The sequence below is a fragment of the Condylostylus longicornis genome, unplaced genomic scaffold, assembly GCF_029603195.1.
Source record: "Condylostylus longicornis isolate FDR11 unplaced genomic scaffold, ASM2960319v2 ptg000075l, whole genome shotgun sequence".
Taxonomy (NCBI): domain Eukaryota; kingdom Metazoa; phylum Arthropoda; class Insecta; order Diptera; family Dolichopodidae; genus Condylostylus; species Condylostylus longicornis.
In genome coordinates this window covers 2,339,747-2,481,860 of record NW_026578043.1, presented here as the reverse complement: position 1 = coordinate 2,481,860, position 142,114 = coordinate 2,339,747, and the positions used below count along the sequence as shown (strand labels likewise).

At 26.0% G+C, this 142,114-nt stretch overlaps 4 protein-coding genes across 5 annotated transcripts; all 4 read right to left on the bottom strand.

Moving 5' to 3' along the window:
* Positions 1 to 44,148: 44,148 nt before the first annotated feature.
* Positions 44,149 to 55,273, bottom strand: LOC129612569 (probable cytochrome P450 313b1). The gene is made up of 16 exons (XM_055526238.1): positions 55,197 to 55,273; positions 54,747 to 54,862; positions 52,332 to 52,529; positions 52,080 to 52,265; positions 51,939 to 52,008; positions 51,435 to 51,561; positions 51,175 to 51,360; positions 50,692 to 51,109; positions 50,447 to 50,601; positions 50,316 to 50,326; positions 46,803 to 46,981; positions 45,622 to 45,691; positions 45,365 to 45,491; positions 45,093 to 45,296; positions 44,610 to 45,027; positions 44,149 to 44,353 (listed from the first exon to the last, which is right to left on the bottom strand). The coding sequence occupies exons 1-16, from the start codon at positions 55,271 to 55,273 to the stop codon at positions 44,190 to 44,192; spliced, it is 2,706 nt and encodes a 901-aa protein (XP_055382213.1). The 3' UTR covers positions 44,149 to 44,189.
* Positions 45,394 to 47,598, bottom strand: LOC129612553 (probable cytochrome P450 313b1). The gene is made up of 5 exons (XM_055526215.1): positions 47,397 to 47,598; positions 46,803 to 47,000; positions 46,558 to 46,743; positions 45,622 to 45,691; positions 45,394 to 45,514 (listed from the first exon to the last, which is right to left on the bottom strand). Exons 1-5 carry the CDS (start codon positions 47,542 to 47,544, stop codon positions 45,487 to 45,489), a joined length of 630 nt encoding a protein of 209 aa, XP_055382190.1. The 5' UTR covers positions 47,545 to 47,598; the 3' UTR covers positions 45,394 to 45,486.
* LOC129612593 (probable cytochrome P450 313b1) lies at positions 55,120 to 60,722 on the bottom strand. 2 transcript variants are annotated; one of them, XR_008697261.1, is made up of 9 exons: positions 60,502 to 60,722; positions 57,912 to 58,109; positions 57,637 to 57,822; positions 57,104 to 57,173; positions 56,828 to 56,954; positions 56,556 to 56,759; positions 56,075 to 56,492; positions 55,588 to 55,817; positions 55,120 to 55,411 (listed from the first exon to the last, which is right to left on the bottom strand). XR_008697261.1 is itself a non-coding variant. In XM_055526281.1 (8 exons), the coding sequence occupies exons 1-8, from the start codon at positions 60,647 to 60,649 to the stop codon at positions 55,654 to 55,656; spliced, it is 1,515 nt and encodes a 504-aa protein (XP_055382256.1). In that variant the 5' UTR covers positions 60,650 to 60,722; the 3' UTR covers positions 55,120 to 55,653. The 2 variants fall into 2 exon arrangements, 1 of the variants encoding a protein (XP_055382256.1); XM_055526281.1 differs by having other exon boundaries at positions 55,120 to 55,817.
* A 9,170-nt stretch (positions 60,723 to 69,892) lies between these two features.
* On the bottom strand, positions 69,893 to 87,949 carry LOC129612568 (uncharacterized). The gene is made up of 17 exons (XM_055526237.1): positions 87,736 to 87,949; positions 85,768 to 85,965; positions 85,472 to 85,657; positions 85,325 to 85,397; positions 84,619 to 84,745; positions 84,336 to 84,524; positions 83,700 to 84,123; positions 83,463 to 83,615; positions 74,636 to 74,727; positions 74,289 to 74,493; positions 71,907 to 72,104; positions 71,664 to 71,849; positions 71,193 to 71,265; positions 71,000 to 71,126; positions 70,750 to 70,935; positions 70,228 to 70,654; positions 69,893 to 70,159 (listed from the first exon to the last, which is right to left on the bottom strand). The coding sequence occupies exons 1-17, from the start codon at positions 87,881 to 87,883 to the stop codon at positions 69,999 to 70,001; spliced, it is 3,153 nt and encodes a 1,050-aa protein (XP_055382212.1). The 5' UTR covers positions 87,884 to 87,949; the 3' UTR covers positions 69,893 to 69,998.
* Between the last annotated feature and the right edge of the window lie 54,165 nt (positions 87,950 to 142,114).

Sequence of the window (142,114 nt, the reverse complement as noted above, 5' to 3'; positions counted from 1 at the left end):
TCCCCAAAAGAGGGAAAGGTCGGAAAGCAACACCCCTGATGCAGGGCCCTCAAAGAAGAGGTCGATGAAGGGCAATGTTGAGGAAAAGGTCCCTGGGAACATTCCTCAACAAAACCCGAAAATGACTTCTTATCGGGATGCAGTAGCACAGGTCAAGGTGGCCATCACTCATAGACTGCATCCAGAGGAAAGGCTATCCGAAGTCCAGATGGGGAAAATCAAAGTAGCCATCATGGATGAAATGGATAGGGTTGTGGACTCTCATCCACAATTCACTGCAGCGTTGCAAAGGGACGGATGGATATCCGTAACATGCAACAATCAAGACACCAGGGAGTGGATAACCAGTGTCTGCAGGAAGATAAAGCCTTGGGACGGTTGCGATGTCGTGGTACTGGATGGCGACAGCATGCCCAAACAGCATGTCTGCGTCACCTACGTACCAAAGGACGAGACAACCGTCAGTCTCTCCAGGGACAAATTTCTAAGTAGGATAGGGAAGCAAAATCCCAGCCTCAAGATAAGTTCCTGGAGGGTGCTGAGGATGGATAAGGAAAAGGACGGGGGCTGCTCCATCACCTTTTCCGTGGATGATTCCGGATTGGAAGATCTACGGAAAGCGGAGTTCCGACTTTTCCTGAATTTCTTCCGTGTTACCGTTCGGGTTAAAGGAAGAAAATCCTCTCAAGGTGCTGGCGGCAGGGCAGGACAAAATAAAAAACCAGTGCCCACCGCGACAACGACAACGACGAGCACTTCAGGCCAACCAAAAGAGCCAAAACTCATTGGAAAGTCTGAAGTCGCTCCGAAAATGGCGGCAAGGGAAACGGAAGGACCATCGACCAGCACGCCTAATACAAGCGTCCCGGGGGAACCAAAAGGGCTCAAGCCCATTGGGAAGCCCGGAAATGCTTCGGTATTTGCTGTTGGAGGGGCTAGCGTGGCACCTGGGGCGGCAAAAGAGGCTGTGGCAGGGCAGGCGCCCACCAAGATGTGTAAAAAGGCGAAAATGGGAGGTAAGGCTCATGTAAAGCCTTTGTCTAAAGGGCCAAAGCCCATAGACAAGAGCCGGAGGAAATAATATGGCTGTGAGGTGCATCCAAATAAATCTACAGCATGCTAGGGCATCTACTGATGTTCTGGCTCATAGATTTATGAAGGATCACCTCGATATCGCCCTTATCCAAGAGCCTTACATAGTGAAGGATCAGGTTAAGGGCCTAACAGGTGAGCTGTTGTATGATAATACAACTGGGGGCAGGCCTAGGGCTTGCATCTTGTTTAGTAAAAAGCTAACGTATTTTCCCATTCCAGATTACTGTTCTAAGGATCAGGTAGCTGCGTTGGTGAAGGTGAAGTCCTGCGGGGGCTGGACAGAGTTCATTGTGTGCTCATCCTACCTCCCGGGGGACTGTGCCCACCCGGACGAGCAACTGAAGGATCTAGTGGACTTTTGTGGAAGGAGGAACTTCCAACTTATAATAGGAAGTGATGCCAATGCCCACCACACCGTCTGGGGAAGCAGCAATATAAACAAAAGAGGTGAGTGCCTACTTGAATTTATATATAGCAATAAATTAATGATTATGAATGAAGGCAATAGGCCGACATTCATAAATGCAATTAGGGAAGAGGTCCTTGACATCACTCTTTGCACTGAATTTATCGGCAGTAGGGTTGGTGGATGGCATGTCTCAAATGAGACATCCATGTCCGATCATAGGCAGATTAGGTTTGATATCATGGTCTCCGGGGGCCTGGCAGAAGAAATATATCGGGTGCCCCAATCCACAGATTGGAGTCAATTCGAAACGCTCCTCATGGATGGGATTAGATCCGTTCCTGCTTCTGTCAGAACGGTGATGGATATCGAACTGGCCAGCGAGGCCCTGACGGCGGCTATTACTAATGCCTATCACGGGAGCTGCCGTGCTAAGCCGAGGCGGAGCAATAGGAAGTGCCCGTGGTGGAATGAGGAGCTTTCAAGGCTTAGACTAAAGACCAGGAAGCTATTCAATAGGGCCAAAGCGTCAGGTTCGTGGGAAGAGTATAAGGACTTACTCACAAAATACAATAAAGAAATTAGGAAAGCGAAGAGAATCTCGTGGAGGGCGTTCTGCAAGGGCATTGATGAACTCCCCAGCAGTGCGCGTCTTCACAGGGTGCTTTCCAAAAAGTATGCTAGTAGGTTGGGCCTAATGGAACGTCCTGATGGCTCCATGACTGAGAACGGAAGGCAGACGTTGGAGCTTATGGCGTCAACGCACTTTCCTGACTCGGAGATTCTTCGGAATCACTCAAATGCAGTCATCGAACCGGGGGCACCCTGGCCCAGGAGGGATGACTGGCAACGATCCCGTCTAGTCTTCACGATGGGCAGGATTAGATGGGCTGTTTTCTCTTTCAGGCCCTTCAAATCTCCAGGTGATGACGGGATATATCCTGCATTTTTGCAGAGGGGTTTCCAACATATCGCTAGAGCACTGTTGGGAATTTTTCGTGCCAGCTATGCGTGGGGTTACATCCCTCAGGCATGGAGGGTGGCTAAAGTGACGTATATTCCGAAGGTGGGTAAGCGACCAAGCAACCACCCAAGGTCTTTCCGTCCAATCAGCCTTACTTCTTTTCTATTGAAAGCAATGGAAAAAGTGATTGATAGATTTATACGGGACGGTGCACTGGGAAGCAATCCCTTGCATGAATCTCAATACGCCTATCAGTCGGGAAGGTCTACTGTACTCGCTCTGCAGAGTCTGGTGGGGGTCCTTGAAAACTCACTGGAAGTGCGGGAGGTAGCAGTTGGCTGCTTCCTTGATATAGAGGGAGCTTTTGACAACACCCCATATCATGTCATCTGTGAGTCGTTGCACAAACGAGGGATTGATGCGACGACTAGCAGATGGGTCAATCGGATGCTACAGGATAGGATTATTAAGTCCACCATAGCTGACGATATACTCTTCATCTCCGCTGCAAAAGGATGTCCGCAGGGCGGGGTTCTTTCGCCCCTCCTGTGGTCCATTGTAGTGGATGATCTAATAGCTGCTCTCAGGGGCTCCGGGGCGCGTGTCTGGGGATACGCTGACGATGTGGCCTTCGTCGTGCGGGGAAAATTTGAGAGCACTATTTCAGATCTTCTACAGCAAAATTTACGTGTTGTGGAAAGGTGGTGCAGAGGCGTTGAGTTAAATATAAATCCAAGCAAGAGCACTTTGGTCGCCTTCACCAGACGCAGAAGCAGGGACAGATTAACGAGCCCAATTCTGTTTGGTGAACGTATTAGTTACTCGAGGGAGGTGAAGTATCTGGGGGTAACCCTGGATGATCGTCTCTCTTGGAATACCCATATCGACAGAGTTATCGGGAGAGCTACGGCGGCCTTGTGGACGTGTAGGAGCTTCATCGGGGGGACCTGGGGAATTAGTCCCAGAATAGCACTGTGGCTATATACGGCCCTTGCTAGGCCCATCGTCACCTATGCGTCGATTGTATGGTGCCGTAAAGCTCAGCAGGCGGGTGTGCGGGCCAAGCTGGAAAAGCTACAGAGGCTGGCCTGCCTGGGAGTGACCGGGGCGATGCGGACGGCTCCCACCGCTGCATTGGAGGTGATGATCGGATTGCCGCCACTGCACCTCCATATATTGAAGGAAGCTCGGCTGGTGACTTACCGACTTCTCTCTGGCGAGGGCGAGCCAGGGCTAAAGTTGGCCCACAGAACTCACAGAGACTTCATTGAGGGCGATCCGATTCTAAGGATAACCATGTCAGATACCTGTCTGCCGCGGTACAACTTCGACCACAAGTACAGGGTTCTGTTTCCTGATCGATGGACGTGGGATCGGGGTGGTCCGGTACTTAGGTCGGGTTCGAGCGTGTGGTATGCGGACGGATCCAAAACGGAGTCGGGTGTGGGCTCGGGCGTATACGGTGTCCGCCCGGACACGCGTGTATATGCAACCCTTGACCCGTATTGCACAGTGTTCCAGGCCGAAATACATGCAATAGAGATCTGTCTGAGAATCAATTTGGAAAGGGGGTATAGAAACCGCACCATCTATGTGTTCTCAGACAGCAGGGCTGCACTGCTGGCGCTCCGTTCAGCTCAGGTTACATCCAAGCTGGTCTGGAGCTGCCTTGCTGCACTTATGGAATTGGCATCGGAAAACAGAGTGATGCTCATTTGGGTGCCGGGCCATAGTGGCCATGCGGGCAACGAAGTTGCCGATGAGTTGGCGCGGAGGGGATCTGGGGCTGCCTTTGTGCAGCCGCTGCCTTTCTGTGGTCTGCCTTCTTCCGCCGTGGGGGCCAGGCTTGCCTGCCTACTCGCGGCGGAATGCAGTCGTCACTGGCGGGACACGAAAGGGTGCCGTCATGCGAAGGTGTTTGTTCCGGCGTGCTCCGGCGGATTCGCTGCGGAGTTGCTGGGGATGAGCAGGAGCCGGGTTCGCACTATTGCGAATTTCTTCACGGGGCACTGCCCGGTGAAATACCACCTGCACAGGCTGGGGAAGTCGGGCTCCCCCCTGTGCAGATTTTGTGGGGGTGGCGATGAGACCGCCGTGCACATTCTCTGCGACTGTCCGGCACTGGCTGTTCGGCGCCGCAATTGTCTTGGACATGGGTCCCTAAGTGTTCGGGAACTATTGTCCAACTCCCTTAGGGATATCTCCGGCTTTGTGATTGGGACGGGGATATTATAGACGGGGGAGTGGGGTGGCTACAATAAGTCAAAAATGGCTGCGGTGGCTTGGGGGGATGCTCCTGTCCCCACTCAGTTCCCTTAGAATCTACAATCTACAAGGTAACAAAGGAAGAAATGAACTAAAATGTTTTGTTATTGAAAATGAAATTGTATATACATATACTTACAGGGTATATCGTATTATAATTAAGGTGAACGCATATACTTTTATATAAAGTGATATTTGGATTCATTAAGATTTTAAGGGTGCATAAAACTCCAACATAAAAAATACCATTACTTGAAAGATACACATTTTGGCAATCGAAGTGTCATTACTTAAATATGTGTTCAATTTGATGGCGACATAAAGGAACTCAAAAATTAAGAAGTTTGTCTTTTCAAAAGTGTGAAATGACATAATAAAAAAACTCGCATGAAAGCAAAACTTGTAGGTGAATAAGCTATTCATTTTGTTAAAGTTTTTATTTGCACAAAGGACCTGATATCTCTTCGATTGGAAAATATCGGCATGGTTATGGGAATTCAGAGAGACATTGTCTGATTCAAGAACAATTTTGGAATCTCTGTAGAGATTGCTCTGATGAGGAGTAAGAGAAAACGTTGAGCTACTACTAAGCTCATGCTCAGCGGTGGCGAATTCAAGGTAGAGACTTCTTAAGTCTTAACTCTTTTAGTATCTTATTTCTGCAGACTTTTTTTTTTTTCCTTTTCTACTCCCTTTGGGAGCATAGGGCATCTACAAAGCTTCGCCAACTGACTCTGTTCTACGACATTTCTTTTATTTCGGACCATATTTTACGGGCGCCCCTCAGCTATTTTTCAAAATTGATCTGCGCCATGTTTCTTTGGGTCTGTCTACTCTCCTTTTACCCTGCGGATTCCATTCAAGGGCTCTTCGTGGAATGCTGCTTACTGGCCTCCAAAGTGTGTGGCCTGTCCAGCTCCACTTTCTTCTTCTGATCTGGGCGTATACTGGTTCCTGCCCCGTTAGTTCCCAGAGATCCTTATTGCTTATAGTTCTCGGCCAGAATATTACGCATATTATTCGTAGGCATCTATTTATGAAGGTCTACATTTTATCTATATAGTTCTTCTTCAATAACCATGTTTCGCTGCCATACAGGAGCACCGATTTAACGGGATTTCTGCAGACTTAGCGAATGCAAATGATAAGAACCTTAGCTAATTTCTGAAAAATTTTAACTGGTTCTAATGAAAATGGAAAGGAAGAGATCTATTTATATCACAAGGGTGTATCCCTTGGTATCACAGTAACATTAAATATTGTAAATTATTGCTGTGCCGTAAGCATCTTGCACTATATTTAATAGTAAAACAAAGTTTATGGTAAAACAAAGACGCATGCATATTGCAAAATTGAATAAGTGAATTTTTTTTTTTTATTTTTTAAAATTTTCATGGTATAGTTTGCATTTAATATTTGTAATGCAAAATTACAATTTATAATCAACAGTATTGGTTATTGAACATGCTGATATATCAGAAGGAAAAACTGAAATATCAAAATATAAGTAAATAATATTGATGCATTTTTAAAATAAAGTAAAAATACTATAATTACACTTTAAGCTATTTTTATAATTTAAGTCAATTACAATTGCCCTCGGGGTAAATTTCAATCAAAAAAATAACAGTGTACTCTACAAGTATAAGGAATACAACTTTTATATTTTTTATTTTCTCATTTGATTGTCACTTTTAAATGTATATATTGAGTGTGTCTATCTCAGATATCTAAAAACAAAAACGTATAAAACTAAAATGCATATTAAGTTATTTTCCAACGAGTTTAGGTAATTTTACTAGTTTTACATTGATCTAATTTGAATTTACTTCTGTCAAAATATATGTAACTATGTTTATATTGATTTTTAATATGCCATACAATTTTTATAATGGTAATCATAGAAAATTAAGTGACAAATAATGTCATTTCATGGCTTTTCTCCTTCAATCTGTTTCATATAGTCTGCGAATATTTTATTTATGCATAATGTGGGAAAAATTTAATTACAAATGACCGTCTATATACAAAAACTGAATTATTACGTGTGTATATAGCTTTTAAAATTTTTCTTGGAACGAAGATTCAAAATGAATATTAATTTTTATCTTATTTTGGTGCAACGGCAGCAGATAATTGTGTTAATGATACCAAAATGTAAATTAAAAAGAAAGAAAAAACAGTAGATATGTGTAAGAATTATAAGGGAAAGTTTTGAATTTACTAGAGTCAATTATCCTATATTTACGGAAATTAATATTTATAGATTTCACGTATTTAATGAAATACAGTTTCAATAGTTTTACTTGGACGCTTTCTGTGATTTGTGGACAATATTCCACATAAAATTTTTTCTATTAGTCATTTGTGTCGATTGTTGTGTAAATTTATGCATGATTTCACTTTCAAAAACAGTAGTAAATCTAAAATAGAACTAAAAAAATTGCATTTGTTATCAACTGTGGCATGTTATTAAGTAGCATCAAGAAAGCTATTACATAATTATGAAACTTATAATCGAATTGTAATAATTTTAAGTGAGATCAAATAATAAATTTTATATGCAACAATACTGAAAATTCAATTGAAAACTAATATAGAACAAGCAAATGAATTTTTGGAGGATTATTAAGCATGATATTGTACGGGAAAAATTTTTAAAGAAGAAATGTTTACAACGTAAATTTTATATCGTACTTCTGATTGTTTTAATAATTGGTAAGAAGGGTAACATTTCATTAATTTGACACTCTTTTTATGTTATAACTGCTGAAAAGTGCTTTTATTTTTTTGGGGAAAGTTATTGAAAGCATCAGTAAACCGAGTGAATGTGCTTTAAATTAATGACTGTTTTTAAAGTTTTGCTTAAAATCGTTGATTAAATAGGGGGACGCTATTCATAAATTAATGACGTGGAGTGTAATGACTTATAAATTGCAATAGTACACGTTTAACAAATATTTTTTTATAAATTTATTGGTAAAAGTATATAACGATGAAAGATAACATTTTTTTTTTTCTTTTTAATCAATAGGTAGATAGTATAGGTACTATTTTCACCAATAAAATATTTTTTAATATTTTTGAAAATTTTTAATCTACAAAATGCTATTATAACTCATATGCATGGGCAATAAATTATTTTTGTAAAATGTATTGCTAGATATTGCTTTAATGCGCTATTCAATATTATACAGGTTATGCCATATAGTGGTACATTGGCATATGCATGTAGGTCTTCGTTTGCAAGTAAAAAATTGTTTCGCATTGAGATTCTATCAGTTTAGGAGGGTTTAGGTGCTCTTAAAGGTTAAATTTTTTCGGAATAAATATGTAGCAGAAATTAAAACTGTTACCAGAAAATTTGCTCTTATATATATAGTATGACTTCTTTATTCTGATATCTTTCAAGTCATGGCTCCTAAACGTGGTCCGCAATTCTGTATTAAAAATTAAAAGACCATACTGCGCTTCACTTCAAGTTTACCCTTCCATGTCTGGCAAATCCAAATTTACCCTTTTTAAATCATACCATTCCGATTATAACTGGACCTTATTTGTATTCGTTATTAATTAATATGATTGAGCACATTTCCTTAATCGACCTTAGAAGTTTGTTTGATCGTAATTAAATTATTACGAACAAATTTATTAAACGAAATTATTACGAACAATATTTATTAAAAAGGCATGTGTCTGTGATTATAAAACGATAAAAAGGAAAAGATTTTTTTTTTTATCTGATCAATTATAGATTTTGTGTGCTTGATCTGTTTTGGAATTAAATTTGATCTAATTTCAATAATATTTTAAATTATCGGCCGATAATTAACAATTAATCTTAAATAATGGTAATAATTTCTTACCCAAATAGGAAATATTTGAAAATTAGAAAAAAATTTATGTTGTGCAATATAATTTTTTATTAGGAAATTAAAATTTATTTTTACAAAACATATTTTAAACATATTTATAGTTTAATATATAGTTTAAAATTAAATGCCATCATTTTTTTTTATTTGTTAAATTTATATTAAATAACTTTACATTATTATTATGGCCATTATTTGTAAATAAATGAAATTATGGGCCGAAGTTTATGAAAATATTTTTAAGGCAATAAATTTTAATATAAAAAAAAATTTTTTTTTTAATAATTATATGTAGAGATCTTCATAAGTTATATATATTATGTATATAATAACACAATGATTGTAGGTGGTTGGCAGAGGGCCGAACATTATTTCTACATGATATTAAAAAAGGCCATTAAAATTCTGATTGATTTACAAATGGAAAAATTTGTTCATACTCTTAAAGTGATTTTTCAATATAAAGAAAAAAAATTTAAGATTTTTCTTTTATATTTATTATATTTTTTTATTCTATTTACAACAATGTAGAGGAAAGTTGCACATTTAAACATACATGTATATTATTTTTATATTCTGTATACAGATTACAGATTTGTTAATATAGAAAATTTAAAGTAAAACAATAAAAAATTTTTTTTATTACAAAAATATATTTAGGTCATTTTTTATTGTTGATTCAAAAAAAAAAAAAGAACAACAAAAAGAAGAAAATGCATCCATTGTAGGTTTAAAATCAGAATGCAAATATTTTTTTTCTATCTATAAGTATGCGGCGTATATTCTTTGAATAATATTACTTATGGTTTAAACATAAGTACACTCTACACATTATATATAATAGGTATATGTGAATAAATGTATATATTACATACATATATATTTTATCAATTTAAACATTTTCTTTTTAAGAGGACCAAAGCCCACATTCTCTTTACTTAGAATTTTTATGTAGGACTATACATAAAAGTGAGATTATTTTATTTGATATTAAAGTATAAGTATATGCAATGGTAAATATGAATATATCCGTAACTTGTATATATCCGTAAGCCCGTAAGAAACGTACATATTACTTATACGTGTGTAAATTTTGGTGAGGCGGAAGTTTTTATTCATTATGTTATTTCAAAAAAAAAAATAATGTTAATTTATGCAGTGAGTTTTTAATGGTAATTCATGTTAAGAAAAAAAAAAATAAATTTTTCCAAATTTTAAAACATAAAAAATCATTAAGTATTCAGTTTTAATCAATTACTTGTGTATGTACATATGTACATATATGATTTCAAAACGAATCGATTTATAATGTATAGGGGAAAAACAATTAAGAAAAAATTAAATCAGTAAATGCCAAAATTTTTAAATCGTCAAAAACTGTTTTAGTGATTTCGTATTCAAAATTTCATGTAATATTTTTTATATTTAATATGAAATGCACCTTAAAGTATGCAATATTTATATTTTAAAAGATTTGCATTTATGATCAACATTTTATTTAATTGAAATAATTATTTTAAGAAGTAAAGTTATTTTGGTTATACCACCAGCGATAAACAGCCCTATCACAGCCATGACACAGTGGTTATACCGCCAGCTCTTTAATTCTATATAAAGTCTTCGATTCAAACCTTGGCTAGGTCACTATAAAAATCATATTTATTATTATAAAGCTGCAACAGCCCGATTTTCTACTTAAGGTTAAGAAAGTATTAAAAAATAGAAGTTAATTATTAAAAAGAAAATTCTCTTCTTGCATATTGTCATAGCGAAATTCTCCGGAAACAGTATGAAATTTTTAATATTTCATATGAAAAGTACCTTGAAATATGCAATATTTGTATGAGTTAGGTAGTATACCGGTAATTCAAAAATAACTTTTAAATGGATTTTTATTATGCTATATTTTTCATAAAATATTGAAATCTAAATTTTTTTTAAAAATACATAAAATTTTCGTTTTTAGTGTAAAATTCTGATTTAATTGCTTTCCCGATTGATTTGAAAGTGAGCTTTTAAACTAGCAATTTCTATTCAAGTTGCAATATATAAATAGTTTAATTTTAAAATTATTCTCAGTCTTCAACATAAACGACAATCTATGTATATATATATATATATATTCAAGTATTATGTATATAGCTTCTTTATAGGAATGAAACATTTATGATGGGTTGAAGCTTGAAATTTTTTTTTAATACATATTTCAAGTATCAACACATTATATCAATATAAAAAGATATATATATATATATATACACATATATTTTATATTGAGGTACTCTTGGTCTGTATACGTATAATGGTTACCTATTACAGAGAATTCGATGTAGTACTCGTATAAGTCTATGAATAACAAATATAACTAATACATATAAATACTCGTATAATAGGTATATAAAAATTCATAATAGAATTACACTAGAAAAATATAATTTTTTGTGGAAGTTCACGTATATTTAATAAAAACCAAAAAAAACAAAAAAACAAAAGGAAAATCAAATAAGAAATGATGAAAAAAGTAAATAAATATCATCAGGAATAATGAATGCCATATTTATGTATATATATATATACGTTTATATATAAAAGAATATTTGAAAAGGATAACGGCAATAAGATTGTCTGCACTAGTGAATTTCAAAAGGATCTTTGATGCTGAAAAAATGAAATTATTTGCATTTTTTTATTTATAGTTTTCTCTCGTTTTTTCTTTCTTTTTCAATTTTGGTTTTTCTTTTCACGTCTGTGGGAAAGACTGAGTTATTTTTTTTTTTTTTTTTGTGAATTAAAAAAATGAAAAATTTTCTTTTTTATGTTGCAAATATACAAAAAGAAAGCAAGAAAAAAAGGAAAATGGAATATAAATGAAAAAAGTTTTTAATTTATTGCTATAGGAAAGTAAGGCCTTTATTTTATGCAATCTCGACTATGTTTTAGAGAAGAAAGGAGGCATAACGATCGTGTAATGAAAATTCAATGTCAAATTTAAAATAATTTTAGGGGTCTATTAAAATTATTATTTTGAGTAAAAATTTTATGAAATTGAATATAAATGTGTGGGTACAAGCAAAACGTGAATAAGTTAGTTAAATCGAATTCGAAATACTTTTGTTAAAAATCTAAGTTCTTCATAACTTAATCTATATTTTGAGAAATTTTTATGTACAACTTTCGCAAAATGTAAGCTAAAATATAAAAATTTTACAATATTTCTAAACATTTAATTTAAATATTCAGATTAATTTATTTGGAACACTTTTTTTTTGGACATAGTTTCTCCTTGTTTCATTCTAAATATTCAGTCGCATTTATATAAATGGCAATTTTATATTGTGCACGATCATGTTTCGGAATATTTTTGATTTTTTACGGCAATATTTGAGAACTGAAAATTATACAATTTTATAAAATTTTTACAACAATTCCAGATATTTTGCAAAAAAAAAAAAATGTTCTCAGTGTTTATTAGAATTGTACAACCTTTCAGGAAAGTTACATAATGTCTGTATTTTTACTTTTTAGCTCCATTATCTGAAAAGTTACGATAAAAAAAAATATTTATATTGATGTTATACGTATATTACTTTTATAAGAAATTTTGTGAAAATCTTTGATTGTTATATAGGAAAAACAAATAGAAAATCAAGAAAATTTTTTTTTTTATTTTAATGTAAATAAGAAAATTGTGTCTGATTTTATCGATTATTAAATAATACGTGTAAGACGTAAGTATTAAGATCAATATGGGAAGTTTTTTTTATACATACGTGATATAAGTTCTTTATGAAGAAATGCTTTAATCACCTTTACAGTTGATTTTCAAAAATTTCTGAAATTTAAAAGAATCGTAGAAGTCATTTAATTTTGAAAGAAATTTAATGCCGAATATATTCTATTTATGTATATGTATACATGTATTATGAAGGCTAAATGTACTTGATATTAAATAAATTATTAATAATTTAGAAGCCTCAAGAAAATGTTTAGCAATATGAAAAATTTAATTGATTTCTTCCGATGAAATTTCTAAATTTTTATATTTTAATAAAATTTTATTTTCGTTAACTAATTACTTAATATTTTCACGACTGACTACAGTCCTTTAATTTTTACGCTTATTTTCAACTTAATTTCTTACTTTTGAAATCGATGAAATCATTTAGGGTGAAATAATACTCTACATTTTACGTCACTGTTTCAATAGAAGCGTGAATATTAATAATTAGTATAATCTATAAGCTCCTTTTAAAAGGTTATTAATAATCCCTTTGGTGCAAAAAAAAAAATTTTTTTTTTAAACAAGTGTTTTGGGACGGAAAATTTAAAATTAATATTGTCAATTTGTCAGTGGATTAATGTGAACTGTTGAATAAATTGATAAAAGGCTACACACCTATTAAATTTTATTAATAAAATTATATAATAAAATACTTTTGTTGTTAAAATGTCGCATTCAGCTTTTTACTGCGTAATTTGAAAAGTATTTTTTTAAATAATAAATAATTATAGAAAATATAACCTGTGTTAATAAAGTTATAATAGTGTTAATTGTCAAATAAATATTGCAAGGAAGCAGGGGTAAATTGCATTTATTCGATTGATTAGAACGGTTTATTGTAGTAATATAGGTCAGAATGTCCTTGTAAATTTTACTTAAAGTATATACACTTATATCAGAACTACTTTCAAGTTAATATTTGATATTTGCAATTCACCCATTAAATGATGCGTATTTTCTTTATCTTTGAAACACAAGTTCAATTTCTCTCGTAATTGAACTTGTGTTTCCAATATTGAACTGCAGTTACTGTAATTTCAAGTAAGTTCACAAATTATTTTTATTTATGCCATTAGATACTAGTGAATGTTGTGAATGCGGGTCGAATTTAAACTTCATGTATTATAAGTTTATTATTAAAAATTTTGACCCGAATATAAGGCGAAATCCAAAAATTTATTAGCATTCTTCAAAGAACATTAAAAAAAAAAATAACTATGTTCATTAATTTACAAAAACATTTAATGAATTTGTAGATCAAAAATATATTGGTATATGTAATAGCAAGTTGAATACTAAATAAAAAAATTCAAAAATTTAAAATCACATTCAATTCACATTAAATTTACATTTTATATGCATTAGATATAAAAAAAAAACATAATCGTGACCAAAAATAAAATTTTCTTATTCAATGAATCGCTTAATTTAATCGATAATCAGATAAAATTTACAATTATTATGTTCCAAAATATTAAACCTGCACAACAATAATAATAAAACTTTGATATAATGGAATTTTTTCACTTGAGAATCAATCTGAATTATTTTATAAATTGCAATGATTTTCATTTTGGGTATACTATTGAATATATTATAATTGTAATTTTTTATAACGAATTTAAAATCATGGTATGAGTGAATTATTCTTAAAATTTATTCATTTATGTTTTCATATTTTAATTGTTCTAATAAAATAAAATGAGAATTCATTTTTTAACTATTGAATTCATTTAGATTCAATTCAATAGAATCTAATTATATCGAAGATATTGATTGCAATTTATTTATTGTAGTGTATTTGTTCATACAAAGTGATTGATTCTCAACAAGTGATTTAAAAGCATTTAAAAATTTATGCAAGTACATGAGAGTCTTTGCGGAATGTATAGATTTTCTTTGCGAATTCTTTAAATAATAAGTTATTCAAAAAAATTTTAATTTTGTCAAAACAATAATTTTCAATTATTATTGAAATAGTTACGTGCTAAAAATCGAAATGTTTTCAAACCCATTTTTGTCATATTTGGAAAAATGACAAGACACCAATTTTCGAGGAAAAAGAATAAGACGCTTTATTGATTATTGATTTTGAGTGAAAGTTTATTTTTTTTTTTTCGACCAAACTCAATATTTCTTGTGATAACCACCAAGTTCAATAATTTTGAAGGATTAAGGATTTTCGTTAAAAGGGAAATTTTGTTCCAATACTCGTCTAGTAAATAACTCTAATAATATCTAGTAAATGGGAAATTTTAAACTCTCAAAGAGAAATTTTATTGCGATTAATATTATCGAAAATTATTTTACAACTAATTTCTCCTGGTATCTCAAATTCTTATATTATACATTAATCAAAATATTAAAGGGAATTATTTTATAGATAAGCGAATTATTTTGCTTTAAAAAAAAAAGTTTTAATAAGACTTTAAAACTTTTGTCATGTCTTTTTGAAGAAATTCAGGAAATGCTTTTAAAAAAAATTTTTTCTTTTTGTGTGTATGTAATCGTGAACGACGTTTATTTTGTTTTTATCAATTTTAAGGAGTCATTTTCAAAATACATTTTTTTTTTGTATTCAGAAAAATTGGGTGGTAAAAGTACAAAAAATACGATTTTATTAATACCGTTTTTACATTAACCCTCAGTGGATTTTTGGCAATTTGATCCTATTTGTATTCTCAAATGTTCTCAGTTTTTCTCTGTCTTTCTCATTTTTTAAAGTAAATTTATCTGGGCCCAGAGAATGTCTCGACTTATTTTGAATAAACAAGAGAAAACATTTCAACTTAATATTTTTCAAAAAAAAGTATTCCGAAACAACTATAATGTCTTCAATGCATTTTGTCAAAATTTGGATACTTCAGAGGCATATTGAAATGAAAATGCTTCTTTATACTCACAAAAGTACAAATCAGAAAAGAAAAAGCAAAACAAAATTCTCTATTCCTTAAGTAGAAAATTTTCATTTTTACTCCATAAAAGGAAAACAATTCGCCATATATAATCAATATAAGAAAATAGAATAAACGAAAAAAAAAAGAAATGAAGAAGAAATTTTATTTTTAAGTTTTTTTTTTTCATTGTCGAATCAATTTTTGTTCTCAATATTGTTATACTTATTCGGGTTTTGTATTGTGATTCAGTAACATTCACTGTTTCTATAAATTTTTTTCTTTTTCAACGTTAATGTTTTTTTTTTTTGTTCTGATATAACAATGTATCCGCCGCTATCCGTAAACAAAATTTCGTATTTTATAAGAATACAAACAAATTTTTAAAATTTTTCTTTACGTAATATACGAATAAACAGTGACAGAAAGAATTAATATAGATTTTACAGAGTCCAGCGGACAGTCAATGAAGTAACAAATAATAAACAATTCTCGTTGACAAGAAAAATTATGAATCTCTGAAATTAAAATAAACAAAAAATTATTTTAAAAAAATTTTAAAAAAAATTTTATGCTAGCTCATAAGAAGCTTTTGATTCTTACTAAATTTTTTTAATTGTATTGGAAAAGTCGGAACAAAAATTTTATCTACGAGTATATTCCAAAATTTGGAACTATTTTTAATTCGTCTTCTTTCCTGATTTAGCGAAATCTCTTACTGAATCCTTTTTTTAATTTTTTTATCAAATTTCAGGAAAGTTTGTTATTTTTGTTCGAAATTTTGCATTAGTCAATTTGTCCCAAAAAAAATTCCAGAAGTAATTCTTTTGTTTTTTTTTTTGAAAAATTTTAAGAAAAATTTAAATCGAATTGTTAATTATGTCAAAAGAACCTCTTATTCAAAACATAACTTATTGTCGTAACTATAACACCTTAACAAAAAAATTTTTGTAGATTAACAGGTAGTGGTATTGTTTTCTTTCTCTCTACTGCTCAGGGTTGCATGTTTTTCTCTCTATTGCTGAGTGAGTGCAAAAGTTTCTTTGCGTTTATGGTTAAGCTTTTAATATAATATGGTTTCTTATTTTACCAGCTTCTCCTAAAACTTAAAATATATTAAAAAATCTTAAAACTTGTCGTTGAAATTTTACGATCTAATAACACTTAATCGTAAATTTTCAAACCATGTTGTGTGAACATTTCTGCTATAGAGTGCATCATTGAAAAAGAGTCCGAAACAAGATTAGTCCTTAACGATTTGTTATTGTATATTAACATTATTGTTTTTTCTTTATATTGGTATCAGTATACTCTCAATAGTAAGTCGTAGGCAATTTTTTTTAGTTATAAGAAACTTTATAAAGTTGTAATTCGATAATACGAGTACTTTCATTTTTTTCTTCCATTGCCTACTGTATATACGTATACCCAAATACAAAATATCCTACGATTATTATGCGAATAAATATATTAATATTATTGTTTGAACATTACAAATAAACAATTTTATACATAAATATTCTGCTACATATTATGTACATGTTGGTATGTATATTGATATTAAATTTTTTGTATATTGTACTTTTGAATTTAAAAGATAACGTAGGAATATACATAAATTACATCAAACTGTAAAAATAATAATAACAAAAAAAAAATTTATAAAAATAAGAAAATAAGTATAAAAAGCATGTGTAAAACTCCGCCATGGTCGGTGTCAACGTTCTCCTTATGTATACATTATATATTATTTTCGTATTTTGCCAGTTTTTCTTTTTATTTTATTCGTGGAGGGAATTCTTTTTTCTGTTCCCTTGACATCTAATTTCAAGTCACACGTCACACACTAAAAAGGAAATAAAAGGACAAGTTAAGAAAGCTGAGATATATGTGAATCCGAAATGAAAATAAAATATATAAATTAACAAACTTACATACCTATGTTCGTACAAACATACATATATAAATATAGTTAAGCAGAGTTTCAAGTAAGGTCTTTAATCATAAACATAAGCATTTTAAGTATGGCATAAGAGAAAACTTTAAAACACAATAATTTAAATAAAAAAAAGGTATAGTGAGGGTATATACTTATAATTTTAAAAATGATAAGAAAATGAATTTAATTTTAGAAATGAATATTACAAATAAGGTAATTTCATTTCGTTTCTGAGCCCTTTCTTTATTTTTCATTTCTTTCACAAATTAATTTATTCTCAATTGTATAAAAGTATAACAATAAAAAATATAAAGATTTATTTCGTCTTTAAAATTTTCATTTTCTAGATATACAATTTCTTTTGTGACTCCTTTTAATACAATAGCAGTAGTAAATCTACTACGAAATTAAATTCATACCCAACTATATATGACTATTTATACATGTGTACTATTTATAAATGTGTGTATGTTATATTCACTGTACTTTTGAATAATTGTAAAGAGAATTTTCAAGATTTAAGATAATTTTGAAGGAGGCAAATTTATTTTGTTTTGCAAAAATTGTCCTAATTAAAAGTAACAAATAATCGGTGGTGTCAGAATTATTGTCTTGATTCTTATTTTTTGTTTTTTAATTGAAAGTGAACATTAAAAAACTTGCACCGTGCTACGAGTATAATTTATCATATAAAAATAAAAATGGATAGGTACGAGTATATAACTAGTGGTTTAAATTTCAAATACAATTTAATGGGTGCAGTAAATAAAAAGACGTAATGTTATTTAAGTATATAATTGCAATTGCATAAGTCTTAAAAGAATTCTATACAGAATTATAAAAATGGGTTAAAATAAATTTTAATATTGTCAAAATTTTACAAGAAAGGCGAGTTCATTTCTATGAACAATTAAACTGTTATATAATCTATATTTTTTTGCTGTTTTTTTATAGAAATGTTTGTAAGTATAAAAAATGTTTCTATATAATAAGTAACCAAAATTTTTTCGTAATATTCTTTAAATATCTACAATGAATATTTTTGATATAAATTAAGCAAAATAATCAAAACCCCTAAAAACGGAGTGGACATTCGAATTTTTCCGAATAAATTAATTTTTTATCGAATGACCGAGGGAAAGTTATGTTTTTAGTTCAGTTTCCACTCTGGCCACTTCTAAATAGTTATATTGAGTTAACATCGAATTTTCCCGAATAACTCAAGTTTTTCGAATTGAATGATCCAAAGTCATGTTTTTGATACAGTTTCCACTTTTATGATTTTGCTCTGGGCATCAAATCTAGCGATCAAAAAAAATAATCATATAGTATTCGAATATTCCTTTCTTCATATCTGATGGTTTATATTTTAAGAAAGAAATATTCAACAGTTTCAGACGCTAGTGCCGCTCTGGACTAACAAAATCATAAGATGAAAATATGGGTATAAAAGTGATTTTCTTTATTTTTAAAATTTTGAAAAATTTATAAAAATTTTTTCCAAAAAACGAATTGGGTTATTGGTTTCCAATTGAAGCGAAACATTTACTACTTACTTAATATATTGACTAGTTACATTAGTTCCTAAAATTATTGATACAGTCTTAATTCGTATTACATTCATTAAACTTTAAATGTAATTAACACATTGCTTTATGTATAAGCTTAGCATAATAATTTACAGTGTACTGTTAAGGTGTTTGAAGGATACAAATTTATGACACTTAATTGCATATACTTATTTAATTGTAATCTATTTCGAATTTATATGAACAGGTTAATGTTTATAACATTCACAATATTCAATTGCACTACCTATACCCATAATATCATGTAATTCAAATATCAATTAACTATAAATTAACTTTCTGAATTTAATAATAATTTATTAATTTTCACATAAAAATTAAATGTTTTTTAAATGTGTAATTCAAATTACGAAAATTTCAGTTTTTAAAAAGAGAAAATTACATGTTACAAAATAATTAATGTTAAATTTATTATTGCTATAGGTGGATAATTTTTCAGTGTACCGGACGATATCAGATTTGAACGTGGACAATGATGTCTTTTTGATACATTTTTTTTTCTCAAGATTTAAATATTTTCCTCTTATTTTCCTTTCTTTTTATTTTTGGTTTTTTCGTTTTTTTAATTGATCAATGAAAGTTTTATTTAAAGAAATTATTTCATTCAGAGGTAACAAGTTTTCATTGACAATAATTTTTCATTTTTTCTCTTTATTATTTTTATCATGAATAATTGTAACTGCAGTCTACCATATGTTTTAGATTGCAATAAATATTAAATTGTCATAGGAGTAATACAAATGTGGTGATTAGACACTCTTGGTTATACTAGACATTGAATTGGGAAGTCTGGAAATACTTGAATGCAAACTTTAAGTGTTAAATTACATATTATTGAAAAAATACTTTTACGTGTAAATTTTAACACTATATATTATATACATATGTATTTGAAATCGAAAGTAAAACTATTATTAAAAAAATATTAAGTAATTTATCAAAATATCTATTTAAGTCACATATTTACTCGCTATATACGAATAGGTTATATCGAGATGGTAATATCGAATCAACATATTCGATTTATTTCGAAAATAATAACAAAAAACTAGTTAGTTTTTATGACGAAACCACAATTAATAATATTTGAATAACCAATATTTTACAAATGTTTTATACCTAAAAATTTTTTGTACACTTTGTTTATCAAGTTGCTTTTGAAAAATTCAATGTTAACTCTAGAACATAAACCCTTAGTAAAAGAAATGTTTTAATTAATAATATACCAGTTATTTAACGATTAATCCTTGAATACAAATCACTCGTAAATTTTTAGATAAAATTAATTTATCTTGATAAAATCTTTAAAATAAAATTGTAATAAATTAACAATATTTTGTAAATAGAGTTGTTAATATGCACTTAGGCCAATTGGGCCCGTTGTGATACCGCTGGATCTTTTGTATCTCAACCCTCAAGTTAGACAGCTCTTTATAAACCAGTTTCCGTCCTTGGAATTTACATTCGCCAAATCCGTAATTCGTAAAAAGAAATGCGGCTCAAAAAACACCCGTCTTGCCATGCAAAAGCCGGACCATAAGCACAGAAAATAAACCACTTTCTCATTTATAATTTAGCGTAGTTTGTAAATAAAAACATTTAGTTCAAGCCGCACGGAAACATATGCAGATTTTTTTTGATAAAAAATAATTTTTTGTCAAAATTGTTTTTTCGTTATTGCATATATTAAGGGGAAATCTTATTTTTTTAAATATTATGTACAATACATGAACAAAATACAAATTTTTTGAATTCCCGCATGCTTTAGAAGCAAAACATAAAACAAGAAGATTATCGATATTGTGACAAAATTAGCAAGTTAAAATAGAATTAGGTTAGACATACAATTGATTAACAATATTCGGATTACGGTGTTTTTTTTTTGTTAAGAAATGCACAAAATGCATTTATATCAAGTAAGGACGATAACAAAACGACAGGTGACAGGTAAACTGTGATTCAAACTGTTTTTCCTTTAAAGAATTTTATTCAAGAAAAAAATTTTTAATACGAGGTCAGGATTTGTTTTAGTATGAAGTCTAACCATAAAGGTTCGAAAAATTAAAATCATTTCTTGTTTCTATTAGTATTTCTTAGAAATTCAGTAAAATCATATTTGCCCTTAAATTGGACCTAAATAAGTTTGCATGGAAGTGTAACAGAAGAACTTCATACATACATACATTTGTATATATAAGTTTTTTATTGTATGTATACATATATTTTATATGACTATATGCAAGTATTAGAGGTACTCAAAATTTTATTATTTCTTTGCGGAAACTAAGCAACTATATTTGTATATATTTCGAACAGTTACATATTTCAGTACATATAAATATACATATGTACCATATTAGCAATATAATAATTTTGTAATTTGAATTATAATATCTTAATAAATATTTTATGTCTTCTTGAATTTTTACAGTAACATGAAGAAATAAATTAATAATAATTTTTTGTATAAATCGTCGGTTAAAAAGCAGAAAGCACTAAGTGCATTTTTTGAGAATTCGAATTTCATAGGTGAATTAAATCTGAATAATATAATCTTTGTTGTTGTTAAAAAATCATGCAAATCCAGAATGTAGTTTATAAATCCAGAAATTAAAGAGACCAATTTCAATGCACTAATTGATTAGTTTTACAATTTTACGATTTTTTCAAATTGACTTTACTCAAAACACAGTTTGCTGACTTAATGCTTTCTGCTTTTCGAAAACCGACGAAATTCGATTTTTTCAGTTTTCTCTTTGATTACTCATGACTCATGATATTAAAGAAAAATTAACAAGACTAAGTACTAAAATGATACTTCATTTTCATTTGCATATTTCTTAGTATACACATATAAATTTACATATAATATACATATACATATATATGTATATTTTGTAGCCAATTTTTAGTCGGAACAAGTAAATATTTAAATGATTTCAATAATATTAATAATAGCAACAAAAATAAAAAAATTAAGAAAAAAAATAATAATAACGAAAATATAAAATAATTGTGGCGCCTGATTTCGCTGACATTAACAGATACTTTATAAGTATGTAAGTAAATACAACTATGGATGCTTAAAAATCTTAGGTCATTGGCTGGTGTAGTTGTAGTCGGAGTACTCGCTTATTACATTACTAAAATTTTATAACTAAAAAAAATAATATTATATTTGTAAAAATAATAATAAAAAAAAAATACTTAAATAAAAATTTTTACAAAGTGGAGACTTAAAAAACATAAGAACAACAAAAAATTTTTTTTGTAATAAAACTACTTTCCATTCGATTTGTACGTTATAGAAGATATTTAGTTTATGACCATATGTATAGCAAGCAAACATTTCATGAAGATGAAGAAGTGAATTGATTTGGTAAATAAAAGAGAAGAAAAAAAAATATGATAAATAAAAAAATAATTTTTTGCTGTTTTTTATACCGTTTATATGATAACAGTGGTTTGGTTTTGTCCATTTAAATTTTATTTACACACAAAACTATTGAGTTAGGTCAAGTAAGAACAAAAAAGATATCAATATGGTTAGCTACTAAAGTCTTACATAGAATTAACTTTGAATGAATGAATTAACTTTGAATTGTTGTAGTAAAATTTCATTTTTCAGATTTTACTCTCGATCACAAAAGAATGCAACTCTTATACTCTCTTTGTACAGTTTTGGCTCTACAATAAGTTTGACACCATGACTTACTTGTGTCTGCACTTGGATAGATTTTGAGACTTTTTTTATTTTGAATTGAAAATAAATGAAATTCGACTATTTTATTCTCTACAAAAACCAAATAATTTTCCAACTCTACAAAACACAAATAACTCTACAAAAAAAAATTATTGTACAATAATTTATCAAAGAAATACTTATTCAACTTAAAACAGTGTTTGGAGACTTAATCAAGTATTTAATTAGTAATGAATCACGGTAGACTTTTTAATTATTCTCAATACCCACCGCATAGATATAAAGTTCGACGGCAAGTCTTTTAGAATATAATGTTGCTTTTAAAATTTGTGTGAGAAATTTAAATATTTTGTGTTAACTTGGTAGTTCTTTATTGTTCAAATCCTTATTTATACGTTGGTTTCGGGTTTCTCAGTAGGATAAGTTTAAAAACAAATTTTGTTTTGCACTCTTTGCAACTCTCTTACAATTAATAAATTTTAATTAATCTATTTTTAATTAATTTGTGTGCAAAATCAATCGACAATTTGACAATATGACTTAAATAGCACAATTATTAATTTTGAAAAGCATTTACTTAAAATAACCAATTTTAAGTAATGAAACTCTTTATTTAATCTTTTTGTTTTTTTAATTTTGCGCTAACAGCTTGTATAACTCTTAATTTTTTGGATTTTTTTTTTCAAATATTTCGTGGTAACGCCAACGCTTTATGCTTCAAAAATTGTATAAGAGTTTGAAAGAAAAAAAAAACTTGATTCATAACAAAATACTTGATGTGATACTAAAACGCTGCTGTTAGTTACAACTTTTCGAAAAATAAAATTAAAGAAGAAGGTTTTCATATAATATTTAACTTGAATAAAGTGGATATGCATGTACTTTGGGTTGCACTCATAGATTTTGGTTTTTTCTCCTTTTATAACTACACTGCTTATTTATTATTCAATAGTTACATTGCGCAATATGCAAGCGGTTAATTTTACTTTTAATATTTGTTTTTATTTTTTGTTTTCGTTATTTTTATTTTTTTACTTTTAATCTTTTCAACTTTTATAGAAATGAATTTTAATTTAATGGCTTACATGGAGATCATCCTTAAATGTTTAATTCTAGAAAAGCGCAAAAGAGGAATACAGAAAAAGAGAGAGAGAGAAGAAGAGATAGAAAAAAATCTATTTTTAATGAAATGCAATTAAACATTTTGAAATAAAATTTATTTCGGTCTTAATGATCGCGAATAAGGGTATTAATACGAGTATGCTGTGCTGACACCTACGATTCATTATTAGAATTAAAAAATTAAAAATTCATTTAATTTCAATGGTTTGTTTTTTTCATTTTAGTTTAATAATTTATTACTAATATTTATATATATTGCGTGCAATGGGGCTTGCTAATGTTCAGTATAGTAATCGTGTATAATGTTGAATATTATTATTACCAGCTACATTACATTCAATAAGGAGTTTATTTTTCCCGTACGAAAATGTGCATGTTGAATTCTCAACAGAAGTGTTTGGAAAATTTCAAAAGTAGAAATCTACGTTGGAATAATTCAACTATTTAACAAGATACCAGCTATTCGCCGCGAATACATAAATCCAAAATGCACAAATTAATGTGATAACTTGATTATTTGACCGTCAATTATGTATAGCTCAAGCTTTCGGGCCTGTTTGTTGCCAACAATCACACCTTGGTTTCAGTTATAGATCATATATTTTAACATTATCAATACCAAATTAAATTTTTGAAAATTCAGCACAAAACGGGAGAAAAACCTAAATTATTGAAAATTTTAGCAAGTTTATGATTGGCTTGAAGAATAATGTTTTTGATTTTGTGCTTTAAGTGTTAATAGTTATTCGGTTTAAAATTTTTAAACATTTGTTCTTTAACTTATATTTAATTTAGCACTTAGTGAATTAATATTACAAACATCTACCAACAGTTGTGACCAATATAACTTCAAATTCCTTTAAAAATTAAAATAGCAATACTCATAGAAAATTTTGTATGAGAAATAAAAATTTTTTTTTCTTTAATTCTATAATCCTATGATAAATGATCATTTAAATATATAGGGAATAGCGTGTGGGTGCTAAAAGTTAATAGCTTCATAATAGAGAAAGCTAAAGAAAAAAAAGAAACAAATGTAAATGGAAATATAAATGAAAAATGCAAATAAATGCAAAACCATTTGGACTTTATTCCTCCTATGTGATCATTTCGGATTTCTTATTTTTTGTGTGATGATTTCGTGATCAATAGAAGCAAATCTCATAAACTTGGGCTATTCTGTTCAGAAAGCAAAAGCGAAAAATAAAAACGAAAACAGACAAAACGCATCATTTTAAAAGTGGCGTCAAATGTGAATTTTCTTCTTGTCTTAAAGAAAGATTAATTTTTTTTTTTTTTTTTAAATTAATTTATGAATGCGATAAAATTAATTAAAAGGCAATTTTTTGTTTATTTCACTTTAAAACGTGATGAAAATTTTAAAATTAAAATAAATTTTCGAATCCGCCTACAAAATATTATTTAAGATTTAAGTACAATAAAGCTGTGAACAAATAAATTTGGTTTGAAAATCAACAATTAACTTTATGATGACTTTGTTTAATTGTATAATCTGAAGATTTAAAGTGAGTGAACAGTGCATATACGAGCAGTAGTTATCCTGATTCTAAACCAACTCCATAAATTTTGCAATAGAGCCGATAATATAAAAAAGTTGTTCCATTGATCGATTAACCCTTTCATTTTTATATATACTTTGTGTACACATGTATATATTTTTGTTAGAATTTAAGAACATAAACTATAAAGGAAAGGAACATTAGTAGTGCACTAAATTATGAAAGGTTCAAAGTGTATATATACTTTTAATTATCAATTCAAATATTTATTCCTCCAGCTATTAAAAGTTTTTCTTCTATATTTTTATCTGATGTCAGAATTATTCAAAGAACTCTAAACATATTCATTAATCCTGGTGCTTTACTTGATTTACATATTTTAATATTTTAGTGTTTTTAATGTTGCAAGCAATTTTAAATTCTCTCGAAATTTATTTCAATAAAACTCGAAAGGGCGATTACATTATGTATAAATTTCTGTGCACATTGAATGTTTATATACTTAATACATTTTTGTTGAGACACGGTTAGGTTTTATGTTCCTTTTGCTATGCTTTATATATGCATATTCCTATTGTGAGCTATATATTTCAGGATCTGAGGCCAGCACAGGTTCAATTTTCAAAATAATTTTTGAAAAGTTTTGGAGGTCAAAAAATAAAATAAAATTCTAGTTCTGCCGTAGTGTTATCCTGTATATGAAATATACTTATATGCACACACAATTTAAAGTACACCGATGGCAAAAGAATATTTTAGTGTTACCCATTCTAAGCTATATACGATTAAAATTTAATATTAATTGTATTTTAACTGGAAATTCAGAAACGAATTTTAATTCCGTATATTATAAAAATTAAATAATTTTGAGTTGATACAATCTTGACGCAGTCGATCTTTGAATTGAATCAAATCAGTTGAATGTAACCTATATATAAGAATATATATAAAAGAAAATTCACGTGAACAAAACATTTAAAAAAAATTCTATAAATTGTATAAGATGTAAAGATGAACCTTTCAATAAAAATTTCTGATGCATGATATGAGAGTTATTCTTTCTATATATATATATATATATATATATACATACATACAAAATTATGTGTGTATCTTATATAGAAATGTCTGTATATGTATAACAGAGTTAAATGTTAAATAAAAGATTTGTTCGTGAACATTTTGCATAATATATTTGAATGTTTATAAATTAAAGAGCAGAGAAATGACAAGATAAGATCTTTAAAATATTCTTTTTTTCTGGTATACAATTGAAAACTTGAATATACTCGTATTTTATACACATACACATAATATGTATACATATTGTTTGGTTTACAATCTAAAAAAAAAAATGTATTTATATCTATACAGGTGACTTTAATTGATGTTCAGATATGCAATATCTGTTCAAAAAAAAAAAATTAAACTGATGACCTAGTTTCGTATCTTAAATAATATACATTGTAAATTTTGATTTGAAAAAGAACAAAAAGAAGCCAACAACCCATGTTTTTATTTTTTTTTGTTTTTGTTTTAAATGATATAGCAGGGAGATTCTATGAAAATCTTGGAAAATTGTGTACAATAATTGATGATGAAAATTTTGTTGATTCAACTTTATAGAATTTTTTGTTGTTATCATAAAATTGTTAACATAGGTGTCTTCATATTATAATTGTGCTATTTTGTACATCAGTTTCTTTTAAGTGACTGCTTGTTCTTGCTGAAGAAACCCGATTTGGATGGTAAAAAATTTGAAAAGTTATTCATGCTGTTGGGCATGAGAATATATCAATTATTTGTATTTCACAACTCTATGATGTACAATGTGTAATATTGATGTTATAATTTGAAAATATTTGACAATTATACCTGTAAGTGTATCGATTTGGAGGTTCTTGCGTATGCTTCACATTAAAATTTTGAATTTTTCATATGCAAAAATAAAATTCTATTGCAACTTTCCAGAACAATTTTTAAAAATAATTTCAATATTTTTGAACAACCAAATCCAATCGATTTAAATTTTCAATTTCTATAAAAAAAAAAAACAATTTATATTGTATATAGTCTTGTTTAATTGGACAATTTGACAGTTTATTTTTTAATTTTAAATGAAATTAAAATATAATTTGTTTTAAAATTTACAGATAGAAATTGAAGATAAGCAATGCCCACTGGTGTTGTATAAGCAAATTAAACATTTTATAAAATTTAAAATTTTATATTTAAACATTTATTTATTATTATATACATATAACATAAACTTGTCACAAGTACTTGATATTCAAATAATTAAAATTTTAGATGCGCTTACTGTTTATTTACAGTTGTTATGTAGAATAGTTAGAACTACTAACTACATTAGACCTTACACGAAATTTATAGAGTTTTATTTTGTTATAATTACTGTTCTTAATGACTCAACTTTCCTGTTTATGACAAATTTAATTTAGTTCAGGACAAATGAAGCTTTTTTAAGTGTATAATATGGTAAACGAAATTTTTTAATTGACAAAACTTGAATGAGGCTGCCTCTCCTGAATACTTTTATAGTAAAGAAGAAGTTATGAATGAAAAACAATCCATCCACAGCAAATAATACCATTACATAGCTATATGTGTCATAATTGCATTCTTGACAGTTCCTGTCAAACATTCTTTTCAATTTTCACATTTTTGCCATCTCATATATAAGATAGCACATTTGATACCCTGGTCTGCTACATTTATAGACATTCAATTCACTGAAACAAAAGCTTATCACATATATTCTGAAAAGAAATTTCAATTTACCATTGAATGGTGAAAAAGTTTACACAAGTCTACAAACTATACTGATATTTTTGCTTTTTGAACAAATAATAACTGAGTATCTAATGTTCATTGAACTTTTATTTTTTAACTTTCATACAATAATATGCTAGATGTATTTGCACAGCTATTCATGTAGATACATACAAACACATACAGTTCAATGCGTTTTCAAAATAAAGAGCAATACTATAACCTACAACTTCATTTCAATATTATTTTGTACAGGAACAATTAAATCGTTTCTAAACTTTAGAAATTTCACTAAAACATCATTTCTATAATAATGAATTTTTTTTCTTTTTGAATAGTAGAAAAACTCGTTTGTATCTTTTTTTCTTTTTTTTTGTTCTTGTCTTTTCGAAATAATACTAACAAAAGATTGAAAAGGTATGAGCTTGTATAAGAATAAATATTTATACTTATAGAAATTGAAAAGCGATTCAAATTAAAGATTTGTAAATCGGTGCCATCACTAATTAAATAAAAAGAAGAGAAAAACAAAAATCCAAACAATTTTCAATTTTTCACTTTATTAAAGATAAAAGATAAGATTTTTTAAGCCTACCTAAACGAGAATCATTAAACGAAATTTTAAAGAAAAGGTATGATGAACTCATTATTTCGATTATAATACTGAGAAAGGAAGTTGTATGATACAGTCATGCAAGCTTTAAATTTGCATATTCAAATAAATTGTGATTTTTATTGAATTTGGAATGAAGAACGAATTACATGCTGTTAATCGGGGTTTGTTTGTTCTCGGATTTTATTTAATTCGATTAAAATTTGGTGATCTTATAAAATATTATCCAACTCTCGTCAAACAAAATGTTTGATTCACATTTATTAAGCCCAATTTATTCTTTTCCTCGTCATACAAACTGACCAAATTTTCAATTTCTTTCCCTATAAATATTTTAAATTTAGTAAATAATTTTCGAAACTTTTCATTATTACATTACAAATTACAAATATCTTTTTTCAATTATATAGAACAAGTTCCAGTTATTTAATTGTGATTATAAATTAAACGGTGTGCTTAACCTCCCCGTAAAGTATACTTGATCAACTATATTGAATATATTTTGTAATTTACGAGTGTTTTCCTAACAATTTAATTGCATACTGTTAATATACTCGTGCATACACCATGTGTCATAATATTTATCTGATGTATTTCAATTATATACATATACATATATATATATGTCAATTTTTATATGTGAGAATTTTACTGTTAATTTAAGTATTCTGAATCGTGGTTATAAATAATTTGCTACCGCGTGTAATATTAAATGAATGAATGTTGTTAATAACAATAATTCTAGAGTTTGAATAATTGCTATTTTGAATAATTGGTTTTTTATGGACTTGGCGATAATAATAAATTGTAAGTTTTTTATATTGTTTGTTTTAATTTTTAAATTTTTTTTTAATTCAATTTTATTTTAGTTTAATAAGAAAAAATTAGTATTATTGTTTGCGTTTAAATGCTTTTATTGCAATTAAAATAAAAATATTGTAAGGTTGACAGTAATTTTGTGGGAAGGAAACGGTGTGGCTTTTAATGCAAGTTGAAAAGAAAAAAAAAAATTTTAAGAGATGATTATCAAAACAATAAGACAAATGTATATTAAAAATTTTTGATCTTAAATTCCGTTCAATTTGTAACACACTTTGTGATCAGAATAAGAAAAATCGTATAAAAATTAAGTTAAAAAACTTTTTTATTGAACAATTTTTCTCCGAAAACTTTGAAATATAATGTTGAATACCGAAAATTTCAAATGATTTTCTTTCCAAAACTCACATAAATAGCCTGGTACTTCAACAATATTCCTTTAATGAGTACCATATAAATGTTCCGGTAAGGGAATCCATCAATAATATTATGTTGACTATATTTTATTAAAAGAAGAGTTTTCAATTTTTTCAATATAAAGAACTCGTTTGGAAATTACATTAATTTCGGCACTAGAATGTTTACTAAAGTAAATTTAAATCAAGTGTTATTAGACGAACATACGTATGAATATTTTTCAGATTAAAATTTAGAATTGTGTAACAAAATTCTTTTAAATTATCGAAAATACAAATATATACAGGGTGGTTCTAATGGTATATAACAACATATTCAGTTGGTTAGCATTAGAGGATCGAAAATGAGTAAAACATTTGTTCCGCACTGGGTGCAAAATCTCAAGGGTTTCCGAGTTATAGGGATTTTAAAGAATTTTCACGAAATTTTTACTTTTAATCCAAGTTTTTTTTTTGATTTTAACTGCCGTCCCGAAAAAGATAATAGCTTTAAAGAAACAGTTTCTGAAAGCCCTAGTAAAGTGCTTAAAATGAACATGCTGTTTGGTTTTGTATTTTATATACCTTCGGAATACCAAGCATTAGGAAAAATCAAATTTTTCACTTGTTTTATTTATCTAACCAGATAATAGAATTTAGCTCAGCTCCTTAAGCTTTAATTTAAGTGCTCAAACATTTGAAATATATTAATGGTACAGAAGATACGTATAACACAAAAACCATTTCTATGCCAAAATTTTAAAGGCCCTATTTTTTATCATTTTTGATCTTTTTTTTGATTTTAATCGTTGTTACTCTTAACTATTACTAATTTTTGATGACAAGAGCCACTCGAAGAAACAGTTGACATTTTTATGAGCCGTTATTTTGATAAAAAATCTGAATTTTAATGTTTTTATTTAAATGCAACAAATAATAACAAAATTGAGACGAAATTTTATACCAATTTTTAATTTAAAAAACAAAAATTGATTTAAAAAAATTTGAAATTTTTGAAAAGAAAAACTAGAATTTTGTATTAGAAAAAACAAAAAAAAAATCTAGTAATCAAAAATTTTTTTTCGAAACTTTTCTTGGTAAAGAAAATTGATAGGTTTTTTATTTTTGCCAATTTTTATAAGAAATGGTACCTATATGGTTTGAAATTTTTAAATGCATTTTTCTCAGATTGGGTGCAATTTAAAAATTTGAAAAAATAATTTTCGAAATCTAGGCACCATTTGGCATCTGAATTTATTAAAATTATCCAGCTGGAGCGAATTTTTAAAGACATGTCATACAAATTTTGACATTTATTTTAATAGAAAATTTTTTTTTTTCAATAGGAAAATTTAATTTTTTGAACAAAATGGAGTTTGTGGTATTCACATTATGAAGCTAATAAATAATTAATAAATGATTTAAGGGAATTAATAAACTTTAAACATATTTCTATAAAAGCTAAAATTGGCACACGGTTGATGCAACTAAAGAGGGAAGAAGATTCCAGTAAAACAATTAATATGAAATATGGGAATGAATAGAAATAGATTTGAAAGAAATAAATTTGACATAAATTTTTGTCGATTTTCCTAGGAGAATTTGGTGTTTGTTTTGAGAAATTTGTAAAACTTTTTGATAAAGGAATAATAAATTGAATTTAATTTTAGTTTTACCAATATCTGGTTTGATTTTAATTCAATTTTTGGTTCACAATATTTCTGGTTTTTGTGCTCTATCTTCTGTACCATAAAAAATTTTTAAATGCTTGACGACTTAAATTAAAGCTTCATTTTAAGATTTGTAACAAATTTAATGAACATATTTTTTCTTCTACAAAAAAAAATTTTAAAATTCAAAACGCAATTCAAAGTCTTCGTTTACCATACCAGCGTTATCGGATGGCTAAAATTTTTAACTTTTCATGTAGATTTCTTTTCAACTATTTTTTGTTTTTTTTTTTTTTTTGCCTTTCTAAATAAAACATGATATTCTTTTAAGTGCCCAGTCAAAATTATGATAATTTTCTTCTATTTTTTTTTCTACAAACGCTTGAAAACTCCTAGACCAGAAACATGAAAAAAGAGAAAAAAAAATCAGAAAATTTTTAAACTTTTTTTTTTTCTCTATATAGTTTGCACGAATTTTTTGTCAATGAAAGAATTGAAAGGTGAAAAAAAAAGAAAACAAGTATTTTGTAATTTTATAGTATTTACCTGTATATACCTGTGTATAGCTAAAAAATAATACAATAAAAATTGTAAAATGAAATCAAACACACACACACACATATAAAAAATCTTTAAAAAATAAAAAGTTTTCATAATTTTTTTCTCATATTTAAAAAAAAAAAATAAGTATTGTGCACAGCTTTTTGAACAATAATAATAATAAATAATAACTTGGGGCTAAAAATAACACATGTTTTTATATATATCTATATATATATATATATATCTACATTATAAATGAGCATAATATTTATATATTCGTATAGGTATATGGTAACATTTATTATTTTACACTCAATAACATTTTGCACCGTTAATATTGCCATTTAATGCAACTATAAATGCAATTTTTAAGTTCAATTTACAATTTGAAGTTTTTATGTTTGTATATATTATTGCATTACTGTTATTTTATAACTTTTTTATGCATATTATTATTATATATACGGTATAGATGATTGTTAAAGAGTTAAAGATAGCATTTTATGGTTCTGAAGATTAAATAGTTGAAAAAAGTAAAATAATCATAAATATAGAAAAAAAAAAAAAAAAGAGTTTAAAAATGCCTTTAAGGTACGTCTAGTTTGTACATACTATATGTGTAAGTAAGTAATATGAAACTTGTTTCAAAAAGAGAAATATATAATCGAAAAGACGCAAAAAAAAATTTGGATTATAATAGACAAAAACTTTATACTAGTATACACACACACGAACACACATGTTATACAGTGTTGAAAAATGAATTTATATAAAGAATATCCTAACAAGCTTGTAAATGTTTTAAAATAATGTTATGATTTTAAATGTAAATAATGGTGCCTAAATGTAGAAATGAATATTAGCTATTATTTAAAATTGTGTATACTCATAATCTTACACATAATCTTGTACAGAATATATGGTGGATTAATGTTACGATTGTAATGATAGATATTTTGTCTATGAATTATTGTAAATTTTAATTCAAAATATATTTAAATCTGTTGGTAATTAATAATTTTAGCACCAACATTGTATATATTTAGATTAAATATTATTTATAGCATTTATTTTTAATTGTGAATTTGATTTTTTAGGCTCAATTCCATGCTTCTTACATATAAAACACAAATATCATGAAGAGACTTTATATACTCGTACATTGATTGTAATGTAATATTGAAGGGTGTATAAGACTGTATATGAATTCTTAATTAAATAATTACTCTACTATTGTGACCGATTATTTAATTAACTTTAATATTTTATGCAGATTTTTTAGCATATTTCTTTAAATTATTAATTTTTTATTAAAAATTTTATTCGAATTTAGTATGTGTCCGAATAGGATCTATATATACATATGCATTTTTTGTTAACACATAATAAATATTAACGTATATATAGTATAAAATATTTCTCCCATTAATTTATTATTAATTATTAACGAATTCAATTAATATTAAAAAATTTTAAAGAATTGCTGAATAAATTATTATATTAGATATTATAGTAAATATATATTATGTTATTTATATACCTAAGGATAAAATTATATCATTATTTAATTATAATTTTCTATATTATATAATAATTTTGATCGACATAATCTGGTAATATACTACTGGACATAAACTGGAACATAAGCTATTTCTATTAGTAAATGTTATTATGCTCACAAAAATTAATTAATATAAGTATAACAGAATAATTGTATAACTATATTTAAGTGCAGAAATAATTGCACATTAAATATTATATGATTTAAGTTCCAAATGAACTTATTTAGTTTAGCTTAATTGAAATATATCACAAATATAATTTATATCATAAAACTATACTCGTGTTTGCAACTAAATTTATAATAAAAAACATTTCAAGGATAAAGAGCACGACTATATGTTCCCATACGTATTTAAATATGGACAATATTTTACGTACGAGTACAAAGTTTATAATAAATTTATAAGTCTAGTACGTAATGTATCGAAGGCATTGTAAATAGAACTGAATATTATGTATATGGTTTGCATCAGAAAATTTTATAAATAAATAAAATGCCAATATTTTTATTGCAAAAATTTTTAGGACGATCTTTTTATATCCTTTTTCTTTCATGATTTTTGTAAATTCTTTCATATTATTTGCAATTTTTTTTATGATATTATTTACATTTTCTATATAAAACTAGGTTAGTTTAATATTACATAATATTATTTTATGTTTATGGACTTATATATGTGAATGTATATGTGTGTTGATAAATATGTAACAATTCGAATGTCCTTAAATAAACATATATATACAAGTACATATTCATGGAAATGCGTATATATACAAACACAATGCTGCGTTCACAAATAAAATTTTTATGGATTTTCTTAAATATTAAATATAAAAATGGAAACTATATTTTGTAAGAAAAATAAAATTATGTGAGTTTTATTAATTTTATTTTTATTTGGATAAGGTCAATAAAATCCTTTAACTTATGTGTAACAAATTTATAATACTATAAACATACTTCATACTTAAATATGGTGTAACATAACATTTGAATAAATTGGAATATTATGATGAGATCTAAAAATCACTAAATTAGAACTGAAGAGATAATATTGTTTTTGCCATGTATTATGGTGTTAATACTACTACTTACTATATGAAGAATCCATTTAAAATTCTGATGACAGTGTAAGATCAAATTTTAAGATCACATTAATTCTCGCAGTTTAACCTTGTTAAAACAGTTAATGTAACTCATACTATGAATTGGGATGTGTGCTAAATTTGAATATTTTAGAAAAATTTCATAACAAAAATTTTGTAAAGATTTCTAAATTATCTTGAATTGTCAAGATGTCTTGCATAATTTTATATTAACTAAATATGTACGTATATTTGGATTACAGAAATTATACTTGAAATATTTGATTTTTAAAATTTGGGCGCACATTTTTCTGAAAACCCGAATAATCGATATTAATTTCCAACCCAGTTCAAAGAAATTTTTCTTTTGTTTCGATATCGTAATTTTCTCTTGACTTGATATTGAAGTTTCTTATTGACTCTTGCAACAAATTTTAAAGACTGTTTTGTAGTCATTTAAATGCTTTTGTGCTATTGCGATTCTATTTTAGTTTCGTACAAAATAAAAGTTAATGTGTTGTTCAACCTTAAAAAATATATAAGAATCTTTAATTTTTATGCTATTAAATTGAAAAATATTTGAAATTATTATTTGAAAAAATTAAAGCAGAAAAATGAACAGTTCTGTCAAAATATTGTAAATGAAATAAATTTCTGATTGAACACATTGACCTCAACTGACAAATAATAAGTTAAATGGAAAAAGGAAAATATTTTTATTTAAATTGGTTTATTTTATACATTTTAGCAATTAATTTTGCTCATTCAGTAATAAATTCAAATATCAAACTAATTATCATATGAAATAAATGATAAATTTTCAGGAAATTGATTGATGATTTTTATTAATAGTAATTGTATACAAATACATACATATACATACATGTATAATAATTAAGTATGTACAAAAAAGTAAGAGAATTTCTAAAAAAAAAAATTGGAATAAAATCCATAAATTAAAAAATAATTTATTCAAAACCACTAAGTTAAAATTGTTGAATTGAAATTCTAAATGGTTTCCTTTTGTTTAATAAAATTGAAATTTTTAAAATTCGAGAATGAGAACTCTTCTGCATGCATAAAACCATTTAAGTGTGTTCGATAAATTAAAATTATTTTTATGAATATTAAATAAAATGGCGATCATTTACATTAAATTATGAGGAATTTTAATATTATTGAAAATGTTAATAAATTATTTTAATTTAATATTGAATCATATAGTCTAAAATTTTTAGTATAGCATGGTTGATGCTTAAGTAGATAAACCACTGCTCTTAATTGAATAAGTTTAAAAAGGTCTGTACCGATTCTCCTAAGAAAATTTTTGTATAAACTTCTTTAAAAATGTACGTGGCTTGGTTTAAAAAAGTTTAGACGGAAAATTTCTCACGAAATCCAATAATTTCTTCTACTTTCAACATTTTTAAGGAATAAGATTTTCATTCATATTTTGTTACTCATATTATTTGAGGTGATGAGATATTATTGAAAAGATTTTTTTTTTTTCCATATAGAATTTCAAATTTTTGAATTGATTTTATTCAGAAAATTACAAAATTTTTAAAAACGACCCATATTACGTCAAGTGATTGCGACTAATAGAATATGAGTGTTAAATTTTAATTTGTCTGATAATATTTTTGAAATTATTTGCGGAAAATTAAATTTGTAAAGCGATTCGCCATTATAGTTTTAAATAATTTTTGAATTTAAAGACTAAATTCTATTGCCATATATTAATTTTTTTTATAGAATTTGATAGATTTAAAATTTAATTAATTTTATATAAGTGTTTTATTCATTATATTCGAATTATAGAACTCTGTATGTAATATTATTAATATACATTTCACTAATATGTGTAGCTAAATTCGGTATAAGAGCTCCATATTTATTAAAAAAAGAACCTCTCAAGTGATCTTTTTTATAAATTATGAATGTTTAATTAATTTTTTTAAATAAAATCCTTAGTAAGGAAATTTTACAAGTCATCTTTGTATTGTTTTCATTTTTCGTCTTTTATTCTTATTTACTATCGCTGCACATACAAAGTAAATAATTAACATTCGATATCAATTTTATTGAACTTCCAATACTTAATTGTAAATTTTAATTATTATAAAAATATTGTAAAAATTTTCTCTTATATTTATACGAATTGCATGGAATAAAAGTGCTTTTTATACCCTGCACTTCGTGAAGGGTATATTAACTTTTGTATGGAGTTTGTAACTACTTGAAGGAGTCATCTGCGGTATGGGCATATATATACATATTCTTGCTCAGCGTAAAATTCTGCATCTAAACCCTATTGTTATTATTTTACAGGAAGGACGAACTCTATTGTTATTGGAATAATTCGGACAACGGGTTCGGGTAGCTGCCATAGAACTCCAAAAGCAAATTTTTTATATTCGACAAAATAATAAAGTCAGATTCATAAAACTTGGCAGTCATGTGTCCAATTATAGGGCAGATATATTTCTGAAGTTTCTATAAAATGGTTTCACAGGTTTGAGTAATTGCTATACAACAACGAAAGGTGCAGGGTATAATTCAATCGTTTTTACTTGTTATAATGTCTCTTTGAATTTTAAAAATAATGATCAAAAATTAATTATAAATTACTTTTGTTAACAATATGTAATAATGAAATTTGATTGATTCGACATTCAATGACGTTTTGTGCCATCATATATGCATTCATATATAGTATGCATGTATAAGGTACTTTTCAAACTTTCTGAAATAATATTGATATTATAAATTAAAACAAAAATAAATAACCGTGAGTATTTATTAACTAAGGTAATTAATGTCATTTTTCAGATACAAGTAAATGTTACATGTTATATGTTATCATATATAGTGAAGAGTGTAAAATGACTTTCAATATTTGAGTACTTATCTTTACAATAATATGACATGTATTATGTCAATTGTAGTCGAAATTATTCGAAATACAAAAATTTCTAATTGAAATCAATAATATGATTGAAGATTGATTTGACAATATTCTACAATTTTTTGACTAACTGAATGGACATTAATAACATTGGAAAAAAAACAAGAAATAGAAATTTTAATTTTATTATAGGTTTACAACATGCAAGGCAATGTAAAATTTTCTGTCTTTTTTGTTTAATTAAGTTTGACATATTTGAAGATTTTTGAAGTTTTGAAAAAAAAAAATCCAAACTTTTCATATATTGATGAAAAATTCATGAGTTTCATCAGCAATGATATTTTCAGTTGCTTGGAAAATTTTATTGTTGTTAAGAAACACTTAAAATTCAAAATTTGTACTTTTAAAAATACATAATTACATATTTATGTTAGCTAGACTATAGATAGCTATTTAATTAATTTGTAAATTGTATTTTACTTACATACAAAAACATACATAATATTTTTCTTAGCTTTTACCCAATATTAAGGTATGCAATTTAAAAATTCAAGTTTAATATAATTTTAAAAATTTCAAATTTGCATACTTTTAGGAAAACACTTTACAGTATAGCTAAAATTTTGGTAGAAATTTTGTTGACAATGCAATAATATACACAGTTGTATTGCCATTAAAAAAAAACCATATTATCTAGGTTTATGTACATGATTTTTGTTATTAATTTAATATATGTATTATTAAAAATTAATAAAAATTTATTTTTCTGAGGAAATTACAATAATTTAATGATGTACTAAAATATTTTAATTTTATTAAACTGAACATTAATTGTTAGACGCATAAATGAGTCAATTAAAAAATTTAATTTTTTAAATTAATGGTATTTTCTTATGATCCGAAATTGTAGTATGAATAAAACTTTTATATAGAATTCCAATAATTCTGCTCCTATGCCTCTAAATGGCCTGATTTAAGTTTCTTAATAATATACAACTAATTCGAAATTTCTGATTATTTTTATCTACACTCTGCCAAACTTTGAATTTCAATCAAAATTTTAATTTAGTTTTTAATTAAATTGGAAAAAATAAATAAAAAAAATAATTGGTAAATGGAAACCTTTGATATTTTTCAATATTTTTGAATTTTTTTTTTAAATTAAATCCAAATTTCGTAGTGACAAATGTAGTCAAAGCATGATTTTGCCATATACAGTCGAATACGCTTCGTATCAACCGTGTTTAATATCACAACTCGGCTAAATTCACAAATGTTCGACTGTAGTTCCCATATTATTTAAGTGTTATTTTTATAAATAAACATAATATTACGAAAACTTATATAAAATCATAAAAAATTAATGATTTATAAACGACATTCGACGCGGTCTTCTATAACAAATGAAATAATTTGCATGGTCCATTAAACTTTAGCAAATTCAAGTTTATTTTTATAATTTATTTGTATACTAAATGTTTTTATGACGAAAATAATAATTTCCCATAGTATAATAATATTTCATAAAAATATAATTAAAAATAATTAGAACATAGTTTAGATAATATTATGTAGAAATTACTAAGATGATAACTTACTTAGAAATTACTCTTATACCATATGTATTATATATTTATATTATTACAATAATTATAGAAATACTTAAATTAAATCTTCAAATATTTAATATGTATACATGATAATAATAAAATGTTCTACCATACATAAAAACATATACACCTTATATAATAACTATTAAATTTTTGTAGTAAGAATTTTTTTATGCTCCTACAATACTCGCTTATTAAAAGCTCTTCTTTTCTTAATGCGTTAAATGCAATGTTATCATAACACATTTATTTTTATTTAAATATTCTCTATTTATTCAATAACGTAATATTATTACAATTGATATACATTTATATATACATATATACAAACATATTATATAGGGTTCGATTATTTTAACAGGCAATCGTGAAAAATGCTTTCTTGGAAAATGATTCTAATAAACATATTATTCCAGAAATGCTATTATATAACTTAATAGTGTACATATTATATGTGTATAAATGTATAAAATTTTATGCATCATTTAATTCAAATAACGTGTGAAATTTTTCACTCTTCAATAAAATTTGAATTGTTTTTTTTGGAAATTCAACTTTTTTTTGGAAAAAATATCTTATATATCTACCTTAGAGAATGCGTCTAAAGTATAATGAACTTATGACTATTCAAGCAAATCATCTTTTTAAAAGCCATATAAGATTCATTTTGAATATTAAATTACATAACATAAAATAATTCGTTTGGTTTTTTAAGTTAAGAATAAACGAATTACCCTTTTAGTTTTCCGCCATATTATATCTATATATATATGTCTATATAATATAACATTTGAATCTAAAATATTAAAATTGTTTTCTTTTAATATTAATTTAATAAAATTTTATCGAAATTCACTTATTTCAAGCTTAAATATTTTTATTATATTAAATAATATTCAATATTTTTAAAGGACAAGGAATTGGAAAATTATATGTAAAATTGTGTACCTATATATAGCGTAGAATTTAGTAAAGGAAAATGGGATATATCGTATATATAACCAAGTATTTATATAATCTATGAAATTGTATTTCCATGTATAACTCAATAAATTAATTCAATTTTTTAATTCATTCTCATCAATAGCATAATTCTCTTTAGTCGATTTATTGTTTCAAATAGATATATGTATATATAGTCTAAAAAAGCAAAGGTAAATCATAATACAAGGTTTGTTGAAAATGTTCAACATTATTTTTTAAAATTATTTTTCATATAGCGCCACATAGAACCCTCTAGTCTATAGAGTATCAACACACCATTGAAATTCACGTCTCATATAGAAAAAAAATATCGTAATCGAACGTTCTCATTCGAATATATTATGTTGTATAAAATTAATTTCAGAATTTTAAATTTAATTTCAACATTATACTAAAATCACCCTTTTCACTATATAAAATCAAAAAATTTGAAATTTTTTTGTAATACGATCACATTTGACGACTCAGTTTAAAATGTTGTCAAACCACTAATATAAATAACTTATGATATTTTGGAAAAAAATTTTCAATTATCTACTGTAAAGATACAGAAGTAAATAATATCCGTATAAATTATATTTCTGTTTCTTAATCCAAATTCTTATTAAATAAAGAAAGTAAGGGCTGTTATTCAGAAGTAATATTACATTTGCCGAGACGCTATAATTCAAAAATTACAAGACAAGTTAAATTGCAGCAACATTTTTATTTTGTATGTTAATGCTACAACTATAGACAACTCGTAATTATTAGTTTAGATATGTTGACTTCTAAATATACAAAATTTAGCAATAACAAATAATTTATCATGAAGATTATTATTTTTAAGCTTTGATATTGGTCGCAGATGAAAGAGCATTCGATTTTATGACGCTTAGGTTAATTATCTAAAAATATAAAATTTTCGAGTTATCTAGCTGTCGGATTAACCTCATGATTATATTATTGTGCACTCTACTTTCACAACACATAACGTACAATGGTTGATTAAAATTTTATTACATTGATTCTATTTGAATATTGAATACATATCTTAAACTAATAGTTCAGTAGTTCTAATTTTAAGCCTCATTTAATTTTTCAAAAAAATTATCTTAAACAATATTTAATAACTATAATATTAGCCTTGAGTTCTATAAAATAGAAAATGTTATATAGACAGTTTTAAATACAATTTATAGTATAGAATATTATAGAATTCGGGAATTTCATATTTCAGTTTAATTGAATTTATAAACTGTACTACTACATTATTGAATTCAATTAAATTTTTTTCTCGAAAGTCATTCACTTTTCAGCAACTTTTCTCATCATTACAAAAATCGAATACGAAAAATTCATTGTCTGCAAAAGAAAATTAAATTGAATATTAGAATTAAAAGAAACATTAGAATTATAACACTGACTTCAAAACTGCATTATTATGGTATTTAATTGAATTATAAAGCAATACAAGATATCTGCAATTTTGAAGTCAAAATAAAATCTATGCATTTCATTAATAATTTTTCTTACCTGTTGAAATGTTTTCAAATTAATTGGTGCCAATCCGGCTATTATTTCACATTCATTTTGTGTTAGTGTCATAAATAAAAGTATCGTTTTTTTATATATTCGATTTTGATATATCCAATCAGTTGAATACAATATTTCAGTTATAGTATTACTTTCTGTTTTCAATTTTTCAGCAAAAAAACAAACTAAAAATATTTTATTAATTAATGCTAGAGCAAATAAAGATAAATATATTCCATTTATAATATTTTTTTCAGCATAAATCGTATAAATTTCAACACCAGTTAATGCAAAACCACTTATTATAAATTGAATGATCATTTGCCTTGAGACTACTTCCTTTAAAACATTGAATGCTCTATACATAAACAAAATAAAGAAAAATTCAAAATAATAATTTTCACAATTTGAAATAGTTTAATAATAGTTCGGAATTATTTAATTATATATTTTTAAAATGAATTTGCTGATTGCTGAACTTGGACAAATAAAGTGGTAAGTGATATTTTTAGAATTTTCTGAAAAATAAGATTTAATATTTTTTTAAATAAAATTCTCAATTTATATAACATTTTTTTTGTTACTGAAAAGAGATATGGGCAAAAGAACTTCCTCCCTGCGACCACCGCATCCAACTATGGCTTATTGCGACCCTCTCATATCGCACTTATACTACGCTGGCCCTAAGCAAATACCCGGAGATATTCCTCAGGGATAATGTATACAACATAATTTAACTTCTTCGAATATGTATAAAAATTCATATTTACAAAAATATCACTTATCACCATTCTCATCGAAACTTTTCAGTTAATATATACGAGCTGTAAGATTTTACTCATATACACATACTCACTTTAACCATTCCTGATGACATTTTATGCATTCAATTAAATTTTTTAAATTATCCATTTCATTTTTTTGTAAATTTTTTCCAACTCTTTCGATTCTCATTAAAATAACATGTAAATGTCCAGTTATTAAAAATAAATATAATGCAGAAAATGAATCATTTGCAACATTTGTAATCATTTGAAATAATAATGAAATTGTTTGGTATGCATGTGTTATATAAAATAATTTTGGAGATGATTTCCAATTATATGGAAACCATCCATTTAACATTTGTTTTTCACAAATATTATGATTAAAAAAAAATATCGTTTCTAAGAGAAACCATACGAAAAATGGTAATGATAAAAATATTTTAAAATATTTATGACATTTTCCAATTATATCATTTATATAATATTTTTCATAATTATTTTGAATTTTCATATCTAAATTTTTTAAAACATTTTCAAATATAATCAATTCATTTTGTAATGTTACAATATTAAGAACTTTTATTGATGTTACAATACAATTTGCACATATCGGTAAAAAACCAAAAATATCTTTTAAACTATCAGCACCAAATAATCCAATTAATAATGATGTATTAAAAAATATTGTTGTAAATAAATTAATTATTATTGCAAATGTATAATAAAGTAATTTTGATTTACTTAATAATGAATAGTTCCCGGTATATTTATAGATTTTCCAAATATCACTAACAGCTTCAATTGAATTAATTGATGACATGATTTCAAAAATATTTTTTACCACTTACTAAATATCTTTGGCAGGAGTCGCAAACTTTTATACTAAATTTCTTATATACATAAACATTATAAAATTTTAATTTTTAAATATGATGCATAAAAGTTGATGATGATTGACAAATTAAACATTATGTTGATATTAGGTCCAACTGTTACAAAAAATAAATATTACGCCGTCTAATTCGAAATAGCAATTATTGTCGTATAGACATTTCGTGGGAATTATTTCATCTGGCACGAGTTTTTAGTTTAAAATATAAATACATAATAGTTTCAAAGTAGGAAAAAGTTACATTTGCAAAATTATTATCAAAAACCTTATAATTACAATCGGTGATAAATTTTAATTTGATTGACAAATTGAAATAGTTTGAATGCTATTTCAAATAATCAACACTTTTATGTATATAGAGATTTTATTAATTACATACTCTTGGGAGTTAATAACAATAATACTTCAGTATATTTAAAATTTTTCAATGCATTGTCATCTAGTAAATTTTGTACAAAAAAAAAAAAAATTTATGATTTTTGAAAAATTCCATCTATAAGCAATTTAATTTGATATTACAATATCTCGGCGATATCAGCACAGAAATCTACCAAAATCTACCTTAATTTATCAATAGTTTAATAGCTTAACTTATCGCAAATTGCGATTTCTTATAGCAAGATGAAATATACTTAACCTTTTACCCAGTTTAAAAATTTAAATTTAAAATTTGTTGCTTTTAACAAATTAATTTTAATTGAAATTAAATGAAAATTTACAAATTTTAATAATATATAAAAATTATCCCTTATATTAAACATTTATTTGAAACAATATTTAAAATTTTAATTTAATATTCTATAATTAACGTATCCTACTAAAAGAACCTACTTATTCTGTTACATATTCCAAAATACAATTACTTATATTATATAAGAAGAAACTTATTTGTCACGCAATTCAATTTTGAATTTTATATCTTTTTGGAATTTCATTGAAATATTGTGTATAAATATTAAATCTTCAAATTTTATATCAGCAGTTATTTTATAATTTCTAAATAATTTTGATAAAAATGTTTTCATCACCATGTTTGCATATTTGAAACCTGAAATAAATTGAAAAAATATAAAAATTATTCATTGAGTGTAGTAATATGCGTATGCTATCAGTTAACAAAATCTTAATATATTTAATATGCCATTATACCGTTATTGCAATTGCATAACTTTTAAATTTTCACTCCAGTACCCAATAAATTTAAAAAATATTTCTACTACTTTTTCAATGTCAACAAAATTCAATACGAATATTTTTTAACATATCATCCCAAATATATGCAAATTTTACTTGTATCTACTTACCTATACATTTTCTTTGTCCTTTAGTAAAAGGTACATATGAATATGGATGACGTTTATTCCCTGGAAGAAAATTATCAGGATCAAATGATTTTGCTTTTGGTCCCCAATATTTAGTATTTCTTTGCATACTAAATATATCTAAAATAACATCAGTTCCTTTAGGTATAATAATACCATTTTTCAATTTAATATCTGTTTTTAAATGACGTCCAACAAGGGGAGTCGGTGGTATTATTCTCAATGCTTCATCAATGCACATTTGTAAATAAACTAATTCTTTAAGATTATTTTGATCTAATTTAACATTTTTATTTGGTAAAATTTCTAACAATTCTTCGTATAATTTGTCTTGAATCTCAAGATGTGTTGCTAAGCACATCAATACTACATATATTCCAACAGTAGTTGTTTCATAGCTCTAAAGTTATAATTTTCTATAAATTTTACAATTCATATTTTGATAAATAAAAAAAACATTTATACCGCTATAAGTACAACCACTGCCTCCTCTAGAACATCTGTTCGTGTCATGTTATTACTATCACCGTATGTTAACAAATGTTCAAAAAATGAGCTTGGTGTTTGTAATGTTAAAGTTTCGTCATCTTCAAGATCACCATAATAAGCTAAGTTTTTGTTAAAGTCACCATCTTTTTTACGCAATTCTTCTTGTTTCATATCCAATTTCTAAAATTTTTTCAAAAATTGCGATTTAGCTCATGATTTTGACATTTTAACTAAAAATTTGATTTTACCTTGTTAAAAAACTTGAACATTGACTCCACTTTTTTTACTGTTGTTTTATAAATTCCAGTTTTCTCATACAGAAAATCCATGTACAACCAAGGACTATAAGTTCGATGTATCATGGCATGCATTACACTATTATAATTAATTGTTTCATGCTAAATTATCAAATTATTTACGAATTGTTTTAATTTATTATCAAATTTATATAATTTTACATTTATCTATATAAAATTATAAGAGATAAAACAAAACCATATACTACCTTTCTACTGATAAAAGAATTTCATCGGTTTCATCAATTTTATTTTTACTATAATCGCCTACGAGAGTTTCTGCAAAAGGAAGTAGCATTTCGAATTAATAGAAAATTAATTGAAATTAAAAAAAAATTCATGTATTTACATAAAATGGAGAATGTATAATAGAAAAGAGCAGTTACGAACTCTGATATCCAATTCAAATTTCTAAAAATGTCGATTCCACTATGTGTGCAAATATGCACTTGAACCGAATGCCCGAAAATTAGAGCGCTGTTTAAAAGTTGTACATATTCATAACTAAAAAAATTTTTTTAAAGTATAATGTATTTTTTTTTTCTTACAAGTCCAAACTTTTAAACTTCAACAATAAATAAAGATTTAAACTTCAAGAAGGTATGAAATTAAATAACTTCTACACATTAGTTGAAAATTACTAAAGGCACTCCGTTTTTGCGTTTTTATTTCAATTTTCTTGTGTAATAATAATTGTTTCATAGTATGTAGTAGCTCCTCTAATAGTACTAACACATATAAGTTAAAATTTTCTGTACAATTTAATTGATAATATTTTGCATATTACAGGGTGTTCTGAATATTTGCATATTTTATTCTGCACGTATATCATCCTGTTATCCTTAATATACATAGTCGAATGTATATGCAATAAATTTTTTCTAAGGGTTTAACTAATTCGTCTGTTTCCAATGATAATATTATTAATACTTCACATTATAATATAAATTACTGAAAAAGAATATTGGTTGGAATAAAAATTTGTAATAATATGTGTTTCACTTTACGAAATATAAAGATGTAAAGTGTTTTATTAAAATTTGACCGAAAAAAGAAATAGATCATTTTCTTCCCGCAATTAAAATTTTAAAGGCGAATAAGTGAATTGTTAATATTATAATAATTATATTTATTTGTATACTTACGCAGTGTTATGTTTAAGGTTACATTTTTAAGAATGTTAAAAATTGAAAAATTTTTATTTTCCATGTTTTCGCTAAAAATTTGCAAAAAATAATCTCCTTGTTTGTTGAATTCCGGATAATAACTTTCTAAAACTTTATTTTTAAAGACTGGCTTTATAAATTTTACGCGGTTATTCCATTTTGGAGCTACAAAATATTTATACTATTAATATTGCGTTATAATGAAAGAATTTTTATATACTTACGACTCGAGGTAAATAAGCCATCACCAATATATTTACTCAAAAATTTATAGAAAAAAGTTTTTGTGGTACAATTTTCAGATGTTAGAATTGTTTGCATTGCATCAGGATCACTTATTACTACAAAGCAAATTGAACCAAGCCAACAACAATATGGAGATCCATGTTTACTTTCAAATTCGCTAAAATTTTTCAAAAATGCTATAAAAGAGAAAAGAGCAATATATACGAGTAGATAACCTATTACGTAAATTTATTGTTCATTTTAATTTTGTGAAAATGTCTTATAAATATTAAATGTTTGTAAATTAAATAATAATTGTACACTTTCTGTTTAAATTTTATTACTTTACTGAAATTTACTTTAGAATTTTTATTTATTTGCTATCTAACTGTTATAGCCACAGTTTTCTGATTAATTTTGTATTCAGATATAATTTTTTTGTATTTTACCCCTAAATTATTTTTTGTTTTCGTAATTTACATTCAAATTAATAATTTTAATTTATTATTATATTTCATAATCATTTTATTTAATTTTATTGGCACTAAGCAAAAAAAACTAAATTCGACTAAATTTCTAACATTTAAACTCACATTCAACTTGCATAAATTTTAAAACATTTCCAAGAAATGGTAATCCAAATGGTCCTCCAAGTTTCCAATATAATTTATATTTATTAATATTAGACCACAAATATATTGTAAGTAAACTGATAAAGATTAGTAATAATCTTACTAACATTTTTTATTTAAAATAAATATTTTAAGTCGTAAGCGATATTTATTTTTATATTATTTAAAATTATAATATTCTTAGGCCGGCTTATGTTAAACTGATGTTAAAAATTATCAGCATATTTAATTTATATTGGTAAATTTTTTTTTGAAAAAGCTTTATTTTTTAGACGTGGTAGTAGAATGAAAAATTATTTTGTGAAAATGCATTTTTAATCCTTATTTGTAGTGCTTAGTAAACAGGTTCTTCTAAAAGTTCATTTTTGTGAAAAGTTCATAAGTGCTTTTATTCAAAAAAGCTTGTTGATTAAAATTTCCTATTGCTATTCAGAAAATACACATTGCGGTCAGATATCTTTTAATTTAATTATTTTATTTTTTTTTTAAATGTTCTACTATAAACAATAACAATTAATGAAGGTGAACCAGACTCAAGTTTTCATAATATTGTTTTTGTGTTTCAATATTCTTTTCATTCTTATTTAGTACATGTGTACGAAAAGTATAAAAACCAAAGCAGCAAAAATTTATTTTTTATTATTTTATAAGATTATTGCTTTTCAACTAGTAATAAAGTGGAATACGCGAATTACGCATGATGACCTTAACCAAAATAAATATTTTTTTCTCCGCTAATTATTTCATAACTGGAATATTGCAAAAAACAAATAAACTTAATGTTTAGTTCAATCACCTACTATAATAACAAATGAGCGTCAATAATAAAGTTTTAAATAAATGGTTTCAAAAGTAGCACTTTTCCTTTGAACGAGTTGTATTAATATATCAAAATATATCGAACGATTGCATGCATTTAGGATGACCAGAAGGAGGAGAAAAAAAATAGAAGGAAAAAAAATAGAAGGAGACGTAAACATAATGATTGAATTTGACAGCTATCTATGTGAGCTAAGATAAATATATAATTATATTTTTGATGTCCTGCAGTTTTCCGTTAGCTCTTATAAAAAGAGCTCTTATAAAAATTTGGTGAAACGTGAATTATTGTCGAAAATATAAAGTGCCGAAAATTCAAATTTTTCTAATTTCAGGACTATTGTGATAAGTTGCAAACAAAAACGATATGAAAAATTTTAAGAAAAAAAACAGATAGATAACAGTTAATTTCATAATTTAATAACAACCATTTTATCATTGTAGTGTTTGAGTATAGTGTTTCACTAATGCCATATATGTATCTAGGCCACCAAGCTCAGAGAGCAAATCAAAAATATTTGTGTGAAGGAAATTGATCAATATTTTTAGCTCTACTGATTCTACATATTTTTTTATTTTTTGGCACATACAACCTTTCTTGCCTTCCAAATAGAAGCGTACTGAATTACAGAGTAAAATTAATTCCATATATATATCTATCAAGCCTCCAAAGCTGATACTCAAAAATTTCACAAAAAAAAAAAATATTTCAATCGCCATACTTCGAAAAGAAAAATATTAAGAATTTCAGCTTGGAGGCCTGACAGATATATATGACATTAGTTTTACCATAGGTGCAAATTTTTATTATTAAATTTCATGTTTCTATTTTTCTTATACAATATTTCTAACAATTAGCAATCATTTTAATTTTATGTCCATTTGATTCTAATATATAATTTATATAAATTTAAATTTATTTGTAGACTAATTGTATTTCCAGCATCAAATGTTAATTATATACTTATATGCATTTAATTGTATATATACAATACTAATTATATACAACATATATAATAAGCAATAGTTTATTTTAAAACGTAACGTTATAAATTGCTCTCGAACATAATGATTAGAAAAGTTTCATAAAATTCGGAGTTATTAATTAAAATAACTTTGAATTGCGGAAATATTTTATTTTAATATGTGATTCAAAGATACTAAACTCTTTGAATGTATGTACTTTGTTGTGTAATTGCATATTGTAAAAATTTATTTGTATTGTAATATTTACTGGCAACTTTTTAAATTGAAATTTGCATTTCCTCATCTGTTTCATCCTTTCTCATTTTATTAAGTAATTCTTAATATTACAAAAATCAATTTACCCATTTTCAATGAAATAAAACCTAATTATGCCATATGGAAAATGTATTGGAGAAAATCAGAAAAATTAAATTATTAACTTTTATGTACAGAAAATGTGCCTGTATATTAAATTGAAATTTTAAGATTTTCAAGTAATATAGAATTTTTAATTGTAAGAAATTGTTTTGGAATGGTTGTGAGTTCAAATAACTCATATAATGCATCTACAACTTTCTATTTATTTAAATTTTGGAGTAAGAATTTGATATAGTATCTATAAATTATATAATATATTAGCAAACTTAGACAAACTAATTAAGAATAGCTGTAAATAATAAAGGAAACCAATGGGAGTAAATATTGTACAAAGCGCACCATGTTTCTAATTTTGTTAGATTTGATGTTAAGCTGTTAATAACTTATATTACAATTTTAGAAATTGAATTTGGCTTAAATGGTCCCTAATTTTATTTCTTTATAATAATTTACTGAATACAATAATTTTCGTATAGAGTCCTCAAAATAAATTGTTTTTGCTTAAAATCATATTATACGGTTACACAAGAAATTATTTTAAAACAATTAGCAGAAATAGTTTAGAAAATATTTTCCAATTACTTTTCTGGCAGTAATTTGACGACAATACCTTTAACATATTATTAATTTTATGTATAAGCTAAAAACTAGCTTAGCGTATAGCTTAAGTGTAATATTTTACATTATATAAAGAAGTCCATATTTTGAGTATTATACAACTGTAAGAACTGAAACAGATTTAAAGAAAAAAGCAAATAAAACATATTTAATTATAAAAGTCTTACAACTTTACACTGAAACTTGTATTTGAATAATTTTTGAATTGAAAAAAAAAAAAATCACTCCACTCTTAATTCAATTTTAAATTTCGGATGATTTTTAATTTTTGTTGAAATATCATGAAGAAATATTAATTCATCAAATTTTTTGTCAGCTGTTATTTTATAATTTCTAAATAGTTTGGCTAAAAATGTTTTCACTAACATATTCCCGTATCTAAAACCTAAAATAAAATAAGAAAAAAAAAAATCCATTAATGTTGTTAAATTATTCTCAGCTTCTCCTAATTGTATGCAATTTTAATTTAACCTACCTAAACACATTCTCTGACCTTTAGTAAATGGTATATATGAATATGGATGATATTTATTTCCAATTAAAAAATTATCTGGATTAAATAATTTTGCATTAGGTCCCCAATGTTTTGTACTTCTTTGCATATTAAATATATCTAGAACGACATCAGTCCCTTTCGGTATAATAACACCATTTTTTAATTCAATATCATCTGTAATATGACGTCCAACTAATGGAACTGGTGATAATATTCTTAATGTTTCATCTATACACATTTGTAAATAAACCAAATCTTTAAGATAAGTTTGATCTAATTCAATATTTTTATCAGGCAAATGTATTAATAATTCTTCATATAATTTATCTTGAATATCAGGATGTGTAGCTAAACAAACTATTGCTAAATATGTTGAAACTGCTGTTGTTTCATAACTCTAAATATATTAAATAATTAATTATGCATATATTGGATTTACATAATATATAAATTATTTCTTACAGCAGATAGAACGACAGTAGCTTCTTCTCGAATATCAGAATATGTTAAATTATAATCATCCATATATGCTAATAAATATTCAAAAAAGGAACTAGTTCTTAATAATGGTGCTTCATTATCATCTCCCAAAGTTTTTCTGAAATCCTTATTTTCTAATTGCATTTCATTCATTTTAAGTTCCATTTTCTAAATTAAGCAGAAAGAAATGTTAATATTCAATTTAATAATTTATTAAGTGTTATGGTTTTCTTCAATTTCACCTTATCAAAAATTTCAAAGAGTCTTATCGTATCCTTTTTAAGTTTTTTGTATAATTTTGTCTTTTTGTATACAAAATCCGTATATAACCATGGTTTATAAGTTCTGTGTATTACTGAAGTCATTAAACTGTTAAAAAAAATTTAAAATTATTTTATTTTTTTTATATTATATTTCAAAAGATTTTTTTAGAATTAGTTAAGTGCACTATTTCCTTTAACAATTAAAAAAAAGGAGTTGGAAAGAAAACTTATTGTTCCAGCAGACCTCTAATCTTTTGGGAGGATATCGCTTTAATTGATTGAAGGATCTCTCGGGGCACCCGTTGGTGGTCTGCTGAACTTTGAAAAGGGACTAGAATGGATTTCGCGGACTGTCTTTGAAGGGATTCCGACTTGCACTCGTTAGGCCTAGAGCTGGGTTGCAGCATTAAGGATGCCACCTCCTCTCTCTAAACTATTGTCATCATTCAATTTTAAATATATTTATTTTGTATAATAATTTACCCTTCAATCATAGGAAGAATTTCATCAACTTCATCCAGTTTTGTTTTACTATAATCTCCAATTACAGTTTCTTTAAAATACCAAAAATATTTAAGTAAAAAATAAAACGAATCGGTTATATTTGAAAATTCATATACTTACTTAATGTTGTATTGAAGGTCATAAATTTAAGTGTTTCGAAAATTGAAAATTTATCATTTTTCATATTATCGTCGAAAATTTTCAAAAGATAATCTCCTTGATTATTAAACTCTGAAAAAAAACTTTCCAAAATTTTAAGTTTAAATGACGGTTTCATAAATTTTACACGTGAGTTCCACTTCGGGGCTAAAAAAATATTTTAGAACGCAATATATTGCAAAATATACAAAAATGTTTTGAGTTTTTACTTACGAGCCGAGGTAAATAAACCATCACCAGAGAACTCCCTTAAGAATTTATAAAAAAATGTCTTCTCTATGCAATTCGGAGAAGTAAGAATTGTTTCCAGTGAATCAGGATCATTTACTATTACAAAAGCAATTGGACCTAACCAACATAAATATGGTGACTCATATTTCGTTTCAAATTCACTTAAAGTCTTTAATATATCTTAAAAAATTTAAAAAAAAAAAGGAAACTTTTGTTAGAAATTTTGAATCAAAATTTTTTAATGAATTAATTATGCTCGTACACTTGAAAAATATTGTGTTTTCAAGGGTTAATTTAAATTTTATTTTCTGAAGACAATTATAAGCGAATTCTAGTATATATATGAATTAATCTAGTGACTATTAACTCTTAAAAAGTACTACGAATGTGGTATGACTTTTTGTAAATATTTTTTAACAGAGACAACTTTACAATTTTTAATCTAAATCAAAACAAATTTAATAAAAGGTAAACTTTAAACACTTAGTTAGTTCTCGCAGAATAACGATATTTGAGAAACGCTGCTACAATTTCAGAACCATGAAACGGAGTTTAAATAATGTTATATTTTACATTTTATAGCCAATTGAATTTTTAGACGGTGAATTTTTATAATATTTTCGTTATGGCAATAAAATCAGTTTCCTCTAGAAAACTTCTTCTTTTGTTTTTAAATTATATTATTTGATAAGAACCAAAATAATTCTAATAGCACGCGTTAGATTCTAATTTTATTGTTTATATTTTCATACTTATTTTTTTATTTTTTTACGCAATATTGTATAGACATGATTAAATTCAGAATGTAAACAATTGTTGAATCATTGAAATCACTAATTCTTTTTAATTAAATTAAATTTTTCTTGCTCCTCAGAGTTATCAGTTAATAACCCTTTGCTTATTTGTAAATTTTTATTAGGCACGGGAAGCTTAATAATCTCTTTAATTTACTAGTAATTATTAATTTTTATCGACCGCATTGCACAAAATAATGAAAGTTACATGATGGTACCAAATTTTGAATACTCAGGTTTGGGTGGAGACGCACTTCTCCATAGTAGGCAAGTGTAAATAAACTATTTATAGAGATGTGCCGGCCTGTCAGTGCACGCGAGTATCTCAAGTTCGGATGAACCGATTATAATAACATTTTGTATATGAGTATATTTTGTCATGGATTAAGATATATCAGGCCTCAGAAACTGTACCTTTTTGGTAAACTGAGGGCCGAGTTTACATTTTTTACTATAACTTTGGAATTACTTGACGGAATTTGCTGAATTTAAATATTTCAAAAAATTCCTTCTATCGAAATTAATTAACTAACATTTCAGGAAATTCGGTTGCCACAAGGCAAAGCTCTATTAAGAGCCAAATTAACATTTTTCGAGCAATATTAACTAAAAGCTTACTAATTAGATATTTAAATTAGACAATACACATTGTGGTCGGTCATGCGCTGGCCACATCAGATTTTTTTTCTTGTACATAAAACTACATAAAAATTTAAATAGAAACATTTTTGAAACGTTTAAACTTTTTAACACGATTATTACAGATAAGATTTTAAAATATAAAAAAACAAACCATAACAACATTTTAATTTTTTAATTTGCTGATAATGTGAAAATACTTAGAGAATTTTAATCATAGCGCACCTAAATTTGTATAAAAAGCAATTGTTTTCAAATTATAAAACGTGATATTGCATACTTCTAATATGGCCGGATTTTTAATTGTACCTGGTGAAAATTATTATACCTAGGGAATCACAACCTTATTATAAAGCTATTCAATTTTTCAATTTCAATTTTTCTGATGTTGGAATAATTAATAAGATACGTTCGTTTCTAAAGCAAAAGTTTTCTCAAAAGTGTTCAATTCTTAAATTATAATGTTAATAAATTTAATTTTAAAATAAATTATAAATTTTTTAATCTTATTACACAGTTTGTAATTATACAAAAGCTTAATAAAATCTCTATCAGTATCAGTCTAAATCAGCTAACTGAACTAAATTAAAATTTTTAATTAAATAATAAAAAATAAATAAAAAAATTGTATTTTTTAACTTGTTTTCCGAAAATAAATCGGCAATGTTTAGGTTCTGAAATTTTTTCTTAAAGAAGACCTTTGATAAGAGTTTTCTTTACTGGTTTATTGATTTTAATTTAATTTATAAAATTATATTACAAAATATTATTATATATTAAAAAATCTAATTAAATGCTAATTTGATATTTTAAATATTCAAATTTATTTAAAAAATATTCATATTTTGAAGCTAGCAATTTTGAAGCTAACAATATACGCAATAGCATATATTGATCGCTCTAAAGACACTATTAATTTAAATTTAAATAATAAATTGTTAAAATTCATAAAATTTATATTTACTTTCAACACGCCTAACTTTTAAAATATTTCCAATAAATGGTAATCCAAGTGGTCCGCCAATTTTCCAATGTAACTTGTATTTATTAATATTTGAAGAGAAGTATAAAGTTACAAGGCTAATTAAAATCAATAATATTCCAATAAACATTTTAAATAATAATAATTTTTATTTTAAATTTTAAATGAATCTTTCGAAATCGTTCGCCCACTTTTAATAAACTGAAGATTTAAATTCTTTGACTGTTATTTATATAAACTGTTAAAACGAAGAAGTTTTTGTTTACAATTTTAATCATGTTTTTTATTACAAAACAAAAAATTTGGTTATTTTAATGTGTATATGCGGGATAAGGGAGTAAGAGAACAATATTAGGCAATATAATCAGCTTTGAACTTTAGAATCCCTTTAATAGTGTGTGTGAGTAGAAAATATATTCAGTTTTTCTATACAGATCAGTAATAATTTCAAATTTCATTATATATATTTTAATATGAGGTTGTATTAATTCAAGATCTGAGCTCCTCATATTTTACCTAATTTAATATCGATTTTAGTTTCCGCACATAATATTTATCTTGATTTTAATAAAGAATTTTTTTAGTGTTGATCACGAAAACATTTTACATTTTTTCTCTTATGTTAATTCTGCAAAATTGGCCGTATTCTGTAAAGTATAAAATTGACCGTATATCAATGTAAGATCATATGGGAAAGGTATATTTAAAATATTAAAAATATATTTAATGTTAAAAAACATCTTTGTAATAAATTTATTTCTCACTCTTGTTTTTTTTTAATTTATTTCAAAAACTATTTAACATTTTAATTAACATATCCTACCTAAAGTACCTACTTATTCTGTTACATATTCCAAAATACAATTACTTATATTATATAAAAAGAAACTTATTTGTCACGCAATTCAATTTTGAATTTTATATCTTTTTGGAATTTCATTGAAATATTGTGTATAAATATTAAATCTTCAAATTTTATGTCAGCAGTTATTTTATAATTTCTAAATAATTTTGCTAAAAATGTTTTCATCACCATGTTTGCATATTTGAAACCTGAAATAAATTTAAAAAAATATAAAAATTATTCATTGAGTGTAGTAATATGCGTATGCTATCAGTTAACAAAATCTTAATATATTTAATATGCCATTATACCGTTATTGCAATTGCATAACTTTTAAATTTTCACTCCAGTACCCAATAAATTTAAAAAATATTTCTACTACTTTTTCAATGTCAACAAAATTCAATACGAATATTTTTTAACATATCATCCCAAATATATGCAAATTTTACTTGTATCTACTTACCTATACATTTTCTTTGTCCTTTAGTAAAAGGTACATATGAATATGGATGACGTTTATTCCCTGGTAGAAAATTATCAGGATCAAATGATTTTGCTTTTGGTCCCCAATATTTAGTATTTCTTTGCATACTAAATATATCTAAAATAACATCAGTTCCTTTAGGTATAATAATACCATTTTTCAATTTAATATCTGTTGTTAAATGACGTCCAACAAGTGGAACTGGTGGTATTACTCTTAGTGCTTCATCAATGCACATTTGTAAATAAACTAATTCTTTAAGATTATTTTGATCTAATTTAACATTTTTATTTGGTAAAATTTCTAACAATTCTTCGTATAATTTGTCTTGAATCTCAAGATGTGTTGCTAAGCACATCAATACTACATATGTTCCAACAGCAGTTGTTTCATAGCTCTAAAGTTATAATTTTCTATTAGTTTTGTAATTCATATTTTCTATATAAGAAAAAAATTATACCGCTGCAAGAACAACCACTGCCTCCTCTAGAACATCTGTTCGTGTCATGTTATTACTATCACCGTATGTTAACAAATGTTCAAAAAATGAGCTTGGTGTTTGTAATGCTAAAGTTTCATCATCTTCAAGATCATCATCATAAGCTAATTTTTTCTTAAAGTCACCATCTTTTTTGTGCAATTCTTCTTGTTTCATATCCAATTTCTAAAATATTTTAAAAGATTTCAATTTAGCTCATAGTTTTGACATTTTAACTAAAAATTTGATTTTACCTTGTTGAAAAACTTAAATATTGACTCCACTTTATTTGCTGTTGTTTTATAAATTCCAGTTTTCTCATAAAGAAAATCCATGTACAGCCAAGGACTATAAGTTCGATGTATCATGGCATGCATTACACTATTATAATTAATTGTTTAATTGTTTATTTTATTATATGTTCCCCGATTGTTTTTGTAAAAGCATTTTATTATATTTACATATATATTTACATAAAATTACAATTATCAACATAATATTCAAAAAAATGAAATAAGAACATATACTACCTTTCCACAGATGAGAGAATTTCATCAGCTTCATCAATTTTGTTTTTGCTGTAATCTCCTATGACCGTTTCTGTAAAAGAAAGTTTCATATATTGCAATTTCATGAGATATATTGTATGAACTTAATAGAATTCATTTAAAATTTTTAGATAAAAAAGCAGGTTTCTATAAAATGAAAAAAAAACTAATAGTAAATAGGAGTTACAGTATCTTGGCCAATGCGAAATTGAATTATGACAAACATGAATCAAATATGTGTCCTTCTTATTAACCACATTGTATACGCAATAAGGAGATTACAACGCTTACCCATACGTATAATATAAGAGAAATACAAAACAACCACTTTAGCAGGGTTCACAAATATGAATTTTTAATAGGGTCGATGTGTCTATGAACTCTTATATCTCATGTTAAATTAAGTTGGAGATTTGATATTCTGAACTAATAAATCTATTGTAGCCTATACTAATAAATTTAATATAGTACAAGAAAATCTCTTTTTTTTTCATTTAAAAGAAACTTATACTTACGTAGTGTAGTGTTCAAGGTCATATTTTTAAGATTGTTAAAAATTGAAAAATTTTCATTTTTCATGTTTTCGCTAAAAATTTGCAAAAAATAGTCTCCTTGTTTGTTAAATTCCGGATAAAAGCTTCCTAAGATTTTATTTTTAAATGCTGGTTTCATAAACTTCACGCGGTTATTCCATTTTGGAGCTACAAAATATTTATATTATTCACATAATCATATACACAGTAATATTATTGTGTTATAGTAAAAGAAATCAAGAATTTTTTATACTTACGACTCGAGGTAAATAAGCCATCACCAATATATTTACTCAAAAATTTATAGAAGAAAGTTTTTGTTGTACAATTTTCAGATGTTAGAATTGTTTGCATTGAATCAGGATCGCTTATTACTACAAAAGAAATTGAACCAAGCCAACAACAATATGGAGATCCATGTCTTCTTTCAAATTCGCTCAAATTCTTCAAAAATGCTATAAAAGAGAAAATAATTAAGCAAAGCAAGCAAAATGTAGGAATTAAAATAGAGAATTTTTCTTAATTTAGAATTTTACCATAGCTTAAATAATAATAATTTAAATCTTGTATAGAATTTTATTTATGTTTATCTTTTCTAAACACTATTTGAACAAAATGATATTATTATTGTTATATATGTGTACAGAATGTACAAATATGTTATACAAAATATGTTCCCTGTATATTTTTTTAAATAATATAGCAAATAGATTGTTATTGATTTATTTATGAAAAACATTTTTACCAATGTAGGTCATGGAACATGCACTTCATTAATGCAATTCGGAAATTTAATACTTTATACTGTTATATCAAAAGTAATTTTACTTTTAGTACAGTACATGCTAAAATTCAAGCTTACGCATCAAGCTTAACAATATTAATGTACTAGAAAATATTACGTTTACATATGTATACCTGAAAAATTTCAAAAATGCATATTAAAATAATTCTCTATTAAGTATAATAGTAATTTTTAAAATAGGTATACATTTTACTTGTACTTAGAGTATTAGAAATATAAATTAAAAACAACTATAATTATATAATGTGATAAGTACATGCTTAACAAAATATAATGCTTATAATGAAATTCATAAATTCTAAAGTTTATGGTAGTTGTGTTATAATTATTAATTATATATAATTTATTTTTTCATAAAATATTATAAAAATTCAATTAAAAGTAATTAAATAAAGTAGATTAATTTTAATTAAACAATATTAAAAAAATTATATAAAATTTCCATAAATTAAATGATCAATTAACATAAATTGCGTTATAATGCATTTATGAAACCTTAATTATAAACTTTTTGCCATACGACCTTGATATCGTAAATACCTTTATAACTTCTCGATTTTAATGTCGCATAATCAACATTATTGTATAAAGGAAAAGATTACGGAATATTTTTACATTGTCTTCCGTACAAAAAAATGTCTCAAAATGTTCCCGAAATGTATTTGAGACATATTGTGCGTATCGAAAAATTTTTGAATACGCCATAGTAAATTCTGGAGATTTTTGGTGTTTTAAAGCCATTTTAAGTAATTTAAAATAATTTTTTTTTTAATTTTTTCTGAATAACATTAAGAAACCCTATACTTTTTCTTTTATTAATTTGACAAAAAATAATAAATAAAATATAAATTTGGTCCCGATAAAATTTAATTGATAGTGGCAAATAGAACTCCAATACATACTGAATTTCAAGGAATTTATGTAGTTGAATAACTGAAATAAAGTGCGAGTTGGTTAAGAGTGCGATATTTTAACGATAGTTTTCAAGCCCTGAAAAATTTGTTAATTCCTTATTTTAAAAACCAATGCTAATTTTGACGGGAAGTTGCGGCTTATATCCTTGTATATCGAAAAATATGTAAATGTAGGAATTAAAAATTTCAAAACCATCCGTCGACTTTTTCCTTAAAGCAAACAATTATCAAAATGTAAAATCTAGTTGTTAAAATCTGACATACCTCAAACTTGCTCACAGTAAACTGCGGCAGTTCAGTCGAGTTTTTAACAAAGGGGGGCACAGAAATACCCTGTCAGTGTCCATTTACAATGAACAATAGCATATCAGACGCGCGATCAATTAATTGAATAATTAAATTTTGATCTATTTTGATGATTAGGTGTTAAAAAGCTCCCAAGTTTACATTGTATTCAAACTAAAATTTACAATTTATGTATTTTTTTAGGACACTTACGATGTCATTGTGAATTGCCAAAATTTGGCAGCAGTTAAAAGATTTATGAACTCAATTCAAAGATATAATTAACTACATATAAATTACATACAAATTAATAAATTTAAATTTTAACTACATATAAATTTTATTATATTTTTTATTATAACATTTTTTACATCGTATATACAATTTAGATTTTTTTCATTTTATTAATTTACTATTTGCACAAGATATGGACATAAACTTATTTTGGTAGAATAAATATTATAGAACATTCTTTTTAGAGCAATATGCGAAGGCTATATATGCTGTTATTATAACCAAATATATTATGCATGTTTCAAGTACACCTTGAATACTCGTATAAATTCTTGTTTCATTTCACTTTACTACATTATAGCATATTTTGATTTACAAAATCTTTATATATTAAATTTGAATATTTTTGCAGGCATATTATTTTTTACTTAATAAAGATTTGTCATTTTTTATGGAATAATTTTATGTTCACTAATATTTTAGGCAAACACTTCCAACAAATATTTTAAGTTAATATTAATTAAATTTATTTTATTTAAAATATTAAAGGCAAAACAATTAATTTGAAATATTAATTCAAATTATTTTCACATATTTATATCAACTCACATTCAAGACGTAAAAATTTTAAAGCACTTCCAAGGAATGGTAATCCAAATGGTCCGCCAAGTTTCCAATGTAATTTATATTTATTAATATTAGACCACAAATATATTGTTAGTAAAGTAATAAATATAAGTAATAATCTAACTAACATTTTTAATTACAAAATAAATATTTTAATTTTTTTACGATAATGATTTTAATTTTTAAAAATGAGAAATGCTCTTACGCCGATTAACGACAAACTAAAGTTAAAAATATCTTCAGCTTTTAATTTATATGTCGACTAACACTTTTCCTAAAAAGCTTTATTATATTTTATATAAAAAAAATTTATTAAAATAATTGCAAGAAAATTGTTCTGCTTATACCGTAGTAGAAGAATTACATATTACGTAAGTTAAAGGTAACAGCTATACTGAAATTATACCTTCTTCATTTTAAATTTTGTGTTCTTTAAAAAAAATACTGCTAGGGGGTTTCGATATAAATTTAAATAAAGACAAACTTTGTTTTAAATTCAAAATTCTACTCCAATACTCAGGATTACTGTAATGTACTCTCTTTGTTTATAATTGCATTTACTCTCTTTATTTATAATTGCATTTACTCTCTTCCTTTATAATTATGCTCATTATATCGATTCTTGTTAATTTTAATAAATAAATTGTAAATTAATAATATCTTGTTCACGGTTTGCAATACCGGTTTTTCATTTTATCTTCTATATTTTTGGTTTTGTTTGATTTAATTGCATACAATAGTCAATAAGAGAAGTATTGTGGTCGTAACAAATTTCTTCAAGTTAAATTTTACACGTAAGGCAAATGCAAATAACCAATTTTTAAAACTACGTGGATCAATGAAATTTGTATGTCCATGAATCGATTTTTAAAAGAAAAGACCGTCGTTGTGGCGATTAGATGGTTCGAGATACGGACCTCAAACTTTATGACATTGCAGCCTGTGATGAGACATAAAACCTTTGTTCCACCAAAGCATATTTGAAGAACGATGCTAAGGGTCAAATTAAAGCTTGAAAACTCATCTTCAATTTTTTTGTAGAGGCTAATAATATTCATTCGACGGTTTCGAAGATATAACGATTTTTTTCTTTGCAATAATCAATTTTTTATATTAATAACATTAATAACGGTTCTTTTTCACAATATTATTTTTTTTATTTATTTGAATATTTAAGAACATTTTAATCAGAAATGGTGAAAGAAAAGTATGTCATTTCGTTATAGGCCATGATGTCACAAAGTATGAGGCTTTTTTTGGCATCAACTACAAGAATCAAATACTCTAAATTTGAGCTTTTATTTGTAAGCAAATCGAACATACAATAATTTTATAAATAAGTTTAAAACAAGTGTGTTAGAAGATCTTTCAATTATTTGTGTAACAGTTACAATAAACAAGCTGATATTAATAGAATTATTGGAGTGAAAATAACGTTCGCAGAGGTTCAAAACACGGTCGATTATGATCTAGCCAGATCAAATTTGTGTTTTAAAATTTAATGGTAATTTTAGTATTAGTAAAACAAGATTAACGTTTAACAAAATTCATTTAATAACAACATTAACATAGTAATAGATATATATGTATGTATATTATCATAATATATGTACATATAAAAACAATAGCAGAACAAGAGTGTAAGACATTAAAATAGTTTTATAAAATAAATTTTCTAACACATGCTCATTAAACTTTACAATAATAAGGTATTAAAATAATTACAAGTGCATTAATAATGTTCTTTAAATAAGCTGTGGAAAAAAATAATGAATTTAAATTAAAAAATTATGTAATGTTTAATAAATTATATCATTAATTGCAGTTAATAACAAGGGCAATTTGTTATTATAGAAAGCAATTTTATAGGAATTCAATTTAATATTATAGTTATTTAAATATTCTGAAACATAGAATATATTAATAAAAAGGCAAAATATTAGTAAGTAGGAACTGAAAATCTAATTTTAAAGAAGAACCTAATTATAAATTGATTATACGAGTACAAACTAGTTTGTATATCAAAAAGAAAATGCAGTTTTTGCATTGCAAGACTTACGAAAAAAAGATATAAAATGAACAGCACATAACCGGCCGTATTGTTTTCAGTGTTGCATAATATTATGAAAGCGTTTTTTTAAAAAATTTTATTGAATTTGTTTCTTTTCTAAGTGAAAGTTTGTGATTCGATTTCGCTGCAAAGTTGCCCAATTAGTTTCATCTTTAATAAGAACCAAATTATTAAATGTCCAGAAATGCCTTTAATGAACTGCTTAGATATGATAAGTAAATTCGACGCTTAGTGAAAGTCTGAACTCATCAAACGTTACTTTTTGCATAATTAAAGAAGGCTTATACATATATATTATATAATATTCGCGAAAATTCGCCTATTATTTTTTTCTTAAAATAGACATAAACATAAAATCAGTTGTTGGAAGAAGTCCAGGTCATGCGGTCGGTTGTAAACTCTTCGTCTCATCGTTATACAGGATGATTCTGAACGGTATACAACAACATATGTCATTGGTTAGAGGATCGAAAATGGGTAAAATTTTTGTCCCGCAAAAATTTCAAGGGTTTCCGAGTTATAGGGATTTTAAAGAATTTTCACGAAATTTTTACTTTTAATCCAAATTTTTTTGATTTTAATTGCCGTTCCGAAAAATATAGAAACAGTTTCTGAAAGCCCTAGTAAAGTGCTTAAAATGAACATGCTGTTTGATTTTGTATTTTATATACCTTCGGAATACCAAGCATTAGGGAAAATCAAATTTTTCACTTGTTTTATTTTTTCATATTTTTCTAACCAGATAATTTCGTAACAAAATTTTTTATCATTTTTGATTTTTTTTTTGATTTTAATCGTTGTTACTCTTAACTATTATTAATTTTTGATGACAAGAGTCAATCGAAGAAACAGTTGACATTTTTATGAGCCGTTATTTTGTAAAAAATCTGAATTCTAATGTTTTTATTAAAATGCAACAAAAAAAAACAAAAATTTAAAACGAAATTTTATACAAACTTTTCATATGAAAAACGAAAATTGATTTAAAAAAATTTGAAATTTTTGAAAAGAAAAACTAGAATTTTGTATTAGAAAAAACAAAAAAAAATCTAGTAATCAAAAATTTTTTTTCGAAACTTTTCTTGGTAAAGAAAATTAATAGGTTTTTTATTTTTGCCAATTTTTATAAGAAATGGTACCTATATGGTTTGAAATTTTTAAATGCATTTTTCTCAGATTGGGTGCAATTTGAAAATTTGAAAAAATAATTTCCGGAATGTAGACACCATTTGGCATCAGAATTTATTGAAATTAACCAGCTGGAGCGAATTTTTAAAGACATGTCATACAAATTTTGACATTAATCTAATAGAAAAAATTTTTTTTCAATAGGAAAATTTAATTTTTTGAACAAAATGGAGTTTGTGGTATTAACATTATGAAGATAATAAATAATTAATAAATGATTTAAGGGAATTAATAAACTTTAAACATATTTCTATAAAAGCTAAAATTGGCACACGGTTGATGCAACTAAAGAGGGAAGAAGATTCCAGTAAAACAATTAATATGAAATATGGGAAAGAATAGAAATAGATTTGAAAGAAATAAATTTCACATAAATTTTTGTCGATTTTCCTAGGAGAATTTGGTGTTTGTTTTGAGAAATTTGTAAAACATTTGATAAAAGAATATTAAATTGAATTTAATTTTAGTTTTACCAATATCTGGTTTGATTTTAATTCAATTTTTGGTTCACAATATTTCTGGTTTTTGTGCTCTATCTTCTGTACCATAAAAAATTTGGCAAGAATTCTATAAAAAAAATTTCAAGGTTTCTAAAAATTTCTTACAAAATTATCTGGTTAAAAACAAATAAAACAAATGAAACTGTTTGTTTGAAGTTCCTATCTTTTTCAGAACGGAAGTTACAATCAAAAAAACTTGGATGAGTAAAAATTTCGTGAAAATTCGTTAAAATCCCTATAACTCACAAGCGCTTCATATTTGGCATACAGTCCGGAACAAAATTTTTACCCATTTTCGATCCTCTAGCCTAATGGTAGATGTTGTTGTATATCTTTCTGAATCACTCTGTGTATCTCGTTTTATAACAGAAAATTTGACCTAAATTTCTTTTAATATTGTTTTGCAAAATTCGCTATAAAATGTAATATTTAAATTAGAATACTAAAACAAATTAAAATGAATTCTGTTTTGACAATTAAAATAAATGACAATTTAAAACCAGATGATTTGTGAAATTAAAATTAGTTAAGCTACGTAATGCGAATAGTTTATCTAATGTTGTTAGCAAATAACCAAACATCTTTTTTGTTCGCGGAATAGTATTTGATCAATTGAAAAAACGGAGGAATGGAAGAATAAGAAGAAAATTTGTTTTACATATTTTTTGTAAAAAAGCTTCTTCAAAATCTCAAATTGACTCTTAATAAAGATTCAAATAGGTGGCAGATGATTTAAATTAGGGCAAGACTCAAATGATTGGAGATCTATAATTTCATCTGAAAACAATGTCTATCTGACTGTATACCGTGGAATTAGTAAAAGAGTAAATAAATATACAAAATGTTCATTTAATTCTAAAACTTCTACAATGTGACGATTTTAAAGACTAGACCTAATAAACGGCTCACCTATTAACCTTTGATTCTTTTATGAATTTTTTTTTTTGTAACAATGTTGTTTGAGCTTAATTTGTTACAAGTTCGTAAAATTCCCTTTTGCCATCAATGTATAAAGTGTGTATTATAATAATTTAATTACTTTCAATTAAGTGTACTAAATGATTTGAAATTAATAATTTTTAAATGACGAATAGAATAACTTGAATACTTATTACTCTGATTTATTTTTTTAATAACTATAATAATAATTGAGTTTGCCCTACGAACAATGATCTAAAGAACGTCCCAGAATTATTACAGGGTTATTAAAAAAAATTAATTTATTTTTGTTTTAAATTAAATATATAAAATATTGTTAAATATTGTTTAAAAGAATTTAATAGGTTCGAAAGATATTTAAAAAGAATATTATGTGCAGCCTAAGTGTAAATAAAATATTGCTTCAAAAATTATGATGAAAGACAGAAAAAATAAGTTACACCGAGATTTCAAAATAAAATTTTTTTTGTTAAAATAATAGTGAATAATATTGATTCCATTCATAACTTTTAATATTATAATGCTCTTGAAAAAAGATGCTAAAAATTTTGTGAAAATGTTGAATGAAATTTGAGTGCTCCAAGTTAAAAAAGAGCACAATAGGATCCAAAAGTTTCAAAAACAAAAAGGAAGACTTATGTAAGGTAATAAAAATGTTTAAGAATTTTTATATTTTGAAGAAAATTCTAACCAAGCAAGAAATTTTGCAATCTTGTTTTATGTGTATAGCGCTATACAACTCGAACTTTTAACATTATAAAAGATCATATTAGATACATAAATTTAATTTACTTTTCTGGATCGCCCGTAAAAAATTTTTTTTATAAAACCCCCATAATTTTTGAATTTGGCGTTGAGTTCAACATTAAATAGAACTAGTTTTTTATAAATCTAAGAATTTTAAATTCTCTTATAATTGTTGATTGGATAACAATGTTGGAAGAGAATTAATTTATTGAATAAATAGATAATTATTACACAGCTTATACAGCTTTTGAAATTAATTCTAAAATAATCTTAGATATTAAAAGTTACAATATGACATGTTTTAATTGCATAAAATATGTTAATTTTTGATGTACGCATCTATCATAATTGTTATAATATAAACTTTGTGTAAAATTGAATTTTAAATTTAATTCTTTTCTATTAGTGCCTCAACTATTTTTTTGTTAATTATCTATGTGGATTTGTACATTCTTCTCAAGAAATAAACAATGTAAGATTACAACTTTTGTATTTTCCTGGGAGTTGTTGTTAAACTTTTGACCAGATCAGCTATAATATTTGCATATAGACTTTTGAAGCAGAAGCGATAAGTTTTATAAGGAAATATAATTCGTAGTTAATGACGAAACAATCTTATAAAAAATATCATAGCTATTTTTAAAATTTTTAAATTCCAGATTTCTACAGCCATTTTAAAATAAATTATAGAAAATTAAAAAAAACAAAACGTAATCCAATTCTTTGTAGAACGGCTTCATTTGTAAGCCAAGTCATAAAGAAAACATTGTTTTTATCTAAAACTCAGTTAATCAAGTGACCTGACTGATGGAGTCAGATTTTCAGTTACTGATTCATTAGCCTGGCTCGCTGAAATGGTTGTTTTCACTACCCTGTTGTAATAGATACACAAACATTTTATTGAGTGTCTTCAACCTACAAGAAAAATCTTTTTTCAAATTTGATTTTAATTTTAATTATATATTTGTGCACACATTGCTTACATACTTCAAAAAGTGGCCCATATGGTTTGTAATGTGTAGATATCCATTACGTAGATACCGGATGATGTTGCATAACTCTAAAAAAATTCAAAAAGAGAATTGTCATTTAACTAAGCCTTTAAATTGTCACGATTGAATATGATGAATTTTAAATTTTATATTTATTAATTTTTTTAATAATATGATTTAGTTTGAGTCTATTAATTTTCCTTTTTTACAATATATTGTACAAAAAGTAATTTATCATTATAAATCCATTAAAACTGGTTTTTAAAGTATATGATCAATTTAAACCAAAGCAATATTATTTAAAGTGGCACTTCCCTCTTGCGCAAGCGAAGGTTTTTTTTTTTTTTTAAAGGCATTCGTAGAATGGTAGTGAGTACTTTTCGATGAGAAAAAATTTTAAATATTATTAATTTTGTGACTCTATAATTTGGAACGGGAGGAAAATGTTCTGAGTTTGCGGAATTTAACAAAGTGTTACTGATTTCGATACAATAAGTTGCCGGAACATAATGCTTTTACAATTTTAAGGAGTTGTTATTCGGACGAAGCTGGGATGAAATTTTTTTTTTAACAAATAAACAGACGCTGGGCTGCCGAATTGAGAGTCGGATGGACAGAATAAAACCAATATGCTTTTTTTCGAATTTAGTGGAAAAGGTTTAAAAACCGGTTATTCAAATATACAATCGAAATAATTATTTTTTATGCACATTTATGTCATGTGTTAAACTGATAGGTATGTTTGATTAATCGCTATATGCTTATAATTAAAATAAAAGTGCGCAGCATGTGACCGAACACGTGGTACATTTCTATAAGAACATTAGTAAAATGCTCATTAGACGATTCGTGCCAATACATAGAGGCAAAAGAATTTCACTGTAAATTTTTAAAATATTTTATATGAACTTGTTTTGAATTTTCAGAATGTAAGAGAAAACAAAATCGAATTATTGATTTTTCCAAATTTTTTTTAAATGGAGTGGGTTATAAAAACTCAAGAAAATTTAAAATTGTAAAAATACTAAACGTGAAGTTAATTTGTGGTTCAATTAACGAAATGCTAATTTACTTATTCGTAGACACTTGTATATTTAGTCTAAATATTTTTCACCCTAATCCCAAAATTAAACTAGAATGAAATAAAAAAATTATTTTTTAGTTCTTTTACGTTTACCAAAATATTTACCTGTTGAAATAAATACACAATCCATTATCCATCAAATATTTAAGAAATTCATGAACCATCCATTTTAGAATTGGTTCAACCAAAGTAATCCAGTGCAAAATAAAATGTAAACAAATTCGGCATTATATCAATTCTTATCTGTCTTCAAATCTCATTAAAATATCTTAAAACTTCATGTTTCCAAATAATATAAAATTGATCAATTGTTATTCAAATTTAAATAGTTCAAGTTAGTTTTCATCCAATCTAAAACATCAGTAATTGCAATTGATTTCTAAAACATTATAATTTAAACAGCATCACATGTTTGCATGAATGCATAAGCCATACGGTACCACAATGCATTACCATAATGCATACGATATGCATTAAGTAAACTATGCATTAAAGTGGAAAGTTTTTGCATAACAAAAGTTTTGACCCATAATTATAGTTCTGCTGTAGTTAATAAGAAATATTGAACAGTGACGATTATTAAAGATAAACCAGGCTTTACTTTATAATATTAATGATAATTTTAATATTTGTCATTATTTGAAAATGGTTAATTCGATATTTTTTAACTACTAATACTCATATGTAAATTTTTCATGTAGGGTAACTAATATGACCTTAAATAAATTAATTATACGCTTTGTACATGCATACATAATATATTGTTGATTTTCATCTTTGCTATACGCGTAGAATTAAACAGCCAGAAGCGATAGAGAGCAATTTAAGTTAATTTATTATCTAAACTTTTTTTTTATAATTAGATTTTTTCTATAGTTAAACTGATTAGATTATATTGTAAATTGATTACCTGATCTAAAAGAGCTATTGCGCCCCTCCCTGCCACCGGTGTCCAGGGGCTTGCCTCCAAGCACCTCCTTCAGAACTATATTTTTAATGAATGCGAGCAATTTGTCTGGAGAAGTATTCCGCAACGATATGCCCATCACACGGGTGCACCCAAACTGTCCTTTTTTCTGTGGATCAACGCTCCACATTCATTGAGAAAGTGAATCGGGGTCTTTTCTACTTCACCACAGTACTTACAAGATTCTAAGAGTTTTTTGAGATTGTGGTGTTCCATCAGAAAAGCTGTGAAAATTTTCAGATGATTCCTTGGCATCCTTATGATCGTCTTTAAGTGCTTCTTGTCGCAATTGTCCAAAAGCCCCTTTCCTTCACAAAGCCACGGACGTACCTTCAACGGCTTCATCCTTTTCGCTTCAAAACAAAAAAGACCCCTCGCTTCGCTAGCATATTTGCTTCCTAGTTTCCTCCCACGTCAAGGTGCACTCGCGCCCAGCACAGCGTGACCGAGTTGTTACGACCTTAGCTGTTGAGCTTGCCAAGACAGTCTCACACCATCCGAGAGGGGATCTTGCAAGAATACGGGGTCCTTATGACAACCTGACTGTCGGATATTATTCTTATATTAAGTTGGGCGAATCTTTCTGTAGGGGGTATTCTCGTCTGAAGGGTACCCCAGGAAGCGTACTGGACTAAATTAACTAAATATTCTATAGCTAACTAAGATGTTCCACCATAAGTTGAAAAGCAAAATTTGAAAAGAATTTAATAACAAAATTGCGACAATTCAATAAATCATCAATAAATATAAGAAAAAGGGAGCAATGAGTAACTGCTGTGCTGTTATTATCACTCCGGTTTTTAATTATAATATCCATCATTCTTACACGGTTAGGCAAACAAAACATTTATGCAAGGGGTACTTAGTACAAAATTATATTTATGATTATAGTTACAAACCTATATTTTCATAAATAATTTAAAAAAAACTCCAAAATTATACAAATAACCCTAAACTTTTACAATCAATTTAAATTAATTTTTATATATATCTACTGTCGTTTCTCAAATACAAATTTTGGATGACGTTCAAATTTCATTGAAATATTTTCCACAAATTCTAATTCTTCAAATTTCATATCGGTAGTAATTCTATAATTTCTAAAAATTCTCGCCAAAAATAACTTCATAAATGTTATTGAATATTTAAAACCTAGAAAGAGAAATCGATTCCATCAATTCGAAATTAGAATGAAATGTAGAATAGAAATCTATAGATACCTATACACATTCTTTGACCCTTTGTAAACGGAATATGTGAGTAAGGATGAACATATTTTAAATTATCAGGATGAAAATTATCAGGTTTGAATTTTTTTGCATCTGGACCCCAATGTTTTTCACTACGTTGCATATTAAAAATATCTAAGACAAAATCTGTTCCTTTTTTTATTATAGTACCATCTTTTAATTTTATGTCTTCTATATTAATTCTACCAACAAGAGGAGTTGGAGAAATGACTCTTAATGACTCATTTATACACATTTCTGTAAAAACTAAATCACTTTTAATATTCTCTTCATTCACTTCAAAATCTTTATGTGGGAAAACTAAAATAAGTTCATTAAAAAGCCGTTCCTGTTCTACGGGATGCATAGCCAAACATAATATTGTAATGTAAAGAGCAACAGCTGTAGTTTCAAAACCCTAAAATCAATAAGCTAATATTAAGCATTTAAATTATCATTAAAGCAGTATGAACTAAATTTATTAACAGAAATTTAAAAATGTTTTTTACTTACTGCACCAATAAGGACAATTATTTCATCTCTTATATTTATTGGTGTCATCTTGTGTTCAATTTTAAATATGTAATCTAGAAATGATACTGGTGTTACATAAGGTTTTTCTTCATCATCATCAACGACCAAAAATTTTTTTGTCTTCAATTTTTCCAGTTCATTTTCTTTCCATTTATACTCAATTTTCTACGATAAAAACAATTTTTGGATTCTATGAAATTTCAATAAATTGTTTGTTTTTTTGTCTTACTTCGTCAAGATATTTTAGAAGTGGTCCGACACAACTGATAGTATTATTATAGTGAGACGAAAACTTATAGATTCTACTATCAAAAAACCAGGGTTTGAAAATTCTTTCAATCATGCCACCCATCAATCTGAAAAAGTAAAACATTTCGTTCAAAGATTATTGCGTATTCCTTGGCATCTTGATAGCAATTTACTTTTTAAAGATATTTAACATTTCATCGAAATCAACGCATTTTACTTCAGAGTATTCTTCTCCAAGGGTTGTTTCTGGAAGATATAAAGAATTATTTAATTATTAAATGTTAAAAATAATTATAGATTTTCAAACAGCGAATACACTATTAAAATACAGAGGAATATTTAACTGCATTTGAACTACCCTTTAAATTTTTCTATTTTAAGAAATTTATAAATTAATAATTTGATATAATAGAATGGATGCATATCGATATATTTTAACCATATGATCAAGTAATCATATGAAATTCCCTCGAATCGCATATTGCGGGAATTCCCGTCGCGAGTGCATTTGATTTAAAACAGAATTTATTTTATTGCATTTCTTGCTCGAAAAAAATAATTGAACGTCGAAGTGTTAATCTTATTTAGTTTATATTCTATTAGTAAATAAATGTTATTTCATTATAAAAAGTTGTTTTACTTACTAAATGTAGCTTTTAAAGCAATTAATTGAATTGCATGGAAAAAATTATAATCTTCAATATTGCCATTTTTCTCGATATTATCAATTAATTCCCAAGAACTTTCATTGAAAACTGAATAAAAGCTTAAAATGATTTTCCGTTTAAAAGCTGGTTTCATAATTTTAACCCTTGAATACCATAATGGAACTGGAAGATGAAAGAAAAATGAGATTTACATTTTTTGTTTTATTTTTTTAGAATTACCTGTTGAACTAAACAGTCCGTCGCCTATTAAATCCGTCAAGAATGCATAAACAAAACTTTTATTTACACAATGAGGTGATGTTAGAATTGTTTCCATTGTATCAGGATCACTTGACACCATCATAGGATATGTTCCCACCCAAGTAACATATGGTGATTGATATTTTTGTTCAAGTTGACTAAAAAACTTTAAAATTTCTGAAAAAAGGAAATTTTTAAATAAAACGAGAAAAAATAGAGTTGTCGTATTACCATAATAATTTATGTAAAATTTCAGTAATGTGTTTTCAATATTTTCCAAGATATGGCCAAACTGCTATTGAAGTTGTACTGGAGCTACCACAAGCAGTCAAGAAATTTCAACGAATTTTATCAAACACATTGGCCCTACTAATATATTCACTCGTGTGAAATTTCAACATTACAGCTTTTACAGTTTCTGAGATATAGCGAAATAATTTTTGAAGTTGTATGGCAGCTACCAAAACCAGTACCCCGATCATATCCAATTTAAATGGGGTACTGGCATTTACTATAATAAATCATTTGTGAAAATTTGGTGAACTTAGCTCAATTAGTTTTTGAGTTATTGTTGAGACGAACGGGCGAACTGACAAAGCTAAATCGGATCAGAATTTGACGTTGATCAAAAACATACACTGGAGTCTATATCTCAGATCATTATTTCTTAGCTTTACAAACATTAAGGTAAATTTAGTATACCCTTCGAACATAAGTTCGTACAGGTATAATTATATTGAACAAAAGTGCTGATTATTTTTTTGGTATAAATAATATTTGTGCGTAGATGAAACGTGGGTAAGTACGTATGTAGTTATATAAAGATAAAACTTGAAAAATTTGAAGTATCAAAGTCGTAAGATGAAATTGTTCATAATTTTCTAACAATTTATTCTTACAACGTGCCCTAACGTTTGTCTGTTAACAAATTTAAAAAAGTTCACAATAGTCGTAGCAATTCAGTTCTTACATAAAGACCTACAAATAACAAGCTTAATAATTTTTGTTTAGAATGCAAGAAATGTTATATGATTTTTCAAATCTACATATAATTAAAATTGTTTATTGTATGCGTATATTACACTTAATATAAATACGCAGTTGTATGTATGTCCATAACTTCAATAAACAACTTCCTACTAAATTATTACTGTAATAAAATTATAATTAAAAGTAAAATATAATTGTAGAACACAATTAAAATATAATTGTTTATACTATTGAAATCAATTAATATTATTTGAGAAATGTATAATTATTAGAGGTGGTGTACATACATATTAGTTATAGTTAGTACATATAAGCATTTTTAAACATCTGAACTATTAAGAAATTTTAAGTTTAGCTGAATAAAATAAATATTTCATATTAAATTAAAATTGGCTTCAACAAAATTCAAATTGATTTAATATTTAACCGTAAGATTACCGTTTTCACACGAACTTATTTTCGAAAGGAATCATAAATTTGCCTTGCGTAGGTTACGGTAAGAAATAATAGTTTGACATAAGTACATGTTTTTGACCAGCATCGAACTCTAAGTAGATTTAGTTTTGTCTGGCCTTCTGCCTGTTTGTCCCAACGACAACTCCAAAAATAAATAAGCTAAGCTCAGCAAATTTTCACAATATTTTTTTATAGCAGTTAATGCAAAAATCATTTTCAAATTGGAAACGATCGAGACAAAGGTTCGGATAACTGAAATGCAACTTAAATAATTATTTGGCGTTATTAAAAATTTTTTTTTGATTCCTTAAGGTAGCTACCATGCAACTCCAATAGGTATTATAACTTTCTCACTAGAATAAAAAGCTTGGTATCACAGAATTGACGTGATCAACTCCTTTTTTTCTCGTTTTTTATGAAATTATTTTCTTTCAATAAGTTTTTGTTACTTTACCATTTAGTTGTCTGGTCTCTTACATATTTTAATTTCAAGTTTAAATTCGTGTCAAAAAATTTTTCAAATAATATTAAAGTTATTAGTAATTCAGGGGGAAAAAAAGAAATACGAATCATTTAAACTGTTGGCCTCAAAATATATTGATTGATGATATTAGCCCTTTTCATTTATTTATATCATATAACCATTCCATAACGCAAAATTTTTAACTAAGAACCCCCTTTCCCTCTGACTCATACGCTTTTTTATTGGAAATTGATTAAAGAATCATCCCCAAAACTATTTGCCATCTTATGCGAAACACCCTGTATAATATGATGACTTTAGGAGAAGATTTTTTCCACTACTTTCTATCTATTAGGAGCAATATTTTAACAGAAACGTAAAAATTGTAAAGGATAAAGAATTTGTTTTTGGTTAATAAACTTACGTTAATAAATAGATAAAAGATTACTTACTATTTGGATTATTTAAATTGAATAACGATCCCAATATTGGAAGGCCCAAATCTCCTTTTAATTTCCAATGCATTATATAGAATTGTTTTTGCTTCCAAAAATATAAGAATATTGCACAAATTATGAATAAGAAGGATAACATTGTGTTAGTATTTATTGTTTTTTCTTGCCAAATTAATAAAAAATCACTTTTGAAAAAAATATCACTTTGGAATTTAAATTAAATTTAAAAGATTTTATTCACTGATCTTTTCAGGTTGCAGCCATGATCTAAACTGATCAATCTTTTAAATTCAAAAGAGTGTTTGATATACATGTATAACAGTACTAAACTACATAATAATTACTGCATAATCAATGGTACGACATAATAATAAGTTATGATGTGTCCCACAATATTTGTACTTGTAATTAATAATATATGTTATTATTAAGAAACCTGCATACAATGTTTCTTTATATAAAATTCGTTTTATATACGTCAATAGTATCATAAAATAAATAGTTATACATTTTATAATTGATTCAATATTAAAGTAATCAAACATAATTTAGGTACAATTATTACTGACATTTAATTCATTACTTTGTTGCATTTTACATATTTTTTAAAGTTTATTCCGCTTAAAATTTTTGCGTTATTTCAGTAATATATAATTGGACATAATACATAAGCAAAAGATACATAAACCAAGTAAAAACGTTTCAGTCGGTATAAACCGACCGAATTACACCCTGCTTGTCAGCAATCTGAGTTTAAAATTTGTTTTTGAAATATCTAGAATTAGCTCTCATTGTTATATACCAAGTATTCGAACCTGACAATTCACTCTATAGAAACTGCATGGATATGTCTGACCTATTTAATTGGACACACAACTGCAAAGTTTCATGAATCTAACTCTATTATTTTTTTTAATATTTTAAATTAGCTTCTGGAACTCACACCTCTTAGGCCATTCCATCAATACTTCAGGGATATGTTTGGGCTGATATTGGACACAAGACTGCCAACTTTCATGAATCTAAATCTATTATTTTCCCAAATCATTAAAATTTATATGGCGGCCACCCAAACCTGTCAAGGCATCCCACCAAAACTTCAGGAATATATGTGAACAACAATTGGACACAAGACTATCAAATTTAGTGAATCTGACATTATTTTTCCAAACATTTAAACTTATCTTTTGTAGTTGTACGGCAGCTACCCGAACCCGTTGCCTGAATTGGCTCAATTACAATAGCAGCCGTCGTTTGCGCAAAAGGAGCAACTTGTGAAAGTTTGATGCTGATTGCTTTATTCGTTTTTGAGTTATAGTGCGATCGGACGGAAGGACGGATATGGCTAAATCAACGCAGAATTTTACGCTGAGCAAAAATATATATATATACGTCCATACCGCAGACGACTCCTTCAAGTGGTTACAAACTCCATACCAAAGTGAATATACCCTTCACGAAGTACAGGGTATAAAAAAATGTGCAGACTACAATTAAAAGTACAAACTACAAATAAAAACGAGAAAAAATAGAGTTGACCTTGTCAACTCTGTGATACCCGTACGAATTTGTTATCCTATGTGCGAATAACTAATGTGCCATAACTAACTATGGGGCAGACTATGACTTTAAGTTGCCGTATAACCATATTAATTTATGCAAAATTTCAGTACTATGTGTTTTTCAAAATACTAGTTGTGCCAAACTACTATTGAAGTTGTATGGCAGCTACCAGAAAGAGCCAAGAAATTTTAGCGAATTTTATCAAGCACATCGGCCCTACTAATATACTCACTTGTGTGAAATCTCAATATCACAGCTTTTATAGTTTCTGAGATATAGCCAAATAACTTTTGAAGTTGTATGGCAGGTACCAGAAGGAGCCAAGTAATTTCAACGACTTTTATGAGAAACTTTGGCCCTACTAATATATTCGTTTGTGTGAAATTTCAATACCATAGCTTTAATAGTTTCTGAAATATAGTCAAATATCTTTTGAAGTTGTATGGCAGGTACCAGAAGGAGCCAAGTAATTTCAACGACTTTTATGAGACACATTGGCCCTACTAATATATTCGTTTGTTTTATAGTTTTTGAGATATAGCCAAATAAATTTTGAAGTTGTATGGCAGCTACCCGAACCGGTACCCCGATCATGTCCAATTTAAATAGGGTTCTAGCACTTAGTACAATAAATCATTTGTGAAAATTTGATGAACTTAGCTCAATTAGTTTTTGAGTTATCGTTGGGACAGACGAACGGACGGAAGGACAGACAAAGCTAAATCCACTCAGAATTCGACGCTGATCAAAAACATGCACTTGAGTCTATATCTAAGACCGTTATTTCTTAGCGTTACAAACGGTAAGGCAAATTTAGTATACCCTTCGAACATACGTTCGTACGGGTATAAATATCATTTGTACACAATATACTGGATACTAATTCAGTTCCTTCTTATCGCACGAAAATTGACGAAAATAAACGAAATCTGTTGTTAAATTGGTTTTTCTTAATAAATTCTATATTTTCGTGAAAATCAAAATTTTTTTAGATTCGTATGTTGGATCTGAGTTTGGAAATCCAATGCTTATAAGTACATATCGTTAGTTTCCTATGCCTATAATCAAAAGTAAGTGAAAAAATAAGTGCAAAAAAATGAAGTTAGAATATAATATATCGTAATTCTTTATTTGTAAACCAACATTCTTTTTCTTTAACAAAAAAAAAACAAAAACAGAAAATTAACTAGGAGTTTTTTTTTTTGCTCGTTTTTAAGCAACACTGACTGGTTACACTTAAATCACAATACGACTATGTCAAAATTAATTGACACAAAAAAACTCGATCAAATATACGAGATAGTGAAATACTTGAAAAAATCAATAAGTTAAAACTGACTTTTAAATATATTTACGCTTTTAAGTTGGTGATAATTGAGAGTAGCGACAGTCATCAAAGGGTTAATCTAATCCGCAATTTAATTAATCAATCATTCTGCTTTTGTTTACTGGTGGCTTAAGTTTGAATCAAATAGTTTTTATAATACAAGGAACTGCAGCTTTAACAATATTTCATAAAAAATAAACGCTTTTCTTTTTTCCATTAGATTATTTTAAGAAAGTATTACAAAATTTATATTGAATTCCAAAAAATAGTAGACCGCAAAATTTTTATCCATCTCATTTATTAAATCAGTAGTAGAAAATAATAATGGCTTTACAATAATAAACAAATAAATTATTGCTTTAAAATTTCTGTATCTGCAATTGTTTATTTTCTAAGTTTATCATGCTAGTATATATAATGTCATTCATAAAATATTTAAGAAATAAAAGCTTACTAGTTCATTCATTAGTTAAAGACGAAAGTTACAATTTAACTTTTTTTTTTCCTTTGCTCACTCATAGGAGGAGCATAGGGCTAGTGCATGATATCATATGCCCTAGTTTCATAGCGTTATAGAGTTTTAACTAGGAAGGCAACTAACCTGCCGTAGAATTGTTTCTTTATATTAAAGATTTAAGTTTTTATTAATATTTACTGTTTACTTTTTTTAGTTTTCAATATCGAATATTATAAATATATGAAAATTACTTGTATAATATTTATGAGTATTGTATATTAAATTATAATGTTGAATATAATTTTTAAAGTTACCTAACTGGGGTTTCAATTCGTGACCCTCCGTTTAAAGGACCGGTGCCATAACCACTGCACCAATAGTCAGATCAATGTAACTACAATGTAAAACTACTGTCGATGTAACAAACAATGTAACTAGTAATATCGTATTTTTTTACAAAACTATTATATAGTAAAAAATTCATTAATTGCAATATTTTTACTATTTCTAAATTTTACGTAAATTTTTTTAGATTTATGGCGCTTTATTATCTATCGATATACATACGTTACATATAGCTATGTAGATTCAAAAATTAAATATTCCAAAAACTTTTACTTTCATGCATGGCGTAAAAATAGCTTTATAACATCTTAATTATATGTTATATATTTGTAGGTATTGAGGTGTTATTACTTTATAAATATAAACGAGTTTGATTTTTTTTTCATTTTCTAGAAATTTTTAATATAATCGATAATATCAACTTTAATGTTTGTTTATATACTTATACGAATATTCATTCAAAAAATGTAAATTGCATTATAGCATCTTTTCGCAGTGACATTACCAATATTGGTAATCATTATATTATAAAAATTTATAATGTAAATTGTTTATGGTATCTTGATATTCTTTGATAAATTGTGAATTACACGTGTTCACCTTTAGTTTATAGAATTTTTATAACCATTTCGTAAATATCGTAGATAATAACGGCTACTTAAGGTAGACTAGTTTTTTTTTTTTTTGTAAACATTTTTATTATTAATTTTCTTCTTACGTATAATTTTATTAATAATTGGTGGTTTGTGTTTTTCTTCTAAATCAATTTAAAATTATACAAATATTAAATTTTTCTATCAACATTCAACTACTAAACTTTATTCAATTCACATTAAATAATAGTTTAATCAAACCGATGTTGCGTATTTTGTCACATAAAAAAAAATATTAAAAATTTTCTTAAAGTTAGGCGAATGCTTAGGCTTGTACGAAACGAATATAAGACTGAAAAGTATTATAAATTTGCCTTCTTATTTATAACACTACAAAATAATATTCTAAGATATACACATAAGTGTATGTTTTTGATCAGTGTCAAATTTATCGTGAATTCGGTTAGCTACCCTACAACTTCAGAAGTTATTCGGTTATATCTCACAAATTATTGGAGCTTATTGGAGCTTATATTACAATTTCGCGCAATCAAATTTCATATTATTGAAAATATTATGTATAATAAAAGTCGTTAAAATTTCTTGGCTCCTTGTGAGATTTGCCGTTCAACTTCAATAGTTCGCTCATAAGACAGCATGTTCGTACGGGCATCACAAAGTTGTTACGATCTATTCTATATTTCTCGTTAGATTTTAATACAATATGTCGTTAATGAAGGTTTTTGTTTTTACCGACCGCATTGTGTATACAACAGACTGGTATGTGATAACAACAAATTTTGCATATCGAGTTTTCGGTGGCAACGTACTTCTCCATGGTAGGAATTATTTTTAGCAACCTGTCGGTCTGTGTGTGCAGCAGTGTATCTCAAGTTCGAACCGATTTTGATGAAATTTCATTTGTAAGTTTATTTCGACTATGGCACTGATTGATCAACTTCTGGGATATGTCACACCGCGGGAACTGCACTTTTTTGCGGGCCTGTTTTACATTTTTGATCATTATGAAGAAAATATTCAACAGATTTACTTGAAATTTCATATGTAAGCTTCGCTCGATCGTCCGCGAAAAGCGCGTCCTAACTTTTGGAAGAAATCAGGCATCAGCAACTAGACGTTTGCTACGCGCCAAATATACATTTTTGTGTATATGAAGAAAAACAATTAATCGATTTCATTGAAATTTAATATTTGAATTCTTCGTATTAAAACAATGAACATAGAAAACTGATCTGCGGGACGATTTTACATTTTTCACCAAATCTACGAAACGAATTGATCGAATAACTTGAAATTTGAGTTCTGGTTGTTACCGAAACTAACTGGCAAGCATTTCAGGGAATTCAGGTAGCACAAAGCGAAACTCTACTAAGAGCTAAATTTACATTTTTCTAGGTATGTTAACTATATGCTTACTAATGTTCTAAAAATTGGAATGAAGTATTTAACAGGCATTTTTATAATATTCTGTAACACTTTCGCTTAACTAGACAATACACATTGCGGTCGGTTATGTACTGATCCCATCAGATTTTTTTTTTGTCTGTTAATGACCTACACTAAGTGTAATAATATATTATAATAGAATAAATTTAGTAATCTACCTGATTTTAACTAGAAGAAAGAAGTACGAAGTAATTTATATGCTTTAAGAATAAAATTTAGAAGGCAGGCGTATTATAAAAATAAATGCATTAACAGTATATGGTAGGAAATTCTACAACAATTTAAATATATATATGTATGTGTAATTGATTTTATAACTGGCGTATAATTGATTTATTTATGGTTTTTTTTTGGGTCAAGTATTGTCATTAATTTTTATATGAAATATTTCATTCTATATAGATTTTTGTGGCACACTTTAAAAAAACAAAACAATTAAGAAAATTAAACTTTTAGTAATTTAATGTCTAAATTATAAGTGTTATCAAAAGTAATTAAAACATTAATTTTCACGTAAGAAATTCCCGTTTGCAAAAATTCGAAGTCACGTGTTAAAAAATTATACGATTTTTTTGTTCCACATATTTTTAAATTAAATTCATTAAGTATTTATTTAGAATACTTATTAAAATATAGTTGTTAGAAATAGATAAATGACGAGAAAAAATTAAGTTGACCTAGTCAACTCTAATGACATCAGTGCGAATGTTTTCTATAGATCTTAACATTTTAAATGAAAAATGTTAGCCCTATATCATTAGACCTTTAAAATTTTTAATGTACATAAGTTAATTTTTTTTGAATTTGCGAATTTACTGAAACCTATTATCAAACTCGGTTATTAAAAATTTAATCAATTGTAGTGATGAACGGACAGATGAACGGACATAAAAGCTAAATTGACCCAAAATTCGACCCTCATCAAATAGATATGCATTTGTCTTTCTGAGATATCAAATTCTTAGTGTTACAAACAGCGAAATAAATTTGTAATACTCTTCGAATATTTGTTCTCGTGGATGGGTTTATAATAAATAAATTAAAGCTTATGATTGAAATAAATTTAAATTTAAATATCGTTACAAGATTTTTATTATTTGTAAGTAATTTTTAAATCTGACCATTGGTGCAGTGGTTATGGCACCGGTCCTTTAACCGAAGGGTTTCGGGTTCAAACCCCGGTCAGGTCACTATAAAAATTATATTCAATATTATTATAACTTAATATACAATACTAATAAAAATATTATACAAGTAATTTTCAAATATTCCTAATATTCGATATTAAAAAAAAAACTAAGAAAAATAAATAGTAAATATTAATAACCTCAAATAATTAATATATAAATAAAAACTACGACAGGCTAGTCACCTACCTAGTTAAACCCTATGACGCTATGAAACTAGTGCATGAGAAATCATGCACTAGCCCTAGGCTCCTTCTAGGAGTGAACAAAGGAAAAAAAAAAAAAAAAAGTAATTTTTAAAATTTACTTACCATTTCAGTTGAACAGATTTATTAGTTAATTTGAATTTAATTTTTAAAAAATTTTTGTCTTTATTTAAAATTTTCAAAAACATTTAATGAAATTCCTATATACAACATATTGTAACAAACTATTAAAAGTTCGAATTTGTGATACAAATTTGAATTGCCTGACTTAATTTAACATTAGGTAATTCAGAAATAGATTTCTAATTAATTTGTAAATAAAATAATAAATATAAAGATTAATATTTATTATTTAAATTAAATATTGGTTATTATACCCTGCCCCTTCGTGATTTTGACATTTAGGTCCGTCTACATTGATTAAGACATGAGCGTCCGTCCGCCCGATTGCACGATTCAAAAACTATGCAATCGACACCAAACTTTCAGAAGTTGTTTCTTTTGTGCCAAGGACGAACCCAATTGTAATTGGACCAATTCGGACAACGGGTACGGAGAGCTGCTATACAACTTAAAGAGTTTATTTTAAATATTTAAAAAACTAATAAAAGTATAAATATGAAATTTTATATCCGTGTGTCCAATTACATTCTACACATGCTCCAAAAATTTTAATGATATGACAGCACCGGTTCGGGTGGCCACCATACAATTCCAAAAGCCAATTTTTTATATTCGGAAAAATAGTAGTCAGATTTATGAAACGTGGCAGTCATGTATCCAATTATAGGTCAAATATATTTCTGAAGCTTTAGTGGAATTGCTTGACAAGGTCGGGTACTTGCCATACAACTCCAAAAGCTAATTTTAAATAGTTAGAAAAATAATAGTCAGATTCATGAAACTTGGCAGTCGTGTGTCCAATTGTAGGTCAGATATACTCGTGAAGTTTCTATATAACAATGAAAGGTGAATATATTCTAACAATGAAAGGTGCAGGGTATAATTCAATCAGTTTATACCTAGTAAAACGTTTTTACTTGTTAATATTTATTTTAAATAATAGTTAGCATGAAATTGAATTATATTATTTAAGTTCTGTTAATTACAGACTTTGAACATACATAAATCTAATGTAGAAGTATACAATATAGAGTCAAGAGTACAATGAATACGAGTTTACAATATTATTTTAATTCAATTAATTTTTTTTTATTTACATAAAAATATATGATATTGTATTATATACTGTCATTATAAATTCTAATTAATCAAAATTAAAATATTTTAATAATTGAGCTATTTTTTTTTTTGTTAAACTACCAAAGCCTTAAAATTTTAAAATGACACGCTTATTACGAAATAAACTTTAAATACAAAACTATAATATATTTTTTATTACTAAATTTTATAAAAAATACAACAACAAATTATATAATTATATATATATAATTACAATTTACAATTTTATTTTTATAAATTTTAACTCTTAATTATTGGTTAATTTATTAAAATTAACCGTAATTAAAGTAATGATATAATATTGTAGAAAATTTTATAAACATATGGAGAGTTTTCAAAAATTCCCATATATTATTGATCTTATACAATTATTATAGTTTATTTTACAATATATATATATGAAAATTGAAATAGAAATATTTTTGGTTTCAAGAAATCAATTAAATAATATAATATTAAAACATCATTAAATTTTTCAACTTGTAACCCCACAGTGCAAAGTGAAATATAAGATGTAAAATTCAAGTTTATTGAAATTGTCATGTTTTACCCCATGTGTTATACATTTATGTTATATGATATTTCTGGTACCTGATGTGATATTTCTGGTAAAACGCCTATATAACTATATGCAATTTCTAATTCCTAAAATTCTTTAAAAATCTCTTATATAATTTTAATAAAAAAAAAACAGGAAAACTTATCTAATAATAATTAATTTAGATCAATAAAAATTAATTAATTTTAATTTTTTTTTGTATATATAAAATTTTCTATTTTAAACGTTTTTCAAATTTGTACGTTGGATGAGTTTTTACTTTAATTGAAATATTTTCGATAAATTGTAAATCTTCAAATTTCATATTTGCACTAATCTTATAATTTCTAAAAAGTTTCGCTACAAAAATTTTCATTAATGTAAAAGAATATTTAAAACCTAAAAATAAAAAACAAAAAAATTAATTAGATTTTTATGAGAAGAAAAAAAAATTACATGAAATTTACTGCTTTAACAACTTACCTACACACATTCTAGAACCCTTTGTAAATGGAATAAAAGCATATGGATGATAATCTTTTATTTTATCTGGATGAAAATTTTCTGGATCAAATTTTAATGCATTTGGACCCCAATGTTTTTTACTACGTTGCATATTAAATATATCTAACATAACATCTGTATTTTTCTCTAATATTATACCATTTTTTAATTCAACTCTATCCATTGTAACACGTCCAACAACTGGTACTGGTGATATAACACGCATTGATTCATTTATACACATTTCAGTATATCTTAAATCTTTTATGTGCTCTTCTGTAATATCCGTATTTCTATCTGGTAAAATATCACATAATTCTTCATATAATTTTTCTTGTTCTTCTTCATGCATTGATATACACATAATAGCACAATATAGAGCTACGGCAGTAGTTTCAAATCCCTAAAAAAAAGAAAAGATTAAATTTTTTTTAAGTATTATAATTGCAATATTATATGTTTTCATTACATACTCGTATTTTTATTATAATTATGAAACAACAATATTATGCATTGCTAAGATTTGTAAAAATATAGTCACAACTTTAAAAGGTGATGTTTTAAAGGAAAATTTTATAATACACTTTTTCCGGAGGAATATAAAAAAATACATACCGCTGCAATCAATACATATATTTCACTTTCTAGTTCTTCTGTTGATAAACAATTTTCATTGTTAATGCAAATATACTCTAACAAAGATAATGGTGATTTAAATTCATTGTCATCATCATAATCATTACTATTGTTTTCCAACTTTTTTTTATATTGTTCTTGAATTTGTAATTTCTTTGAAATAACTTTCTATACTTACGCAAGTATAGAGAATAAAATAAGAAAAATATTTAAATAAAATTAATTACTATTCATTTAATTTTTAAATTTAAGTTGAAATTACCTTATGAACAAAATCTACAATTATACTTCTATGTTTGCAAGCATTTTTGTAATGATTAGTTAAATTATAAATTCTGGAATCAAAATAATATGGTTTAAACATCCTATCAATCATGGCATACATTAAACTGAAATGGAAAATATTATTAAAGTTAAAGAATTTAACTGTAATTATAGTTCTCACAAATATTAACGTAAAAAAAATTCCAGTGTCTAAATAATTGCAATAAGTGTGACCAAAATATAATATTCAATTGCCTATTCAATTGCTGACAACGAAATTAGTTTAAAAGTTAATCGAATATGATGAAATTCATATTTAAGCTAAGTCTAATTCAATTTTTTAATTCATCCGAACAATTTTTTTAACACATATAAGATTTTACGCGAGTATGTTAGATAAACATACTGTATTACGCAGTACTCGGTATATCGGTCTTAATAGGGAATCTAAATTTGGATTTCAGGATTCCAAAATTTTATTTAATTTGAAATAATGTATTTTAAGCAATTATATTTTCTTCTGAACTTTTTTTGCGATAATTCCGCAAATATAGCGGAATTTCGGATTTCATTTATTTTATGTAATTCTGAAAATTCCATAATTTATTTTTTGATAAAAATTTAATTTTTTAGTTTTAAAAAACTAGCGAATACTACGGTAATTAATTAATATTAATAGTTTTTGTTTTTTTATAAAAACTTACTATGAAAATGATTCTAAAATAACTCTGAAATCCACCTTTTCTGCATCCGAATGTGAATCTCCAAGTGTTGTTTCTGAAATTAAAATTTACCAATAAATAAAAAATAAAAAATCACAATCACTTATTTAATCTTATTATAGCACTTACGGCATGTTGCTATTAAAGCTGCTAATTGTATATTAAAAAATAATGAAAAATTTTCATTATTGCCACCTTCTTCTATACGACAAAGAAATTTTTTCGCTTCTTCATTAAATACATTATAAAAACCTAATATCATTCGTCTCTTAAAAGTTGGTTTAACAATTTTAACACGAGTATTCCATAATGGTACTAAAATAAACAAAATTAAATTATTTTAATAAACTTTGTATTAATAATATTAAATTAATGATGTTATTGTATAATGGAAATCCTGTTTAGAATTTATTATTTTTCATTACCATTTGAGGTGAAAAGTCCATCACCAATTATATCACGTAAGAAATTGTAAACAAAACTCTTATTAACACATTTTGGTGATGTTAAAATCGTTTCCATTGTATCTGGATCACTTGATACAACAACACATAATGGTCCTAACCATTCTACATATGGCGATTTATGTTTTTCTTCCTCCTTTGCCAGGACATGTAAAACATCTATGAAAAAAACAAAAACATGAATAAATTATAATTGTTTATCATATCACAAAATATTTTGAAATAATTTAAAATTTATTGGTACAATTGCAGTTCAAACAGAAGGAAATCATAACTACTATTTAAAATAAAATTAATTAAAGTAATTATATATTGAGATTGTGTTATGTGGAATTAATAAAGAAAATCCATAAAAGTTGAAGGTAAAATGCTTGTGTGCAAGTGGTCAATTTCAAGAATAAACGATTTAAATTCTTGTACGAATTACTTCACTTATGTCAATAATTTTATGATGATAATTTATAAAATTATTATTTGCACTATTTTTATTAATTATAACTAGTTTGTTAAATCTTTAATTATTAATAATTTGTTTGACCCACATAGTTTATTGTAAATTAAATATTTCACATGTACTGCTCACAAAAAATGTTGTTCAACGTTGTACTCTAAATTAATTAAGAATATTTGTGTTCATCTCTTTGGGAAACGTCAAAAACACATTAAGCTAAACATAATAAATTTTCACAAAATATTTGAACAATTCAAATTTCATATGAAAAGTTTAGTAACAGGACCACTATTCCAACAAAAAAAAGAAAGTAAGTAAAAAAGTAAGATGGTGCTTTAGCCATTCAATGGATCATAAAGTGGACACCATCAACCGTTTTTTTTTTATAAATTCGCATAATTCAAAACACAGACACATGTCAATATACAAACAACCAGCGTTCTTTTAGTTTAACTGTTTTAATTTTATTTAACTAGAAATTTTCGGAGTAAACGAGATTTTTTAACTTTATTAAAACGATCGTGCATGCTATTCGTGCTTTACTTTTGTTAAAGTATATAAACACCAATTTACATCTATAGGGTGATTGAGAAAGGTATACAACAACACATACCATTGGTTAAATAGTCAAAAATGTGTAAATTTTTTATTCTGGACTAAATGCCAAATCTGAGAGTTTAATGAATTTTTACGAAATTTCTACTTGTTCAAGTTTTCTTTGCTTATAACTTTTATTCCGAAAAAGATAGGAGCTTCAAATAAACAGCTTTTTAAACTTTAGAAATAATTAAATTTTTTCCTTATTTTTTATTTTTTTTTATTTTCTCTAATCCGATAATTTCGTACGAAATCTTTTATTATATAGAAGATACAGTACAAAAACCATTTCTGTATCAAAACCTTAAAGGTCCTAGTAAAATGTAAAAAATTAAAAAATTTTCACTTTTTTTGATTTGTATTGATTGTAAGTACTGTTATTATTAACTATTATTAATTTTTGATTACAATGGTCACTCTGATGGTCACTTTAATATTTTTATTGAAATATTTTTGTTTCAAACGTAAAATTATTAAAACAATATTTTTCGGCAGCATTAGTACTTGAAAACTGAGTTTTCATCGCCGGAGATAACTAACGGAATTTCTCGAAATTTGAAACTTAAGTACACAGTGCGTTCATTTATGTTGTGTTGACCACTTCAGATTTTTTTTCACTAATAAATTTCACCATAATATTAATATTAAATTTTAATTATTTGTCGTAAATTTCTCAAAATATAAATTATATAATTTTCGAAACAAATTTTAAATATTAAAACTGTAACAATTCAGAAGTTTTTGAACATTGAAGTAAAATAATTCGAAACTATCCACTTTTCATCTTCAACTAGAAAAAATTTTGATTTTTCACTCTTACTCGTATTTTCATTAATACCTGATATAAAAAATATTCACCGAAATAAATTTAGTTTTCATACCAGTTCGATTAGAAAATTTTATTAAGCTTCCTAAAAAAGGATAACCAAATGATCCACCCAATTTCCATGTTAAATAATAAGAATGCCTTTGCTTCCAAATGTATATCGACAATAATGTTGTTACTAGTAGAAAAAGTTGATAAAACATTTTAACTCTATATTTTAATTTGAATGAAACAAATTTTTTTTCGAATTATTTCCCTCCGCAATTTTTTTTTTTGTTCTAAATGTTTGCCAAATGAATTTTTTATTAAAACTGTGATATGCTAGCTTAAATCTTAACTTATTTAAAGACCTTTCAGAGAAATTTAAGTTAAATACAAATTATTGATAATAAGCTTTAGTATAAAGTAGAAGCTTTAATAACATGTTAGAATAAATTAATAAGAGCAATAAAGTAAACAAAGATCGAGCAATACAATAAATGTTTGATGTCTCATTTCTCATGTTATAGTTAAAGATATTTTGTCGTAATCTTCTTTATAGTTCTTTCAAAAATTTCTTCATATTTGAATATTGTTTATTACAGAACTATAAATATATTTGATTTTTCATATTCAAAAGACATTCTTTAGCATACAAATCATTACGAGTATAATCTTATAATCTTTCTAGCTTTGTTAAGTACACTAACAATTTAATGCATAAACTTACACTTTCTATAGTTGTGCTATATATATATGTGCTGATTTATCTCTAGATGGCGTATAAATATTTAATTTTTCGTGGCATCGAATTGAATTTTGGTGTTCCATTCAATCATATATATTATTTCTGTAAGATGATTGATTGCCTCTTCCATGTTTAATATAAACAATTATTGCTAGATTATTTGAATTTGCCTGTCGTGCATAAATTCAACAAATTGGTGATTTAAGACACTTACCCAAAAATAATGTTGAATTATCCCAAAGTTGATTTCAAAGTGTTTATTTTTTATTTTTTAATTCTTCGAATTCCGTAACAGTATTTCTGCCAGAAAAATAATTTGCAAACAAATCGAACTCTATTAACTTTATTGCCTTTTTGTAAAGTTTCCTAAGTTCTACTTTTCAATTTCTACTTTCCTTTTTTACAAGGTTTCCGGTAATTTATCCGGTAAGTTGCTGTCGAAGAACGCTATATCTTTGAGATCGCTAAATTTGGTTGGTATTTGGTAATCCATCGTTTCTTTACAATTTTTAATTGCATCTGTAGAAAATTTATTAATTTGTGATCAATTCTATTTTTAGTAAGTTTCTTGTTCTATTTCTTCCAATCAACTCAGGCCACGGAAAATTTTTTACTAATTTTGACTTTTTACGACGGTAACACTATTAATGCTTCTTTCATCTCATTCACGATTTTTTTTTCAAAGTTGTCAGTATTTGTTTTGTATAATAAGCTTTTAACTAGATCGTTTCAATATTTTCATTTTTTATGAGTTGGTTGTTGTTGTTGTTCTTTTAATATTCTAATTAATTATCCTCTTCTATGATTATGATGCAATTATTAGCAAGTATTTTCATTTGCTTTAGTCGTTATGGTAAGTCTTCAAAAAAAAATTTAATCATATTATGTGAAACGTAGTCTCAAATTTCTATATTTTTCAAATTTCGCTTGAACAAGTTGTACATATGTAAATAAAATGTTTATTATGATATTAATGCAAGGTTTACTATGATGAGATGTCTCCAAATGCGTCTTAATAAAAGGACGAAAATAAATAAAAATACATCTTGCAAAAGTATTTTTTTTTGGAGAAGCTCTTAAATCCGGAATTTTTTTTGCCAAATTTGTTTTTATAAAACTTTTTTTTATAACAGAATATTTTTAGAAATATTGAAGAATTCAATAATTCAAACTTTTTTCTGTCATCGATATTTTGTTTTTTCTTTTCTTACCGAATACCATAAGCAAGGTATTGAATTCAAAGCTTCAAAGCTTTATATTCAAGTCAAAGTTTGTAGAAATCTAAAGTTTCTTTTAGAAAACGTTGACTTGCAGTAACATTTTTAAGAAAATAATTAGGAAATAGTTTGTAACTGTAAGATATAATGGTCTGAGACATAGACGGACTTTGTCCGCTCCAACGATAACCCAAAAACTAATTGAATCAAATTCACAAAACTTTCACAAATGATTTATCATAATAAATGCCAGAGCCCTATTTAAATTGAATATGATCGAGGTACTGATTTGGGTAGCTGTCCTTTCATACAACTTCAAAATTTATTTGGTTATATCTCAGAAATTTTAAAAGCTATGGTATTGCAATTTTGCACAAGTGAATATATTATTAGGGCCATTGCGCTTAAAAGTTGTTTGGCTCCCTCTGGTAGCTGCCATACAACTCTAGAACTTATTTGGCAGAAATTATTGAAATTATAATATATAGAAACTTCATGAAAACAAGTGTATTATTAGGGCTGTTGTGTGTGGTAAAAATCATTGAAATTTCTTGACCCCTTGTTCTCTAGCTACCACACAACTTCATTAGTAGCTTGGCTATACCCTAGAAAATATTGAAATCACGGCAACTTAAAGTGATAGTCTGTCTCATAATCAGCCGTGGCATATTTACTCGCACATAGGATAACAAATTCGTGCGGGTATCACAGTTGACACGATCAACTCTTTTTATACCCGTACGAACGTATGTTCGAAGGGTATACTAAATTTGCCTTACCGTTTGTAACGTTGAGAAATAACGGTCTTAGATATAGACTCAAGTGTATGTTTTTGATCAGCATCGAGTTCTGAGTTGATTTAGCTTTGTCTGTCCGTCCGTCCGTCCGTCCGTCCGAACGATAACTCAAAAACTAATTGAGCTAAGTTCACCAAATTTTCACAAATGATTTATTATAGTAAGTGCCAAAACCCTATTTAAATTGGACATGATCAGGGTACCGGTTCGGGTAGCTGCCATACAACTTCAAAATTTATTTAGCTATATCTCAGAAACTATAAAAGTTGTGGTATTGAAATTTCACACAAACGAATATATTATTAGGGCCAATGTGTCTCATAAAAGCCGTTAAAATTACTTGGTTCCTTCTGGTACCTGCCATACAACTTCAAAAGTTATTTGGATATATCTCAGAAACTATAAAAGCTATGGTATTGAAATTTCACACAAACGAATATATTAGTAGGGCCAATGTGTCTCATAAAGGTCGTTGAAATTACTTGGCTCCTTCTGGTATCTGCCATACAACTTCAAAAGTTATTTGGCTATATCTCGGAAACTATAAAAGCTGTGATATTGAGATTTCACACAAGTGAATATATTAGTAGGGCCGATTAGCTTGATAAAATTCGCTAAAATTTCTTGGTTCTTTCTGGTAGCTGCCATACAACTTCAAAAGTTATTTGGATATATCTCAGAAACTATAAAAGCTATGGTATTGAAATTTCGCACAAATGAATATATTAATAGGGCCGATGTGCTTGATAAAATTCGTTAAAATTTCTTGGCACTTTCCGATAGCTGCCATACAACTTCAATAGTAGTTTGGCACACACAGTATTTTGAAAAACACAGTACTGAAATTTTGCATAAATTAATATACGGCAACATAAAGTCATAGTCTGTCCCATAGTCAGTTATGGCATCTTTATTCGCACATATGACAACAAATTCGTACGGGTATCACAGAGTTGACATGGTCAACTCTATTTTTTTTCTCGTTTTCTTCTCATTTCACTTATAAATTTAACCATTCAAATAAAACAATTAATAAAAAAAAATAATTTTTTTTGTTAGTTGTTTTTAAGTTTTTTGTAATTAATTTTAAATTTTCTCAATATTATTGATGTGCAAACCTTGAAACAATTTTTTTTTTAAATATACTAGTTATTTCATATGGATATATATGTATATGATAGTATTATTTATAAATAGACATAAACAGCTTTATATAAATAGTATGGTTATATAGCATTATTATAAATAATTAAAATTGCGTTTTATTCACAAAACAAAATATTTTGTCATAGTTTTATTGGTATATATTATAAAAACTTGCAAGACTCGTTCTTATAATAATCTTAAATTTTGACTTATAATATCGTATATCTCACTGCGTATGTATAATTGTCGCATTTCATTAGATTTATGATTTGAAATTTTAACAATTTTTAGTTTGTACGTTTTTTGCAGATATTGAGGCAATAATTGCAAACAGAATTTCTTTGAACGCTTCTTTGGTATAAAATATAAGACTTCTTATGTCTAACACTACGTCATACATCTTGTATCTAACAATTTACGATTTTTACGTAATAACGACTTCGTTAATAATTTTTCATTATTTACGAAGTTTTATTAATACTCGTAATACGGAAAAAAAAATTTGTCAAAATATTGAACTTTTCCAGAGATTGGAAAAGTTCAATATTTGCTGTGCTCTGCATTTTGCAGAGCACAGTTCCAATTTATTTTGATCCAATATAATATTATTGAGAATTAAAATTTTTATTTAATATTAATCAATTTAAACTTGTAATTATAAGAACTAGCTATTTTAATAATTATAGTATATTACTATTTATGTAGCTTTTATTGTACCATTTAAAAATTGTTCTTAATAACATTTTCTGTTATAATATAATTATAACAGAAAATGCTTTTAAAATATATAGATAAAATTACTAAAGTTTTATATTAGAACAAGACCTAGGACAACTAGTGTCATATTATACTAGTCCAATAATTATATATGAAAGCATAATAAAATTCTGTTTAAAAATTTCTATTCCAATTTACATTATTTATAGTGTACGTAGTATTAGCAATATTTACGTTTTGTAAAATATTTCACTGTTTGCACTTTTCATTCAACTGTTGTTTATCGTATATTCTTTTCAAGCGATTTAATATTAGTGAGACCAGGTTAATTAAATGTACTCATTTCATACATTCATACATATGTTTATGTACACATTGAACTAATTCAACACATTTTGATAATATTCTTGTTTTCAGTTTTAAAATATAAATTTTAAAAATATTTCAAAATAACATTAATAACATGAATTTTTTTAATTATTAGGTACACATTTTTAATTCCAAAAATTTATTTAATTTCTTCAAATTTATAACTTCTAAGCATAAGGAATTTTTACTCATTGATAATCAAATTTTCATACCAGTTTGATTTTTAAATTTTAGTAAGCATCCTAAGAAAGGAAATCCAAATGATCCACCCAATTTCCATGTTAAATAATAAGAATGTCTTTGCTTCCAAATGTATATTGACAATAATGTTGTTACTAGTAGAAAAAGTTGATAAAACATTTTAACTCTATATTTTAATTTGAATGAAACAAATTTGATTTAATATAACAGTTTGTTTTTTCGAATTATTTTCTTCCGATATTTTTTTTTTTTTTGTAAATCTTTACCAATTGAATTTTCTTATAAAACTGTGAAATATTTTAGTTAAAATGTTTTCTTATTTAAAAAACTTGTCAGAAAAATTTGATCATAAGCTAACATTAGTCTTAGTGGAGAATTATATAAACAATAAAGTATTACCACTAGATACATTCACATTTTCTATATAATCATACAAAATATTCATAGATTAGGGTTCAAGTCTAAAATTTGCTTTAATACGAATTATGGCAATGTTTTGCTTTTTTTTTTGTTAATAGATTATGATTAATAATTTCCATCTAAAAAAAAATAAAGTGCCGAAAGTGGTATATTAATTTATTATTTTCACGTTTATAATATTTGTGCATACAGCAAAATTGTTAAAAAATTCAACAAGCAGACAAATATTTGTTTATATATGCAGCTGAAAGTATGAGTAATTAGTTCGTAAAATATCCAAGAGCTTCGAACCATTTTCAAAAAATCAGAGTAGAAGAATCTGAAACGAAGAGTCAGGGTCGAAGTAAAAGAGTCATCTATACTCAAAAGAGTGTCGGGGAAAAAATATTTATTGGAGTATAATTATAAATTATAATTTGACACATTTATATATTAATTAATATAATTTTTATAAATATGAATATTATTCATAGAAATTTTTAACTTTTCATAATTTATTAAACTTCAATTCCATCAATTCATAACTTGAACTTATATCTAACTGTATATCATAGTATAGGTTATTAATTAATCAAGATTTTATTCATGTTAACAGAAATTGTTACAGTATAACAATAGCAACTTTATTTTCCGTAGTATGATTCTAAAAATTAAAAATGTAACAATAAAAAACGTTTCAGTCAGTGCCTTAATAAAAACTTATTGAAATATTAAATATTATCTTCAAGTCAATCTGTCAAGTCACGAATCACAAACACTTCATGGATATGTCTGACCAATAATTGGACACACAACTGCCAAATTCCATGAAACTAATTTTATTATATTTCTGAATATTTAAAAGTAGCTTGTAATGTTATATGGTAGATACCCGAACAAGTGCAGTCATTCCATTAAAATTTTCAGAATATATTTAAAATGTAATTGGAAATGTGTTTATAAGACTTTGTTATAACATCTTAATTAGTTTTTGAAGTATTTAAAATAATTCCTTTGAATTGCATATGGCAGCTACTCAAATCCGTCTTTTAAATCGGTACAATAACATTAGCAGCCGTTATTCGTTTCTGAGTTATTATTCGTTTTTGAGTTATTGTGCGATCTGTCGGATATGTCTAGCTCAACCCCTGAGCAAAAGAAATATACACGTCTCCACACCAAAGTTAATATTACACTTCACAGAGGAGCAGTATATAAAAAGTTATCTTATATACGCACTATAGAGTTAAAATTTGTTTTCAAACGATACAATGTAATATAAATGTAAAATAAACGCAATTCTAAAATCTGTAATTACTTAATACAAAGTATTTATTTTCATAATTATTATTAACGTCATATATAAGGTAATTATGTTGAACCGGATAATTATACAATTAAAATAATAAGAATAAAAACAAAATCATTGTAAAAAGAAAAAAGTCGGTTTTTTAAACTAAATATTTTTCAAAACAATTTTGAACCTCTTTAAACAGAAAAATAAATAAATTTAAATATTTTAGCAATAAAAATTAATAATGTTTTAGAATTTTTAATAAGCCAAAATTTTGATTATAAATTTAAGTAACGTTGAAAACCGATTTGTCTTTCTACTTTTCCAAATTTTAATACTTTGATTGCTTCAAAAGAGAATAAAAAACAAATAAATTCATTTGTTAAATAGAAAAAAAAAATTCAATGTCAAAAATTTTCTATCTCTAAATAATAGAGAAAAAAATTTTCATTTGATTCGAAGTGCATATTTGGAATCTTGCCCGATAATTTTCATTCATTTTTAATTTCAATTAAGTTGATTGATTTCATTGCATCAATATTCAGACATTTTCTATAAATAAGGCAATATTTGGAGGGGTTCTGTCCACTTCTACACGGATGGATCCAAACTGGGCGAAAGGGTGGGGGGAGGGTCAACTCCAAAGAACTTGTGGTGGTGATCTCTGGATCACTGCAGCGTCTTTCAGGCGGAGGTAATTGCTATAAAAGAAGTTATAGAACGGCTTGCGCGCAATGTGATAACATGCAGATATATATAGGCATTTTCACGGACAGTTAGGCTGTGGATAAGGGGGTTGGCTGCGTAAGGGACATTACAGAATATTAAAGCCTATACAGAATATTAAAGCCTATACTGAAGATTTATTATTAATTGAAGAAAATTCAGAAGAGTTACCATGTTATTGTAGAAATATTTTTAAAATTTATAGTATGTAGCTTACGTTTGAGTCTTGCCGACTTTCGTTCAAGTACAAAAAGTTCAAATCCTATACATGTATATACATATTTATTACGCAAACCTTATACGCAATGCACTCTATTCAGTTTTATCAGTCTATTATTATGAAGTTCATATTATTTCTTCAAGTGGAAAAAATCTTTATCAAAATGAAAAACACAACAGAGGTGACAGCGTACAAAATTAATTATATTGCAATGCTTTCATATATTTTTTTCTTCATGTTTTGTTCTCCATAGTGTTTTATTATAATGGCTGGCTGGATGAAATATAATAATATACTGGTTCAAATCTTATTTCCATTTCTTTTTATTGTTGAATATTTCATTTCTAAAAAAAATTTATACATATATTTTTTGTACTTTAGTACCACAACAAAAAAATTTATTGTATTATGTATACATACTTACATACACATATGTAATATAGAATTTTAACAATAAATTTTCTCTCCGCATTAATGAAATTCTTATGAAAAAATTCCACATAAAACGACGACAACAAATGTAAAAGAAAAACAAAAATGTGGAAAGCACTTTTCTATTGCGGTAATTTTAATATTTTCCTGTTTTTGTTTTTCATGTTTTCATTTTGAAAAAAAAACACAATTTCCATTTATTTTGTTACAAAGTGTGAAAATTTCACACTTAAGTGTAAAAAACAAAAAAAAAAAAATGATATCTCTCTTTGTAGTATTCAAGAATCCTTTGTTATATGCTTGCATTTCTTTTCTTCCTTCTTGCACTTTCATTTTCGTCCTTAATTCATCAACAAAAACATTTTATGTCATTTTAAAAACGCATTTATATCCTATTATTAGTCATTAAGAATAGCAAAAAACATAAAAATAAAAAAAAAAACAGAACTCGTATGTGATTACGTAGTCAAATAAGGAGAGTGTATAACATGTTAATTTAGATGAGTAATAAATACTTCAACGCTCCAGAGAATATTTTTATTTCTATATTAATTGAGAAAACCGGGAAGGGCATCTACATTATATTCATCTAAAATTCCCGATTGGTTTCGAAATATTTTAAAAAATTTTATTCTTGAACTTGATAACAGTATTATTTTTATATGAAAACAAAAAATATTTTAATGAATTAAAATGTAAAATGTTAAATTTCAAAAAAAATTTTAAAATAATTTAAAAAATTGTAAGCAAATATTTTAAAAAGATGTGAAATTGCACCCCACATTATGACAAACTAATCACAAAAATAAGTTTTTGTAAATATTTAAAATGAGCTTTAATGGATTCTGTGGCAGATACCTGAACCTATCAAGTCACTATACAAAAACTTCAAAGATATAGCTGGGGTATAATTGAACACACGATTGCCATTTCACGACTGTAACTATTTAATGTCAGCATTTAGAGTGCTGTATTTATATGGCAGTTACCTGAACCAGTGAAGCCATTTTATTAAAATTTTCAGAATATATGTAAAATATTTTATATATAAAATGTTAACATACCTCAACAAAATTACGTTATATCCTTATTACTTTTTGAAATATTCGAAACAATCTCTTTGAGTTGCCCGAACCTGTTTTCCGAATTGATCCCATCCTTGGCAGAAAAAAACAATTTTTGCAGTTTTGGTGAATTTCATTGTTTTCATTTCTGGCTATATCGTGCGATTCGACAGACGGGTATATCTATATATTGACACAGAACTTTGAGCAAACGACTCCTTCGTGTGGGTTATCTTCACTAAGGCGTTGAGTGTATTAATAAATATTTATTGCATACTATGAAGATTATGTAAATACTAGAAATTAATTAACCGCCTAGTTACGATTTTCATTTCAGTCGCGTAATATTTATCAAAATTTTTTTCGTAACCAGATGGTTTTTACAAAAATAAGCCCAAAGAAAATTAATTAATTCAATGTAATCCATTAAAGAATGAAAACAATATTGTTATACACAGCTTCAGTTCAGTTTTTCTGAAAAGTTCTAAATTAGAGAACATTTTTAATTTAATATTAATTGTTTTAAATGAAAAAATTCTTAAATAATTTTTCATAAAAGGAAATCGGAAAATAGAATTACATATTTGACAACAATCGAGAAAATAAAAGGGCAATAAAATTGAAATGGAAATGAGGCATAAAATTCAAATTCGTATAATAAATTACATAAGCATCTTATAACAATTTTAAATGAAAATTAATTTTAACATATTAAAAATGAAAACGAAAAAGGAAAACGAAGAAAATATTTCCTTTTTGTTTGTTAACATTTTAAAGATAAAAGAAAATTTTGAAGTTGCAAATAAATGAAAATTTTATTTTTATGGAAAATAATTGAGAAAATGCAACACAAAAATTAATTCATATAATTTGTGTTAATTTCTGCTTAGTTGATTTGCTATATTTATAATATAACAATTACATTAGAGCAGAGTGGATTTATTTTCTTTTGAGAATTAAAAGAATTTCCTTAAGAATTGTACAATTTAATGAGCTAAAAAATAAACAGAATATTTTTATTGTATACAAAAAAAAAATTTGTAATAGAAATTTCTAATTGCAAATAAGAGACTCATTCTAAAGTTCTCTTATTACCAATTTTTTTTTTTTGGGAACCTCCATAATTAAACAACAGTACAATTAATTTAATTTCGGGGGCTCAACATATTAAATTCAATTCAAAATTAAATATTAAACTATTTCAAATTAGATACTTATTGAAAATAGGAGAAGAGCCATTATCAGTAAATATTACATAAATAAATTAAGCAATAAAATTTTTCTCACCTTCCTAAATGTATGCAATGATTTCATTCATATTATTTATTCAAAATTTTTATACCAAAAATTTATTACTTCTCCTAAATTTATGCAAAAAATTAAAAAAAAAATGAAATTATTCTATGTAAGCTATAGGTTTTTCAGTATTTATTAATTATTTTCACAAGATCGTTTACTACTTTAAAAAATTAATATTAAATTCCATGAAAGCTGAGAAGTTTTTGTTTATTTTTAAAATTATATTTTTAATATTAATAATTTTAGATTAAAGAAACTCAAATTAACTAAACTAAGTTTTTATGAAATTTATACTTATAATTTTAAATATTCAGTCCTATTATAGATTCCAATTCGTAAAATCATACGAATTACGAACTTAGCTAGGATATAGACGTTTGAATGATTCTGAATTCCTTTCGTAGAAATTATGAATCATCAATCGCAATAAATTGTCAATAATGTTTATTTACATTTTTTTGTTGCTATTTGAGTAAACCACTTTCATACATAAGGGTAGTTTCTTTAGTTTTTGAATATTTTTCAAGAGTGCTGAAAAGAAAAATTTTAAACAAATATAAATTCATTTCCCTTCCTGGTAGCTGTATTGGAGGAAATCAAAATCAAATAAAAAAAAATTCAAAAGTTGAAAATTTAAAACAACCTTTTTTAAGTTTTTACGAAAGTAATTTATGAGCAGAATTTTAATAACTCGAAATTGACAATATTAAATTCGTAATTTTTTGAATTTCAGAAATGCGAACGAAATTTATAATAGCGCTGATTAATTTGTGCTGTCGAAAATTTTTTATTTTCATATTGTACAACATAATTATTATGATTTTTACTTTAATATTCAATTTTAATAAAAATAATTAAATTTTCTTTTTTTTTGTTTTTCAGATTTTAATTGGATACTTAATAAAAAAAAAAGGCAAAAATAAAAAGTCAAAATGTCGACTTCATTATTAAACGAAGATCCAGATAAACTATTAAATGAGTGGCTGGGTGAATTGGATAACTTAATTGGGGTAAATATTTTTTAATCTACATTAAATCTATTTATTTATTTATTTATATAATTTTCTTTATTTTAATATATTATCATTATAAATATCTAAAAAATTCATAATTTAATTTAATAATTATTATGTTTTTCATTGTAAATGAAGAATAGCCAATTAAAATCAGAAAATAAATTTTTTATATAATTTATTTATATTATAAAGGACGACATTATTTCTTGTTTATGATTTATTGTGTTCAGTGACGTTAACAAAAAATTTGGAGAAATATTTTTTAAATATTATGCCAAAAATATATAACACTCATATTCAATATAACTATAACAATATTGTTCTTTTATAACTCATTTTTATCTTTGGTGTTATTTGAATAGAAATATTTTTGTTAATTTTTAAAAAATTCTATAATTTAATTGTAAATTAATTTAACAATATTAAGCATTAAAGTATTCTAAATTTATTGCATTTAGTGAACTCATTTTTTGATATCTCCGTTTAATATTAACATAAATACAAGTAAATATAGGTCCAGATACAGGCAACTTTTTTTATATGTGCGAAATATAAAAAAAAAGGCGTCCTATTTGAGCTTTTAATTTTTCATTGTAAATTTATATATAACAGAACGAATTCAAAACGATTTGGATCGGAAAATATTCATAATTATTTAAATTTTTAGTAAGTTACGCCCCTGCCAATATTTTTATGTTTAAAGCATTAAAGCTTCTTTTATTTATAAATTTATAATATTATTAAAAATTATTAATTTTTATTTGTCAAAATAAATTATTTTCATTCTTCTCTTTTAAATAACTAAAAAAAAAAAACAAATTTTTTATCTGTCTGTTCCTCTTTCTTCTCTATCTTTCTTCTTATTAAAGAATAACATAACCAAAATTATCTAATGGAAATATAGGCAATATAAGTACGGCAGGGGAAAAGGACATATTCCTACTCCATTTTAATATATTTTATGCCTACCTAATAATGATTGTGGTGTGTTAATTTCAATTCTTCATTGTGTTGTCATTTCAATTTTATGATAACGAAAACAACAACAAAAAAAAATTACAATAATAACCAGAAAAATGAAAAAAAAAGCAGAGATCCACGGATTGAAAATAATCCTCCTATTTTGTTTTCAAATTTTAAAAATAAGCTATTTTCAGATGTAAGCTATATATAGAGATGCGATCATAAAAATAACCGTTACAATTTTTGTTATTGTTATAAAATATGTCCTTTATAATAAAACCATACACAAACACACAAAATACCCCATCCCTATTGATATTCAAAAAAAGGAAAAATAAAGACAGGACAGTAATTTTTATGTTAGAGAGAGAGAAGAGCTTTATATAAAATCCTCTTGTCTAATAATTTTTCTCAATTTTTATTTTCTACAATTTTAGTAGTTTTGCTTACTCTTTTTATTTTATTTTACGGCTTTCATTTGTTTTCTTTTTTTTTTATTTTTAACTGTCTTTTGAATTTGATATTTTATGTGTCCTTATATATACCACACATACATATAAAGCTTATAATGTTACATGTCACATATATATACCATCTATATAGTAAAGGAAAATAGATGGCTAACTAGTCTCCATTCATTTTTAAGACCTTTTGTTTTTTTTTGTATCTTCTCAATATTCTTTCATAATAACAATGCCCAGCTTGATAGAAATATGTAGAAGCAAAATAAAGAAACAAAAAAATTATATCAAATTTTTTTACTTTGTATTTAGACCTAGCACTTTTACGAAGGACTATTTATAAAATGAGAAAAAAAATTTTACAGAATTTTGGGTTTATTAGCAAGAGAAGTTGACAAGAATAAAATATTTTTCTTAATGATATAAACAATTACTGGTTTCTTCACTGGACATTGTCATAAATCACACTCCCTTTTGTGCAGTTTCTGCCTGGACGGTGAGGATATTTTGTGTGACTGCCCTGCTTTCGCTATCAAGAGGTTCAAATAGCTTGGGACAGGCTTTCTAAATCTTGGGGGGCTCACGTCCAACTCCCTGAGGGATATCCCCGGGTGTTTGCTTGGGACCCGGGTCAATATAAGGCGGGAAGAATTTTCTTGTTCTTGTCTCTCTTGGGCAATGAAAAAAAAATAAGATTATGAATTTTGCCAGTTCTAAGAATTATTTTAAATTAATTTACTATGATTATACCTAGATTATGATTTAGAAATTAATTTTTGTAATTATGATAAGTCATTACCTTACCCAAGGTAAATTACTATTATTTTTGTATTTTGTATTATTGAAGTTGTTTTAACTTTTACCACAGTATTTTTTACTTTATATTTTCCATTATTTATAACTAAATTATATTGCAATTATAATTTTACGATATTCTATTCATTTTTATTTATATGAACATAAATTAAGAGAACTCAATAGGTACATGGCTGCTGTAAATGTATACCTTAATTAATAAATTTTCAAAAAAATACCGTTTAAGTCAAATTTTGAAGTTTTTAATTTTTATTCAAATTTGAAATATTTACATTGAATTCTATACACCACGAAAAATTTATTACAATACAATAATTAGTTCCTAAGTTATAGGTAAAAAATTAACAACCAATATTTTTAAAAAAAAAAATTTAAACTGAATTTTCCAAATCAAATTTTGCAAATTCGTAAAAATCAATGCATATTTAATATTTTTAAAATTTTAATAATATTTCGATTAGTTCCACAATTATTGAGCCTTATTCTAGTTGTCGAAGTAGAGCGACAATTGTCGTTACGACTTGAATTTGATATTCTAAGCGGCGATCGCAGTGACAATCATCAGGGAATAGCGGGAAAATGTGTTTCAGCCATTTTCCAGTTGTCGTTCTGATGCGAGATATGTCGTAGTGAAACGACGTTTTTTGTCGAAAAGTATTTACAAGTGACAAGAAAGAAGGATACACCAAAAATGCAAGTTAAAACAAAAGAATTTAACAAAATCATAAAAAAATTAATTTTATACATAAATCAAGTCATAAAAAATATAATTTAATTTTTGTTTTTAGCGTGAAAGTATTTATAAATTTGAAGAATTGGAAATTTCATCACAGGGCACGCCTTTTACGGGTACTTGTTTTCCCTCGAATATATTCAGTAAATATTCAAAGACCTCCTTTGGAAGTCTGTAGTAGTTTATAAATCTGTGAATAAAATAATGTTTGCAACTAATTTACTAGAAAAAATTTGGCAAATCCAATGGATTAGAGCTGTCGCTAATCTTTCGATCCTTAACTGTTGTTTTTTTTTTTAATTTCTTCACTACCGGAATGAGATGAATTCGTAAACCATAATGCAAATGCCATTTTTTAGTATTTAAATATATAAATATATACACCGAAAATTTTTTTTTAGTTTGAACTTTACTCGCCGAAATTTCTTTTTAAAATGTATCAATTTCACTTGAAACGTTTCATTTTCGATTATTTCTCGCACTCACGTCACTCGACAACCAGAATACCGCATGTCAAATGATGTGACAGCGACAACGACAAATGTCACGTAAGTGACGCGACAACTAGAATAAGGCTCATTGTTAAATGTAAAATTAAGACTATTTTGCCGCAAACCCCTTTAAATTGTAGATTAGTTGTAGAACTGATTTTAATCGACTGTATAATACTTTTAAAAACTCCAATCGAATTTATAACGTGCAAAATACTTGAAAATAAATATTCTTTAATAATTTTTAATATTCTAAAACTTTTGGGTATCCCTTTGAAAATTTAAAGTCTTTATTAACAAACATGTATACATATGTATATGTATATTCAGATCTATATACACACTTCTACAACTCTAATAAGTTGGTATCCCCATAATAAATGTTTACAATACAGAATATTAAAAAAATGCTCTCCCCCGTTGTAAACATTACTGTTTATGTCTCTACAATCATAGTGAACTATTATTGCTTTAAAGAAAAAAAAACAAAATTTGGTAAATTTTAATAGAACCCCGTACTATATTTTATTGTTCAGATTTTTCCGATTTTTTTTACGTAAGTACCATTTATATTTCTGTTTCTTCTTGTAATGGTTTGGGTGGATTTAAGTGAACGTGACGACTATTATAGTTGGTCGTTTATTGACACTCTTTATTTTTTTGTTTTTTGGTTAAAATATGCAAGAAGAATGTCAATATTATATTAGAGAGTTGTGACGCAAAGAGAAAAACGAATGTGTATAATAATAATTCTGATAATAATAATAATAATAATAATAAAAATATTCTGTTAGAATATTAAGGATACACAAAAATTTTATTCGATTTAATAATTTTGTGGAACACAATTTCTTGTTTTGGTAAGAGGTCAAGAAATTTTCACATTTTTTTTTTTTTTTTTTTGTTATATTTTTAAATCTAAAGGATATTATCATATATCCTTGACATGAACTATAATGAATTTTTTTTTTTTCAACAAATTATTCTGACATAATCGAAAATTGCAATAAAATACGTGAAATTATTTAAAATGTACAGCAAAATATTTAAGATGCTATCATTGTTGGCACTAAAACATGTTGAAGGGGAAATAATATGGAGAAAAAATAAGGATTATATTAAATTTCCCAATTAAATCTTTATTGTTGTTGTTGAATTTACTTAATGCTCAGTTGAATAAAAAGATGAGAAGCAAATGAGAATAACGTCAAAGATTTTTTAAAAATTTCAGTCCCATTTAGAACAATGGGAGAATAAAAATGTGTTTCGAAATAATTTCATGTCTAAATTAGTGCAATTTTAGTAAAAAATTTTAAATTATATTTTCCTCCTTGTACGTATGATGTAAAAAGATTTTTCTTTAACAAAATAGAAATTGATAAAGAAGTCCCAACTTTTTAGTACATATTCAGTAAATTAAAATTCAGTAATAGAAACAAAACATTTTTAGAAATCATGGTTAATTAAATTTCAACAACTCTTATATATTATACTCAGCATATATTTGTTAGAACTGAGAAGCTATCGAAATATGAAATTTTATTGGAAACAGATTGGAGCTTTTTATGGGTATAATATCTCTTAGACAGCATTAACATTTTGGGAAGAAAATCAATATTAATTCGAAAAGAAAGGCAAACATTTTTAGTATTTTGTTTACTCAATTGAAAATTTTACACACTTTTAAACATGAACGCAGCAAGAAAGGTACAATAAGCAATTTCCTATTTTTATAAATTCAATAAAGATATTAAGGCTCCACATATATTCTTTTATAGGAATAATTAATTCATATATTCAAAATTTAAATTTTTGCTGTACCCTAAAAATTTATTGTGAATTTAAATTTCATTTTTTATATTTCAAATGAAAATCTATTAAATTAACCAGCCCTGGAAGACCAAATCAAGAAAACTTTCTTTAAAGGTAAATGTTAAGCATTAGACATGTAAAAGTTTTAATTATTGAAACCGCATATTTCGCGCACAAGGAACTTAAATTAACCACAATCAATTATATTTTATGCATCTATATCCTTTATTCTTAGTTTTTTTTAGCAATTAAAAACCAGATACTTCTAAAACCTGCAGAAAAATAAAATTGCTCTTTAATTTTATAGCACCTACGGCGCGTGTACAATATCTTTTGACTTGGTTGAAATTAAATAACTATTAAATACATTTATATACACACATTTCTCATATTCTCAGGAACAAAACTGAATTAAAAAAAAAAAAGACATCTGTTTGTATTTTTAATAGGACACCACAAAATACTGACCATCGAAAACAAACATAATTAAATAACTACTTTAGGATTATAGAAGAATTGCGTTGCAACTACAAAAAAAAAAAACAAAAACCAGAAAAATAAACAGAAATGCTATACAAACATTAAGAGAAAAATAAAGGCAGCTCTCATACACTTTTTTTTTCATTTTCTCTGTTTGCTCTTTATACGAAGCAAACAAGTCAAATTTAATTCATGAAAGGTTGAAGCAGAAAAAAAAATTTGTGTTTGAGAACAAGACAAAATTAAAGAATATCTAAAAATATCCTTAAAATTTAAGGATTTTTAAAAGAAATGTGTTTGAAAAATATACAAGCCCAACACACCAGGAAGATGTTATCTTTTATCTGGATATATATACAAACATTTCATGTGCCTACATTAAGTGAGCTAAAGATAGAACAGCAGATGTTAAAATTACAAAATTTAAAGTATCTAAATGTAGATTTAAATATCTATAAGAATTTATTTAACAAAGGTATTATGAATTTATTATGAGTTCTATGAAACTAAAAAAAAATTTTTGAAAACTATGTTCAATTGTATTACGGTTCAAGAGTTGTGTTACTTACAAAAGTATGTTGCCATTCGATTAAATTATTTTTGATTTTGGAGATGACTATGATTGTATCCCAAGATAATATTACTCCCAATATGAGTGGAGGACTTTTACCAAATTATAATAATCAAATAATCCTATAGAAATGTAAGTTCGAAAAATCTCAAGAGTTTTCTTGAATTAAATATTATAAATAGGTCTATAATAATAAATAAATTAATTAGAATTTCAATTTTTAATACCTCAAGGTATTCTCTATACAACAATAAATATCCTAAAGTTGGAATGTATATCAAATTTTAAAATTTAAATCAAAGCATGCATGTTTTGAAAATGAAATTGTTAAGCAATCCGTTCAAATAGGATTTAATAATCAATGGTTGTCGAATATATTTGAACATTTTGTACCTACCTACAAACACACCTATCTATTATAAAAGAACATACCATATGTATAGATGTATGTATTCATAATCTTATATATGAAAAAATCAGCTTTTGGACAAAAAAAAAAACTCAAAAATCATTGTGTATTGTAATTGATCTTTTATAATATTATTTTTCTGTTTTTGTTAATGTGTTAGTTTTTCATTTTGTTTTTCTTGTTCTTCTTATGAATATGTATAAGGATGCTCTGAAACAGAACTAAAGTTGATATGTAATTTGAGATTCTTTTTTTGAGCACATGTATAGGGGATGTTGTGTGCATTTTGTATAGTATGTGTTAAAAATTTTGAAGAAGTTTTTGTGTGTTTTTCTTTTTGTAGTTCATTTTATTCAAGAACATGAAAATCACGTGCCACCTGCTCTATTGTGTATTTAAGATTTTAGTTTTTTTTTTCTATTTTACTTTATTTAAAGTGAACATTCTGAAAAGATTTATGATAATTTATAAAAATTAAAAAGAGATAAACGCATATAAGGAATAAAATGTGCAATTGTTATAAAATATGAAGAAAAAAAAAATAAAGCAACTGAAACGTTTCTAATTTCAATTTCATTTTGATTTATGAAGATTAAAGACAAAATGTTGAAGAAAATGTACAGTTATCTCCATAAATATTTAAATATATATGCTTACATTTATAATTAGAACAGGAAATCGACTCAAAATTACGGTTTAATATGAGGCCAGCTATGGTCGAAAGTATTTTTATCCTAAAAATGAATTTAATTCGTAATATACGATAGTTGATGCAGAAAAAAAGGGAAAGTAACAAATTGCTTCAAAACGGCAACACCATATTCAAATCAACATTTTAATATTAATTGTAACAGAATTTTTAGAGAAATATTTTAAACTGTTAAAAATATTTACATAAATTGTTTTTATGTTGGTTTAACACAATATCGTGATAGCAAAATTCTTAAGTATTCCAAATTAAATTCAGGAAAACGCTCTTCAGAATATTTGACAAAATTCCTGGAATCAATACCTCCATTCTACTATCATGTACCCTTGATCTATTATTGTGTCTGAATAAATAACAACTTGAATAGTAATGTCAACTTGCCTAAATATTACCAGTCACTTGCAAAGCATTAATCATATAATCCCAGAATTAGCGTTCATTTTTAAAAATACATAACAATCCACTTTTTATTTATATCAAAGATAAACCGGTTTTCACATTATGATTTCATTTTCGACTCAAGAAGCATTAACAATTTTTGGTTTTCAAAGTGCAGTAAAACCTCCATAGACATTTTTTAGCATTAACAAGCTTATTTTTTCTAAATGTGAATCAGTTCTCTGTGGTGATCGCTTGTTTTCCGACCGTCAATGCTCATTTATGTGGGTTTTACTGTATTTCACTTAATTTTAACATCGTTTACTCCATCACTTTGTTGAAAATTGTGGAAAATATCCTAACTTTTAATTTTAAATTTGCAATTGTTTTCATTTTAATAAAATCGTTTCTTTTCTTCCTAAGTCCTACACGACAAAATACCCGTACTCTATAATGACGTATTGCAACATCAATTCTAATTTTATTTTCACGTATACACATTATGTAAATATAAAAATAAGAGCACGTAAATATATAGAGATCGAATAATTTTATAATAATTTTATTGTCAAACAAATTAATGATGAAAACTCTTATATTGAAAACTATTATAAAATCCAGCATTCCTTCTCTATAAAATTTTAAACTATATTTATAATAAAATATTGAAAATGTTCTAAAAACAGAACCAAAAATGTTTTCTCAATGAATGTGAAAGAGGTTGGCGCGTATCGTAAACGTATATGTACGTGCTTTAATCTTATCATTTATTATTCCAAAAGCATATTAGAATTCGAGCGTATAATGAAAACATTATGTTTACTATATAGGCTTTTACTAATAGGTTTTTATATATTAAATATACTTATACATACACAGAGTTCTTACCTATTCTATGCCTAAATATCTATACTTATACACATACTTATATGCTTATAACTTGAGAATTATGTTATTATTTTTACACTTATACATGATGTCTATTGAAAATTTGCATATTTCGTGATAACAGGAATCGTAAACGTTATACATACAAAAAATAAAGTTTTTCTATTCTATGTACATAAGTACACACGTGTACACAAGTATATGTAATGCAAATAGGATTGGGGATAAAAGGTGCTGCTGTTTTATTTTTTTTTTGCAAATCTTAAAGTTTACAAAAGTATAAAAATGTTCTCCAGACAAGAAAAATTAAAATTACTAAACTTGTTTTTTTTTCCTTTATATTTTTGTTATTTTTTTTTTTAAAGTGGAAATCAACACGTAAAATATGCTATAGAAAAAAAAATATGTTCCTGATATCCTTCTCCTCCTCCATTCTAGACTAAAATCGAATTTGTATTATAAATCAATAATTTTATATTACAACCAAAAAAAGGGCAAAAATTTCAACAAAGTAATGGAGAAAGAAAAAGTTTTAAAGAGGAAAAAAATGTTAAAAATGAATTTTACAATTTTTAAATCCTATAAAAAATTTTGTGCCATATACTTAAAAATAGGCATGAACACAAACATGCACTATATAAAAATATATAATATATTGTTATTTTGTACAGTAGGATCGTATATATACATATATGAAATGTGGTATAACAGTAAGGCAAACTAAGTTAAGTCTCCAACAATAGAAACGTGATTTTTCAAATTAAATGGCAAATTAATGATGAGTTACAATGTTTTACATTTTAAAATGAAAAATAAAAGGAACCCTTCTGGAACCTTATATATATATACATATATATAAAAAGGAGAGACAAAATATAACAGCATGAAATATCAGAAAAGTTTTGTATATTATAAAAATTTGAGGTAATTCTAGGACTATACATTTTGAAACAATCGCATTTCTTGTAATTTAAAAATAATCCAAAATTTCAGGATTTTGGCACATTTTAAGGATTAAAAATTGCAATATAATAAATAAATAATTTTAATTTTTCATACGTTGACGTTTCAGAAAAATCAAATACCACGAAAACCAACTATTTGCAAATTAATTGATAAATTTTAGGAAATTTTTAATGAATCAAACATGTTAGATATCATATAGCCTTATATGGTTTAATGTAAATTTTGCATATCATATGAACATTGTTCATGAATTATGTTTGATTTGAACAAAAATTTGGCATAGGTATAACGTATTAACGTTCGAGGACAATGTTTCATATCAAATTTTGTTTGATAGGAAAAAAAAAAACTTCCTCAAATATACGTTAATTGAACTTGATTGGAATAAAAATGTTGGAATGTTAAATTTGTTGTTTCCGACAATTTTAGTAGAACTTTAAACTTGTTATCTAATTTTGATATTGAAAATTAAAAAACCGGAGTTATTAAAAAGAGTGATTGATACAATATTCAAAGAAAAATTGATTTTTTTCTGTATGAATCAAACAAAATGTATGAACCATGTTTGTTTCATACAATTAATCCTGTAGTTTTTTCATTCTACCTTTTAAAATTCTGAATTTTTTTTAACATTTTCTTACTTCAATTAAAATTATACGAAACACAATATTCTAAATAAATTTAAATTTTCACAGAATCAACCATTCATACAGAATCTTTTTTATACAACTTTTACTAATAATATGAACACAATACAATGTGTTTGACTATACGATGTAGTTGTACAAATTTCGTATAATATATAAGTTTATGTTCACTGAGTATAGAAGATATAAAAATGAAGAGAAACAAATGATATGGAAAAATAATACTTGAATACTTTGGTATACAAATATCCTGTAATTAATAAAAAACTTTCTTTTAAATTCTAATACAAATACAAAAATTCAATATCAATAAGGAAATAAATAAATTTATTTGAAAAGGAGGAAAAAAAAGTATGTAGGAAAAATTGAAATAAATGCAAATGAACATAGAAAGTTTATGTTTAAGTAGGCACACATAAAAACACACACATATAATTGTTATTGTGTGAAGACAAAATTTTCTCCATTCAAGAAAATAAAAATATTCAAATTATTTTCTTTTTTCCGAGAAAAACTTTAAAAATGTTCTCTAAATAATTAAAAATTGAATTGTAAATTTATTCAAAATTATTCTAATTTGTTAGGAAATTAAATGAAGAAAATATTTTCATTTTTGTACATAAATTTTAATGTCACCATTTTTTAATCTCTATACATAAAGTTATAGAAGAGAGGAATTTTACTTTCATTCCAACTGATACAAGGGCAAATAAAATATTTGTCCTTCTAAAATATTTTAAGAAATTTGAACATCAATAATTTAATAATTTTTTTGTAATTCCCCGAAATCAAATTTAAAATTGTAAAATTAACAGACCAGATTCAAAAATGTTTCGCAATATTTTCGCAATCTGAATATGGATCCGAGTAATTAGACAAACATAAGGTGCCAAATTTAAGTTCTATAGTTTAAGTTCTATTGTAAGGAATTCAAAAAATAATTATGATTAAATTTAAAATTCTCATTTCTTTCAAGGCTTCATAAACGGAAAGGCGCACATACTATAGTTCTTGAAATGTGTTTGTTATATTTATTTAATAATTCTATTAATATACACACACATAATAGACTATGCATAAATTATTTTAAGGTTTAGAAATTTGAAATCTATCTTTGACTTGAATAATTTTAATTATAATCAAATTAAATCCATTCATGTATATATAGTACATATTGTTGTATAATGATCTTAGGATAATATATGCATATACTCGTAAAATAGGAATAAAATAATTAAAATATTTAATTGAATTATATAGATACTATATTGATTTTATAAGAATATTTTCATCACTATATGTTTAATATTCAAAGGGTCATAATACGAGTATATAGCTATATAGTACATAAGAGATTTTGGTAATTGTGACACTATAAATTTAAATTATTTCTATAAAAAATTTTTAAAATTAAATTTGAAAATATAGAATTTTCATATATTGTAGAACTAGAAAATATTTTTTTACGGAATGTATATGGAATAAGTAATTATCGTTATATTGTAATGATGTCTTAATGGCTAAAACTGTTAATACACAACAATATAATAAGCTAGGAAGGCGAATTATTTATTAAAAATTTGTGGCCCAATTCATTAAAATATATCTGACAAAAATTTTAAATTAAAAAATTCTCATAATTTTTATATTATTTCGAATAATTTAAAGCATTTTATTTAAAAACAAAAGGTAGAGTACTGTGGATTAGTCAATCTAATTAATGAAGGTAATCTTAAATCTACGCACCGTTCGGTCTCATTTTGGTTTGGCTATACACAAAAATTATATTGCACCCTCAATATTATTTTGTTTTTGCACCGTCCACCTTAATTAGATATTGAATAACTTTAATACTTTTGTGTTTTTGATAATTTTAGATAATTGGTATTGCGGTCGAGTCAGCAATATTTTGATTTTTAAATAAATGAAGACTTGCAGAAATTAATATTAAAACTATTCCTAATAAAATTAGTGTTATTAGTTTTAACATACATGCGACATATAAACTAAGAATAAAAGTAAGAATATTGTTATTAATTGTAAATTTTTAAATTTTAAATTTTCTTAGAATATTATTTCAGCTACAAGAATTAAAAAATTAAAATTAAAAAACAAAAATAAGAACTAGCTATAGGACGCTAGTTCTTATTTTGTAGTTTTATAATTTTCTTATTCAGTAGTTTTGCTTAGTTCTCATATTAAAATTTAAAAATTTAGAACTAATTAATTAAAATTTCAAAATATCTCTTATGATACAGTTAGTGTAACACACGAAGTCTAAAGCTGAAGGTCATTCTATATTGCAATGGAGTCAAAATTTTAAAATTTCACTGCTACTAGATTCAATTTCTGTGTTGTTGTCAGTCAATATTGTTTCTTGGTTAAGGGAAGAAATTTTTTTTCTTAATTTGTTCCACTATTCTAATCTCTCAATTCTTCGTAATTAAAACTTTAATGGCTAATAAAAATGAAAGTCAATGAAAGTAACTTGAAAATTTTTAATTTCACAATAAATTTTTTATCTTTGAAATTTTTATTTAAGCTGGTGTTAGCGCAACTTCAACTTTAAAATAATATTTTGAAAATAAATTTCATTCGAACGAGGTAGTTCCATAAATTCCAATTCTTAGTTACAATTTTTGAATGCACACTAAGTAACACGCATTTGCACTAAAAATTAAATTAAGTGTACCCAGTAAACGTCTCATAGGTATATTACGCATCCTTTAAATTTATTTCATTATATTTTTTAATAATAAAAGGATTTTCCTTTAAGCGATTTTCTTTAATTTAATAAAAAATTTTTCTAAATCAATTTAAACCGAAAAAAAAAGAAGAAAAACTGAAGAAAATAAATAATTTCCACTTTTCTTTATAAGTACAACCGCACTTGAAATCAAATATGCTTAACAAATATAAATATGAGATTAAAATCTTTATAGCTAGCAAGCATTTTTTTTTTTCTTTTCACTCGCAGTCATTTTATACAATTTCCTATCTATTTGTACGTAAATTCGATGTGTAAAATTTCAATATGGTTTAAAATCTTTATTCAAAAATAGAAAAGAAAATTAAAAAAAAAAGAAATTATTCTTATATAAAACATACCCAACGCTATTCTACACATATATGTACATGTGTGTACGCAAAAATACTAAAATGTGTGTGTGTATGTATGTAAACAGACATATTTTATATGTTCATTTGTATTGTTGTATTTACATTGCCTCAATTGAATTTATCGTGAACTTCCACCAACTTATTCCGTTATTATATTTGTATATGAGAATAGAAATATTTGTATAAATATATATTTCTATATATATATATAAAATAAAGAAAAAAATATGATATCCATTCACTTTTAAGTGGAAAAGAAGAAGAAAAACATGCAAAGAAAATAAAAAATAAAACAGAAATTATTTTTATTTTGCATTGTTGATTTTTTTTTGTTTCGTTTTTTTTTATTCAATTCGATTTTAAAAATTATCCTTATATGATGTCCTGAAAACCTCATGAACTGTTTCTTTTTGATTATTTGTTTTGTTTTTTTTTTTTTTTTGTTTACTTCCCCACATTTTGCTCCTATTTAAAATCTTAAGTCGTCTTTTTTTATTCATTTCAGTTTTGCATTTTTTTTTTAAATTCTTTTATTTATTTTCTCTATATATATGTATATATATATATATATATATATATGGATATATAGGCTATTGGGGACTATGTACACATATGAAAAGTCCCCTTCCTGTTAAATGCCATACTATGTATTCCGGCTAAAACATTAACGTTCTCCCATGTAACTCACATGTAAATTCCGATTTTAATCATGTTAAGAAGATTTAAAAGATAAAAAAAAAATTAATTCGTGAGACTAATTGAATATCATTCAAACAATGTTCATTAATAAGTAAGCAATGTTAAAACTGCCGTATTTTGCAAATATATTTGGTATTCTTCTATTAAGTTGTAAAATTTTAATTTTTTTATTCAAATTTGATTTCAAAACTCTTCTATTTCTATTTCATTGTCAAATAGAATGGAAACACGAAAATAATTTCCAAATTTATTTTAAATTTAAAAGTGTTTTATTCGATTTTAAAATATTTTAAAGGAAAAAATTGGAATAAAAGTGCAAAAACCAAGGATCTGTTTTCAAAACTAAATTTAAATTCAATTTACTCGAAAATTCTTTTTTAAGTTAAGAAACTTTACTTTAAAATCGTAAAATTTATCAATAATAAAATAAATTTTGCATACTTATGGGGGCACATAAAAAAAAAAAATTCCAATAATTAATAGAATTTCCCAATAAAACATAAAAAATTGATATTTTCCCTAAATTTTAAATTTCTCAAATTTAAGATTTTTTTTTCTTTAGCATTGATTCTAGTCCGAATATATCACCTTAAATGAGACATTTACTATTTGTGTCTTAATATATGCAATTTTAATATAATTTTGTTTAGAATATATACCATGGATACCACTATATATGTATGTAATAACAAGAAAAAAGGAAAAATCAAAACCCCAGTTAAAATGTCTTTTCTTGTATTTTTTGTTTTTAATGTAAATACACAGGCTCTTATACATATTGTGACTGTCATCAACACGGTAAGCAATAAGAACCGCATATAAATCTATATATGTACAAGCATATATGTAAATATATAAATACTTCTATAAATATGAAAATTATATTTCTATACTCTTTAATTCTTATTTGCTCATATATACGTAGCTATAAGTGTACATACTGATGTGAATGTGCATAGTATATACATACATTTATAATAATAATAATAAAAACAAATTTCAGTTAAGCATCATTTAAAGCTTGTACAATTTTCCACAACTTCCTTACACACTTTTCAAAGAAAAGCAAAAAAAAAAAAAAATAAGTGAAATAAGGAATGTTCATAATAAAATATACTTACACACATTCATATATGTATACTAAAACATTATACTTATTGTATGTTAGATTTTTATATCGTACAAAATATTTTCATATTTTCAATTTTTTTTTTTTTGTTCATCTTCTTTACGGTTTGTTGACACAAGTTCTTAATCCATATACTAAGTGTATGTTTTGATTTTTAAATATATAAGCACATTTGTACGAGTACTTCTTGCATAAACCTATATATTACATATAATAATATACATATATGTATGAATGTTTGCATAAAAATAAAAGGACTTACTGCATATATATATGTATATATATGGTTATATTATATTAAGAAGTATATGTTACATTCGAATGAGCATTCTATAATAATAAGAGTAAAAAAAAATTTTTTTTCACTTTGCCCGCTTAAAATTAAAAAAAAGAGAAAAGAAAACAAAAAAAAAAATACATGTACAGAGAATGTCACATTATGATTACAATAAATCATATCCCTACAATCATAAGATATTTATTTTTTATGTGTAAAGCAATTAAATACATTTTTTTTTAAAAGAAAACCATAATTATTGAGTAAAATTAAAAGTTATTACCAAAACGTGACTCAAATCCTAATTCGTTTAGATTATTGGCAGTAAATCATCTCAATTAAGAGTATTCAATGTTCTTAACCAAAATGACATGTGAAGGGTAGTCCTTCGTTATTTTCCTTTCTAGCATTTATCCGATGGTAAACTTTAGAAAGTTCTATTATGGGCGTCTATCGCAACAAGTTTAAAGGCAAAATATATTTTTTTTGCTATCTTTATAGAAAGTAGCTTATAACTTTTTTGCTGTATCAAATATTGGTAAATTAAAAAAAAAAATTTTTTTTTCATCAATTGATGACTATGGCAGCTTTCCAAAAAATTTTCCAAGATTCAAAAAGACTGAAATTTTTCTTTTGCCAATAAAATTTTTTAACGTAGATAGCTGTCATGGCTAGTGCAATAAATGTGAATGAATCCTTGAAAAGTAATTGAGCCAACAAAAAAAATTTTAAGAAAGCAACGCGAAAGTTTTTTTTAATTTTTTTTTTAATTTATAGTCAGGGTCCTTTCTACAAATTCACATTTTTCAAAGAGCTGCCAAATGAACCACAGAAAAAACGCAAGTCTTCCCTGTTTGTTATTGTGGAATTAGAATTAAAAATGTCGTGATAACTTTATTGATTTTGTTCCGACCACCTTGCGTATCAAAAATATTCAAAGTAACAATAATTAAATTTGATCCTCAATTGAATGTCAATCTAATATGTATTCATAATTGAAATATAAATTTCGTAGATTTTACTTTTAGAAAAGACCTTATAAGAGACTTAAGTCGTATTCCTCAAAAATTGCTTTTGAAGACGAAGTTTGAATCAGAAGTCTAAATTGCAAAATTTTTAAACCAACTGCGCGTAGCTCTTTAAAAAAATAGAGAATCGCCAAAATTATGATTTTGTATCGCAGATGTGAATAAGAAGAACTCGCTTAGTTAATTAAGTCTAAACCCTGTCATCAGTATGCTAAAATTTTCATTCATAAAATTTTCACTAATGTTTTTTTGTCAAATTGTCATTTATATAACAGTACAAAAATATTTAGTATAACAGTTAACATTATAAACTAAATTTTTAATTCATGAAACTATTTTTTCCATGTTCTTCTTCCGAACATAAGTAAATTTTCGCGTGATTATATTTTTTTTTTGTATCCCCACAAAAAAAAAATTACAAAAAATAAAAATCCTCACTTAAAAACTTGAGGCCCCCATGTGTTTATTGCAATGTAATCCTTCTTTATGTATTTTTATTGTAAAAAGAATAAAAGAAATACTAAAGAAAGAACAAGAAGGAAAAAAAAAAACAGATATGTGGAATTGGATTGAAAATATTTTTAATGTTCATTTTCGCAAGGATATGTGGTTAACTGTAAAGCGAACGTTTAGGATTTTATAAAAGTTTTATTTTTTTTTTTTTTGTTGTTAAAACAAGAAACTTTTCAAAAGCATTTTACCATTCCATGTATATACAATTAATTTATTTATTTGTGTGTGTATGTGTGTTTGTTTCACTCATTTTATGTTTATGGATAAAGTTATGTGTCTTTACAATTTATACCATTATGTGCAGTGCATAAAGGAAATTAAAGTTTGAACTGTCTTAAATATCTTCTAATTCCCTTGACAATTTCACATTATATAATTGGATAAATTTATAGTTGAGTAACAAAAATGGATAAAATAGATAAAACTTCGTTAAAAAAAAGAAAAAAAGAAACTTTAATTAATTAATGACTTTAATTAAATACTTAATGTACATGGTTTTAGAGCGCAATGCATTTCATTACTACCACGAAAAGTGAACAAATTAAAATTTAAAAATAAAAAGAAAGCTTGAATAATTTCAGATTTCAGAAGTTTATTACGTTGATTCAACATTTGTGGCAATATACGGCTGCAATTTAGGTACTTTCGGCGAAATTTTTATTGAGTATTTAAAACTTATTCAGCAATATTTTTAGATTCTAGTATAGCGATTTTATGAGCGGTTCTGTATGACGAAAAACATCGAAATCAGATTTTCTCTGGAAATCTTTATAATTTTTGATTAATTATTATGAACAAATTATTTAATGGGATTCCTCTAAAACTACTCATATATCAGGTTTAGTTTAAGTAATGCATTTAATTCTTTAAAAATTAAAAAAATGTAAAAACGTCCTTCTTAATGTTAAAATTAATTACCTTACGGCTTACATTAATTGTAAAACAAAAGTCATTTTCTGTTTCAGCAAAATGCTACCTTGTGTCTTCTAAAATGAAACCTGGAAGCTCTTATATACAATAAACTTTATTATTATTTTTAATATCAAGCAAAACTATATATTTAATATTCATAACGGACTGCAATATAAGAATAATAAAAATTATAACAGTAAATCATAATTATTATATAGTGTCATGGAAATAAAATCAAATGAAATTAAATAGAAAACAAAATCACAAATCTCAGTATTTGCTTGCGATATGATTTTATTTGAGTAATATTACAAAGTAGCGGTATCAAATTCGATGAATAATTATCCAATTTGTTAGTATTCTGGCACCAGAACCCGTATAGAAAAATTTCGTACCGAGAAAAAGAAGGATTAATGTTTGGACTTTTAAATGCCTCTAAAACTATAAAATATTGATTGGAAAGATATTAAGCGACTATACAGTCACGTTAAAAATCACATAGGTTAATCGAGAAAGAAGAAGAGTTGGAAGAGTCCTTAAGATTTTTGAGATTCTAGAAAATTCACCAAGTCGCAATAATATGTGAAATTTTGTTCCTTTATCTTTAAAAATTTTTTAGAACTTTCTTATCATTTTACAACTTTTTCGCAATAATATAAACTTGTATAACAAATGCTATGAAAAATAAAAATAAAAAAGAGCATAAATAAAAGAAGAAAGAGGTTTCCTAAGTGTGCAAAGTATAAATGAAATTTTATATAGTTCAACTATGTTGTCTTATGTTCAGAAGCAGGTGAAACTAACGCGACCATAAAACAAAAAAAAAATTCAAAAACTTTAAATTATTTTGCTTTTGTAACGAAGTGTAGAATATTTTTTCATATACAGGATGATTCTGGACAACAACATATATCATTGGTTAGAGGATCGAAAATGGGTAAAATTTTTGCCCCGGACTGGGTGCAATATCTCAAGGGTGTCCGAGTTCCGGGGATTTTAACGAATTTTCACGAAATTTTTACTTTTAATCCAATTTTTTTTGGATTTAATTGCCGTTCCGAAAAATATAGAAACAGTTTCTGAAAGCCCTAGTAAAGTGCTTAAAATAAACATGCTGTTTGATTTTGTATTTAACATACCTTCGGAATACCAAGCGTTCGAACTTTAAGGAAAATCAAAATTTTCCCTTGTTTTATTTTTTCAGTTTTTTCTAACTAGAATAATTTCGTAAGAAATTTTTTTTTTATAGAGTTTTTTCCAGCTGCTTAAAATTTAACATAAATTTTCAAACATTAAAACATTTTTTGTGGTACAGAAGATATAGAACAAAAACCACAATAATTGTGAGCCAAAACTTTAATTAAAATCAAACCAGGTGTTGATAAAACTAAAATTAAATTCAATTTAATATTCCTTTATCAAAAAGGTTTACAAATTTCTCAAAACAAACACCAAATTCTCCTAGGAAAATCGACAAAAATTTATGTCAAATTTATTTCTTTCAAATCTATTTCTATTCATTCCCATATTTCATATTAATTGTTTTACTGGAATCTTCCTCCCTCTTTAGTTGCATCAACCGTATGCTAATTTTAGTTTTTGTAGAAATTTGCTGAAAATTTATTAATTCCCTTAAATTATTTATTAATTATTTATTATCATCATAATGTTAATACCACAAACTCCATTTTGTTCAAAAAATTAAATTTTCCTATTGAAAAAAAATTTTTTCTATTAGATTAATATCAAAATTTGTATGACATGTCTTTAAAAATTCGCTCCAGCTGGTTAATTTCAATAAAATCTGATGCCAAATGGTGTCTACATTCCGGAAATTATTTTTTCAAATTTTTAAATTACACCCAATCTGAGAAAAATGCATTTAAAAATTTCAAACCATATAGGTACCATTTCTTATAAAAATTGGCAAAAATAAAAAACCTATCAATTTTCTTTACCAAGAAAAGTTTCGAAAAAAAATTTTTGATTACTAGATTTTTTTTTGTTTTTCCTAATACAAAATTCTAGTTTTTCTTTTCAAAAATTTCAAATTTTTTAAAATCAATTTTTGTTTTTCAAATTAAAAGTTTGTATAAAATTTTGTTTCAATTTTATTTTTATTTGTTCATTTCAAGTGAAAAATTTGATTTTCCCTAAAGTTCGAGTGCTTGGTCTTATAAAGGTACATAAAATACAAAATTAAGCAACATGTTTATTTTAAGCCCTTTACTAGGCCTTTCAAAGACTCTTTGTTTTTAAGATCCCATCTTTTTCAGAACGGAACGAACAATGCCTGGAACTCGGAAACCCTTACGATTTGGCACCCAGTCTGGAACAAAAAATTTACCCATTTCCGATCCTCTAACCAATGATATATATTTTGTTGTATTATGTCAACATAATCAAAATCACCCTGTATTATGTATATAGTTTTAGCTTTTCTACTGTACGGGCAGTAAATATCATAAAAATGTCAAACTTGCTAGATTTTTCTCTACGTTATTATTATGCTTTATTTTTGGTTGTTTTTTTTTTCCGATTTTTTGCGTTCGTGTTGATGGGAGAAGAAGTAGTTTTCCCTTGAATTTTTTTTAATAAACATGATAGGTATTTTAAAGGAAAAAATTTTACTCACGTTTTTAGTTTCCGTTCTAAAAATATTAAAGATAAAGAAATTTTTAATAAAGTTGTTATGATGTTATTTCTTGAAATGTAGATTAGTTAAACGAACACAAATAATTAAATTTCAAATAACATGTATTTGAGTAGATTTTCTGAATCAACCCATGTGTTACACATTTTTATAACTAATTAATTCGAAAATGATTTAAAAATCAAAAATGTCCTGTAGGTTACAGTATAAAGTGAAGAAGAATTTGCCTGATCTTTTTTCATACCTATGTAACTCAGTTGGTAAAGCGTTCGCGTAGAAAGCTGTAGGTTATTGCTTCGATTCGAGTTCGAGGAGAAAAATTTTTTGATAAATTTTTGGACCTTAACTCGTCATCCGTCTGTTCTGCAGTTGCATCAAGAAATTTCCATTAGTTATTCTTATAAGAATCAATAATAATCATTATTTAGCTACTAAAGATCTGTAAGATGATGGCAGAGATAAGAGTTTATGGATAATTTAAAAAATTATATGATCTTTTGCGCTTTTACGTTTTGTGTTGCATCAACATTAAAGGTACATAAGCTACATTCCACGTACGTTACATGCAAACCTTTTTCCTGCGATACAAATAACTTTTATCTAATTAATGAAAATGTTGTTGCTAGTACGTGAAATAAGGGACGGGATATTCTGAAAATACTTCCGATACGTTCCATTTTTACTACAAAATAATAACTCGAGTATTGAAGATGCCTTTGAATTACTTTTTCGTTTATTAAACATTTAGAAAATAAATAACTCTTTAGGTGTGGAAGACATTCGACAGCCTTAAGAAATTGTAATTATGATCTGGAATCTCATTTCTTCAAAGTTAGAGCTGAAAAATTAAAACAAAATCTTCAAGTTTCTTATGATTTAACAAAATCCTTTAACAAAATTATTTAAATTTACATCGCGGAACTTCTTAATTTGTAAACTGTTTACTGATCAATTGCATTCTGATTCAGCAAAAAATATGAATTCAAAAAAAAAAAACAGAGGAACCAACTTCATCCGTTTTCCTTGAATTTTTTCATAAAAATTCCAACTATTTGGAAAGGTGTGGTGTTTAATGTGTAAATTTCACCTACCCCACTTTTTTTTAATAAATGCTTGGAATTTTTTTCAAAATATGAAAACAGAAAAAAAAAATTTATTCATTTTAATTTCTTTTTTTTTTCATTTTTTTTTGTTTTTCATCATAAAATATATTAAAAAAAAAAATAATAATAATTTTCAAATTATCTGTATATTGTTATCCAGAAGACAAATCCTTTTCGTCCTTTATATTATATTTTCGTTGTATTCACGGGCTAGTATTCTAAATATGTATATTAATGTTGCGTGTCTTCCTTTCACGCTTCTTCAATTCATTATCATAAAATTATTCAAAAAAAAAAAAAAAAGTAATTTGTTTTCTGGTTTTTTTTTTTTTGTCTCTTGCCTTTAAAAACATGAAACCGCCAAAAATTCTGTGGAAAACTCAAAGCATAATTTTCATATATGATGGTTTTCTATTAATAATCATAAGGGAAAATAAGATAATAAAGAAATTGTAAAATTTTTTCCGGTCTTAAAGAAATTTATTTATTAGAGGATTATTTGAACGCCGATTTGATCTAAATTTGAAGTATACAAAGACATGATCTTCTATAGTTTGAAAACAAAACTAAAGAATGTGAGAGCAATCCAAAACTGTATCTGTTTCAAGTTATGTAAAGAATTTAGTCAAACTTGCTTCCCAACATAAATTTAATTTCAAAATTTTAATACTCGTAACATTTTTCAGTTCAGCATTGCCTAATTGTGCTACTAGTATTCTGAAGAAGTCAAATATTAACACGAAGACTCTAACAAAAACAAAACAATAGCAAACGTGTGGCAAAATAAACCTATGCTAGATACTAGTTTGTAAAAGAATTAATTTTCCATAATGTTATTTTATTTTTAGAATAAGTTAGAATTTAATTTTTCATAAAAATCTGAAATTTCTGATTGCGGAGGTATGTATCTTATATTCGATCATTCTATTTCGAGTTTTCTGATATTTGAAAGTAAATCGCATTATGGAGTTCCCAGAGCATTTATGGCAATATCAATTAAATCATTACGAAATTAAGTTGAATTTATGTGAGCATTTCTCTAAATAATATTCCAATTCTCTGGTCCAAATGCATAATAGCATGTTTTACAACAAACATCTGTTTTGTGTTCAAAAAAAATGTTTTCAGTTAATTTACAAGTAACAAAGAATCCATGTCCTTTTCATTCATTCATTGTGTCCTTCTATATACTCCACTTTTTTTTTTTTGTTAATATTGTTAGTATTGAAGTTTTTGCTTTTTTTGTTAATTTTTTATGTTATTCACATCAACATTTTTTTTTTTGCTCTACGCTATTTTTTATGTGGGGACAAATCGCAGTTAATTTTTTTTTTTTTCTCCTTTCGTGTTATGGTTTGTCATATATAAATATTTTTCTTTTATGTTTTTTATTTTTCAAATGCTCAGCCCTTATTTCTCCCAAAATTTAACTAACCACAATAATATGAAAGCAAATCATCAGTCTTAAAGTGGATCGCGATTAAACAAAACGTTTTTTTTGTTTTTTTCCTTGCTTTTCTTGTCATTTAGCCTTAGTTTGTTGTCGTTCATCTTAAAACTGAAAAAAAATCTTAGTGAAAATTTTAAGTGATTATCCTTTTTGTGGTCTTTAATATAAATTACAATGAAGGCATCAAATTTCACTATGTAATAAATATAAAGTAAGAAGCGAAGAAAATAAAAAATTGTAATAAAAAAAAAAAAAACAAAAAAATTCTTTAATAAAAAATTCAACTGTGAAAATTTGTCCTGTGAATATTAATAATTCTTAAGGTGTCTTAGAAGAAAAAAAAAACTGAATTTACCTTAAAAAAAAAATTTCAAAACCTATTTACAACAACAATGGTGAAATTTCAATTTATTTTAATTCTCCGCTTTTATGGCAACCAGAACTCATATAAGACGATAAGAACCCCAAAGTAACCAAACAAAAAAAAAAATTATTTTGTAATAATAAAAATTTTTTTATCCAGAAAACGTCCAGATAGAAAAAAAAACTCCTAAAATTAATAAATATTAGGATGAAAGTTGTTTTTTTAAGGATAACAAAGGACAACAGCCAAAGAAAAAAAATCTAATTTAAATGCAAAACGATTTTATTCTTTAGTTTAACGTTTTAACTTTTATGCTAATAGAAGTTTGTTAAAGCAAAGAATTTAATATTAAAAAAAAAAGAACAAGAGAAACAAAGCAAAAACAAAAGCTGTAAGTAATGTTGACTTAGGATTTCTCTTGAATGTCCAATTAAATGAAGAAAAACTGGTGGTAAAACAAAGAAAATATGGTGGTAAAAAAAATGTTCAAGTGTAAAGTTTAACAAGAAAGAAAATCAGGTTAGTCATCAAAATATTTTAAAAGAAGAAACGTGAAAATTTTGTAAGTAAAGCACGAATTTTCTACCCTAAAAAAAAAAAATTCTTAAAACCAAAAAAATTAAAAAAAAAAAAATTACAAGGAAAACGTTTATTACTTTTTTCTCTCCTCTTTAATTTTCAAAATTTCCTTTTACATTTTTTTTTCTTCTACTCCACCTTGCATTTTGTGTAAATTAAGACAGCTAAAATCGATAAACGTGATTAATGGACAAAACAATTTACCAATTTTGTTTGAACAAAGATAAAAAAACAAAAAAAAAATTAAAGAGAAAAATTCATTTTAGATTAACTCTCTTCAAATATTTATAATGATTTTTTTCTTTTTCCTTGGTTTTTTCTCTTAATTCCGGAAAAACTAAAAGAAAATTCATTTAAATCAAGGTAAGTTGAAAATGATAAAAATTTTACCACATTGATTGATTACAGAATTTTACAAAAACATGGAAACTCTTAATAATGATATTCATTTAAAAAATAATTTAAATATTTAATTTGAATTTCAGTTTATAATTTAAATATTTATTACGTTCATACATACATATATATTTATTTGATGCTTGGTTTTAAAAAAAATGTTTAAAAATAACAAAAGTCTAATGTGATCAGCACGTGACCGACCGCAATGTATACTGTCTGGTTTAATGAAACTGTTACAGAAAATTATGAAAATGTATTTTAAACAGTTCTTTACAATTTTAGGGGCACTAGTAAGCTTTTAGTTAACATTCCTCGAAAAATGTAAATTTGACTCTTAATAGAATTTCGTATTGTGCCATTCGAATTCCCTGAAAAGTTTGGAAATTACTAACAGTACCCAAACAAAACTCATATATTAAATTACAAGAAATTCTATCAAACTGCTTCATATATACGGCAAACAATGTAAATGCGGTCTACAATTCGGTTTCAGAATGGTTCGATTGTAAGTTCATTGTTTCAACACCCTGAATTTAAATATTAAATTTTAAGGAAATTGGTTGATTAATTCTCTTTATATACTCAAAAATGTTCCCGACTCCTCAAATATATACCAAAATTGATCAATCCGTGACAAATCCAAAACATTTCATCAAAATCGGTTTAACCGAACAGGAGATACACGCGTACACACTCAGACCGACAGAACTACAAAGTGACATTTCTCTAAAAATAATTTTTTTACGTCTCACTATTACGGAGAAGTGGGTTTCCACTTGGTGAAGTGGGTGAAAACTTAACATTCGAAATTTGTTCCCATCACATAAGGGAGGTTATGTATTGTATGTAACATGGTCGGTAAATAAGCTGTAAATAAGCCATTCATATTTCGTTGGAGTCCTTATTTATTTCATTAGTTTGTTCTAATTTTTGATACATATTATGTACAAAAATTAAGTTCAGCTACCCTATTATTAAGATTATGTTTCACAAAAAGAATTCAGACAATTTAGATAAATTTGATCAGACATGAATTAGATAATCTAAACTAGCATAATAATAACTAATTTTTTATAATTTTCATGGAACGAACTTACGTCACATTATCAAATTGAGCAGGGTACCTCATAATTAAGCAGAATTTGTTCTAATAGCTTGCAAAATTTTCAAGCAAAAAGTCAATAAATTTAAGAGGCAGCAATTTGAAATTCAAAAATTTTTTTTTACTTTAATCGCATGTTCAACTTATATTGAACTTTCAAGTTTTGAAAATTCTTTCTCCAACTTACTTTTTTTTTATATTAAGGAAAATTAAGGGACTGCCTAACAAAACTAAGAAGTTTGCCAATAAATATCCTGATGAGCAAATTTTTCTTTCAAAATTCGTAGTGAAAAAAAATACGCATAAGCCACTCTTATGAAATTAAGTCAAATTTAATGATGATGCTAATTAAAAAAAAAAACAGAAATTGCTACAAATGAATTTAAAAATCTGCCAGGTGCTAACAAAAAATAACTTTTTCCGTTTTACAATCTGTATACAATAAAAATGGAATCCGTTCCACCACCGTCTTTTATTACTTTTAAATTATTAATTCTTTATCTTCATTTTATATGCATGCATATGTTTAATTTTCCCAAAAATCCCAAATATTATCACTAAATGTTATTCAGCATTATTATACCATTTATAATGAAACCTTTTTCATTTCAACAAGAAAAGGCCATAAGGCCCTTAAAATCAAACAAAAAACGAAATACATTCGTATACATATACTTATCTTATGTTCGTATATCAAATTGAAATCTTTATTTCCATTTATAATTTGTAAAAAAAAAATATTGAATTTGCTGTGCGTCCATTCACTAAAATTCAAAATCATCATCATCACATTATAATGAGAAAATGGCAGGAAAAAAAAAAGAATACAGAAATTATGCAAAGCCGCGAAATTTTACCTGATTCAATTTAGTTACTTTTTATGACGATTATTTACTATAGTGCTATTGTTGTTCTTCTTTTTTGTTTTATTCTTCTTGCTCGTATAATACAAAAAACAGATGTTAAATTATCATCAGGTTCGTCATATTCGTGTTTCCTGATATAATCTGAAAAAACAAAAAAAAAAATAATTTTTTATTTTAATTTTTATTCGTCGCCTTTCATACAAAAGCCTATACATATAGTGGATTTGCAAGTCCTGTAAAAATGTTGACGAAATTGCGAAAGTGTTCCGCAAATTTTTGATAAAACTAGCAAAAATTGCCCGTTTTTTCATTTCCCCCCCGTAATAACTCTATTTAATTTTTTTTCTATACCGTACTGAAAACTATCCGCTAAATATTTTCAATGTACCTCTTCGGAGTTTGACTCCAACAAATGCTATAATATCTGAATAAACGGTTTATAATTCATTAAGACCTTAACAACAATAAATCTTACTAATTCAATAAAATTTGGAGTGAAAATTATTGCTATGGGGGAGAGCGGGGACCGATGGTTTTCTTTTTTTTCTATTTTATGCAATTATTTTTGAAAGAACTATAAACATAAGGTTAAAATTGCAACGCAGTCAATTTTTATATTTTCTCAGCTCAGGATATAGAATTTTGTTTAACCCATTGAATGCCAATTTCATTATTCGAATTTATGTTTATTGTAAAATTTTAGATTAAATGTCGGGCCAAAATCAGAAAACAATTAACGCTTGAAATGGTTTTGAAAATAATTAGTGCTTGAATCCATTTTTAATCCTGGTCTATTAATTTTTAATAAAGAACTTAATGCTTAATTTAGTAAAGAACTTAACGCTTATTCAAATTTTTCATATTCGGCAATATTTAGTAAGTAAACGGAACCTACCATAATTTCCATGATAGGTTGTTCAAAAGTAACCATACCTATACATTTAAAGACCTCCAAACATAATGTGAGTTGTATAACATACTTAAGATTATAGCCTTAAGTTGTTCAGGCATTAAATTTTTTTTTCCTTTCGTTACCATCACATCTCCTAAATAAAAACTCATAAATATTCTTTCTTGAATTCAAAACAAAAACACATTATAATAAAAGAAATAAAAAGCATTTAATTTTTTTTTTTGTTTTTTTGTTTCTTAACCTCTAAATAGCCCTTAAACCTAATGTATAGCTTCATGTGAACGTACGTATGTAATATTTTTGATGCCACTTCACTACAATTTTTTAACTTACTTTTCAACATTTTATAAGAAAAACAAAATCTACTTGTAATTTAAACACCTGTTCAACACATTTTAAGGAAGCAAGAGATAGAATCGAGAACGGAAAAAAAACAACAATATACATATATTATGAAAATCCAAAGAAATTGAAACAAATGAGGAACAGAGACCCGAAAAAAAATTAACAACAACAACCACAATAACAATATTCCAAGGATATGTTAAAAAAGAAAACAAAAATAAATAGGAAAAGAAAAAGGCGAGCTAAAAGATCAATTTGATAAATATGAAGATTGTTAACTATAAGAGTTTACTTATATATTTTTCACCTGCATGTTAACTCCCACCTGCCTTAATATATTTTTTGGTAGTTCATCAATTTTATACGCGCTCTTAAGATTTTTTCTTTTATTATTTTTTATTCGTGTTTTTACCTTTCTATTTGTGAGCTCGTTTTGTTCTTAAACGTCTTTCTTTTTCATTAAAACGGTGTTGTTCTGAATTGTGTATTGTAAGGGAGTCATGGTAATAAAGACGCACTAAGTATTCATTTGTTAAAAAATTTTTGTTACGATTTCATGTAAATAAACCATAATTATGTACAATGGTGTGCTTACAGATCTTATGTATCTATAACGTACTCCAAGTGAAATGAACATTGTAATTATATTAATGGTTTAGTTACATTTTTACAGGAAATTTATTACTTTTTGCATACATTTAAATTATAAATATGTAAAAAAAAAAAATTTTATGTTTTCACATAAGAATTTCTTTTTTCATATATTCGAAAGGCTTTCATTTTAATTAGTTGCGTGTTACAATGTAAATTATTAAAATTATCTTAATTTTGAGGAAACATTGTTGCTACACCATTTATATTTGGAGCATAATAACTTGTATATGAATAATTATTATTGTACGATATCATTATGTTACTTCGTTATTAACATTTACAATGTCAGTAGAGTAAAGATAGACATAAATGATTCTATTTGAATGATTTGGAGTAGATTCTGGAAAAACAAGATTTTTAAAAAATATACTTTTGCTTCGAAATTGTGTACAACAGAATTCAATATATTCATTATGGATAAACAATAATCCCTACACTGTATTGGGAATGAAGTATTAAAATTTCCAATTATTTGCCTTATACTCGTAACAATTAAACTTGTGCTGCGGAATCTCCAAGTGCAGATACTCGTATGTTTGACATTTTGTCTTAAGACAGTTTAAACGGTCCACATTACTTGGTCTCACATCACCAGGTGGGGTACTGATGGGTCAACGAGCTACATGCGAATGCGGTGGCAGGAGGTTTTTGGGCCAAGAACCAAATTCTTCGAAACTATGGAAAAGTTTTCGTGCGTGTTTCAAGCCGAGTTGCACGCCATCGCATTCCACGTGCAGTTCAGTCTTGAAAAGAGATATCGGGGACAGGAAATAATGATTATGTCGAATAGCTGCGCTGCCATCGAGATGAAACCAGGTCACTTTGTGCTGGATGCCAGAATCAGGTTAGACTCCCACTGGGGTCCTGGCGGCAACATTGCAGCAACTTAGCATCTCATCAGGCTGGGCTTGGAAAGTGAAAACGCTTACAGAGTGTGTTTGGTTAGAATTAAAGTAAAAACGAATTAAAATAAAAAACATTTTTTGAATTGTGACATTGATCGGTTCGGTATGGAGTACTACAAGTACTACAGTTTCTGAACTGAAATTCTGATATCCTATTTTAACCCACTATAATATTTCTTTAGCAAACTCTTTATCAACTTGAATATAAGAAAAATAAATTCATCTGGCTAGTACATATTTCCCTAGTTCACTAAAATTAGCCCTATATATTTAAAAAATTGTCGAAAATCAGAGAAATATATTAAAATTAATAGAGGCTGCTCGTACTACTTCTTTTTTCACAACTAACATTATTACAAAATTTATACCTTTAAATATACACGCTAAAAAAATTATATGTGAATATCATTCACAATTTGTGAGTTACAAGGACCTTTCCATGCCTTTTTTTTTTTGTAAACATAAAGGATGATCGAAGCAAACAAGAAATTATTAATAAAATTTTCGCAATGTTTTCGCAAAACCTAGAAGAGTAAATCGTTTTCGCTTTTATTGTAAAATTTTTAAGGAAGTCTGTAAAATTTACTATGATAATTTACTATAATGAATAGTAGTAGTAATTTTGAGTATGACAAATGAAAGTCTTTACGATAACAACAATAAAAATTTAGACGTTTTAATATTTCTGCAAAAATATTACGCATATTTTTTAATTAACCTTCTCGTGTCACGCAAACTAATCTTGAAATATCTACATACACGTATATATTTCTAGTGTTCATGTAATTTTATTATTATGTGCGATGAAGGTTGTTAACTGCTATTATTTATGATTTAATTTAAGGAATTTATATATTTTTTTTTTTTTTTTTCAAAAATTCAATTCAAAATCAATTTTATTCTCTTAATTTCTTAATTTTTTAAAGTTTTCAACCATTTAACTTTAAAAAAACTCCATTCAATCGGCACAATAATTTGTAAAACAGCACATTTCAGTTTAACATTAAAAACAATAAAAGTTGAACAAGAATATAAGAGAAGTTTGACTCATATGGAAGAAAAACTGGTAATTGAATCCAAAATGTATGTAAATCTTAAATGACAAGTAACTTACAAATTTTGAAGTATATGGTATTGCCAAAAATTTAATGCCAAAATGTTGGTAATGTCAAAAACCAATAAAACGCCAGAGTAAAATGGCACTTCAATGTAAAATTGAATTCGGGGTATAACATTTTAAGGTTACAAAATTCCCAGCTTTTCTCTTAAGATTCAACTTCCTGAAGAGAAAGTTAAATTTCCTTCGGCAAAACTAAGATAACGGAGGAGTCTATGTGTATTTAATAAGCACATTTTATTAAAAAAATTTTTGGAAATATGCTACGAAACTGATGAACAATAAAAAATATATAGGGGCATTTATTTATAAATGTTTAATAAGAATAAACAAAAAAACAAAATTTAGCTTCTGCACTTATACTGCATATTGCTGTGTTAAATTAGCCAATCATAATAACTTTATCTAGAATTTAAATCGGAAAATAAAAAAAATTCCATACAAAAATTGCATTCCATGTCATTAAAGTCTCCCTCTAAATTTTTTATTTTAATTCATATCTGTTGCAATTGCAGTTGTTGCTTAAATATTTTCATTTAATATCGTAATGAAAGGTTCAAAAACAAAAAAAAAATAAAAGGAAAAACCAAGAAGGCATGAAAAAAAACTCCAAACCTAAATTCATTCAGTTCTGTCTTAATTAAAAATGAAGCTATTATCTTCCTCCGCAATGATAACTAAAAAAAACAAGAAAAAAAATGGAATTTTTTTATATTCCCATCTCTTTTCCTCTAATGTAATTTTTTTCTTAGGCTATGCATCATTATAATGAGTACATAAATAATTTCTTATATAAAGATTATCAACTTAAACAGAAGAGGGAATACTGGAGTCTATATGTGTATAGATAATAAATAAAAAACAAGAAACTATTATAAATCTACAATGCTATCTACAATGCTCCCTCTATATTGAGCAATCATACAGTTATTTTGTAGAAATATTAAGATTTAAAAAAAACTAATTAATCAAAGATAAAATTTACTATGCATGGTACTAATTGAAATACGAGTATTTTGAATAAGCTTAGCCAGTTTGTGTTATTGATATTGTAGTAAGATGAAATGAGTCTTGTGGTTTTAGAGAAAAGCTCAACGGAAAAAATTTTTAATGAACTTAATTTCGAGTAATTAAGAAACAATATCTACCGCGTACTTCTTTATGGCACATATTGGGTAAAATAGCATAAATATGGCATAGATTCTCTAAAAGAAACTGCTTGCTGTTCTAACTTCTGTACATGTTCTTAGTGAATCGAGCTCAAACTTGTAAAAACTTCCAGAATAACGCTGCCATTCACAAAATTTGTATGCGAGATTATTTTATTTCTTCAATCTCATTACACGGCTCACCAAAATATTTCTCCGATTCCTTGCTTGTATTGGTGTATTACAAGAAGAAGAAAAAGTTGCGAATGGTTTCAGAAATCAGTAGAAAATAGTCTTTTCCTTTCCATACCATTATTAATTATTTCCATCTAAGAATCAGAGCACTGCGTAAATTACAATTACTCAAGAAATTTTTTGCTGGCGCTAAGAAATTTTTTGAGAAATTTTGAAAAAAAATTTAAAACACACTCTCATTTTATCCAAATAATTTTTAAATGCACTGTTATAAGAAAATTAGAAAGAAAAAAAACACAACATAAAATTCAGTTCAGTGCAAACAAAATAGAATATCAATGATATTGGAGACATCAGTATAACAATATTGCAATATGACAATTAGGGTTTATGTTGCATTTTACGATTATACAATATTAAAACTGTATATAAGAATTTATTTATTTAAATGTACAATATTATATTTTATATAAAAATGCTTATAAATATTGTTATATGTTATAATGACGATATCGGGAACTATATTATATAGAAATTATATGGACTTAATTAACTTCTTGAGCAAACACAACAAAATGGATAAAATAAAAGAAAAAGGAAAAAGAAAAAAAATATTTGAATGAAAACAAATCTCTAAGGCATTTCTAGGACATTTATAAAAATATATAAGAGTAAAAAAGAAAATAAGGTCGGTACGAGTATAACATCATGTGCCTGATATACCAACAGTGTATACTTATGATACCCGTATAATATTGTAGTAAATTATATTTGTATACTGAAGCTATAATTAATTAAAAGACTGATAAATAAGACATAATTTATAACATAAATACATCAGTAGTTTAGTTAACATATTGCATATATTAAAATAATGGTCATCTTATTGGTCTACATATTTCTAAAAACAATATAAAAATTGTGGTTACCAATTTAATGATAGTTAAAAATGAATGTTATTTAATGGAAATGAATACGACGATAATATATTACAATTTTTTAAATTTCTGAAAGAATTATAATCAAGAATATTGTTGAAAACTCTTGAAATTAAATTTTTCCTAAATTATTTAAAAAAAAATTCACTAATCCTCAACATTAAAGTCAAATATAAGAATGAATTCTTTTCGGGTTCAGAAAGAACAGTTCTATATTTGCTCAGTTACTTTAAACTGACAAAGTTCTAAATTTGTTATGACATATTGCAAGATATGCCAATTAATTTTCCAAAATTAATAAGATTATTTTCTTTTACGTTATAAATATTCTGCTATTAATAGAAAAATTTGGAAAATTTTTAAACGTAATCTAATTCATAATTCAATTGAATTATAATTTTTGAATAAATAAAATAAACTCCTTGAAATTTCGATCATCAATTCAAATTCTCTCAAAAAATTTGCATCTCTGAAAAGTACTTCTCTTGAAAAGCCTCTAGAAATACTTCTTTCATTTGTAATTTTAAAATTTTTCAATCGTAACTATTAGGCTCGCTAAACCAATCCTCTCTTTGTTTACTATTTCAGAATTTCTACCTTACCTACTATACAATATTTTTCAATCGTAGGTCATAAGCTCATTTAATCTCTCAGGCCTACCTCACACTGAGCATTAAACAAAAAAATCTCCTTGTAGAAATATTTTCTACACCATAGCATTATGGTTTATCAAAAAAATATTTTAAATTTATAACCATTAACATAATAACAGTAAGAAATAATAAATAGAAAAGAAAAATCATATAATTATAGTGATATTTTTCGTTTTCAAATCGCAACCAACACCTATATAGTCACACCAATCTAGGACATTGAATTTAGTTCAGAAGCGATTACCAATTAGAATAATAACCAAATGATTGAGGTTGAAAAGAAAATAAGGAATTTTGAAGGGAATTCATAATAATTATAATATAGCCCAACGGTAAAAAAAAAATAAGTATAACAATTTTCGTTTTGTCTTTCGACACAACGTTCCCATTTCTTTTCGCGGAAAGAAATCTTTTATTATCTTTCCTGTCACGGAATAACTTAAGTATAAAAAAATCATAAAGTAGGTGAAAAAAGAAATACTGTTATACACAATGATGATACTGTTATACACAATTCAGGCATAAAAAAATATTTCTGAAAAATTATTGAGAACGCAATAGAAAGAAAAAACACAACATTGGTTCGAGATTAATTCTTTTCTTTTAATTGTTTTATAAACCCCAATCTTAAATTATGTTACTGAATTCATAATTGAGATTAAGATTATATTGGGATCTATATAAAAACAAATAAATTAATATAAATGAATACATAAACGTATAAGACAAATTTTGTAAACAAGCTGGTTATAACAAAAGTTTTCCGATAGTGTCCCAATGGTGAATTTGTTTTCTCATTATTAATTGGATTAAACTAATTGGCATTTTATATAACTAAATTATGAAAAACATTTTATCTGCCATTTTTTTAAGAATTTTTTTTAGATAGCGGTAATTTTGAGAATCTACTCATAAAAAGTGAAATTTAATCTGATAAGATGCAATAGACTCAATGCATCCTATTAAAAAACGAAGCCAGGACTTTCTTACTTAACAGTTTTCAGTGATATGAGAATCGTTTTTGATATTTTAATACACAATCTGAATGGAACACCGTTCCGATTCAGCTACGCGCCGAATAGCTTTTCTTTTGCAAGAAGGCTGTAGCAATTTATTTGAAAAAAAATGCTAGTTACTACATAAAATTTATATTGTGTGCGCAACTCATATTCGATAAACGTGGAAACTGTTCTCTTAAATTCGTCATCAAAATTATTGACCACTACTTAAAATCACTGAACAAGAAATACCAGTTTAAAAGTACACTATTTATATTGTAAAATGAAAAGGATGCCACTACGACTTATAAGATTAAAATGTCGTTTTGACAAATTGCTATTTCTAACCAATTGATAACCAATTCTTAACACATTATATCACTCATTTACCACATTTAACCATTTATTACCACTTCGAAGTTGTTTAAACAACTCATTATCGCTTTCAACTTTAGACTAATTATAAGTGAGTTGAATCTGAATATTCTAAATTGAAACCTTTCGATATATATTCCTTTTGACAATAAAGTCTTAGATACAAAACAGTTTTAAATATGTCGCCGCATTTTGTAAATTTTCGCGAAATGTGAAATCATACCGTTAAATTTTAAACAGTTTTTAATATGCCGTAGTACTTTAATATGTAAAGCTGATTCAATAATTAATATGACTACAAAACCAGAGTTTATATTCCAAAAACTGCGAGTATCATATTGCATTGCAGTGTTTTGAATAATTAATATAGCGTAAGAATATTGGATAATATCACAGTCGTTGTTTGGAAATGAAATAATATTAATATGAACTTGTGAAATATAAAGCTAAAATACTTTCTCTACTTACTTATTTATATCTTCAATATATTTGTATACTGTACAACAATTTCCGGTATACGTATATATATATATATATATATATATAGAATAAAATGGTCATATTGCTCATGATATCCTTAAACAATTTAATAAAATAACAATGTCTGGACGACTTGAAAAACAAAATTAAAAGGAATTTTCCACATCGATTCAATCATTAGCTAGATGAATACTCTTATAATGTGTGTACGTATGTACATATGTATTTATTTCATATATAGAAAGTAAATATCGCAATTTATTCATCATCATATGTTAAAGGAAAACCCTCTGATGCAGTAAAAATTTTCAGACATTATGCCTTCCGGCATAAAAATCTTTTTTTTTTGTACTCGCTTATTCTTGTTTTTTTTTTATAGTTGTTATTCTTAAATTTTCATAATTTTCATAAAATATTTTTCATAATAACTATGTATACGTATGTAGCCGATGTATACATAGATGATATACGTACACCACAAGTAATTTTATTTGTGTTATGTGCCACAATCATTACTTTACTGTATTTGCTATTTGTATATAGATGTTACCCATTGTTAAAGTATAAAATTTTTGTAAAACATATAGCGTGTACGAGACGACATATGCCATGTTGCCATCCCGATTCCGAATGAATTTTGCCTACTCCCCAAATTATAAGGTTTTAAAGTCGAAATCTTCTTAAAAAATGTAGTCCTTTAATATTAATGAACATTGCTCAGGTTAATGAACATTGCTCATCTCATTTTTCGTTTAAAAGTCTTCGAAATTCCGTATGAAGTGAAGTTAAACCTTGAAATAAAAAGAAATTATAAAAAGAAAGCACAAAAATTTTAAGGTGGGTAAAAATTTTATGTTTTTTATTCATCTGGATTCGTTTAATCTCATTGCTTTGATCATCAAATCTGAGACACCCTATACATTTATCCTTGCATAGTAACATAATATCGTTTCGAATCTTTTCTAGTTTTCATGCACAGAGAAAGTATTAAAACCACGTAGTGGCCATTTAATGAAACTCATAGAATCCTATATTACATTCAACAATATGATTGAAAACAAAAGCTAAAACCGATTGTTAAGCTTTCAAATTTATTAGAAATGAGAAGAAAAAATTTTTCAAATTAACCTCATTTACTTTCAATACTCTCTTGCCTCTTTACACTCAAAATTTAGTATCGCATATCAACACTGTCTGACAGGTTTTGTGCATATAAACTAAAATTTTGTTATTTTTAGCACATTTAACTGTCAACTGTCATACTTGATTTTTTTTTTGTTATTTAAAAATTACGAATATTTTACATGAATTGCATATTATGTAAGAAGAAATGACTTGTTACAATTTAAAAAGAAAAATTTTGTAATAAATAATTTCAGTTTTCTTCTATATGAATTCGCCGTTGACATAAAACTTAAAAATTTGTAGCCGAAATAGAATCAAAATCGTAATTAAAATTAAATTTTTGAATAAAACCATAAATTTCATTCATTAATCTTTCTGACTTGAGAAAATTTTGATTTTAAATTTTAGACTTTCTTTTAATTTATTTTTAAGTTACTTTTGTGTCCCAATTATTAAAACAAAAATATGGTCACAGTGTGCTACGCAATAAAATTCCTTTATATGCTTAATATTTGCCTGATAATATAAATATACAACATCACACACACATAATATAATTGCACTTTTTTTTTTATATCATAAGTATAATAGAGGAGGTTAATGGTAACACCCCATAAAATTGAATTATTTTATTGAAAATTATTGGAAAATTTTCTACATAACTCTATGTATTCAATATACACTTAAACAAATTTATTACATAAAATTATCACAATAATTATAAGGTATTTTACATAACTTCGGGAGTAATTGTGAGTAAAAAGTAAATTAACCTATAGATAAGAGTGAAAAATAACAGGATTGAGTAATCAACAAGTAAAAACGTTTCAGTCGGTATAAACCGATTGAATTATACCCTGCACCTTTCGTTATTGTGTAGCAATTACTCGAACCTCTGAAACCATTCTATAGAAACTTCACGAACATGTCTGACCTATAATTGGACATCCGACTGCCAAGTTTCATGAATCTGACTTTATTATTTTTCCAAATATTAAGAATAAGCTTTTAGACTTGTATGGGATCTACTTGAACCTGTTAAGCAATTCCACCAAAACTTCAGAAATATATGTGACCTATAACTCGACATACAACTGACAAGTTTCATGAATCTGACTTTATTATATTTCCAAATATTTAAAATTAGCTTTTGGAGTTGTATGGTAAGTACCTGAACCTGCCAAGCAATTCCACCAAAACTTCACAAATATATCTGATCTATAATCGGACACACAACTGCCAAGTTTCATGAATCTGACTTTATTATTTTTCCAAATATTTAAAATAAGCTTTTAGACTTGTATAGAAGCTACTCGAACCTGTCGAGCAATTCCACCAAAATTTCAGAAATATATTTGAGCCATAATTGGACAGATGACTGCCAAGTTTCATGAATCTGACTTTATTATTTTTCCAAATATTTAAGATTAGCTTCTGGAGTTGTATGGCAGGCAGGCGCGGTTCTGATGTATTCGTCGCCCTAAGCGGTTCCTAAAAAGTGCGCCCCCCCCCCCCCTTCAACCTTTTCACCTATTTTATTACTGTGAACAAAATTTAATAGGCATTGCACATTGTGCATCATAAAGCAGTTTCTTGTAACCTTATTGTGCTGAATTATAGAATTAAAGTCTGGAACTAAACTTTAAATTTTTTGTTTTATAAATTCAAAAACAAGGTAATTTATTTAACTGTACGTTTTTTTATGAAGTTATGATCAGATTTATATCAATCACTTAAACTTGATTTTTTGATTTTAACAACCAAAAAATTTACTTTTTGACGTAAGTGAAACTTATTGTAAAAGGTTCTATGAAAATTATATCAAATGAACTTTTTCACAGCTTATTTGAATATGAAAAAAAGTAAAAAATTATTTTTATTTTTATTCGTAATTTTATTTTTATTTTTATAATTATTTTTATTTTTATTCGTAAAATTTGGCTTTTTATTTCACAAATCGCCTGAGAAATGAAGCAGCGTATAAAAAAAGTTTCGACTTGCATTCAAAAATTTAAGGAAAATCAAAGTTTCGTTCTAAAATTTGTGACTTAAAAACTAAGCTTTTCATGTACATAGCTATAAGCTTTTATACTGTTCATTATATTTTTTAGATTTTATTAAAATAAATGCATTTACTGGTATTTATAGGCTCGTGGTTTTGAAATTTCAGAATGTCGTTTTGCTTAACTGTTTTAATTTTGGAGATAAATGTGTGAAGCAAATTATGCGCCATTTAATTTTACTCTTATTTTTTGGATGACTTACACTACATCAATTCAGCATAAAAATTCTTAACATTCACTTGATTATTAAACAACATTTTTTCAATTCAATATAAGTAGTAGATTTTATCAATTAAAATTTAATTCTGTGATTGATAACAGTTTTTTCAAAAACGAAAGCAGAACATAGTAGTAGAAATTCATAACGATCATGTAATTTTAAAATTCATTCAAAATTTTTTGTTGTTAAACAAAAACAAAATATTGGTATACACAATCTCAATATCAAGCTATGCTTTCCATCATTTAAGAATATTGCTCTCATTCTCTTTTTCTAATTTCTTTCTATTCTCATTCTTAATTTGTGTTTTTTTTTGTTTTGTTCTTGTTGTTTACTAATGCAATAGTATACAGAAAAGTAATACATTATAATAATGTGTTTGTTTGTTTGGTGAGTGGGCGCCAACTAAGCAAAAATAAAATTTTGCATGTATGAAACAATTTAAATATAATGTGTACGAACGAGTGTAGCCACTAAGCATAATAAAAACATTGCTTTGTGATATAATTATATGTGTACGAGCGAGTGTTGATAGGGAGCAATCTCAGCAAAATAAAAATTTTGCTTTATGAGATAATTATATGTGTACGCATGAGTGTTGATCTTATTCATATTAGACAATATAAATTATGTGTACATGTGTATTTTTGAATATTTTTATTTGTTGCGTACATTGCTTCTATATATGTATGTATATTATATGAGACGATTTCACTTATATATATGAACGTTTGAATGTATACAGCTGTGTGAAATAATATTCTGTGTTTATAGGCATATACAGTACATAAAAAATAAGAATGAAAGAGTAGTGTAGAGTAAAGAAATGTATGAGTAATTTTAATTCTATGAACATTTTTTGTTATATGGTGCAAATAGAAAATATGTGTAGGAACAAAATATTATGTTTGCATGTAGGTAGATTTTATTAAGTTAATTTCGCTATAAATTGATGTATAAAAAAAAACTTGGAATCCTTTTTTTTGGGTGAAAATTTTTTTTTTTAAATTTAGGGGTTTTTTAAGTTTTCAATGGCGCCCCTATTTTTTATCGCCCACTGCAAATGCATACTTTGCATGTATGATAAATCCGGGGCTGATGGCAGGTACCCGAACCTGTCAAGCGATTCCTCTAAAACTTCAGAAATATATTTGACCTATAATTGGACACATGACTGCCAAGTTTCATGAATCTGACTTTATTATTTTGCCGAATATAAAAAATTTACTGTTGGAGTTGTATGGCAGCCACCCGAACCGGTGCAGCTATCCCAGTATAATTTTTAGAGCATGTTTAGAATATAATTGGACACATGTATACAAAATTTTATATTTATAGCTTTATTAGTTTTTGAAATATTTAAAATAAACTCTTGGAGTTGTATGGCAGCTACCCGAACCCGTTGTCCGAATTAGTCCAATAACAATAGGGCTCGTCCTTGGCACAAAAGAAAAAACTTGTGAAAGTTTGGTGTCGATTGCATTATTCGTTTTTGAGTTATTGTGCGAACGGACGGACGGACGGACGGACGGACGGACAGACGGACATGTGTAAATCGACGCAGAATTTTACGCTGAGCAAGAATATATATATATGTCCATACCGCAGATGACTCCTTCAAGTAGTTACAAACTCCATACCAAAGTTAATATACCCTTCACGAAGTGCAGGGTATAAAAAAGTTATAGGAAACTTTTCAAATAAATTCTAGTAAATACGATCCTCTTAGAAAATTTCTTTCTAAGAGTATCGTAACATTCAGCAGAGTAAATTTACATCTTATATGTCGAGTAATTTTAAATTTTGCTCTAACTAAATCACTTCTTATTTGAATACTAAATCATATAGCAAATTTTAATAATTTTTATGGACTATATGGAAAATTTGTTCATTATTCAACTAAAATAGTCTAGATACCTCTGAAATAGAAAAAATTCAACAAGGAGTTGATCAAGTCAAAAATGTGCTATTAACAATTAAGAGGTGTACTAAACAAATTTCGAAAAATCAATACACTGTTTCGAATATTTCGAAATGTTTTTCAAATTTGTTCAAACTGTTTTGAAAAGCAAACTTCTCAGTGCTTTGAAATACTAAAGGCCACTTCTTTATGAAAGAACTGTAATATTTTCTAATGTACAAGAAGAAGTTTAAACGCAAGTCAGTTGGGAACGCTTTTAATTTCGTCTTTAATTTTGAACTTATTTTTCTCAGTGTATGCGTATTCATAATTTTATTTTTATTATTATTTTTTTTCACTTATTTTGATTATTTTTTTACAATTTTTCCTTTTTTTTTTCATCTTGCCATTTTACATTATAAGGATAATGATTTATATGTTGTGATTGATAGAATATATCATTAATTTCAATTCAGTTCTATATGCACACAAGTACAATATAACAGTTAATATTAATGTTGATATTGATGTACATTGTATATATATATATTCTTCTCTCATATATTATGTACATTATATGCTATATATTCGTATACTGCATATTGCGTACAGTTTAAAGCTGTTAAGGTTAACCTTAAATCATATACAAATGGTAATGTTAACAAGAATGTTAAATTTATTATCAAGAGTATATTTTTATGGGTAATTTTTTTTGTTTTGGCTGATTAGATCTATTATGTATTTTTTGTATATTCATAATATATTTGGTAATTATTTGTGATATTATTTGTCTATTTCTATATATAACAATAATTCATTTTGATCTTATCAAAATAAATTTAGATAATTTGTTTTAAAATGAAAAAAAAATTCAAATTGATTTTATGGTTATTACCTATACGCTTTATATCACATTTGCTTTATTCCTTTCAACTTGTCATTTTATCAAAAGTGTAATTGAATTTATTTAATGCTGTAATTGAAATTTAGAAAATAAAAAATAATTTTCTGATTACACGTTGATTTTGTTTCCGAAATACAGGGATTTTAACGTGAATTTTCATGAAATTTCTATTTGCCCAAGCTTTTGTCGCTTCCGTTCCGAAAAAGATATAGAAGCTTCAAATGAACAGTTTTTGAAACAACTTGAAAACAGAATATGACTTGATTTTGTATTTTATATACTTTCGGAATACCAAGCATTTTAATTTTAGAAAAATTAAAATTTTTCCCTTGCTTTTTTTTTCTTTAGTTTTCTCTAACCCGATAATTTCGTATGAAATTTTTTGAAACTTTGAAATTTTTTTTTTTACAGAATTTTGTCTAGTTGCAAATATGTTGCTTTCAGGTCCTTTTAAAAGTTCTTTCAGAAACTGTTTATTAGAAGCTTCCACCTTTTTCGGAAAGGAAGTTACTAGGAAAAAAGCTTGGTCAAGTAGAAATTTCATGAAAATTAATTAAAGTCCCTGTATCTTGGAAACCGTTGAGATTTGACGACTAAGTTCAAACAAAAATTTTGCTCATTTTTGATTCCCCAAACTGTGATATATAATATTGTACTCTTTACTAATCACCCTGTAATATCTTAATAATCAAATCAAAATATAATTATTATTAATTGAATTGAAAGAATATTCTAAGAAAATTTATGATTCATTGATTTCATTTGATAATTTTCCAAAAATAATTTTATTTTTCAAAAAAAAAAAAAAGAAATTTATATTTGATAACCTTTGTAATAACATGAAGGTAATGAATTTTAATTTTCCTTATATGTTTAAGGTTTTCCAATTTAATTTAATTTATTGCCAAATATTGATATTGAACTCAAATTTTTAATTTAAAAATAATATTAGTATTGCTTGTGAACAATACTGAAAAAATCCCAAAATAAAATCTTATTCAAGGACATTTTAATGTTGTAAAAAAAAAAATACACAAAAGTAAACAAGAACTTGAAAATTTATGAACTATTCTAATTGTATTAGAATTGCCTGCCAATTATTATGAGTAAAACTTTTCAAAATCGCTTAATTTCAAAATCACAAAAAAATATTGTCCTAAGCAGTATAAACGCAATTAATTATATATAGATTCAATTTGGGATTAAAATAACGTTATCATTTAGATTTTCTTTGCATTAAATCACAAATGATAAGAAAAATTGGAAAAAGTAAACCAGTTACTTTATGTGACTAATTCAATAAAATAAGGACATGCCATTTTTGTTTTTATTTTCAAAATAACTTTCCTATACAGTTTA

What these genes read in the sequence shown, in the direction of transcription:
- LOC129612593 (XM_055526281.1), bottom strand. Translation starts at nt 60,649, where the DNA reads ATGTTAGTTAGATTATTACTTATATTTATTACTTTACTAACAATATAT. An exon ending in GACCTTGAACACTACACTAC is followed by an intron (nt 57,174 to 57,636) that starts GTAAGTATAAGT and finishes TTTCTTTTACAG; the next exon opens with AAACGGTCATAGGAGATTAC. An exon ending in AGGACAAAGAAAATGTATAG is followed by an intron (nt 55,818 to 56,074) that starts GTAAGTAGATAC and finishes AATTTATTTCAG; the next exon opens with GTTTCAAATATGCAAACATG.
- LOC129612569 (XM_055526238.1), bottom strand. Translation starts at nt 55,273, where the DNA reads ATGAGGAGCTCAGATCTTGAATTAATACAACCTCATATTAAAATATAT. An exon ending in ATTCTTCCTATGATTGAAGG is followed by an intron (nt 51,562 to 51,938) that starts GTAAATTATTAT and finishes TTTTTTTAACAG; the next exon opens with TTTAATGACTTCAGTAATAC. An exon ending in CTACTGTCGTTCTATCTGCT is followed by an intron (nt 51,110 to 51,174) that starts GTAAGAAATAAT and finishes TAATATATTTAG; the next exon opens with AGTTATGAAACAACAGCAGT.
- LOC129612568 (XM_055526237.1), bottom strand. Translation starts at nt 87,883, where the DNA reads ATGTTTTATCAACTTTTTCTACTAGTAACAACATTATTGTCGATATAC. An exon ending in TTGTAGATTTTGTTCATAAG is followed by an intron (nt 84,525 to 84,618) that starts GTAATTTCAACT and finishes GCGTAAGTATAG; the next exon opens with AAAGTTATTTCAAAGAAATT. An exon ending in GGGTCAAAGAATGTGTATAG is followed by an intron (nt 70,160 to 70,227) that starts GTATCTATAGAT and finishes TTCTCTTTCTAG; the next exon opens with GTTTTAAATATTCAATAACA.
- LOC129612553 (XM_055526215.1), bottom strand. Translation starts at nt 47,544, where the DNA reads ATGTTAGTAAGATTATTACTAATCTTTATCAGTTTACTTACAATATAT. An exon ending in TGGCTTATTTACCTCGAGTC is followed by an intron (nt 46,744 to 46,802) that starts GTAAGTATATAA and finishes AATATTTTGTAG; the next exon opens with CTCCAAAATGGAATAACCGC. An exon ending in AACCTTAAACATAACACTGC is followed by an intron (nt 45,692 to 46,557) that starts GTAAGTATACAA and finishes TTCCTTTTGCAG; the next exon opens with AAACTCTCGTAGGCGATTAT.